The 116,056-nt window shown below is 39.6% G+C and overlaps 6 protein-coding genes across 12 annotated transcripts; 4 read left to right on the forward strand and 2 right to left on the reverse strand.

Moving 5' to 3' along the window:
- Window positions 1-6,392: 6,392 nt before the first annotated feature.
- Window positions 6,393-24,441, reverse strand: RAD17 (RAD17 checkpoint clamp loader component). Of its 2 annotated transcripts, XM_035567572.2 has the most exons (16): window positions 24,341-24,441; window positions 23,007-23,282; window positions 22,141-22,224; window positions 20,925-21,081; window positions 20,325-20,461; window positions 19,239-19,291; window positions 19,021-19,146; window positions 18,867-18,936; window positions 18,075-18,186; window positions 15,738-15,932; window positions 14,500-14,585; window positions 13,066-13,212; window positions 12,360-12,506; window positions 11,487-11,607; window positions 10,087-10,144; window positions 6,394-7,734 (listed from the first exon to the last, which is right to left on the reverse strand). In XM_035567572.2, the coding sequence occupies exons 1-16, from the start codon at window positions 24,371-24,373 to the stop codon at window positions 7,467-7,469; spliced, it is 2,070 nt and encodes a 689-aa protein (XP_035423465.1). In that variant the 5' UTR covers window positions 24,374-24,441; the 3' UTR covers window positions 6,394-7,466. The 2 variants fall into 2 exon arrangements, with proteins under 2 accessions (XP_035423466.1, XP_035423465.1); XM_035567573.2 differs by lacking the exon at window positions 13,066-13,212 and having other exon boundaries at window positions 6,393-7,734.
- On the forward strand, window positions 24,428-26,847 carry AK6 (adenylate kinase 6). The gene is made up of 5 exons (XM_035567575.2): window positions 24,428-24,579; window positions 24,795-24,887; window positions 25,301-25,359; window positions 25,451-25,596; window positions 25,743-26,847. Exons 1-5 carry the CDS (start codon window positions 24,552-24,554, stop codon window positions 25,930-25,932), a joined length of 516 nt encoding a protein of 171 aa, XP_035423468.1. The 5' UTR covers window positions 24,428-24,551; the 3' UTR covers window positions 25,933-26,847.
- Window positions 26,848-26,885: 38 nt separating this feature from the next.
- Window positions 26,886-40,134, forward strand: CCDC125 (coiled-coil domain containing 125). Of its 2 annotated transcripts, none has more exons than XM_050716120.1 (12): window positions 26,886-27,089; window positions 27,572-27,938; window positions 29,495-29,589; window positions 30,967-31,053; window positions 31,749-31,826; window positions 32,534-32,619; window positions 34,982-35,064; window positions 35,961-36,076; window positions 36,884-36,991; window positions 38,203-38,374; window positions 39,722-39,852; window positions 39,977-40,134. In XM_050716120.1, the coding sequence occupies exons 1-12, from the start codon at window positions 27,042-27,044 to the stop codon at window positions 40,124-40,126; spliced, it is 1,521 nt and encodes a 506-aa protein (XP_050572077.1). In that variant the 5' UTR covers window positions 26,886-27,041; the 3' UTR covers window positions 40,127-40,134. The 2 variants fall into 2 exon arrangements, with proteins under 2 accessions (XP_050572077.1, XP_035423464.1); XM_035567571.2 differs by lacking the exon at window positions 26,886-27,089 and adding an exon at window positions 27,335-27,478 and having other exon boundaries at window positions 29,510-29,589.
- A 374-nt stretch (window positions 40,135-40,508) lies between these two features.
- Window positions 40,509-75,602, forward strand: ZFYVE16 (zinc finger FYVE-type containing 16). Of its 2 annotated transcripts, none has more exons than XM_035567567.2 (18): window positions 40,509-40,636; window positions 49,606-49,713; window positions 49,903-52,046; window positions 56,104-56,200; window positions 56,994-57,164; window positions 57,983-58,134; window positions 61,646-62,024; window positions 62,542-62,664; window positions 62,764-62,919; window positions 63,521-63,745; window positions 64,933-65,015; window positions 68,077-68,181; window positions 69,020-69,170; window positions 70,538-70,618; window positions 71,221-71,383; window positions 72,205-72,310; window positions 72,727-72,891; window positions 73,748-75,602. In XM_035567567.2, the coding sequence occupies exons 2-18, from the start codon at window positions 49,644-49,646 to the stop codon at window positions 73,907-73,909; spliced, it is 4,533 nt and encodes a 1,510-aa protein (XP_035423460.1). In that variant the 5' UTR covers window positions 40,509-40,636; window positions 49,606-49,643; the 3' UTR covers window positions 73,910-75,602. The 2 variants fall into 2 exon arrangements, with proteins under 2 accessions (XP_035423460.1, XP_035423461.1); XM_035567568.2 differs by lacking the exon at window positions 40,509-40,636 and adding an exon at window positions 40,960-41,140.
- A 59-nt stretch (window positions 75,603-75,661) lies between these two features.
- On the forward strand, window positions 75,662-90,392 carry FAM151B (family with sequence similarity 151 member B). Of its 4 annotated transcripts, none has more exons than XM_035567558.2 (7): window positions 75,716-75,777; window positions 75,867-75,992; window positions 77,886-78,051; window positions 81,417-81,634; window positions 83,256-83,391; window positions 85,931-86,013; window positions 89,953-90,392. In XM_035567558.2, the coding sequence occupies exons 1-7, from the start codon at window positions 75,759-75,761 to the stop codon at window positions 89,958-89,960; spliced, it is 756 nt and encodes a 251-aa protein (XP_035423451.1). In that variant the 5' UTR covers window positions 75,716-75,758; the 3' UTR covers window positions 89,961-90,392. The 4 variants fall into 4 exon arrangements, with proteins under 4 accessions (XP_035423449.1, XP_050572171.1, XP_035423451.1 ...); XM_035567557.2 differs by lacking the exon at window positions 89,953-90,392 and adding an exon at window positions 87,614-89,921; XM_035567556.2 differs by lacking the exon at window positions 89,953-90,392 and having other exon boundaries at window positions 75,662-75,777; window positions 85,931-89,921.
- Window positions 90,393-96,245: 5,853 nt separating this feature from the next.
- Window positions 96,246-97,793, reverse strand: ANKRD34B (ankyrin repeat domain 34B). Its single transcript, XM_035567580.1, has one exon. The coding sequence runs from the start codon at window positions 97,791-97,793 to the stop codon at window positions 96,246-96,248; it is 1,548 nt and encodes a 515-aa protein (XP_035423473.1).
- Window positions 97,794-116,056: the final 18,263 nt, after the last annotated feature.

A 116,056-nucleotide genomic window follows, 5' to 3' on the forward strand; every position in this document is an offset into this window, starting at 1 on the left:
GCTGCTCACTGCTAGCAGGGAACAGGCTACTACAGGTAGCATAAAACATGTCAATTGACAGTATTGTCAGATTAAATGTTCATGATATTTTCCATGTGTTTCATTTTTTCCTACTGACAGCACTTTGTTGCAAGAGCAGCCTAACTCAATCTGTGTGTATTAGCTATACTGAAAAATGTAGGTATCTGATAGATGTAAAATGCAGGTGGCCAGAGCAGAGGTTAAAACAAGCACACGATGAGCAGCTACTGTTTAAGCTCACTTTTTTGGTCTTTGTGCAGTTCAGCACAGCAATTTCTAACGTTGCTTTGGTTAGGTTAAAACTTTCATTTCAAGAAAGTTCATTCTGAATACTGACATTTCACACTTCATTGATAGGATGTAAATTCTAGAACTAGTTTAAATTTTCATAGATTATTGAAATTTGCATCATTTATAGTGGCTATTAATTTCCGCACTTTAAAGAATTAGAATTTAAGGAATTAGTTGGTCTTTAAGGTCCTTTCCAGTCCAAAACATTCTGTGATTCTGAGATTCTATGTTCTATGTTTTTTTATGGGACACTTTTCTGTGAAGGCAAAATTTTGCTGAAAAGTGCTTGTGAATGTACCACAGCAGTCTGTTTCCAGATGGGACACTGCATCCTAAGAAAAATCTCAAGAGCTGTTTTGATTGTTTGGACCAGAGCTCTCATTAGCACAAAATATATGAAAAACACTAGTATGGAATATGTGAAGATTTATACGTTAACATATTTTAGAAACACACTTAACAGCTTTTTGCCTAGCAGAACACCATCCCTTTCTGTAAGTATTAATGGCTACCTTTGTGAAAATGATGGTGCAGATAGGATGGTAGATTACACTAACTGCCTCCCAAACAAATACCAGTCACATTTCATTGCCCATTGAGGAATTTCAGTCTCATTGGATAAACACAACTATTTATGATCTAACAAATCCAAAACAGAAATGCATCAGCTACCATGTCTTCTTTTCCTGGAGAGGAAAGTCTTCTGAGAACAGAGCAACTAAAGAGAACATGCTTATAGTCTTGTCAGTAGAAAGCCATTTAATCTCTCTGTGATCCCCCCATGTGTAAAATCAGAGTGATAGTTTATTTCACAGAAGGGCAATGAAAATGAACCTAAAGAGCATTCAGATGGTGACAAGCACTACAGAGGCTTTTAGTTGTGTTCACATGAACTAATTACACTAATTACAGGGTGACATGCCATCATCCTGGCTATTTATCCTTTTTCATTGTGGTTGTGCAATCTCTTGTATCAACTTGAAATATTCTATGATTCTATGATCTGACACAATTTCAGTGTTTTTTGGTGGTGGTGGTGGTGATGGTTGGTTGGATTTTTTTTAATGCTGAACGGCATATTCACTTAGCCAATGAAGATCATAGTCTCTTATAGCCTTATAGCACTGAGTGCTGCCAATTTTTATTGACCCTTAACTCATGGGGGTTGTTCAGCATCTGCTAAGGCTGGGTCTGAAGGAATTAGAGTTAATTGCTGCAGTTTTTCTTGATAAGATTATTTTCAGTAGAGGAAGCAAACACTGACAGGCCGGCACCACCCATTTGACTAAATATGATCAAAGATGACATTTCTTCTCTCAAAGGAACAAACCAATAGAGCAAAATTGAAGCTACACTGCTGTATTATAGCTGAGAGGGATTAGCCTCTTCTCAAGACCCTGCCTTAAAACAGGACTAATTGATTTTCTGTTCTATCTGACCTGCACAATTATTGCATTATTTTAACACGAAGCTAAAAAAAAAAAAAAAAAAAAGCCAAATAGGATGGCAGAATGGAAGCTTCCCCCAAGTATTACTTGTATTATTAATATTATTATTTAATCTAACTGATTTAGAAGACTGTCCTCTGAGACTTTATCCTCTGTCCAACAGACTGCTACCAGGCTGTTACTGCACACATCCTTTAGAACATAAAAAGCAGCTGCCATTCTTGGCCTTCAGACAAAATATTGCAGGCACCACCCACTGGATGTCAATTAAGCCCCTAATGTCTGCAAATTGATTTTCATTTTTTTTTGTCACATCTTGCTTTTAGTGTTGAAATGTACAAAAAGGTACTCTAAACATAGTTTTAATTCTTCTAGATTAGGTTTTGGATGTTGCAAGCTGTGAAAGGATGTTTTGGATGCTGCAAGATGTGAAGCTCATCTAAACCCTTGCAAGAAGGAATGAGCACAAATCTGTGGTCACTGATTTTTATCTCTTTTTTTTTTATTATTATTTCTCTGCCTGAATGCAGAGATTTATCTACAGTGTAGCTGAAAAGGGGAAAACCTCTTGAACTATAACTCCAGCAACTCCCAGGAAAAGCTGTTTTATTGGAAAATATTCTCGAATTGACTCCATGCCAGTGAATGTTTTGCTGGGCCCAAGGTTAAAGGTGCTGCTGTCCTAGAAGGAGATGAGGAAAGGAACCACATAGGGAGGATACATGAGATCTGTTGGGCCCCAGGAGAGATGAAGTGAGCAAGGCAGGAATTAACTCAGGAAGAGAAACCTACTGTTTTGTTTGTTTGGGTTTTGGTGTTTTGCTTGTTTGTTTCTTTGTATGTTTGTTTAACAAAAGATAAAGGCTTACAATTATACAGAAACCTGTAATCCCATGCTGCCAGTGTTGTGTACTTTAGTGTGAAGTATGCTTGATGGATTCTTGTGATGAAGGCAGAAAACGGAATGGGCCCCATGAATCCAGTCACGACATTGCTGGGGACAGAACTATTGCAAAGGATATTTAGGGGAGGAACCAAAGACTGGCAAAAGGATGGAATTAGATGATTTGGGGAGGAAAAAGTGTGGGAAAATAATGGCAACATGGGATAAATAAATGGCCAGTCAAACGGGGATATGCTTGGTGAATATGCTGGTTGGTACACTGGTCTGGCCACGCCCTCCACCCGATCAGCACAGTCTGTCCGGTTTTCTTGCTCAACTCCATTTCTAGCTTTTCTCCTGAGTGAGAAGCACCTGTTCTGTGTGCTTGTGTGTCTATGGGGTCTGGGTGCCACCAGCTGGGCTAGGGTAAAGGGCAAGAGCCCAGGCACGTGGGTGCCTGTGGCTGCAGAGACACGGTGAGTAAAACCATGTGCCAGCAACTGGAGTGACACCGCTGTCAGAGGCTCCTGAGCCTACTGTGCCTACAAGGGGAGTGTTTGGGTGTGTGAGCAGGTGTGTAAGTGCTAGTGATGATCAAGCCAGATATGCCAGAATGGAGGTGACATGCCCGGAGACACGGGGAGAGAGTGGGTATCTAAGGGCAAGACAACAGGACAAGGTGGCTGCTGAGCAGCAAGGAACAAAGGTCCCATCAGCCCAAGACCCAACACAAGAGTAACAAGGATGCTGTGAAAGGCTGAAGCTCCCCCAGAAAAGGGCATTAATGAGCCATCCAGAAAGGCAGAGTGCCCTGGAGTGCAGGAGCCAGCAGACTGGGCAGGGATACCAAGTAGCCTGTCCTGGGCTGGCTGTATTTGGCTTATGTGGCAGAGTTTTGATAATGGGGTGTGACGCCCTATTAAATGACAGCCAGTTCCAGCCAGCTCAAAAAGGAACCCACTGCTGGCCAAAGCTGAGCCAATGAGCAATGGTGCTGGTTGTGCTTCTGTGACAGCACGTGTAAGAAAGGGAAAAAATGCTGCACAACAACCGGTGGAAGAGAGGAGAGAAAAAACAGAGAGAAGCAGCCCTGGAGACCCCAAGGTCAGCGCAGAAGGAGGGCAGGAGGTTCTCCAGGTGCCAGAGCAGCAGTTCCCCTGCCGCATGTGGAGAGGCCCCTGGTGGACCAGGCTGTCCCCCTGCAGCCCAAGGGTACATGGCAGGGTAGATCTCCACACTGCAGCCCATGGAGGAAACCGCAATGGAGCAGGAAGATCTGGCATAAAGGAGGTTGTGGCCTACAGAGGCTGCATCTCTGGACAGAGATGATGAACCCAACTCACTCAGCAAGCTCTGCCTCCATTCTACTCGTTGGGGTCCTCAGGGAGTGCACTGCATGCCTTGCTTCCTCCTGGCATGGTGATATGGCTCACTGTTCTGTCCCCACACTCTTGCGCTTGAGCCTTCACCTCAGCTCCCCACACAGCAGCCACCATGATGGGAACTTTGCCTGCTGTGCACAACAACAACATCTAACCCCAGTGACACTGACTGTGACAGCCACATTCCCTATGGCACTGGTACCCTACCACAGCCAGGACAGCTGACACGCTCTGACACCACCTAAGCACGCCTACTGGAGCATCCACACTGCACCAGTGCTACACGCACAAAACTACACACACAACGACTGGCAGCAACACCTGAGCATGCAAGTGCCCACGTCCTGAATTGGCCCTTACCCAAAAACCAGAGCCACAAGTCCAACAAAGCATGTTTATTGCCCACTCCATGGAAGCTTCACTTTGTCAGCATCAACACCAGCAGGGGCAAGTCCAGGGGCCCAGCAACACCTCCAGAATGTCCTTATTCTCCCAGTGAAGCTGCAGCCTGTAGGGAGGGGGAGCACATGTAAGGGGGGCACAGTCTGACTTCTGCACACAAAGTCTGGCTCTGGGAGGTGCACTCAGGCTCCAAGGGGCAGGATCTCACCAGAGAAAGGCTTCTACTCTGCTGCTGGCACCTCCTGCAGCCTGCAAAAGACTATAGCCATCAGCAATGTCCCCCACTCTTGCATGGCCTCACACAATGCTTCAGACTCCTTCAACCCCTCTCCTGGCTGAATGGCTCTACCCACTCACCTATCACCCTTCCAGTGGCGGACCAACTTTGTCTGTTCCATGGCGCTGGTCACCGTCCTGGTTGCTGCTTAGGTGCTCTGCACAAGTTTGCTCTGGAATGACCTGGCAGAGGAAACGAAAGTGGGACACAAGTTTAGAGCCTGCTAGGACCAGTCCTTGCTGGCCAGAGGTCCCCCAGTGTCAGACCTCACCTCTGGGGTGCTGGCAGCAGGCGAGGTCTCGTCAATTTCTGCAGATGGTGATGCTTTGTCCATGGGCAGGACAATGCCAGTTGTCATGTCCTCCTCTTCTACTTCTGACGTAGAGGAGGCCTCCTCTGTAGGCATGGCCCCCTCTGAGCGTGTGTTGAGGAGACTAGGCGCCCTGGGCATGTGGAGCATGTGCGCCAGCAGAGCCCAGCAGAGGAAGAGGCCCTCAGAACCAGGGCCAGGACTCAACTGAAGATATATCCTGTGGCCTGTGTGGAAACAGAGCCGCAGACGTTCCTCGGAGAAATCCTGCACAGCCAGATTTATACACCACAGTGGAAGCAGCCTGGAGGAAAATCTAGTTACTGGGGTACTCCCAGTGGTGGGCCCCCCAGTGTCAGGGTACATACTACGTTGGCAGACACACCACCTCTTGGGCTGTCCCACATCACGGAAGGGAGTGTAGGGAAGGTCGACTACAGGGACAGGTGGTACCTGGCGAGCTCCCGTCCCTCAGCTGGAGGGGCCGCAGTGACAGCAAGTAGCAAGGTGTCCCCAGTAGCACCTGCAAGGAGCCCCCAAAAAGCACCTGCCGGGAGCTTACAGGACAGAAATGCTCACTTCTCTTTGAGCTCTTTGGCATAATGCTTGATGCCTCAGGCTGTCCTACTAACTAAAACAAGGTTCTCTAATCATCTCAAATTATAAAGAGTGCCACAGACGATTCAGAGGAATTTATTCTTTTGTTTTAGTCAAGTGGACACTGAGCTATAACATTCAGAAAATGTTTATCCTTCTTCTCTTGTTGCCATAGTTAATTCTACACTGTAAGAAAGCACCAAGGACAGGGAGGGTTCTCAGATTTCTTGATGCTTTCAAAGAGTTTGTAGGGCTTCCTAAAAGACCTCAGGAAAAAATTGTGGACAATCAGCTGGACAAATGATGTAGAGCTCCCTAATTCATGATTGGAGAAGAATGCGGGTTACAGGAGTGAGCCCAACAGGAGGCCTGCAAGGCCAGCCACACCTAGCCCACAGACTTGCACCTTCTTCAGGTAAATCTCCAGGGAGCAGTGTGGGACACAGTTCCGTGCAGGGAGCAGGACAGGCCTGGAGGCAGTGCAGAGGGTTTGGAGAAGACAAACCCCAAATCTGAATGATGCTGTGGATGTGCTGGATAGTAATTGTATCGGTAAAAGTAGTTGTATTACTACTGTGTATTTATTACTAACACTAAACTAAAGAGACATTTCAGTGGCACACAGGCAAGAGGCGGAATGAACTGAGTCATTAGCTGAACTGAGCAGGGGTCATACCCTCCAAAGCACCCTAGAGAGGGGGAAGTGTCACAAGTAGAGCTGTAACAGAACTTAAGCTGTAAATTTCCCTGTTGAAAATTAAACAGTGGTGACAGAGTTAAAGACTACACAAGGTTGTTCATAGGGGACAAATCTAAACCTTTTAATAGCAGCATTAATTCCAAGGTTATGGCTATACATGTATTTTCTAACTTTGGATTTTAACAGTAGAGAAATGCAAACACACATCACACATTCAAATTTGGTTTGTTCTTTGTTTCCTTATTTATGTGGTATCACTAATTATAACCTGTTAAGTTGATTTGCATGAAGTAATCCCAGTTACAGTGAAGTGCTAAACCACTTAACAGTCTGTTCAGACAAAGAAAAAACACTTTTCATGTGTCAATTACCAACCATGGGATTATTCTTTGTTCTAGCACAGCTGCAATTTAAAGAGAAAACTGCATGCTACACCAATAGCTTCCTACAGAATACAAAGGACAAAAAGGACTTCTGATTGATTGTTCTATTTCCTCCTCAATAAATTATGAAAATATTTTCCAAAAAGGAATCCAAAATAATGTGTTGTACAACATATGTTCAACCTATAAACACTAAAAATATCTGTAGCAGAATACAAAACAGTATTAATACAGTAGGAGTTTTATTTATATCATCGGTATAGGATATAAAACTTTTTACATATACCCTTTAGTCTCTTCTTTCAGAAGGTTCAAACTTCCAAACAGCAATTTCCCTGAAGGTATAAATTTTAATAGAACCTTCAAATGCTGACAACTAATCAACCATGTACTTAGGAAACCCACTGTACAACTGCAGAGTAAATTAATATGTGTAAAAATAAAAATAACTTAAGAGTGAAACTGATTATCTACAGTCTTTCAAACTGTATCATTTATCATTTACTGTTCTCTCTCTCTTAGTATAAATTACTTTCATGGCTCAGAATAGGCAGGGAATAGCCTGCAATTTAGTATTCTGCTCAGGTCTGATCCTCCAAAGCTAAGGGGAAGCTGAAGAAACGTCTTGATACTGACACATGTTTAGATCTGGCTTCCTCACCCACCTAAGTAGCTAAAGGATTACTGATGTGCAGACCATACTCACTTTAGCAAAGGCCTTTGATGCATTTTAATCTATTCAGGCAACTCAGTGGTTGATATTTTGCTGTACTCAGTCACTATCATATTCTTCTATTTTTAACTCATCTTCCTCCATAGCTGCTTGGGCTGCAACAGGCTGAGGCTGACTGCAAGGTAGTTCACTTCCACTGCACTGGCTAGAAGGAAGAGGGAATCCATCTGAACCATTCTCGTCTGTTCTGTTTTGCTCCATCTGTACATCCATCTCTGTAGCATGCAAACCATCAGGGTCCCCCTCAAAACTAACAAACAGGTCTGGTATTCCAGGATCTTTATCAGTAAGCGTTTCAAGCTTTAACCTGTGAAATAATCATCACAAGATTAAGTTACCACCAAAAAAAAAAAGGACACACAACCCCAACCCCCCCCCCCCCCAAAAAAAAATATTTCCTGCTCTAACACAAGCTGCAGTAAAAAGACCACCTGTGTAGCACCTTCCTGTTCACTGATGCTGAACAGCTTTCACATTTTCTGTCAGTAATACTCTTTACAAGTCAAATTTAATTCAAACTGTACACATCCTTTTTTTACATCACTACTTCCAATATAATGTTTTACTTCTGTACACATCTATCAAGTATAGATATTTATGCCCAAAACTCAACACTATATAACCTGCAAGACCAACAGAAGATAGAAGCTTCTCTCAGGTGAAAAACAGTACTATCTAACCTAAAACTAGAGCTACAGCAAGAGCAAAGTATCAAGTCATGACATTTTGTGTTCTTTCTCCAGCACTGTCTGCTGCTTGACATTTCTTCCTTATGGTGACAGTGTTTTTGGTTTGCTTTCCTCAAGCACACGAACTGCTAACAACTACCTTACTGACAACAGCCCATGATACATCAGACCACTTCCAAACAAGAACCAAGGCCTTTATGACATGAAGCAACTTAACTTGAAACAGGTAACTTAAGACAAGGAGTGGAAAGTATTTCTTTTCACATTTTTTATTTCTTTTACTATTTGGACTTCTCCATCTTTGTAGCATCCCTATCTCAGTATGTTATCAATGTTCCATTATTTTTTTCCCCCATTTTACATGGTATTAATAAACTTTCCCAAAAGTTACTGACAAAAACTCATCCTGACAACAATTTCAATTTATCAAATAACATACAATCTCCCCAATGCCAATTTTCTTACTACGGCAGTATTCCTATCCCACTAACAAATGTGATGGAAAATAATATTCTTATTTCTGTTGAAACATATATTATTGAAGACTACTTTATATAAAGTGGTCTTTAATAAAATAAAGTATTTAACAAAAGTAGTCTTTAATAAAATAAAATAAAGTCTTTAACAAAATAAATGATTTTCAGTTGGGATTTGTGAAGGAAGCAAATACGTACTACTAAAATATTTAAACTTCTTTACACTTCCTTTCCAAAATAGTGAACAAATTAAAAGGATTTCAGTCTTACAAAGTTGTCCCTCAGATAAACTAAATGGTACACACACAACTTATTAATGCAGCTACAAAATGTTTATCACTATTTAGAGGTACGCTGCAGATAACGTTAATGGCATAAGAAAGTCTATGTTTATAATTTCACAAGTTCATCAGTTTGGCTCAGACTAGGAAGAATACAAAAATATCTCCCTTTCTTTTCTGACTAGCAGCCAAAATGGCTTTTAATTCATATGTCCGGGAACAGTGTGGGTTTTGGTAACTTTACTAGGTAGTATTTCACAGTTAAAAAAGTCAGACAACAGTATTACACTGATAAATATGAGATGCTTTGTCAGATGCCCTGACAAACCCTTTTCTCTTGGCTAAAAAAAACACAACACTATTAATAGAGGCCATCACAATTAAAATGTTTTAGTTTTCAGAGGTATCAAGGTCATAGAAATGTAACTAAGTCTCTACTTTTTGAACAATCCCTATGGTTCAGAAGCCCACTAGAGCCATAGTACAGCATATCAAGCTATATTGCCCCATGAGCACTACAGAATCTGTAAACAGGCAACTGTAGCATCACAACTGAAAAAAAGTATTTTTTCAGAATTCTAGCATCTAAGACGGAGGAATTTCAGTAGTTGTAGTTTTATGAAAAAAGATACACATAATAAAGTCAGTGCTGCTATTTAATTTCAGAGTAAGCACTCATTAAGTACTTGTTAGTTCCACAGGCATACAATTGTTTCAAAGGAAATATGAGTAATTTCTTGTATCTTCTTTCTTAAGCCTCTAACAAATGACATAGAATATTCTATCAAAGTTTCAGATTAATGTTTTATGTCATGATAAACAATGGGCAAAGCACACTACACTCATACCAATTGTGTTTTATTCTCAGTTCAATGTTCTCGACAAAACAAAGATTTCATCCAGATCATGCACTGGACAAACATAAGCATGTCTAGCACAGATAAATAGCATTTGATACAATGGAAAAGAAGGCTAGACAAGAATATAAAAGTAAGACTATAGTTAAAATATTGCTACTAACATCATAATATAGATTTGAACTGGAAAAAATTCTAACAGTCAAACTACTAAATGAGCATGCTGCAAGTGAGATAAAATGTCACACTACATATATACACTAAAGATATTTTTGTACAAAACAATTCTCTTCTTAATATGTTGAGGAAGAAAGAAGGTATTTTATTTTCTTAAAGAAAGCAAAAGGCAAGTTTACCTCCCAAAACGTCTTTTCAGGGGTAGCCTCCCAACATCTTGAATAAAAGCAATCTGAGCTGAGAACAAAGAATCACCAGTATCGTATTAAGTACATCATAATGCACATAGAATTAAGCACACTGGAAAGCAAGTAATTCATCATAAGTTCAGTTACATGGTTCTGCATAAATTTGCTCATCAAAACAGTTTATATGGTAGTATGATATACTTTGAATATGTAGTATATTTATATATTGCCTACACAATTATTATGAATGCTAGGGGTATTATAACTCTACAGCACAAATTTACAGCTTAATACATATCCTACAAAATGAATTAATCCGGACGTTATGGCCTTAGTTAAGACATACAGCCTTTTACTAGACATAATTAACATAACATAAGTGATCCACCTGTCTGATCAGTAGTTTTTGGATTAGATATCATACAAAGTAAATTTTTATGCATGTACTATCTGCTCATGGGTTACCTTCGTTACGCACTTTTTTAAAATGCACTGTAAAGTTTGATTTTGGTTACTTCTTTCTGGGAAAAGCTTTTTAGAGCCTTTTAAGTCTGTTGAGGTTACTCAAAAGGTATCAGAAGCAATGAAGATGTAGCTAATGTAGTCTACTTGGTTTCCAAAAGACTTCTAAGTCCCCTATCAGAGGCTTTCAAAAGAAGCCTTACGCCTGAAAGAACAACTTAATTAGTAAAGTCTGATAAATAATTAATGGATGGGAAATGGGCGCCATGGGTATGAATTAATAGTTAACTCCTGAAATGGAGGAAAATTGCCAATACATCTCTGTAGAGATCTGTGCTAGGATCTGGGTTATCCAGTACGCTCTCAAATGTGAAAAAAGAGTTGAAGAGTAAGATTAGCACAATACCTCAGGGCACCGAGTTGAATAGGCTAGTAAGGATGTGGGCACACAGAAGAACTGTGCAAGACCTTGAGACTGCACAACAGTCACATAATGAAATTCAGTGTACACAGACACTCAAAATCTGTGCAGTAAGCAAGAGGGAAGTAGGATTTTTAAGTACTCCAACACAAGGACCAGACTTACACATTTATAAAGCAACGTGTATGTATTGTATATGTCTCACCTATTACAAGACAGACAGCTTGTTTTCATTCTTTCAGTTACAAAAACTTTAAAGACATTCCTGATTTTGTTTCAAAACCTAGCAGGACAGCTTGAATTTTGATTACACACCAGCTCACTAGCTCTGTGTGTGTACCATATGTGGTGGCTTTGGGGTTTTGTTTTTATTTGTTTTGTTGTTGTTGTTATTTTTGCTGAAGTGAGGCAAAAAGGACAGATGGAACTCACATTCTCAGTTACTAAAATTTTTCAGTATGCTTTAACGTTTACAAAAATCTAAGAACAAGTGTAACACTGATCTTACCTTGGTTTCTCATTGGATTTGCTAACATAGCAAGGTAAGGCAATAGCTCCGTCTGAAGACACTCTGGTGGTAAACAGAAGCTTGAAAAGAGAGATTTTGCAGCAAGGCAGTTTTCTTTATACTGTTAGAGTTGAGGAAAAAATTAAAAGTAAAAACTCTGCTAAGCGAAAATTATTATATGTATTCTGTACCAGAAAAAGCAGCAGGATGACTTCCTTCTTGTCTGCTGGATAACTATGCACAAGCTTCTACAGAGCAAGCCCAGAAAAGAGAGAAGCAGTTAGAGTTACCATATACAGATTACAAAAAATAGTGAATTTCTTCATTTTTGTCTTTCACTGGACATTGAAGGTTCCTGAAAGTTTTTATCCTTTGATTATAGTATTCCCCAACCATCCTGGACATTTTTTTTTTCCTCTGTCAGGCACAGCAAGGCAGGTATGCGTTCAAATGTAAGAAGCTGCCAAGAGCTTTGGTATCTCATGAACAAACCATTTCTGATAAACACACATAATACTACAGAAGTAGTTTGTAATATAAGAGTTTAAGGCAATTTAAGCTACTTAAATTAAACTTACTTTTAGGAATATTTAAAAATTTTTCAACATTAACTGTGTTCCCGTAAGGTGGAGGTTAATACTGTCCCAGAGATACAGTAACTCAGACACAGGGAACACTGTTGGAGGTCTCCGGTTTCTTTTTCCACTAATGAAATAATACAAGTAGACCTCTTCAAGCAAGTGATCTTTACAAGTAGCTTATATTAAAATAGGGTATTTGACAAGTTCAGCACCGCATATAAACTTTACATATACTACTTACATCACTTCGAAATGTAAGTGCAATACCTTCCTCAAAACATCAAGTATTTACCTTGTTATTGATAAAGAACCACTGGGGTTTATGCAGCGGCCGGAACCCCATCCCTCCTTGGCAGTGGGCAAAGGCTCGGGATGTGTTTGAATGTATCACACCTCGGGTAGCCACAGATGCACTGTATTCTTCCATCACAAGCCGTGACTAAGAAAGAAACTGGGCATTAGATGAACTCAAGGCCTCTGTACAGTGCATCTCATTTGACTAAAACACGCTCTTTAACTGCAGTGACAAAACATGTTTAGCATGTATTTAGATTATTGCAGAACCTCTGGTCAAAGGAACTGAACAAAAAGCTAGCTCAAGTACTTCAGGGAAAAGACACATAGCCTCTGATACATTTAACACAGTACTGTTCTACTTAAAAACACTGTGTAGTGTAAAATATTCTATTTTATAATATAGTGTATTTAATATACCATATTATATATATATACACACATTATATACACACTGTAGTGTATAAAATATACAATGACCAACTATAAAAAAACACTGACAAATTGCAAAAAAACTGTACACAAATGGCCTGCATCTCTCCTCCATTTGAGGCAGTTTAACAATTCACTGTCGCCTGTATCGTAAGTTTGAAATGATACAGCTTATTTCTTATTAACTTGTACGAAGATTGCCTTCTACTATTTATAAATACTTGGAGAAAAATCTAGCAGCTCAATTTACATATGTATAAAATGACACTTACATTCCAGTTACTACAAAGAACATCAGCGGTGCTCAGGTATTCACTGGCTCTCACAACATCATCTATGTCAGTAAAAAATTCTACATAGTTCTGGTGAAGGTATAAATTAAACATGCTTCCAGACATGTGTGATTTTTCCACAATAACCTATTGGAAGTGAGGGGAACCACAAGAAAAAACTTCAGGTTTTATACAGGATAAAAGGAAATGTATCCCATAGAAGTTATGACACATTTAGATGATTACAGAGCTGGCACACATGACCTACAAAGGGAAGGGATGCCACCCAGCAGGACCTTGACATGCTTGAGTGATGGGGCCCACAGAAACCTTGTAAGGTTCAACAAGGCCAAGTGCAAGGTCCTGCACCTGAGTGAGGGCAATCCCAAACATGAATACAGGCAGGGTGATGAGTTGATTAGGAGCAGCTCTGAGGAAAAAGACTTGATGGTACTGGTGGTTGAAAAACTGAATACGAGCAAGCCAGGTACGCTCACAGCCCAGAAAGCCAACCGTACCCTAGGCTGAACCAACAGCAGCACGGCCAGCAGGCCAAGGGAGGTGATTGTCCCCCTCTGCTCTGCTCTTGTGAAACCCCACCTGCAGTTCTGCATTCAGCTCTGGGGCCCCCAGTCCAGAGGAAGGCCACAAGGATAACCAAGGGGCTGGATCACCTCTCCTACAAAGACAGGCTGAGGGAGTTGGAGTTGTGCAGCCTGGAGAAGAGAAGGCTCCAGAGAGACTTTACAGTGGCCTTCCAGAGCCTAAAGGGGGCTGCAGGAAAGCTGGGAAGAGACTCTTTGTCAGGGAATGTGGGAATAGGACAAGGGGGAATGGTTTTAAACTGAAGGAGGGTACGTTTAGATTAGATGTTAGGATGAAATTCTTCACTCAGAGGGCAGTGAGGCACTGGACCAGGCTGCCCAGAGAAGCCGTGGAAAGAGAAGAGAAGAGAAGCCCCATCCCTGGAGGTGTTCAAGGCCAGGCTGGATGGGGCTTTAGGCAACCTCATCTAGTGGGAGGTGTCCCTGCCCACGACAGAGGGGGTCTTGCTGTCTTCAGCTCTCCAATGAATGACAACAGAAAGGTGAATTCAGACTCCACTAGATCACACACAGCAAAAATGTGACAGAGAAATCATCACAGCCTGCAGCAAGGGAAAGTCCACCCTTCGATGCAAGTCAGAAATTCTCTCACCTTGCTGACTATCATTGGAGATACTCAAAACTAAACAAGACTGAGAACCTGACTGGTCTTTGAAGTTGGCCTCCAAAGGTCCCTTCCAGATTATTCTGCAACTTAGACAGATTGAATATGTATATATTAGGATTAGTGACAAAGCCACTGTGCTTGAGAATTTGTAACAATTACTCAGGTTTATGGTTTGGTTTCCTCCCATATCAAATTGGAATCAAGCAATTAATGCAGATATACCTCAGGCTGAATAAGCAGGGTGTCTCGACGGTATTCTGATAAGTGAGAAGGCAGCTGAAGAACTTCCGACTCTGACAGAGGTTCTCCTAAAAGGAATTTTATAATCCTTAGTCCTCTAGTACTACAAATAACGTTATGTTACTGCATACTATCAAAAAGCTGACAGGAGAAAGAGGCAGGAAAGACAGGCATTTCAGACGTTAAATTCAAACTCAGAAAATCAATGAGATTGAGAGCAAGAACAGAAATGTGCAACTTCATAAACAGTAGTTTTCATGTATAGTGAGCATGATTTTTAAGCAACAGTTGACTTTACCAACATCTAGGTTATACTGTTTTCACTTCCTAGGAAACTATTTATGCCTGCATCAAGAATTAATTACATAGTCATCAGCATGTAATTAGATACACTATGCTTCATATAACACATTTCTCCTAATAATTTTCATATTCGCTCATCTCACCATTTCTGAATTGATTTTGGAACAGATACTGTGAGTTATTACATAAAAGGTGAACAGCCAGCGGCATTATGGATCCTTATTTAGCTGAGTGTAGATAGTATTACAGCATAAGTATCAAATTCTTATGAATTGTATTATTTAAATGTTAAAAAAGGACTGTAGCCATACCCAGGAAGCAGAGCTGAAGTACATTTACGGAGCTTGAGTATAAAAAAATCAGTAAAGTGAAAAGTATTTTGGAGAGGTGGAAAAGGAGATGGGGTAGTAAAAAAAGAAAAAAAAGGATCAGATAAAAAAAGTAGGGAAGTAGGGAGGAAAAGACAGCACAACAATTCAAAACTATACACATCAGTAGGGGAGGCAGCAGCCAAGAGGCTGCAGGGCCGTTTTGTAACCTCTAAGAAAACAGATGAATTCAAAACATAAATGCACAACTGTGTATAATTCTACACAAAAGGAAAATTTCACTTTTGGGCAAAGCAACAAATGTGATAGCTATCTATCTAGCTGTACATGCATGACAGCATATGGACCTAATACAACTAGAGGTATGTATTTTATTACATACATGCAGTAGATTCTTTAATGAAATGTGTTATTTCTCTATTACATAGAGACTGCTGCAATCTCAGTTACCAGAGGCGTTTATTACTATCTTTATACTGTTATATATGAATTAGGGGTCACACCTAAGCCTTACTTTATCAAGTCTAGCTACTAGCAGCTGACATACTCTTCCTTGTCACTAGGAGAAGTAAGTCAAAGTTTTCTTACTTTTGCAGTAAATTATTTTCCCCAGAGCATGGAAAAGAAAGATGGAAGCATCTTTGCCACCAATAGCTTGTATCTCCTGGTCTTCTGAAGGATCACATTTACTTTTCTTTCTTGATTTACACACTGCTGCTGCTCCATGTTTTAGTGTGGAGTTGCCTTCCTTCCCTGACCAAAAATTTTTCTCCAATGAGTAGTCTATCAATAAAAGAAACAATACAACCATGATGAAGTACATGAAGTAAATAAATAAATAAAATCTATGATACAGAAAAAGTTTTACAAATAAGAGAAAGCTAACTAAGAGAAAGCACATTTGTTAGGATGGCAACCTCATCACCTAAACTACCATGATTTATTACACTTTTGCCCCTTAAGCCATAACTAAGATGCCAAGTATTTCTTCAAATAATAAACAGCTGTTCTAAAAGAAAAGCTGGTATTCTTTCTTACTTACCCTAGTTCTGTGTGCCCAACTTATATTTTATTTATAAATAAGAAAATTGTAAGTAATGCAGCTGGAAATAACGTAAATGGTATTTTCATTATATTTTGTGCAATTACCAATTTCTTTTCTATTTGCAGGGTATGTTTAATGCTCTTACTGAAATATATGAAGGCAAAGAAAACCTTTCATTTAGTGATTCTTCCAACAGCCTCCTATTTCCGCAACATCTGAGCTCCATGGAATAAAACCCTTCTTTTACTTTAATCTAATATTCAAAAATTTAAACCCCAAATTTGATTAGCGGCAGATGAAATGTCCTCTGTCAAACTAAAGGAACTTAAAGTAGTCATCTTTCTCTTCTCTCATGATTATCATGGATTCCTTTTACCCATTAATACTACCATAGGGAATATATCATTTGTCTTACACACATAGAGAAATTACATAAATGTAAAACAAATTCTGCATTTTGATGGCACGTGGAGATGAACGTGAAGGTGAGGTCCCTCCAAATTTTCACTGGCTGCTGATCTATTATCTAACTGAAACACCTGAGCAATTAAATAATTTCTATATGACATGAAGACAGCTCTCTTCATCAGTGTTTAAAAGGAAAAATGCAAGAAGGAATGTATGCCTTTATTCTCTCCCAAGTTCTTTTTATAACTCCCATGTTTTTACACTTCCAAGATGAGTTTATTTAAAATTACACAAACCGGTCATTTTTAAGACTATTTAGATTTTCTACAGTATGTATAAAGCATCTTGGCATCCACCAGTGAGCTAGACCAAACTACTCACAGGTACTTCCAACCTACTTTTTATTAATTTAATGGCACTACAATCAAAAATGGTTTTGCTGAGAGGAATTTTTTTTTTGAATAAAACAGTAAAAACTACTACTCAAAAACGTCAGAAGAACTTAGTTTCCATGTTTACAATTGAAACCTAGAAACTTGACTTTCTCCCCAATTACATGTAAAAAACACAGCTAGAAATCCATTTCAATATACTCTAAAACCCAAACCACAAGGACTTGAAACAACATTTAATCTATTCCACATTTTCAACTTGAGAAGTGGAATAGAAAGGAAATGAACAAAACAACATGATCACTACCAGCTTTAAGAAGTACCACAGAAGTCTACTTCCTTATTTCTGGTTTGAACGTAAATGCTGGCATCATCTACAGGTTCTCAGGATAAACTACAAGTACCAGAGACCACATACCAATTTGTTTCCTTCAGTTTTGACTTCCAGCACTTAAAAAAAAGACATGGTCTTTTCCTTCTACACTGGAACATTTAAATAATCTTAAACTAAGTCTGATTTAAGCGCTGTATAGCCACGTATTTTAAAGGCAACTGTAATGCTGAACTTCACAAAGCTATTCTATAATCCTGTCAACTTCATAAAAGGTCATGCTACCTCACAGCTTTTCAACTTATCAACAGCTGTAGGCACTCGAAAGCAAAATCAATCATTTCAGAAATGCCATACATAAATTCAATGGGCTATTTCAGAAATGCTACATGAGCAGAGATGAGGACATAAACAGGTATAAAGAACCAAGCAGTGAAAATACTCCTTTCAAATTAAGTTTGCATCATAAAAGCTTTCATCAGCAAATGCATACTGGTAACAAAGATATCAAGAGAAAGAGAGGTCATTGCATTAAACTATATCAATACACATGTAGCAGATATTTAGAAATGGCATAACACTTAACTTATTTAGCTTTAAAGAAAAAAGTCCTTTTCTTCTTGCTCCAGCGCAGCAAGTTAAAAATGTTTTCACACAGCTCACCTAACAGCTTCAACGGTGAACAGCATACCTTTACAGCAGCAGTGGTCAAAACATCATTCACTTTCATGAAAATCATAGGTATTTACCTTTCATAGAAGAAAACTGAAGACTGTTTATTGCACTTCTTATATCACCTGAACAACCTCTGCAAAGCAGCTCTAGAGATGTTCTGTCAGGAACATAATTCTTATCTCCATTCTACAAGGAAAAGCAACATCCAAAGTAATAACAAAAAGTAGGATAAGGAGTATTTGAGTATTATTATGACTGTGGGTACTCACCTCTGATATAGACCATAAACAGACTGTATCAGGACCCAATTAGAAGCTCAAGCAAAGTAATAGGTCTAATTTTAAAACATTTAACCAATTTAAACATATTGCCACATTTTATACAGCTATACTAGAGAAAACAATGCACAGAGGTCTTTCCAAGCTGTTAGTCAGTACTAGAATACATTGTAATCAAGTAGTCCAGCAATAACACAGGATTCAAGTCAATGACCTCTTCTGGTCTTACTGGAGAAGATGGGATTGTCTTCTACTCTTATTGTTTTATATATATATTTATATTTATATATATATATATATATATATAAAATATTTTCTGTAAAAAGCAGAATTTTCAGAGGCAGATTTGAAAGTTTATACCAAGGATCAAGTGGAACTCAACCGAAAAATAAGATGGCTTTCTCCTTTGTTCCTTGTATTCTGCTCTTTTTTAATAGATTTTTTTCTTTTGTTGGGAGAGGGGAGGGTTGTTACGTGATCAAAGATCAATAAAATAACAATTAAAAATAGCAATAACATATTTCATATATAAAAGCCTGAAATCTTTTGATCCTAGCACTGTGCACAAGTTCAGTTTTGACAACTTACCATACTAGCTTCTGTTGCAGCTATTCGATTAAGAACTTTCATCATATTTGTTGGTGCAATAGGCTTGAAACTATTAAAAGTCATTAAAAAAAATCAATTAGTTCCTCACTTCTCATTTATTTTGATGACGTTTTAAAGAGATAAAAGATCTTACCTGATAATTGAAATACACAACTCCTCCAGAATTTCTTTTGGAAATAGTAACCTCTGGTTGCTGTCTCCACTGAAGTTATCTGAGATTATAAATATAAGGGGACACCTACTTGTACGAACGAATGTCCTAAATTGAAAAACAAGCAGGTGAAACAGGAATCAAACTCCACTTAACACAAGCGGCTAAGGCTAACTATTAAAAGTTCGTTTATAACTAACCTGAGAATTTCATGTAGACTGCTAGGGTCTCGATAGAATTGGTTTGGTATGTCCTATTCAAAACAAATGAACTGCTGTCATTACATTCAAATGTAAATATTCTCTCCCTCAGACTGACTGTAACGCCACACTACACTGCTACACATTTTGTCCTCCTAGTTACCTTGCTTTCAACTAAATCTGAATGCAGCTGGCACTGAAAATAATCAGAAAGAAAAAGAGAAAGAAATACTAGGCTTTTTTTTTTCCCTTATGGAAAAGAATTATCTAAAAGAAGAATTTTTTTTCTATCCTTGTTTCCCAAGAAACAGCCATGGATGACTACATTATGTACTAGACAGTTTTATCCAAACATAACAGAAATGCTCAGGGCAGCACCACCACTGAAGGAGGCAGGATATACTTACTACTCAAGATAGGAGAGAATCTAGACCATGAGCTGACTTTATGAAGAGCAATCACAGGAAACCATGCTTCCTAATTTATACAATACACACATTACTAAGTGAGAGCTCTCATCTATTCTTTTTCTTAGAAGTTTACAGGCAACTTCATCATTGTACTTTATAAAATTCTTCCGTAAGAAAACAATGAAGTTTTAAAAGGACATACTAGTAAAACACATTCCTGAGTAAGTGTAACAAAGCCTTCTCCCAGACCTCCAGTTATGGCTTACAAGAATGTTAAATTACAAACGCCTTAAGTTGTACTAATTCTCAAGTTCTTCCACACTATCTTGCATCCTCAACAAACAAGAAAAGTGGTAATTTTTCCATCTACCTGTTTATACACATACACATTTCTAGAAAGCAAATCATACAGAAGCACAGATGGGATTTTTCAATATGGCTTCACAATCTACTTTTTAATAATCTATTGCCGATTTCTGTATATGAACTAGTGTCCAACTTCTGCCTGGCAGTTAGCTTATATGGTTTAAGTATGGGTAGATTTTGATTCTAGCCAGCTGTCAAGACTCAAAAAGTAATAACTCATCTGCAGAAAAGTAGTCAAACTTGTGGCAACACCAATTCACCAGCAGCAACTAGTTAGCATGTCAAGATTATCATGAAAGTTTTCACTTACTTCAATGAGAATAAGCTTTTTATCATTTCCTGAGGACTCCCCAAGCATCTGAAGTTTGTTATACTTATTTGCTCTTAATAGAAAATCTTGAAGAAGAGCTGCTTGGGCCTGACTCGGAAACGTATGAAAATTTGAGACTGAAAAAAAAAAAATAATTAAAAATATGTATTCTATATTATACCAAGTAAAATACAAATAACCACAAGAAGTAATTCCCACGCATGCTACTTTTTGATAAAAGCCATTGAACACCAGCAGCCAAGCCCTTTGGCAAACATAACTGAAATAGAAAACTATTTTTACAGAGTAGAATTGAGCTGAGGACCCAGACAAAGACACATGCTTATTTAACTAGTTCAGATGATATCCAGGATATTACACAGCTCTCTGTGTGAACTGTAAACTATTTTGGAGTAAACACTGTAAAAAAAACTAAATCCCTTCTCAAATAAAAGTAAGATTCTTATTAAACTCTAAGGATCTGACTTATATAGACTTTGTATTTTTTATTCTTTTGCCTCTGTCACATACGAAGTCAGATCAGACTACAAAAATCACGGAAGTATAAGGAAAGAAAAGAAAAAAAATCAAAATACTTACTGTGGCCAAATATACTTCTTAAATCTTCTTTTGTAAAGTCTAATGATATTGGATTGGTCCATTCTTGCACCTGAATGTCAAGATCTTTTGCTAATATTTGTATAGTTGCTGTCTTTCCACACCCAGGAGGACCAGTTAACAGTAAAACAGAGCCACCCTGTCAAAGAAAGAAAATAATACTCAACATTACAAATAAAGACCAAAGCTTGGCTGAAAAAGAGTTCTTCTACATTTTCTACAGTACTGATTCTCTTTTACAAATGAAAACATAGGTAAGTATTTTGTCTTACTGATTTACCCGTTGACTACTTTGAAACAGCTGGAACAGAACTTGGGAAGGCATGCTGGCATGCTCCCAGGTTTTTCAAAGGAATCTGCTTGATTAACTGCACACCAACATAATACATACAGGAGAATCAGGTTTGAAAAGCACTATTCGGGACTACTAAATGACACATCAGTATAAGAATGACTCTTATCAATCAAGAAATTAAAAATACCCTCTTACTTCAAGTCACTGTAACTGGAAATTTGCCGTGCTATTTAAAATTAGTCTCTTGGATATAAAACACAGTTGTAAGCACAAACCAAACAGGTATGAACTGACTGGATGCTAGAAAATAATGCAGCTGAAAAAAAAAAAAAATAGAATTCATCTCTGCTTCCCTTAGCAGCGTAAGACCTAAACTAATGTAAAAGCTCTAACCTATGTTCTTAAGAGATTTCTTATAGAGCGATATAACCACTATCTAAAAGTAGAATCATAGAATATCCCGAGTTGGAAGGGACCCATAAGGATCATCAAGTCCAACTCCTGGCACCGCACAGGTCTGCCCAAAAGTTTAGACCATGTGACTAAGTGCACAGTCCAATCTCTTCTTAAATTCAGACAGGCTTGGTGCAGTGACTACTTCACTGGGGAGCCTGTTCCAGTGTGCAACCGCCCTCTCGGTGAAGAGCCTCTTCCTGATGTCCAGCCTAAACTACCCCTGCCTCAGCTTCACACCGTTCCTGCGAGTCCTATCACTGGTGATAATGGAGAATAGGTCACCTGCCTCTCCACTCCCCCTCGCGAGGAAGTTGTAGACTGTAAAAAAAAGTGAAGAGTTTGTTGTGGTTTGTTTTGTACTTTTTTTCCCCTGAAATTAAAAGAACATTGAGTCCAGCTTGTTTAGACAGTTTGGCACTTCTAGCTGTTAATTTGTAGCAAAATTACCTGCTTTGGTGGCCTCTGAAATGCATGTGTTTTTAACCAGGTTTCAACTTCTTCAATTTTCTTCTTTTGCACAGCAAGGTCATTCTGAAACAAGATGAAAGCATATGAAACGCATATATATGCGCATCTTGTCTTCTACAACTTTTAACGATGGGGTTCAAGAACAGAATACATATAGACTAAAACAATAACGTATATATTCCAGTTACATATATTTATGCTATTTTAGAAGTAACAGAAAGATGATCATTGGAGCTTCTTTCCTCAAACAACCAATTTTCCATGGCCAGCAGTACGGAAATAATGAATAATTTATTATTCCTAAAGTAATAACGCTATACTCCTTCATGGTAGTATGCTTTATAGCTATTGCTAGAGCTGATACTTTTTAGGCCTTACTGACTCTAAAACTACATATATTTGGGGGATTTCTGCAGATTTTGTGGAACTTACTCGCGTTCTAGTCTTCCTCTCCAGAGATGAACTATTAAAAATTTCAACATAAAATACAAGTACTACACTTAGTTTTCTATCCTTCCTCTAGCTGTGTATTTTTCTAGTACTTGTGGCTGACAAATTTGGCTAAAATTTGACAACATATTCGAAAGTTTAGGAGTCAATGGACAAGAAACAACATCTTATCAGCACATTTGTATCCCCAGGAGGCCTGCTAAGAAACGCACCTTCTACAGATAAGTAGTTCATTAAAACCTTCAATACAGACAGTAGATAAATCAAAACAGTATTTTACTGCCCTAATAAAATACAACATATTTAGGACCCAACCAAGTTGGATTAGAAAGACGAGCATGATACGTTACAGTGTAACATTACTATTATTTTAGTACTTAAAATAGCTCTCACACCTGAGTTTCAGGTTTGTATTTATCTACCCATGGCTCATCTTGAGATTGGCTCTGATTTTGTCTGCACTTGTTGCAAGGCAGACCTACTGAAGATGACTTTGTTCTTTTTTTGGGTAGAACTCTGCTTTTGCTACATCCCGGCACAGAAGACAGGTCTTTGTTCTGCTGACAGTTTCTTCCAGAGTTGCTTCTAGGCAGCTTTGCAGAAACTGTGCTAGAAGAAACAGATGTGTTTCCAAAGAAGTCATCGAATGAATCTGCCAACCAACCTTTTACCTGGTAAAATAAAAAATAAAAAAGTTATTATTGTAACATTGTCTTCCTTTCTTTAATTGGGCACAACTGTCTCCAGAAAATTTGAGATTTCTACCAGGTGTCTATAAAAAAATACCTTGTACATGCAAAAGAATTTCATTAACATTGAGAGGATATTTAAAATGCCAGCTACCAACAAACGCTGGCACTTACTCTGCTTGGACTATATCAATTGCAAGCTTCTTAAGGGTCAAAGAATAAAGTTAATATTTACACCTTGTGCCAGAGGATTTTGCAGCAAACTGGTAAACCAGAACAAGCTGAAATCTCTGCTAAAACACATTTAAATAAAGAAGTAAAGTTAAAACAGAAGTAAGAGTGAAAAGGCAGCATAAGCTTATCCATAGTCTTCACATTAAGATCAAGTTTGTGTCACCTCTTTTCCATTTTAGAGACTTTTTTCCCCCACTTACATTTACAAGGCAGCTTTTCTTCTTTAAAAGCTAGAAGCATGCAACAGAGAAAAGTGAGGTGAAGAGCATGATAAAATCAAGTGTTAGTGTTTATCTTCAACATGATGACATACGGATTGATCTCGAGTCAGCAGCTGTGACATGCATCACGAATCTGACAGTGACACGTAAAGAAACCACTATTAGCAGTTTATTTTTTACGACGTTTATTTTTGCACTTGAGAAATACCCTGTGAGACCGGTGCACAAGGTTGCACGCGCTGAGCTACTTCTCAGAGCACCTGTGGCTGCAGAGTAACACAGCAAAGGGCCCCACACACAGTTTGCTGCTGTTAATCGCAGGACAAGCTCTCAGAGTACGATTTTTTATGAGTTAAGGTGACTTCCCCGAAAAAGCTAAGCGCAGATACACAAATACACGCTTATGACCTCTCCCAAAAGCTCTCTGAAAATTAAGAAATTAACGGGAGCCTCTCAACGCCTGCAAAAAAACCGCCTGGAACCGCAAGCGAGAGCCACCCCACGCCCACCGGGCCCCGAGTGAGCCACCAGGGAAGGAAGCTTCATGGCCGCTCGGGTCCCCCCTTCCCCCAGACCGATCCCTACCTCCGGCTGCCGCCCCGCGGAGCTCCGGGACATCGCGGCCGGGAGCGGGGCCGCGAGCGGGTGCGGGCGCCTCACAGCGCCGCCGGGCCTCGCTGGGTCCTTCCTCGGCGCCGTCCCTTAGCTGCCCGCCGCAGCGCCTTGCCCCGCTCGGGCTGTGCGAGGCGGGACGAGCGGCAGGCCCCGCGCAGCGTGTCTCCCGGGCGACGGGGCGATGCGGCGGCCCAACCTGCTGCTCACCGGTGCGGGGACGGGGGGGGACGGGAGGGGACGGCGGCTGGGCCGGGAGGGGACGGGGAGCCCCTTCCCCGCCGTGCCGCGCGCCTGCTTTTCCTGCCCGTGCCCCTTTCTGCACCCTTCTGCCGTACAGACCCGCTCCCTCTTCTCGTTTCCTGTCAGAAAGGTCTCTGTGGAGGGTGCCTGGCTCTTACTCTTTCACGTGGGCCTTTTTATGCAGGTACGCCGGGCGTTGGTAAAAGCACACTCGGGAAGGAGCTTGCGTCGAGGACTGGGCTGACCTACATCAACGTGGGTGACTTGGCCAAAGAAGGTAGGCCGTGTTAGCGAGGTCGTGCACCAGAAGGCTCAAAACGCCTTTCCTTTCTATAACCTTACACTTCTAAAGTGTTTATTATACAGTAAAAAATGCAACAGATTTGCCTTAGTGGAAGTAGTTTTGCTGGGATGTGTTAAGAAAACCACTCGTGTAACAGTAATTTATTAATCAATGCAATGCAAGTGACAAACGTCTCTTTATAGGAATTTGTAGAGGTTGGACTAGGTGATCTTGGAGGTCTCTTCCAACCTAGGTGATTCTGTGATTCCGCAAGTGAAGCACTCCATGCTCTGTATAGTATTTTAGTCTGTACAATATTTTGTTTACAGCCTCCCAAAACAAATGTAACTATATTTTTAATAACTCCTGCTATTTCACTAACTTGCATGAATTATTTTTTGCTGCAGGAGAACTATATGAAGGTTTTGATGAGGAGTATGAATGTCCAATTTTGGATGAAGACAGGGTAAGTTCAACTTCAAAACCTAGATTTTTGCATTTGTTTTGATCATTCCTGTGATGTCACGTAAGCTTGCCTGTCTGTTTTTTTTTTGCAGGTAATCGATGAGCTAGAAGACAAGATGCACGAGGGTGGAGTTATTGTTGATTACCACGGCTGTGATTTTTTCCCCGAACAATGGTTTCATATCGTATTTGTACTTCGCACAGACAATTCGTTTCTATATGACAGGCTGGAAAGCAGGTATGTCAGACAATGAATAAGTAAATTGCTGTTGTGTGACTTCTTCACAGACTTTAATGTGATATAAATTACTGATTCTGCACAATATATTTTGTAATTCTCTTTATATCTGAGGCTTAGCTCTTGGTGCTGTTCTTGTTTTTTAGGGGTTACAAAGGGAAGAAGCTACAGGACAACATTCAGTGTGAAATTTTTCAGACTCTTTATGAGGAAGCTGTGTTGTCATATCGGGAGGAAATCGTGCACCAGTTACCCAGCAACACTCCAGAAGACCTAGAGAGAAATTTGGATCAGATTATGCAATGGATTGAGCAATGGATGAAGGACAACAACTGACATTTGGTGAAAAAGTAACTTTGCTGGTCTCTTCCTGGGAGGTTTAATAAATGACATTTTTTAACTCTTGTATGGTTAATTAAAATTAATTTAATTGTAGTTTGACATGGTTGGAAACTAGAAAAAGCTTCCAAATAGCCAAGCTGTAAGGCTTTGGAACAGTCTGTGAAGCCGTGTGGGAGAGGCACACAGAACTGAGACCAGAGTAAAAATTGAGCAGCGAATGTAAAGAGGATAACGACGCAGTTGCCTTTAGTAGCAGGAACAAACTTGAAACCTAGCCTTTTTTTTTTCCCCCCACTAAGAAAACTGTAAAATCCTTAAAATTAAGGAGCATTCAATTTCAAAAGGGTAGATCAGTCAGTGTCCTGAACAGCAGTCAGTTTCTGAATTGCCAGACTTCAAATTGCTAAGCTCCACTATATATACTTGACTATGTGCAGGCTAATGTAGGGTGAGGGGTGATAGATTTTAAGGACAGTGCTTCATTTTTTGAGGGAAGAGATGTGACCTTGCTAAAAGAGCTGTGTATAAATGGAATTATTCATGGTGTAAGGAAACGTTGGCTGTCCCTGCAGTAGCATAGAATAGCAAGCTGCAAGCTTGCTTTTTCCTTTTTGTCTCAGCATTCTCTGTTGCCTATCCCAATCATAGAACGTATTCATGGGTTGAAGTCTATGAAGAAAGTGTATCAGTTGGTAGGACAGCTAGGATGCAGGAATCCAAAAAAAAAACACGGTTACACTTACAGTACCAGCAGCTATCTGTTCTAATTGTTTAGAACAGTGATGGTGTGGGTCCCAGGAGAGCACGGATGTGTACCTTTCTTCTCTGAAAAGGTGGATTGTAAAGCCTTATTGAATGTTCTGTGGAAAGTGCTTGCAAATAAACTTTTTATATCCGTGAGCTTGAACAGTAAAACTGATTCCTGGTAAATTCTATTGTAAAGAGTGTTGTTGTTACGTGTTTTAGATCCTATCTTTTTAATCAAAGTTCGGTGAGGCTGACAGGAATGTTTGAGAGGAAGCGAAAGTCTTTCTGCAGAGCATCTTCAGGTGCTGTTAGCGCATCAGCAAATCAACCCGTGTGCACAAGGACCGTGAGTGGAAATGGTGGGAGAAATCTGGAGCTTCCTTGCTGGATCGCGACCAAACATGGTGAAAAAGCCCTCGTTTTGAGTAGCAGTTTTCAGGGTGAAGGCATGGATGGAAAATAAACGTAGGCACGAAGCTGGGTGAACTCGAAACCGTTCCCAAAACCTGCTTTGCGTGCGAGGGCGGCTGTGTGCAGAACACAACGCACCGCACAGGAAAACACGGGAGGAGCCGCAGCCCGCCCTGCCCTGCCCTGCCCGGACACCGGGGCCGGGTCCCGGCGGCAGGCGGCGCCGTGCCGAGCCGTGCCGAGCCGTGCCCGGGGGGAGCAGGGCGCACGGTGCCCGCAGCCGTGCCGCCACCGAGCAGAGCGATACCCCTGCGGCTTGGGGCGTTTTCGGGGGGAATTTGGGGGACTGGCCGCCTTCTGCACCGCCAGGGAGGCGGGACAGGTAACAGGGAGCAGCCCCACGCTGAAAGCTTCGGGTTTTCCATTTCGGTGGTATTTTGCCGCTTTAATGAAGGGGCTGTTTTTGTTTTTCCAGGTAAATTACCTGTTGGCAGGGAAGGGGCGCTGTCCACGCGGGCAAAGTGACGCGCGCTCGATTAAAAGAGAGAAAAAGCAAACAAAGCAGGAGGAAGGGAAGATGGAGGAAGCAGAAGAGGATGACATGGCATGCGGAGACTTGGGAAACGGACTGGGGAGAAGACCTGGAGCTGCATACGAAGGGGAAAATGCACAAAACTATTCGTTTAGATCCAGGAAGGGATCTGGAAAGGCTTGCAATAGTTTCTTGTCAACGAAGAGAGTGGAGGAAAATGAAGCTGCTCTTCCCTGCTCCAAGCGAAACAGCTTTTACGATGGATCATCCAAAAACCCTGTTACTAGTTTGACCCAACAAAAGAGCTCCGGTAAGACTAATTTGGAGTCGATTATTCACCTTGAGGAAAAACTTGGCAAAACGGGGCAGCTGAGCTACTTCACGAGGCGTCATCAAATTTAGTGTAAACTGTTTGCCAAAACCCTCTGAAGCTGCAGAGGATTCCAGGCACATGTTCATCACGTGCCTCCTGGGGTCTGTCACGGCGTGGCCTTTGAGTCTTGTTCTGTCAGGGCAGCGAGCAGTGCACGGAGGAGATACTCGGTGTAACCAAGGCAGCAAAGTAGTCTCTGCTCCAAGCTCTTCCTCCCGAAATTGCCTTCCAGCCGCTCGGGCTGTGGCCCTACTTAGTGTGAAACGACCCTTCCTAGTATTTAGTTTTGCCTTTGAAAGTGACACCCTGTGGTAGAGAGCAGCTTTGTTTTTCTCTACACACACATATATATGTGTGCGTATATATATATTATTATTAGATTTAAGATACATACGTACATATATATGTATGTATATTAAATTTAATGGATTTGTTTGGATTTCTGATTTGAATGTACCTTCCCAGAGACTACATCCAAAATTTAGGGCTAAATATTCAAAATCCTGTTTGTTACTGAGTTGAAATTTTTGAACTGGCATAGTTTTAAGGTTAAGAAGTTTCTGTACATCTCTGTTATCTCAGTGTTGGCATTCATTTTTTCTTGTGAAGAAATGCTACTTTAAATAAAATCAGGTACAGGCAGTGGTGTTCTTTACACTTTAGCTTCTTTGCTTTGCATTTTTAGTGCTTTGACTGAAGTATTTCCATAAAACTTGCTTATTTCTCTCCTTTGCAACAAGTCCACACTATCTTCTCTACACACTGCAGTAAACTAAGCCATGTAATTATTCTCTGTAGGTTTTAGTAGTGTCAGTGAGAAGATGGTACAAGAGCAATGTAATTCCAGTTGGTCTCACTGTACTCCTGCCAGTGCTCCTGCTGTCTTGGACCTAGGTTGTTCATCTAGATCATCCACACAGCGCTATCCATGAAAGCACAACTAAATCCCACATGAACGTGACTTGGATTTAGCAGGAGGCTGTGTGTTAATATATTTCTGTGCTGCTCAGTTTAAGGAAAAATGGTGCCAATAGGAACCGCTTGTTTAGACAAACATTGAATCCTGCAGAATACACCATTGTACTTCATCTCAGTGTCTTAAACATTGGCCTGACTTCTGAATTGCACTAGCTACTGTTGTGTCAGGTGCAGTTGAAGAAAAGTTGCAATTTAAAAGGAATCTAAAAAATTAAATTATTTTGGGAGTAGAGATCACAAATTTGTTGTTATTTCTAAATGGAAATTTTCACCTTGAAATTTACTTTATTTTAGATTTCTTTATGACTTCTCTTTTTCTTTTTCTTTTTCTTTTTTTTTTTTCCATTTGGTTTCTCTAACCATGAAACAATGTTTGAGTTTAGGATTTATATATTTCTTAGATCTGCTTATTAGCTCCAGGAGGAAAAAAAAAAACATATATGAAAATCATCTCTGCATGTTTCCTGTTTTCAGGTTAAAGCAAATTATCATATTTTCTTTTGTAACTGTTTTAGTATCTCATATTCTAGTATCTCCTATCAATTTTACAAAATCCAGTACTGAAATGTCAAATGAAGAACTGAAGCAACAACTTCGAGAAGCTCTAGAGGTTAGTAACACTGCCAGGTATGCTGTTCTTGAAATTGGCATTTCATTTTAATGTATTGAAGTAAAGTATAGTGTTACTTTGGCAGATGTTTGCATGGTCAGAATCTTGGATGGAATCAGATTCTTGAAACTCATGTACTACTTGGAAGCCTAATTCAATTTTATGCTAGGGAATCATAGTGTGAGATGCAGTTTATACTCTGGATTTTTAGAGGGAAAGAGTATTTTTAAAGATGTAGAGAATGTTAGAGGGATTGTATTTCTTTTCTTGCAGTTTTTCCTTTTTATTGAGGTTTGCGCCTGAAAATCTGGAAAGTAAACTGAATAGTCTTTGGCTTTTTAATATACATTTTTACCAGAAGGTAGTCAACTCCTATGTTTTTAATTTTACTGTGGATAATTGTGTTGGCATCAGTACAGGCAGAAAAAACAGAGTGATCTCAGCTGTAAAAACATATACTTCACCTTTACTGTGTTCTTTTAGCTCAAAATACCTCATGGTATGGCACTTTTAAGCTGTCTTTAAGCTGTCCTATGAAGAACCTTTACTGCAGAGCAACTTAAAATGTCCAGGAACCTTACTAGTTTTCAATAAAATGAAGGTAATAAATTGGCACTGCCCACAGATACAATCCCAGTATCAACTGCTGAAATACTAGAACTAAAAGACCTATGAAATATGTTTTGGATAGCCACAGATGAACAATCAAGGGACCTACATAGAGGTTAAGCAAAAGTCACTATACAAAGTAGTGAATTTTCTTTGACTTCTTGGAAATTGAAAAACTGCCTTCTTCTAAAGGGAGGAATGTTGCGTAAAGGCATGACTGGATCAAGAATCTATCTCGTTTTTGCTGTTGTTTTGTTCTGGACAGGTAATGGTCTTGATCTAACAGATAATCCTGAAATAATATCCATTCTATAGAGTACTGATATTTTGTATAATATATTTATAATACATCATATTATAAATGTATAGTAAGTCCTAAGTGCTATTAATGTTTATAGTATATTTTCTTTCTGCTGCATGTATAAAGAAATTTATTGTTTGCTCACTTAATGTAAATGCTCTAGACCTATGTTGGTATATACAACTTCTTTATCAAGGGAGAACTGCAATATTTAGTGGTTTGTTTTGTTTTCCTAAATCCACTGGAAGAGAACAGAATGAAAAATTGCAAGTATTCTTTAAGGATTTTGCGCTAGCATGTGCTGTTAACATTTCATCACCAGCAAGCTATTAGAAAAGAATCAAAGAGGATAAAAACAAGAGGAGATTTTTTTGGAGGGAAAGGCAAATTTACATTGATGTTATACTTGAGTTTTTAACAGGATTATCTTGACTTTTACCTAGTGTGCCTGTTTTATTTTGCTTCAGGAAATTGAAATTTTGAAAGTTGAGCTTGAAGCTTCTCAAAGACAGCTTGAAGGAAAAGATGAAGCCCTAAGAATTCTGCAGAGCATGGTAGGAGTTGTTCAGAAATTTTCTGCTTACTTTGTGGTAAAGGAAAAAATATATGTATATATTTCTGCCACTCTTCATCAAACCCCACAAAACTTAAAGTCTTCCTAGGGCTATACTTTAAAAACGCTGAGTCTGCAAGTCTGTACAGACTAGGCCCTTACAATTTACTACTTTTTCTGCATGGAATCATCACAGTTACTTAAGAAGACTTTACTGTTGTAGCAAATTCTCAGTAACTTATCCTTGAGGATTCCAGGATTGTAATATTTTATTCACTGTCATAATGCATGATGTTGAAATCAACTGCATACTTGCGTAATCCGTTTATAGTTCTGCAGGTTCTACCCTCAGACATTTGTAATAAGTCAAACCTAGATCAAGGTATAGGTATGTTGTAACCAAGTTTTCTGAGAGTTGATTTTGTGGACAGTCCTTGCAGACGTGATCTCTTTCTAAGTCATGTGGTATTTTTCAGTAAGAGTCTAGGGGATTGAAACACAAGTTTGTTATGCAGTGTAGCTATTTAGTATCTTGAAATCAGAACCCATGGGGACTTATAAGATAATTGCTAATGTTTGAAATTCAACACACTCCTGGTTAACCAAGAGCATGGACTTGATTGATGTACAACTGAATATTGGGCTTTATTTAATTACAGTATTTGACAGTTGTGCCTTTTCTTTTTTTTTTTTTAGGCAGTATTTAATAAAGCCACTAGTCATACAAAAGCAATGCTTCAAAAAACTGAGGAAGAAAAGAGAACTTTAGAAAAGGTAAGGGTGCAGGTTTCCTTTAAACTGGCACGAAATCATAGAAGTTCATCACTATTAACAAGGGGTGGTCATACTCTTTATGTAAATCTATCCCAATCTGCCATTAGCTCATTTTTTTTCCCCAGCAATTCTATTTTTAAGTGGAAAGGGAAAATGTTAATGTATCACTCTTGATCTAGATGTTTTCCAGCTACACCGTGTACAAATAATAACTGCGAGATACTGGAATTCTTTTTGTGTTTTCAGTTGGTCTGTGTTGTGAGATTCACAGTTGTTGATATTGAGTTGCATTATTTCTGAGTTAACCTTGAACTTCCAAACAAGTCTAAGAAACAAATACCCTATTTTAATCAGGAAGATGAGGAGGAGGAACGCTTTGAGCTACTTCATTAAACAGAGTTCTATTTCTCTTCTTATGTGGCCTTTCCACAGAACAGTAATGGAAGAGGGAAACATGACAGCATGGGTTTGCTTTTGTCATAAGCCAGTACAAGCATTAGCGCGTTCAGCATGGTCTGGAACAAATAGGTTAGTGACGCAGAAACTCATTATTGTCTGCTGCCAAATTCATTTTAAAAGACATAGATAGTAGTTACTGTTGGTCACCTTAGTCTCAGTCAGTGCCAAATACAGCACTAGCTGTTCCATTTCTTCCTTCCGTTCTGAAGATTATAATGAACTTCTGCTGGTTTGTTTTGTCTCTACAGGAAATAAACATTTTGCAATGGGAAATTGAATTTGATCAGGATAGATTTAAAAACATAGAAGATACATGGACAGAAAAATATGACAGGTATTTAACTGTTTCTTTTTTCTTTCTTTTTTTTTTTTAACCCCATTTTATGCCATATGTCGTCTTCATCTTGTTCCAAGTTTGCTTCATTAGGTCTTCTGGTGGTGGTGTTGGTGGTTGTTTTTTGTTGTTGATGTTGTTTTGTTTGTTTGTTTTATTTGTTGTTTTTTCTTTCAAAATTTCCTTCATGATTTGGGAAGATGAATTTAATTTTCATGTTAGTCAGATTTGTATTTTTCAGTTAAAACTACTAAAATTAATAAGTCCAATTCTTTAGCTGGCTGGCTTTGCTAGGTTCAGTTTTCATTTTTATCCTTTTACTTTATTATGTTAGTCAGCAGGAACCAGACTGTCTCTATTTACTTTAAATGTAAATGAGGCATGGAAAATAATGGTATGTGCTTGCATGTGGAAATATCGTTTGCTGGTTAATCATTGCTTTACTTTCTTGCATTGTAGGTATGAGACTAGGTACAGGTAAAATTGAGTGCTTTTGAGAGAGGCAGATCAACTGGTTCTTTGTTTAAGTAAGAATTATTCTGGATGGACTGAAGGTATAGATAGGCAAGCAGAAGAAGCCAGAGGCACTAAACTAATAATGCAATAACAGACATTGAAAAAGTGACCAGCAGCCTCGCTTATTTAAATGTACATATAGTATGTCTGACCTCTACACATCAGAGTTACAGTTATTTTAGTGGAGTTTTTTATTTAAAACTTTCATACTTAGCATCAAAGAATAAAAAAAAAAAAAAAAAAAAAAAAACAGAAACTATTCATTGGTAAGAAGAGTTTTGCTAAGATTTTGTATCTTGTTCACCTCTTAACATAGTTGCAATGTCAAGGAATCCTTTTTGAAAAACCACTTGGCTTTGTGGACTCAGGAAAGTAGCAAGAGGTGCGAGATAGCTGTGAGTAACAAAATTACTGTTAATGGTTGGAAGCTGGAGACTGAGCTTCAGAAAGCTGCAAGCTATGAGCTGAAGACATGAACTGTAGTCTCTGCAAAAAGGTTTTCAGAAATCTGAGACACAAGGATGAGAAGAATGTGTATTTCCCTTTCTTTATTCAAAGGCAATACTCCAAGTTATTATTTAGCTTTAAACAAAAACATGAAGTCACAGTATGCTGCATTTACTGGCAGCTGAAGAGATACACCGAAAAATGTATATTGCTATAACATTTAGGACTTCAGATTTCCTGGAAGCATTTCCTGTTGAATGGAAAAATGGCAAAATGCATTATAAATGTCTGTTGTATGTTCTCAGTTTGCAATGCTGAAAAGTACAGCTGTTCTTTGCAAGAGTATTAAGATTACAGGAAGTTTACTTTCTAAAATCGAGACCCAAGCCGTATTGTCGTATGTCCAGTAACAATTTCCTGTTTTCAAGGAAGCAAGAAATTGCTAGCAAGTGTTTCAGAGGTTTACAATAAAAATTTTATTGAGTTTCTAATGGTAATTATGATTTTAATGAGTTTCTAATAGTACTTAAAGACATCTCTTGTTAAGCTCTGAAGTTTGGGGCACGATGTACTTTCATGTGAAACATTTTTTTTATTGCTTTTTTTTTAAAAAAAAAAAACTTTCACTTGAGCACACACAGACACAATTAAATTGGTTGTGGGTGTGGTTTTATTATAAACGTCAGCCTGTTTGAACAGCGTGTGTTATCTGGATTGTAGAGAAACCTCCACATGAATGCAGAGATTCTTGCTTTTGCTTCTGCAGAGCCAACTGCAGCCTGAATAACTGGGAGTGACCCTGCAGAAGCCAGTGTGGCATAGCCTGACTTCTTAGCCTTGGTTCAGTGCCCATAACAAGCCTACGCAGAGTCCCTCAGGTGTACTGTGGTCACCAGCCCCTGTGCAATCTGTACTTTGCATTATTAAGAATATTTAGTTATTTTCATATGCTTGACCAGGCGGAGGGGAGTTAATTAGTTTTTAATGAGAATCTCCCATCAAAAAATGCTGGGTGTATAAAATGTCTTTCTTGCCTATTTTTTTTCAGAAAACTGGCTAGAAGTAGTTTCACCTAGTTTACTGGCCCTGACTAGCAGATTCAGATCTAGCAACACACCACTTATTATTGGTAGACTTTATTACATAAAAATAGTAGAATTTTTTTCCTTAAAAAAATTACAAGTGAGGAAAGTGATGATATATGTGTAATATCTTGTCAAATTGAACACTCAACTATTTTCAGTTTTCATTTTTTTCCCTGTTCTTTTCAGTAATCCTAATTTTAATTTGTAGAAATAGTAGATACATTTTAACCAGCTAATGTTTTTTTTCATTTGATTTCCCATTTTTAAAAAATATTTATTTCAAAGATAATACAGCCTTTTTCTAAATTCTGCAGGATATATTGTGAAAACGCAGCTCTTAAGGAAGCATTGAAACTGAGAACTGAGGAAGTTAAAACGCTTAAGTCTGAAAATGCAAGTAAGCCATCAGCCACTGTTCCTCTTACTATACTGTTGCTCTGGAATAATTCAGGAGTTAACTATGAATGAAGCTTTCCGTCAGGACAAGTCTATTTTTACTGACAACTGATATTAGTGGATATGCAGCAAATCTCTTTAAATAGACAAGTACTGTTTGTTATTCTTGTCACATTGTCACTTTAACTGGAAAAAATATATTAAATGATAGGAAAAGTCAGGGTACGTGTAGCATAAAAAGTAGATCGGGTCTGAAAGAAACAGACCCATCTTATCTCACTGGCTTGGTGACACACTGGGTGTGGAGGGAAACAACCTCTTGTGTTCCAGTTCATGATCTGTAAGGAGGGAGCAACAGGCCAGGAAAGCTACAGAATGCTTCTGCTACAATTAAAGTCATTACTGGAGATACACACTTCTAATGTCTCTAGATTCCCATAGCAAAAACTTTGACGTATTCAGCTTGTCAGCTTTATAATGGAGTTTTCCAAACTGTATGCTATGCCCATGCTGGGTTGGGTCACACATCTCAAGCTCCTTTCCCTTATTTTTGGTTTCCAAAAACCATTAAAATGGCTGAAACAGATCATTATTTTCCCAACAGTGTGTTTTTCTAAAAAAAAAAAAAAAGTCTGCTGCCTTAGTTGTAAGTGGAAGAGACATGAGCACATAATGGAAAAGGAATATTTGAGACAGTATCTCTGTAAATGGGTCATCAGCTCTAGGAAAAGACAGAAGAAAAAACAAGTGGGATCTGAGTTTGTAAATCTACATAGTCTCATCGTATTCCCCAGATGCTTATACTACAAAACTGCATCATTTGCCTGTAGTTAAACTATGAAATTAAGAAAATCAGAACAGCAGACTTTTCAATTATTTTCCTTGTTTATTTCATAGTCCTGAATCAGCAGTGCTTGGAATTTCTTGCGATGCTGGATGTGAACAAACAGAAGGTTGTTCAGGAAAACATGTCCCTGAATAGAAGCAACATCACAGATATTACCGGTCTCGAAGTAAGTATGAAGTGTGTTTTTCAAAATGGCTGGTTCAAAGATGTGTTCTAATGAGGTCTGCAGTAGCATAAGCAGGCTGACAATTTCTGCCTTTAGGTTACCTCCTTCCAGTAAAGTAGAAGGGCTGTCAGCAAATTCCTGCTCGGTGGAGGATGTCCTAATAACCTCGGTGATGTATCTAAGAACATAGGGTGATGGCCTTCTGTCCCAGATTGTCATCTGGAAATCTGCATTCTAAACTTTCTTCCTTTACAATATAAAAAGCAGGCTCTAGGATACAATGCATTTATTAATCTTTCCAAAAGTGCTCAGTCTGGCAAGATCACAGTGTAAGACTTTATTTGTTTGATACCTGCATCACGGTGAAAGCTGGAGGGGAGCAGTGTTTACAGGGATGTATTGACACAGATTTACTGGAATGCAGTCGTGGCTCTTCTTACGTATGAGCACACTACTGTTTCACCTTGATTTTCTTGAGCATTGCTTTGTAGATAAGTACCGAACAGAAGACTTTTAAAGCCCATCTCCTCTGCTGCCTTTGTAGTAGTGAGTTCAGATTTGAACAGCTAATGGGCATATTTAGATTCACAGAAAGTACATTAGTGATATGAGATTAGTGCTGAAAAATATACTTGACATGCGTCATTGTGAGTTAAAAGAAATCATGCCTGAATCTTTGTGGCCTGGTTTCCCTGACCCTTACATTCCCTCTGTAGCTTCAGAATGTTTTTTGCTAAGTCATTTGGCATCTCTTGCATTGTGGTGTGTATGCTGATACTTAACTGGTGATTTGTTTTGGATTTTAAGCTGGCAGTTCTTGGAGCCTGCACCTGCAATACTTCTGGGGGTCAACCTTGTTCCTGTGCTAAAATGGCAGCTGTCACTCGAAAACAACTTCTTCATCTCAAGCAAGAGGTAATGCTGCTTGACTTAGATATAAACAAGTAGAGAGATCAGAAAACCAAATTTGCTCAAAAAAAAAAAATAACCTTATGCAAACTGATGTGTTTTAAAACAAGAATGCATCCCAGAAATACTGTTTGTTTGTGATGCCCTGATTGTTGCTGATATAAAACTGTAATTATGATTTTAAAGATCTACTAGTAAAAAAATAAATCTTGTTCAGTTTTCTTCCACTTGTATTTTTAATATAAAAATATACACACTCAAAATGTATTACACTCTGTAAATGTGTACACAATGTGAGTGTGGACTTCCTCTGAAAAGGATAATTTTCTTTTCCCTTTCCTGTCAGTGCATTCCACCCCATTACACCACTCCCTCGTGTTGACGTCAGCATTCAAACAACTGCTCATCCAGCTAGGTCATGGTGTATTTACATCACAAATAAATCAATAAAATTATTTTCAAGCCCTTAAAGTCTTTAATTTAGTAAATCTATAGTTTTAGAAAGAAGAATTTTTCTTCTAATTTGTATTTGAACCTGCAAGTGTGGTAACCTTACTCACCATTCTAGTGCAGAAGTTCCAACTGACGTATGGATCTTGAAAATAAGTGGAACAGAATAGAATAGTTCCAGTTGGAAGGAACCTCCAAAGATTGAGTCCAACCACCAGACTACATTGGGGCTGACCGCAAATTAAAACTTATCAGTAAGAGCGTCATCCAGATGCCTCTTAGACAGGCATGAGGCATCAACCACCTCTTTAATACTTTCATACCTCTTTTGTATCAGGGTTATTATACCTTTTTTTTTTTTTTCTGCTCAGCATACTGGTACGGAACAAGCTGGTCTGCATGCGCAGAGATAAGTAGGCACCACCAGCAGCATAGCTAACGCAGTGTGTAGGTGGTGTCAGGTACATGCGTAGAAAAGGGTACGGACTTAAATACACACTTCAAAACATATCTCTTTACGTAACAAGAAACTGTTTAGTCTGGTTTTATACTACTTCCCCAATTAGATATATTTAAAATTTGCCTGGTGCCTCATCAGTTCCCTTTTATGTGCACAGGTCTGCCTTGGGAACCACTATGGTGACCTGGTAATATGGAAGTGCTGAACTGCATTAGTGGCTTTAGTCTGTCTCTTAACTTACCTTTTAAATTCATTATTGCTTCCAAATTGCTTAATACACTTCACATTTTCTCTTAATCAAAACCAGATCGAACTTCTGAAGAAGAGTAAAGATGAAGCTTATATAATGGCAGATGCCTTCAGAATTGCATTCGAACAGCAGTTAATGCAGCGAAAGGACCAAGCTCTGAGACTTGCAGAAGTGATAAAGATTAAAAAGGAAACAAAATTTATAAACTGGAAACGTCTGAAAGAGGATGGTAACTGGGCATGTTATGTATCAGTAACAGTCAAATAGAAAAGAAGTCAGTTGACAAAGGGGCACAGGCAGACTTTTATTGCATCAAATATGTGGTTGTTGTTTAATTGCTGACTGAGACTTCTGAAGAGCCCAGAAAAAAAGGAAAAATGTGAAACCCATAAATACACTAAGCAGTGTGGCACACAGTTCACAAACTTCTACCAGAAGTTTCTCATGTAATGCAGGATGTCTGGGTATAAGTGGACTATTACAGTAATCATAATATAAAAACTACTGTAGGATGTTGGTGTTACTAGTCTAGCTTTTAACGTAGCCTTTTTTATTACATGCTCGTGAAGTAAATTATCTGAGTTAAATCATGCTAGAATAAATAGACTTATCCAGGATGACAGTAATATTCTAGATATTAAAGATCTCAGCAGCACAAAAGAAAGGTAGCATCTGGAAAGTTTAGCCTGGCTGTTCAAGATGTTATCAACATATTTTTTTTTTAATTATGTGTAAGACTTAGGGAAGGAGACTTGCAAAAAGATATATACTGAGCTTTTTCTGAAATACTGAATACAATTATTTTTAAATTTTCAGTTTTTCATTACATATTTCCTGGCATTAGTATTTCTTCTTCTTCTACTACTGCTTAGCATGATCATCCACAAATTACAAATCCCTTTGTAAGAGAGGAAGATTTGTCATTATCCTTTTCTTTTTAAGAAAAAGCATAAAGAGAAGTATTTAAATACTTATGTTATGGTCAAAACCATAGAATTGAGGAGCAGAACGCATTTCAAGATGTATTTGTGTTAGCTATTGACCTGTAATGTGCCAGGCTTAGAAGTTTTGTGGGTCTTCTGGATTCCTTGGGCACCCCCAGGAAGCAAGACAGGATACGTCTTCAGTGTCTGTTTCCCTTTTACCAACGTCATTATTACGAAGCTCTATATTGTGATACCAGCATTTTGTAATTTTAATGTATGTTGATCTTTTTATAAATCTTACAAATTTAACAAGTTGTGCCAAAGAAATCTATTTTTTTAGGCTACCAACTGCTTAAAAACACATTACCATGAATTGCCATTTAGTTAGAGCCAAAGTTTAATTTTCATATGGCAAAAATAACTTTTATTTTCAATTTGCCCAAAGTCAATGATGAAAAGTCCATTTAGCCTTTAAGAGATGGCAGGGATGGTGCTGCAGGCAAATAACTTGCCGTATTATGTACTGTACAAGCTGTAGCGTGCAGTGCCCTTTTAGAGAGGTTGCTTGGAGTTCAGCTTTATGCATGCCCATTTTGTCCCAAAGCAGCTTTTCTCTTAAGCATTTCCATAATTTATATACTTTTTCTTAGGGTCTGTCAAGTTACAAGGGAACAATAATCTCGGACAGAAATTATCAAGCCTGCTCTCATCAGACGTGGACAGCAGGAAAGTTGAAGAACTAGACAACCCTCATGAAATCCTGAAGATATTAATAGATTTGGTTAGTTTTTTGTTTTATTTAATAGTCGGCATGATTCCCTAGAACAAACGTAATTGTTGATTTACACGGATTGCCTTGTTCTTATAGCTTCTTTCTTGTCTTTCCATTTTAAATAAACGTGCAGATAAATGACAAAGAGGAGGCCTTGGCTCATCAGAGAAAGGTTAGTTACATGCTAGCCCGTGCGATGGAGCTTAAAGAGAAGGCCTGGGCAGAAGATACAGAAGGCCACCAAGGCAAAGCTGTGCAGCCCCTGGGGCCCTCGGGGCCCTGACGCGTGGGCTGCCACAACGTTGCCAATCAAAATGGACTTTCGTGAGCTTCTGAGGCAAACGGATTTGCAAACTGGCTTAAAGTGCTTTGAAAATCACACTCCTGGCCCTCAGAGACTGCGCCCTACAAAGAAAGTGACTCATGCGGAACGGTGAGCGAAACCGTTGTCATTTCAATACAGAGGTCAGGCGAATAAAAACAAAGTCTTTGTTTTTTTTTTTTTAACATGGATTTTGTTGACTAAGTAAAAATAAATAAATAAAATAAAAAAATGTAACACGGATGTTGTGGGCGCACCCACAGCGCCGTGCGGCGACGTGGCAGCGCAGCGGGCGGGGTCGTGCGGGGGCGCAGGCGCCATGTCGGCACTGCCCCGCGCCTGCGCCGAGCCACAAGATGGCGGCCGCCGCTGCTCCGCCGCCGCCGCCAGGGGCGGGCGCCGCACATGCGCCGAGCGGCCGCCGGGCGCGCAAACAAGGGGCGCCGCCGTCCCGGAGCCGCCGCCCGTGAGGTGAGCGCTGGGGGGGGCTCTGCCGCCGTCCCCCCGCTGCGGCACCGCGGGGCGGGCGCGTTCCCGAAGCCCTTTGGTGCTCCCTTGGCCGCCGCTCCAACGGCTCCTCCGGCGAGGGGCCGCGGTGCGCCGCCGGGGGAGCAGCCGGGAGCAGCCGAGGCTCCGTGCCGGGCTGTGCGGCGGGGCCGGGGGTCTGCGGCGGCCGGGCAGCGTCTGCCGGCCCGGGAGGAGAGCTCACCCGTCGCCTTCCGCCGTGTTGGGTCTCTCCCGGCGCTGGTGGGTGCCGCTTGTGGGCGGTGCGTGCCTCTTCCCTTCCCCGGCCTAACGCGGGTTGAGGAAAAAGCGTCCTGAGCTGGTTTTCGGCACTGAACTGTATTCCAGAGCTGAACAAGGAGCTGTGTACTTCAGAGCTGATAAGATGGTCATGAGACGGAGAAACCTTGTGCAGTAAGCGTTTTACGGCCTCAGTGACATCAGTGAAAGCAAGCTTTGGAACTCGAAGGTGTGGCGTTTTTGGAAATGAAACAAAAGCACTTGATTTGTTTTGGTGTGGGTTGCCGCTTGCGTGCTGTAGCAGCAAGCTGTGCAGTCCTCTAGCAGCAGTTCTACAGTGTTGCGTGTTAGACTGCTTAGGTGGATAAATTGCTCTCAGTGATTTAGTGATATCTTCGCTTATTTCTGTTCAGTTGACTTAGCTATAGGATGCTGAATATAATCGACATGCTTACGCCACTCCAGTTAAGGCATTAACTATTTTAAGGCAGGCTTCTGGATAAACTGGAAAACATTATCACTCTGTATTCAAATGCAAACTATAGTGGTAGAGAACTGGTTATTAGTGTGCTTTAGAAAAATGTCTAGTGGTTGACTGACAGTACGAGAAGCTATTAGTGTCTGCTACTTAGGTTCTCTAATATGAATATGTGATCATTAATAATGCAAATCAGAAGAGATGAGTATGTTGAGAGAGCACTGATTTCCTTTGTCTGGAGTATGATACTTCAGACCTGATGTAACAATCACGTTCTCATGACTCAGTTTCTAAAGCTTAATTATAAAAGCTGATACAGCCAATAGTGATAGCATTGTGTGCAGCATGTGAGAGATGTGTTTGTTCAGTTGGGCAAGTGGATTCTTCAGCTGCGTTGGTACAGCTGATGTGCTAGAGCACTGCTGAAAATCAGTAATTGTACAGTGTGGTGGTTTTCCTCAGCTGGGCAGCCAAGCTCCACCACAAACCGCTCTCTCACTCCCCCTCCTCAAAGAGAAAGAGGGAGAAAATACGATGAAGAGGGCTCAAGAGTTGAGAGAAGGACTGGGAGATCACTCAACAGTTATTGTCGCAGACAAAACAGACTTAGCATAGGGAGATTAGAGAAATTTATTACCTATTACTAACAAGAAAAGTGAGAAACAAAGAAAAAATAAAACCACCTTGCCCCATCCACCCTCTGCCACCTCCTCCCCCTGAGCGATGCAGGGGAACGGGAATGTGGGCTACAGTCACTCCCCGACGCTTTGTCTCCGTCGCTCCTTCACGGTCCCTCTCTGCCCCTGCTCCACGCGGGGTCCCTCCCACAGGATGCCCTCCTTCCTGAACTGAGCCTGCGGGGGCTGCCCACAGGCAGCAGCTCTTCAGGAACTGCTCCCACACGGCTCCGTACCACGGGGTCCATCCATGCCCCAGGAGCAAACTGCTCCAGCACGGGTCCCCCACAGGTGTGCGGCAGCTCCCCCCAGACCCCTGCTCCTGCGTGGGCTTCTCTCCACGGGCTGCAGCTCCGGCCCGGGGCCTGCTCCTGCGGGGGCTCTCCATGGGCCGCAGCCTCCTCCAGGCCGCATCCACCTGCTCCACCAGGGGCTCCTCCACGGGCTGCAGCGTGGAGATCTGCTCCATGTGGGACCCATGGGCTGCAGGGGGACAGCCTGCTCCACCAGGGGCCTCTCCACAGACCACAAGGGAACTGCTGCTGCCTGCCTGGAGCACCTCCTGCCCTCCTGCTGCACTCACCTTGGGGGCTTCAGGGCTGGTGCTCACTCCTCTCTTTCAACTGCTGATGAGTAGCTAGTTTTTTTTCCCCTTTCTTAAATCTGCTGTCCCAGAGGCTCAAACAACATCACTTATTGGCTCGGCTCTGGCCAGCAGCAGGTTGCTTTGGAGCTGGCTGAAACTGGCCTGTATCTAACATGGGGCAGCTGCTGGACTCTTCTTACAGAGGCCGTATCTGCAGGCCTACTGCTACCAAAACCTTGCTACATATACCTAATACATCCAGTGACATCTTTTCTCTCTGTGGCATGCATGATACTGTTTTCTGGTCAGAAGAGAAGTAACATGTTACTGCGGCTGAGTAAAAGCAAAATTTAGGGGGGCCTGAATATGATGTTACGTTGAAGTTGTCTGATTGCTGTTGGTGATAATACTGTTAGTGGCTTTTTATTGTAGTTTTTCTGAAGAAATTTTGTTGAAGTAACAGAATATCCCTCTTCAGGCAAGGACTGCCTTGCAGTAGTGTTTTGCAGTGTGCCATGTCGGCTTTCTCTTAGGTGTCTGAAAACTTCTGTAACTTTTATGTTCATTCCCTGATTCAGCCAGTAAATTTGCAGTTTCAGCAGCTCCTGCGCTTTTTTGGTTGGATAATATGTTGCATTGGTCAGCAAGAATCATTTTATTTTTTATCTGACACCACTTAAGCTTTTCTCAAAGCTTTGGGTCAGTTATGTTGATTGCTGATGAGCTCCACGGGTAGTTGTACCCTTAGGTTTTTGGTGTGGTTTAGTTTTGTTGTTTTGGTTTGTTGTTTTTTTTCTCTGTAGAGCCTCAAGCGTCTAGTTTCTGGTCACTCTTAAGTATAATGAGCAAGCACATTGATGGAGTTGAAATAATGCAGCTTTGCAGTGAGCAAAAAAACTTTCCTGATGACCGCAATAGCGGTCTTAATGAGAGGCTAATTTTCAGGAATGAAGACCTCTGTGTGTGTGTGTATGTGTGTTTCATTATCTCCAAACCTAATCCACTTTAGCAGGCCTGGATTCTGCAGGGATGATGGGTTGTGAGTAGATTGAGCTCTGGTAATATATAAAGTAATGGTAATATAAAAGCCTACATATATCAAGCACTACAAAAACTGTTTTTTAGGGATTTTTAAATATCAAAAGACTGCTCGTCATCAGACAGAATTGGTTAGTAAATAATAATGCATTTATAAATTTTACTGCGCAAATTATAACGGAAAACTACTAACTTTGTGCATTTAGAGACACTGTCTTTGATAAACTACAACATAGATTGCTAGGATAGAGAATAACTGAAAAATGGCAAACGTATTATGTTCTCACTTAAATAGGAGTGCACTTAGAATTCCCTAACACTAAGTGCTTTTTGCACACTGGAATATGTGCCTATTATATTAGAAGTGATTTATAAGGTTATAAATGAAGATACCTTTTTTTTAAATATTTTTTTAATATATTGACACACTTGTTGCATGGTCATCTAGATGACATTATTTGCTTCTCTTGGGTGACATTTTTTATTTAGTAAAATAATTGCCTCCATTTCTTAAGATACACTCTTTGTGCAATGTAAAGTGCAGTGTTAGGAGTTTACCAGGGACCAAGCCTGCTCTGATTGGGCAAATAACATAAGCAAACCTGCACTGTTTCCATTTGTTCACTTTAAACTTGCAGGTAAAGAAGGGTGTCTGACCAGATGCCGATGTGTGCTCAGTACTGACTGTTCAGTTGCTCCAGAGATTACCACAGAATAACACTCTAATACTGTTCATGTTGGCTGTTTGGGATACTGACTTCCTGAGTTCACCATGATGAATACTGCCTGTTTTAGCAGTTTTGTTGTTAATCGTCCACTAAATAAACTTGGGTAAGATAATAAAGAAAGCTTATCCTGTAATTATGGCATAAGAAAAAGCTTTGAAAGCTGAAAGACTGGCAGCAAGCTTGTTTAAAAACAAACCAAACATTTACCTAGAGAAGTGGCAAGAGTTGTCTTGGTGTGCCTTTTTGTAAAATATTAAGGAAAACTGTTTTTCTGTCTTGAAGCTAAAGGATAATCAACAAAACGAAGGCTGTTGGCTGGAATAAAATGTACTTTTGCCAAGCCATGTACTTGGAAGCCCTGGTGATAGGTGAGATCTTCAGTGATCTGTTCTTTGGTGAGATTGTCCATCCATTAAGTGAGACATATATAAGGACAAATGGTGTGATGAGAGTTGATGATCTGCAGTGGTTCAGAATGTGTAGAATTTGAAAGTTGTCTTTTGTATATTTCTGGCTGAAGAAGTAAGTAGTAAGTGAGCACTGCAAGGCTTCTCTTGTTATCTGGCCATGTCCTTCAGTCATAAGGTAGACAGTAAAACTCGTAAGGAAATAGATGTAATTGGCTCAGTTTAATACAGTCGTCTGTGAAAGAAAAGACTCTAAAACTGGTCTATAAACTAAGTTAACCAATTCAATCATAGCTACGTTCTCCAGTCTAAACTTGTCTTTCTGAAATAAAGCTTGCTCTTTAAGCTGATTTCTAGCATTAGAAACTAACTGTTTAACGCTGTACTGTAGTCATTTTTATGCTTTTTTTTTTTTCCTGTTTTGAGGAGAAGTGGTATATATCTTCCAGTATCCTAGCACATAAATACTTAAGATGAAAGCATAAAATCTTTGGCAGACAGTGATTTAAACAGTGCTTAAAACTTAAATCTTTCTACTTTGGAAAAAAATATACAAAATGGAGCCGGTAAGAGGCTCGAGTTGCGTGTCCCCCTGTACCATTAGACCTCAGATACAGTTATGAACGGTGTGTTTTAATTGTTTACTTAAAACAATCAATCAATCTCTCACTTAGAGACAATCTTGTGAAAGCATTCAGAGCTCTAGAAGACAGCACTTAGCAGAAGGTACATGCCTTTAAGTCCATACGAGGTGGCAGCAGCAAGGGGGGGATTGACTCTTGTCCTGAAGGTCTCTGTTAGACACACAGATCAAGCTTCCATCTGTTTTATTTCCTGGCAGTAATTCCTTCCTGTTTGTGCACTGCCCCTTCTGGTATGGTGGCATGTTTGTTTTTTTTTTTAATGTGTCTATGCAAGGACCTCATTTGGATGAAAAATAACTAAGAAGATAAATAAATTAAAAATGTTTAAATCAGCCAGGTCAGTTCTTGCTCTGCAGAACGTGTAACTGAACAAATCATAACCGGAGTGATTTAAGGAATGGTACAGGGGCAAGTTGTTTATAAAACAGTTCCTCTAAAACCTGCAGTGTCCAGCAGTCATCTTCGTCTGCTTTCATGCTCTCTCCATGCCCATACAAAATACTCACTTCCCTCTCCTTTCTCAGTCATTTGGGTTTTTTATGCTTTTGTGGGGGTGGACCTTTAACTAAAATTTTCTACCTATTTTAAAAACTATGGTGGTGCTGCTGCAGGTTTGAGACGGTTAGAAGTATAATTCTTGAAATTGAGTGTATGTTCAAAGTGAATTACTTTCGTTTGAGGAAGCAAGCAACCATTTAGCAAAAACACATCACTAGAACCTCAGAGCTTCTAGTTCACTTCTTGTTTAATGTAAATATTGGGACTGGCTGTAGGCAGCTGTAGCAAGCCAAAAAGAAAACCTGGTCTCATTCCTAAAAGAAAGATCTCAGACCAGAAGGATTTTACAGTTTGCTGGTGATACAAGTATTGAGAGCAGAGAGGTGGGATATGAGTAAGGTAAGGAATTACTGTTGTCTTCTCTGTTTTTGCGTTGATTTGGGGGAGATGAGGGAGGGGAGATGGGGGAAGGTGTTGGAGAGCTGTTCTAGAAGAGCTGAAGATCTGTGAAACACTTCAAGAAAGGGTAGTTAAAATAAAACGAGTAATATACTAGTTATTCAAAGTTATTTCAGCTGTTCAAAGAGCTTTATCACCTCAGAATCATTTTATTTCAAAACTGTAGGATTAACTAAATGTGACAACTTTATTGGGATGGAGTGATGTATCATGGTAGATCTTCTGAGATTTTTAATGGAAATGATTTCATCTGTATCTTAAACTCTGTTGTGGTTTGTATTACATAAAATTTCAGTTCTGCAGTTCTTTGCCCTTGATTCTTTCTGTTTTGAGAGAGGTCAGTGGGCCAGAAATGCACAGTGCAAACACATCCTTCTACTTAATTATTTAGCATTGTAATCAAATACTGTGTGTATACTTAATTCAAGATTTGTCATGTTCTAAGAATGAAAAATGCTATGGATAATCTGGAAGTCTTTTTAAGTACAAGACGAAATTAGTTGAAATAATGACTTGTTTCTCCCATATATATATATATATATATTTAAATATTTATAATATATATATATATTTAAATATCAAAGTTTTTTTTGGAGAAGCTTCTGTTGTCACTGAGGTAGGAAAATGTAACTCACTTCAGAGGAGGTCTTTAAGTCATCTTTATTGGTGATAGATGTCCATTTCATTGACAATTAGTTCTTTGTATTGCTTTACTACTTGGTGATTTTAAAATAACTAACATTGTGATTACTGTAAATTGGGAGCTCAGTTTACAGGACTGTAAGTCAGTGTTTTATGTAGAGAATTAAGAGTCAAGCAGTAGGATTTAAAAATCCTTGCCAGGACCTTGTGCCAGGTTAGCGTGTTTCATGTTGGAGACCTGTTCTGGTGGGGAAACAAGCAAGAAGTCCCCTCTGTTCTCCCTCGAAGTACATGACTTCGTCTGTTCAGCAGTCTGATCTGGCTTCGTGTGGGATTAGGTGATCGTGGTTGCCAGAGCAAAGACTTGGGGAGTGGTGAGGGGTCTGTGACCACCCCTTTTGGTCACAGCTGCTGGTCCATTGATTGTAACATCAGCTGTACCTGAATGGTCAGGACGTGTAAGAAATCCCTACAGAGTGTTAAATCAGCTTTATGTATCTCTTGATTCCCCCATTTTCTCATAATCCTTCAGTATTTATAGTTTCTATGATCTCTCCTAATTTTTTGACCAGCAATTTTGTTGGTGTTCCATTATCATATCTTTTAAGGGTGGTATCTATGCTAGAATTGCTTTTAATTAATCACCAAAATCTGTTGTAAGGCTCTTAATTGGGATAACTTCTGCTTCAAGTATCGATCTTCCACTTCTCAGGAGGTTGTGAAATGGGACGATTGTTACTTTTATTTGAATACAGTTTTCACTGGTAAGAGAAATGGCATTAAACATGTACTTGCTGGCATTTGTAGTGCTCATTATACAGCTGTGTCAGACTTGACTTAATCATGCAGTTTGCTGAAGGCTGTGGGAGTGACGGCTGAGGATACAGATACATCAGTATATTCAGATTGTGCCATATAAAAAATAACAAAGTACTGCATTAAGTTCTGACATACTGTTTATTTCAACTATCTTGTGTTCTACAGATCTGTACTTAAACTAGAGCTTATTTTGAAAAACTATTCTTGTAACATGCATACTGGTAGAGTAGTAGGTGAACATTACAGATCTGAACCATTCAACGAGAAGGGAAACTTGTTCTTTTGTGGAGTTAGTAGGGCATAGGATCTAGACCAGTAGCTGCAGGGTGGTGTAAGTGATAAGAGGATTTAAGTGTTTCCTTGGTCTCTAAGCACTGAGGAGAGATGGTCTACTGAATAGCGTAGGGTGTGAAGTCATCAAATGCACAGAGGCTGAAGTGTGCTTGCTGATCAGAGCAGCAGGGATAACAAGGCAGCCCTCCACAGGCCTAGTTTCCAGCGGAAGGGAGACTTAAGCGATCCAAGTCCCTTTGGTTTACTTGAGGGAAATGTAAATGACATCTTGATTATATGTTCTAGGTAATTGCGCATTATGGGTATTCAGACGTGAACAGATGTGGAATTGGGAAGCTCCTTAGAGTGACCAAAAGGGCATAACGTTCAGTGGCTGGAGATCTTCATTAAAGAAATGAAACAGGATGTTTTGTAGTGTAGAATGTAATAGCAAATAGCTTTCTAGTGAGTTGGCGAGTATCTAAAATGAGATTTTTTTGTTTTTTTAATGATCTCAGAGTCTCAGAGAAAGTTAACGGATTTTGGGTATGGTGGAGATGAAATGAATTACCATGCTGGATTTTTTTTTTTTCACCTGGCCTTTGAGGAAAATTTCAGGGGAGGATCTACTAAAGGCAACGCATTGATCATTGTGGGGAGGAGTCCTGACGTCAACCTGCCTAAATGCACTGCACCTCTGTGTTAAGATGACTGTCTCACCATGCTTCAACTGCTTATCAGCTTTCTAGTCCCTGATACACTTTAGTTTTTAGCTTGTGTTTAGTTTTAACTGAAACATTTGACCATAGCTGAGAGTTAATTGCAGTTGAGTGGCTGGATAAGTTGGGAACTAAGAGAATCCATCTCTTTTTAAAGGTTGTGTTCACATGCTCAGATTCAAGCTTGACTTCCTACAGGAATTCCTTTTTTTTCTTATTGGCATTTCCACTAGCAGATGGAAACTTCTTTTTGCATCCTACTGCAGTTTAGAGTATGAATTATCTGGGATTATGTAGGCATCATTTACTTATGCAATTCATTTGTATTGCAAGGGTAACATTGGCCTATCTTGTCTTTGTTTTTCCTGTGAACCATGTGGTATAAAATGTATAGGGGAGTCGAGATAGACGATCTGACTTCTTGCTGGTTTAAAATCTCCTCACTGTTACAATGCCAGAGTATGAACTCAGATGCATTTGGATTTAAGAAGTCAGTCTCCATTTCCCGATTTGAGGTGAAATTTGTAGTGTATAGTGTACTGAGTATACTGTAGAATAGATAGAGGCTAACAGATTGCATCCATCTTCTTACCAGCATTTTGTTTATATAGAGAAAATTTTATTAAAAGAGAAAAAGTATACCTCCTGGAAGTTGTTTTCAAATAATGAGAGCAGGTTGACTTTGTGAATAGCAGAATGTGAGTGAAATGCTGTATTTTTCTTTCTAGGTTTAAAGGCATAAAGCTTCACTAGAACTGTAACTAGAATGGACAGTTATTTTAAAGCTGCAGTCTGTGACTTGGACAAGCTACTTGATGAATTTGAACAAAATACAGGTTAGTACCTCCACTGCCTTCCTCTCCAGTGTAGCAATACTAGCGAAATGACTATTACAGTGGAACTTGAAAGTAACATATAACGAGTAAAAGCTTGCATTAATGAGTAGTTGAGATTTTGGGGTTGTGCACTATAGAAACCCATGAGTCTTACAAACTTTGCTTTTGATCTCTTTTTGTTTAAAATAGATGAATGTGACTTCTACAGAACACCTCAAAATCCATATGACTCGAAACAACATTCATTTTCTTCAGACTTGGATGGCTTACAACGTGCATATCCAACACCCAGACTGCATGAGGATGCTTGTATGGCATCAGAAGAAATCTCTCTAGTCAGCCATACTGGACCAAATGAAGGGATTCTGAATTACCCATCACAAAATGAGAAGAGTGTTGCTGGGCCTGATCTTTTGTCCACTGTGGACAGCAGTTCCTCAAAAGAAATTCAGGCTTCCACCCCAGGAAGGTGTAGTATACCTGTGTGTGATCTTGTTAATGACACAGGTAACTTGATTCATTCAGCAGGTTCCAGTGAAGATAATCAAAAGTTGCAGCCACATGACTCCCAGCCCAGTGAAGACTGTTTGATTGGCTTTGGCATACCTTGCATACCTATTCCTGTTTGTGTGTCATCAGTAAGTTGCAGCGGTGGTGTTTCAAGTACAGAACAGTGTGATGGGGACTCATTGCTACAAGATTCCGGACACCTTAAAACAGAGGAGAGTAGCCCATTGCCTTTAAAATCAGATGTTTTTGCTAAAACAATGATCTCAGAACCATGCGGTGATACACACAGAACAGAATCTTTAAAGTGCAGTGAGGTGTTTGATCAGCCAGAACAAACTGCTTGCCTTAATACTGCATGTGTCTCTGTAACATCACAGAGTTCGAATGTATACAGTCCCAAAGATGAGACAGCAGATGGGAAATTGTCTTGTGAACCAGAAGATGAAAGTGCATGCTCTGCAGTGAGCAAAGAGGTGTATGGAGGAAATGCCCTAGAAGATGAAGACTCAAAAGATCAGAGTAAAGATGAATCCATGCCTTCGGATCTGCCAAAGAGGCCTCAGTTGCACAAAAGCCATGCAACATTACCTGGAAGTTGTGTTTTACCAGGCTCCATATGTCAAACAGGGACTAAAGTAGCCTTAGAAGAGAAAGTTACAGAGGAGAATGTAAATAGTGAAGAACTTGCTGGCAGTGAAATACTAAGCAGTGTTTCACCTTCATGTGTATCAGTCAAGGATGTCCAGACATCGCTGTCTGTATCTGAACGTGGTTCATCAGTTGTAACAGAAGAAGTTAATCCTCTACCTCAGAATGAAATGGTGGAGGTTATTAGTGACAGTTTAACTATTCATGCTGGGAAGTCTAAAACTGATGTCTCTACGTGTGAATCCTGGAAAGAGACTGACTTGCATGAACAGGAAGAATATTTACCTAAAATCAACCAAAGTGTTGTGGAAAAGAGTGCCGGTGGAGAGAGATGTGATACTGAGAATGCGATTGATGACAGTGATTCTGAGCAAATCAAAGATATTGCTTCTGCTTTTCAGGAATATGAAGCTGAGCCATATGGTGTTGGTATAGACTCCTATTACAATGAAAGTATTGGCCAAGTTGTGGCTGACTTCTCTGTTGAGGAGGGCATTATCAAAAGTGATACTCTAATAAGTGATGCCGAGCTTGATGAATTCTTGTATGGACAAAGTCATCAGTCTAATTTGACTTTAGACAATGACAGTAACTTAATGGAAGCTGATGCAGAACAAATGCATTTAACAAACGTGAACCTAGATTTTACAGAGGTTGCTGAAGAACATACACAGACAAAACTGGAAGATATAACTAGCATTAATAGGAATCTCGAAGTATCTCTTACTGCCAATAAATTGGAATCTCCAACAGAAGGGATTCATATTCAGGATGTGACTGAGAATGGTAGCGAGGCACTAGTTTCGAAGTTTCACACTGAAGGTGCAAGACCAAAGCAGTTGTTTGGCCTTCCGCAAGGAGCTGCTGGTCAAAGACAACTGAATGAAACAGAAGTACCTGAGAGAGAAAACCAGGAAGTGAATTCTGTTACCCCAGAAGTTCCCCTCTCAAGCACCAGCATTAAATTTGATAAAAATTCTGAACCTGCTGTGGAAAGTAGCACTGAAACAGGAGGAAGTCAAACATCTGAAAGTGCAGAACCAGTTAAAACACCTGCAGCTCTTTCACAGAAACAACCGTTGTGGGTCCCTGATTCAGAGGCACCCAACTGCATGAACTGTCAAGTGAAGTTCACCTTTACAAAAAGACGACACCACTGTCGTGCATGTGGAAAAGTAAGTTATTGATGAGGGGGTCCTTTGGCATTGTAAGTAAATTTACTTTGATTTAGGGATAACCAGAATATGAAAGGTGAAGAATGTGGACAGAATTCTTCTGGGCTCTAAGTGTTTTTCTTTATTTGACTGTTTTAATTTTTATTCAGAGATACAGATTGTTGGCAAGTACTGATATTAAGTCTTTTTAAGTCTATTGAAAGACTTTTTAATAATGGGGTTGTAAGTGAAAAGTTACTATTTTATCTTCCATTACTGGCTAGACTGTTCTTCTTAAGGAAGATGGGACAATGTGCACTGTATAGTGATAACTACAATGAATCTTTTTTTTTGCCCAGTTCTTAAGTATTTAAGCTTTAAAAATGGAGGTGCTGATGATGGTCATCGGAATTCAAGTAAGTGAATCCATGGCTCACAATATCCATGGCTCAGGAAGGATCGTGTCTTTGAGGAGCTGTGCCAGCAGTAGCCATGCAAAGGATTTATAGTCTAAGTCTGTCCTCTGTGCTTAAATGTATGTGTAAATTTCCAAGGGAGTTGTCAGGGAGGGCAGGGGAGCAGGGAGAAGTGTGCTACGTCTGCTGAGAGAACGATACTCTGCAGGGAGTAAATAACGTCAAAACTTGTTTTTAATCAAAAATAAATTTCCTTGTGAGCTAATGTGGCTTATGTACTTGTGCATAAATTGAAATATTAATAGTACTAATGAACTGGTTTTTCAGTGTTCCTCTGCAGGCTTTATGGGTGAGGAAGTATTGCAAAGGCTAGTATTTATTAACTTCTTACATCCTCAGTTTTAAAAGACACTCAGAGAGGCTTGCTATTTTTTTTATTTTTTGCCCAGAATGCCGCTTCTGGTGCTGTGTATTCAAACCATAGTCCCCATTTACTTGCAGTAAATGTACAGCAAAGGGTAGGTGAGCAGTTTGATGCCAAGAAAATGAAGATTTCATCATGACAAGCTAAAAGTCATTGAACTTAAGTAGTTGGCAGTATACCCTGCTGAAGTTATGCAACATTTTAAAATACAGTTCTTCAGAGTAGGCTTCATTTCAGTCATTTGGCTGTTTACGCTTGCCATGAGATTTCTTGCACGTCCTCTGGAGAAGGAGGACCCTTCAGTACATGCTGTTGTTCACAGCTAACAGCTGCTAGTGTTGCTAATCCTGTGCGTTAACGGAGGATGTCTTGGCATAAGAACAGCATAATTAAAGGGAGCTTCACAATGTATGTGCATTGGGAGAATGGGTGAAGTCTCATAACTGTTACAGATAATGGTGTGCTATGCAGCTCTGTCATAGCTTTTCTGAGCATGCAATAGCTTACGGTTTTGTCGCTTGTCTTTAAAGACAAAGTTTACCTTTCTCATGGGTCCATTGTGGGTTGCTGTGTTTTCTTCCACTTGGACTTAAGAAGAAGCTGGTAGAAGTGCATAGTTGTCCTCTCTGACCTCTCCCAGAAGAGAATTGTATATTTTTCATATGGTCCTACAGCTTTATTAATGAAAAAGGCAGAACTTGGTAATTCTGGCTTCTGTGCTGGAGGGGAGCTTGAGGCAGTTATCCCAGCCGTCTTCTGGTGGCATACGTGAGGCCAAACAACTTCTCACCTTTATTTAGTTGTTTGCTTATTGCTGTGGTACGTTTTTTCTTCCTAGTGCAGCCAGAATCAATTTCTTTGCTCAGCAGCTTCATTTTCACCACTTTTGCCCTGCCGAACTACCTGTCCCTTAGTTCTCCACCTCTTGTCTCCTGTGCAGGAGGATTAAGTCGATTCCTCTGTTGATGGTGCCAGTGGCACCAAGTGTAAGAGGAGAATGGCAGTCGCAAAGGTTGCACTGCTCAGCATGTGAAGCCTTAAGGTTGATTGCAGCTGATTAGCAATTAATCCTTTCCAGTTACATTCTTAACTTCTTTACTGAGCATGTGTTTTCAGTTGAGATAAATTACCTGTGACATTAATGCAGAAGCAACTGGAATGGTTTCTTTTTTGGGGTTATCTTGCACTGATCAGGTGTAACTGTGTTTACAGTGGCTTTTCCTCCTTGAAGAGTTAACTTATAATAACCATTTTTTTCCTCTGTCACTGCTGTTTGTTTTTTTCCCCTTAATCCACTTTGCTTTCCTGGAGATAATTAGGAATAGCAGGAGACTTAGTGTTGCCTCCACTTAACTGTGATAAGGCATAGAAGGCTTCTGTCAGACCAAGGTTTGAAAAACTATTTTTTGTAAAGGCTAATATGAAATCTAGAGTCTGTATATAGCTAAAAATAGTAAGACTTCTTGAAAACTTGCAAGCTCCAATAGGCAGAACATCAGGTAAAAGCAGGAAAAGCACCAGGTATTTGTGGGAACTTGCAGAAAAATTAGAAATGTAATTGTTGAATGGATTGTACAATCTCATGGCATGGTCCAGACTAAAAAGTTACCACCCCTCCCAGCCCCAAATCTATGCTTAAAAATAGACAGGATAGATATACATATATATATATACACACACACACACATATATATCCATATCCTGTTGAAGTGCGAGAGTGTAAGCTGTTCTTTCAAAGCATGAGCTTTAAGTGCTTTGCTGAAGGGAGCTAGCAACAAGAAGGCATCTAACATAATTCTATCTGGCAGAGTAGTGGAGACTCCTTAGCTAACGTAATTCCAGAGCCAGCATTATTAGTAAGTTGTTTGGGAAGCACTGAGCCTTGGTTCGGGTAGTTGTCTGAGAGGTAGAAGAGGTAGCTTGGATTCTCCTAGATTCGTTGTAGTGCGGGTATCAGTGCTGCAAGAAGAATGGTCTGGGAATGGATCTTTGCTGACATGGTTTCAAACAATACCTGAGTCCTTTTTTTCTGAAGATTTGGAGATAGCATCATGGATAGCTTCCATGGGAGATGGCTTGCATGACCTAGGCTTGAATATGTATTTCTTGGAAGAGCTTTCTAATCACTATGCAATTATATGCCAGATGCTTCAGGGTATGGTCCTAAAAATAAAATAAAATAAAATTTTTAGTCAATCTGGGGGTACCTGGCTATATGTAATTTGATCTATCCACAGGAACAAGCTTTATGTGCTGCTCTTTTTCATACCTGGATCAGAAAGTATACTGGGATGACACTTTCTATGTCTGAATCTTTCTGTTCCTCTGTTCTAGCTGTATCCCTGAAATACGCTACTAATACAGTCTGTTCTCTCCTTATTTCCCATTTGAGACTAAACTGTTCCATAATACTAAGGAAGACAAGTGTTCTGTAGGCTATTGGGGATATAATAAAATGTTTCAGAAAACATCATAGATACCTGGAAGTTCTTATACAAGACCAAGAGTTGCTTGGAATATTATTGTACCTTAATTTTTTATTTATTAAGTAATTCTTTCATTTATTTTTAAGGATTACTGCACTTTCAGCAGCTTTCCATGGAGAAAGCAGTTGATGGAAATGTGCAAAGCAGCATTTCAGACTCTTTGCAGAGTTCCAGCAGATGCTGGACCTGAAATCGTGATGCTAAACTTGAGCTTTGGGAGGGGGTGGAGCTTTGATCCAACTCCTTAGCATGACTTGGCCATCTTCCCTGTTAGAAGGTTCTGCAGAACATGAGGATCCCCTGAGAAAGTGACGGGTGTACGTTTTGTTTAAAGTAGAATGATGATGTGCAATATCCAAGGTGTTACCCTGGTTAATGTTGCAGAGCAGTTCTATGGCACAGCATTCATTGATGAGTATTTCAGAAGAGCAATGGGATGTAGCCTTTTTCAGTTTCCACTATGGACAGACTGTGATGCAGTTTTTGGAAGTAGAGTAGGAACTCCTGATCAAAAGCAGACTTTGCAGCCTGAACCAAACTGTGGAGCTTTGAGCTTCCTAATGAAAACCTGTCTATTCTAGTACTTTCCCTTCTCTAAACACAGAAACATGTTATGACATGCATGTGCTAAAATGCTTTATGCATGCTTTGTGTTATTCCATCTGTTTGAGTAAAACAAGTAATAATAGGAACTGAGCTCAGGAAATAGTGGGGCTTTGCTCATAATGCTTAATTTAGTCTTTCTTGTTCAGGTTTTTTGTGGTGCTTGTTGCAAACGAAAGTGCAAACTACAGTACATGGAGAAGGAAGCAAGAGTCTGTATTGGCTGTTACGATGATATTAATAAAGGTAAAGAGCTTTTTGTTTGTTTTTTTTTTTTTTTTAGTAATTGCAGTAATCATTAAAGGAGAATATTTACAACTAGTATCTCTTTAACTTTGTGGTTTTTGCGAAGCTTCCCTGCTTCAGTTGGGGTCATCTGTGGCAGGAGTCCAGGAAAAGAGATTTCTGCCCCACCTTCCCCCGATCACCACAGGAGCTTTATAGTTGTTGAAAGGCCATACCCCTGCTAGTTGTCACATAAAATGGGCAAATAACATGTAGCTTTTTGTCCCGATCTTCTTAGAAGGCACCTGAACAGTATTACTGTAATTGTATCATAGGTTAACTTTTTCTTAACTGAAAGTGAAGCGTGGATGCTTTATGGAAATAGCCGGACGAAACTGAGATCCTTATTAATAATATTTAAATAACAAGTTGAAAGCATACCAGACTTTTTTTTTTAAATGTACCACCTGAATGGAATTTGGCTTCATAAATGTGATACATCTGCACTGAGGTACAGGGATTATATGGTTCATTGTAGTCACTGCAGCAATAACAAGCTGTTTGAGAACGTCTCTTTATATGTTGGGAGTGAATTAGGCAAATGGGGAGGTTGAAAATCAAGCAGTTCAGATTTTCTTCTGTACAATAGCTTGAGCATTCACTTCTCACAACTAACTAAATTGTCCACTGTTTTGGCAAAAAAAATAAATAAATCAGTATTATACCTCAAAGTAAATTTATTCAATTGTAAAATTGTAAAAACTAACCACTTCTTGTTTGGTGGTTGTTTGGTTCTTTGTTTGTTTGTTTTTAGCACAGGCATTTGAAAGGATGATGAGTCCAACTGGTCCTCTTCCTAACTCCAGTGTCTCCTCTGAGTGTTCTGCTGCACCTTTGCAGGAAGCCCAGATACCTGGTAGTGCTAACACTCCCTCATCCTCTGCATTGTCACCTATTTCAGTGCTTAAACAACCTGGCATTGAAGGTATGCTAAATATAGTATAATTTAAGTAACTCTTTTTCAAGTTCTGCTTGGAAAGAGTTGTTTACTGTATCATGAATACATACTTGGTATACTGATATTTCTTCTGAGACTCAAACAAATTCTGTGAATTGGGATTTAGAAGAAGCTTACAGCTCCTAGTTCAGACTCCATGTATGAGCTTGACCAAGTATGTCTTACGTCTCTATTTATGAAATGTGGATGTTTGTTCTTTTTCACTGTCTATGTGCTTATACAGTAACTTCTTTTTCAGTACGGATATTACTGTTATCATTTTAATATAGTTGAAGATATTTCTGGCTTGTGTTGCAACTGCCAGTTTTACACTAAACAAAGTATTCCCCCCCCACCTTTTTAAGGGAAGAGTTAGGGAGCAATGATTAGTGACTAAATAGAGTCTTTGTCCCACCATTATCTGACTTTTCATCAATGAAAATAAATTTTTAGCAACATGATACTCTAATTTTTTTAGAGTATTTCATCTTCTAGTTGTGATATGCATTTCACTCTCACCTAACTACAGAGGGATGATGGGATGACCGAGGAAGTAATCTTCCTTATGTAGGAACTGATACATGTAACTATAGCATGACATCTTCCTATGCTAGTATGAGATGTCTTTTGCATGTGCTCACCTGATGGGAGAGACTGGCTGGAGTCAAGCTGTCTACTTGTGTTTGGTTTCAGTGAACAGACTGTCTATATAACTGGGGGGAGAAGGGGCTAAATTTGTATCCCTTTCAGTTGTTAGGACAGTGAAAATAATATGAAGTCAGTGTTGTTTTCTCAACCTATCCTAGGGCTGTGCCCCAAAGAACAGAGGAGAGTTTGGTTTGCAGATGGTATTTTGCCAACTGGAGAAGTGGCAGATACAACAAAACTTTCATCTGGAGCAAAGAGGTCATCACAGGACCTAAGTCCAGTAAACCCTGACTTGCCAGAGATGCATATGGTATGAATTAAGAAGTGTGTGTAGGTGCATGAATTCTATCTTGAAATAACTTTGCTTGCTACTGATTGGGGCGTATGTGAACTTTAAAAATGATATAGCTGAATAAACTCCAAATCAAGCTTTTCCTGTACAGGCTTTGATTAACTATTCTTATGAAGGTGTCCTCAGCCATAGCTCTAAAATCTGTCATTATTAACGTGCTAATAGTTTTTTCCAGTGGTTATCTGTAGTTTGCTTGTTAAACTAAACTAAACTGCTGTACAAGAAGCTGATTAATGTCCTAGAGTACTATACCATAGGGTGCAGCAAAATCAGTATACTGCTGTTGCAGAATTAGATTTTACACAACTCTTATGTAGCAATAATTAAGGATTTATTATATTTGTATAGCACATAACCAAGTTAGATTACATGTTTTTTTAACAGCACTTGATCAGTATTTAAGTTTTAGACAATTGACACAATGATCAATGGTTCTACAGTGGAAACAGGGGCTTAAAGATTCAAGGCTGGCAACGTTCACCCAAGACTTACTGCAGGGTCCTGGGAAGTTTCTAAATCCAGTTCCACACTTCCAAGACTCCCTCTTAAAGTAAATTTCTCACCCTACTCCCCTGTCGGCGTTTGTCTGCAGACAAGCTTGTTCCTTGAGGAGTCAGCCCTGAGAGGTACTTCTTCTGGGATCCTCCCAGCTCAGGGGGACATTGAGGATGCCGCCTGCTGAGGTCCCCAGAGAGCTCCAAGAGTTCTTGCTTGGGATCACTATTTATAGGATTGTGAGGCCATTGTGTTTTAGACAGTTTTCCAGGATTCAAGTCTTTTTCACTTTTTTTTTATAGTTCAGGTCGTTACTGGCTCAGGTTGTGCAGTCCCTCTTCCCTTAGCACTTAATTGTGCCATTGTCAATAAGTCACGCCAGAGGGACCCCCGGAGCCAGTCACAAAGGAGGCCTGATCACCCCGTGTCCATATTATATAAATAGCTGGGGAGTGAGGCAGCATAAGGCTTCACTGAACTGTGTAAACAGAGGAATGGTGCTGTTAGGGCTTTTCATTGAATTAGAGATAGCAAAGGGATGAGGCACCATATTTATTAGATGAAGTGATTGATCGTAGTCAAGCTCAAATTCCTTATCACGTTGCTTGCTGAACTCTGATGTGGCTCCTCGTTTTCCCATGGTAGACTTCCCAGAGCATCAAGCTGTGCCTGGTGCTCCGCTATTAATGAGCTGTCCAGTTCAAGGAGCAATCACATTGAGACCTGCTGCAGCTCATAAGCCTGAGCAAAACTTATGTCGAGTGCAGGTGCAGAGCATACCCACTACAAGTGCTTCTAATGCAGACAAGTGCTGAACTGAGAGGAGGGTGGGATTTTAAGAGGCCACGTTTGGGGTGTGAAACTAGTCACACTTGACAGGAAGAGTCAGGAGTGACACAAGCTTGCTGTGGAAAAGTTTAGAGGGATTCCTGAGCTGGAATATTTTTAAAACAAAATACATCTCCGAAGCACAGTCTCACAGAACGGTCTCAAGTTATAACAGTGTTCAAGAGTTTTAAAAACAAATTACAAAAGCTAATACCCAGATCAGATCATTATTGAGTGTATGGAGAATTTCAACAGTTGCAGGGTGTATAATATGTAAATCAGCCTTATTTCATGAGGCAGGGATAGCAGTAAATGTGATTTCATTTGAACAAGGATTCCACTAAGTTGCAGGTGAATCTGGCTTCCGCAGAGACTTTGAGCCTGAGGAGCCGTTCAGAGTGACAGTGAAGAAGTGCTAAGGCTTTTGATGGGGATGATCGTGCCTCACACGTCTGTTAGAGGAAATGTGCAGTGGTAGAGATAATGCTGATACTGTTCATGAACATGTATGTCTAGAAAAGCTCATCAAGAGCTCTTGAAAGAAGGTAGGCATCAGTTAGAAATAAAAAGACCCCCTTCCAAATCATAATGATAAACCGAACAGCTACCGTAAGTGATAAAGGGATGAAGAACTGAGTCTAATTGTTCTGTGTCCTGGACTCAGTGCTATTTGTTGTACTTGCAGAGGATAAAAAGGGTAAAACTGTTCAAAAGTGAAGGCAAATATATTCCAGGTATTAGTGAATTGGATGTTAAATTATGTCATATGCCATGAAGTGCAGGCTTAGGAGTGTGTGATTTGGGGCTTATTAATGTTACTCTTATTACTGTCTCACTGGGTGGAAAAGGCCGGTTTATGGTCAGTGATCAATCTGAAGAAAATGCTTAAGTAATTGTTAAAAAGGGAAGTAGGTAGGTGGGAACAGAGGAACAGAAGTAGAAAATCATTATGACGATAGGGGCATCCATATTGCTCTCAGAACTTGAATATACCTAGCAGCTCTTGTTCAACCCAACTTTGTGATCAAAAGATATATCCCGTGTTCCATTTTGGGGAAAGAGGAGGGCATTTTCACTTCAAAAAGATGAGAAACGTCTAAAATTAAACGTGGCATGGACAAAGGAAACAAATAGTTGGTGGTTCCTGTGTGCAGCTTTCAAAGTTGAAACAAACCCTCCATAATGCAGCTCTAAAGCTCAGGATGTACTTTACCAGAGAGCATGTAATCCTGAACATGCTGTCACAAGATGCTATAAAGGCTGAAAGTATAAAGTGATACACAACACCAGCAAGTGAATTTGTGGGGAAGAAGTCTACTAGAGGCCATTTTAATCATAGCTCTTATATTTTTGTGTGCGTTTGTGGAGTTGGTGGGTTTAGGGGTTGGTGTCTCTCCCCCACCCCTTCTAGCACACATTCTATAAGCAGGGGATTTGATAGAAGCTGAGGGCATACCAGGAGAACTATTATTACAGGACAAGCATAGAGTTGTTAGGTTTTTTCTTGTTAAAATGTGGTCTTTCCTGTTGAAATAGGATGCAAGTCTACATGGATTTGTAGTGTGATAACTTAGCATACTTCAAAGGTGATAGATCACCTCCTGGTTTGTTTTTTGGTGACAGTCCATATCATAACGTGACTGTGCTCTTAGTTTGCCATATCCACTTCACTGAGGGAGCAGCATAGGTTTGACACCAAACTAGAAGTGAGTCAGACTGTACAATGCTAGACTCCTGTTTCTTCTCTCATGTGTTCTACTAACAGCTGCTTGTAATACTGAAGTGGTCAAAATGAGGACAGATTACAATGTTCAGTAGGCATGAGTGAGGAAACAGTAATACAGAACAGATTGCTTAAGGGATACTTATTGTTGATGTGTTAGATCTAACTATGCTAATACAACTGATTTACAACACTGGTGGGATTTTTTTTGTTACCAAGCAAACTAGTAACACATCTTCACCTAAGATAGGGACTAATGTGACTTCTAACAATGGGGGAAAAAATGCAAGAGATTTGGTGGCATTTCCTATAATTTTTGATAGATTTCTTTCCCATTGTGCTTTTTGCTTCTAGATTGCTAGTATAGAACTTAGAGTTTGTTGTGAGACTAGAGTGTAGATCTTCTTTTTCTTTTTCTCATAGGCTGCAAACCCAGAGGAAGATGACATACTAACTGATGTAAATTCAAAACCAAAAGAAGAAATAGATGTTATTACAAGAATGGAGGGACTATGTCCTTCTGTTCCTTCAGAACAGGATGTGCAGGAGGCTGTTTGCGGCCAGAGCGAGATGGCGCATATTTATAGATCCGTAACTCCAGGAAATAAAGAGACTTCTGCTACAGAAGATGAGAAAACTAGTTCCAGTTTAGTTGATCGGACTAAAAGTGATATGCCTGTTAGTCCTTCAAGTTACAGAGCACTTTGTGGTGTTGAGAACCGTGTCCGTAGAGAAATCAGCCTTGTTCCTGATGGTGACAAACTCCCACCACTTTTGCTTGCAGTGGGTGAGAAAGGAAAAGGTAAAATTCAAATAAGTTGTGTTGTATCACCAGATGCAAGATTTCTGAATGTTACTATTTATGTATGTAACCTACGTTTTAGTACTACTTTAACTCTCATCTGTGCACACTGGATTGTTTGTTAATTGAACATGAATTATTAAAATGTCAGAATGCTATGAAAATAGCACTTCATCGCTTAAATGCATTATAGTAGTGACAGTTCGAATTGTTTGTAATTGACGGTACCAGTATATGGATTGAGAAGACAGCATACACAATTTATCAGTAATCAACAAATGAGTGGCAGCCCTAGTTCACACCTTTGTTAGAAGTTACTGCTTTATTTTTGTATGGCCTTTGAATCTTAGGATAAGCTGTTGAAGAGAATAGCTGGTTGATCCACAGCTGTTCTAAGTTTGAGAATAATTACCACCCATTTAACATGGGAAGATAGGACAGTCTTTCATATGCTATGATCTGTAGTTCTTATTTTAAATATTTGGCTGACATTGAACTAAATCAGATGTTTGTTTAGATCCTCTAGTGGAAGAACATCCGTCTCACCAACAGGTCACCTTGCTTCTTGCGGAAGGAGGTCCCAATCCATTAACATTTATCCTAAATGCAAACTTGCTTGTGAATGTCAAGTTAATACCTTGTAAGTACTGCACATTTCATTTTACATTAAATCTGTATTTCCTCTTCTGATTGTATGAAGCAGTATCTTTATTACTGTGGTATCTATCTTTGATTAAAGATTCTTCAGAAAAATGCTGGTACTTCTCAACAAATGGACTACATGGTTTGGGTCAGGCAGAAATTATCATTCTGTTGCAGTGTTTGCCAGATGAGGAGACTTTTCCTAATGAGATACTCAAATTATTTATTAACATCTATAAGGATGCAGTGAAAGGTATGTAACTATGATGATCTAACTTTATAATATCTTCTTACTTGTCTTTAAAGTTGGAGGTTTATGTAATTTTTATTGCAGTTTTTGTAGGTGTCTGATTCGGTTGAAGAAACCTTGCAGTGTTAGTCTTGGGTTCTCTAAACAAAAAAATGGGAGGGAAAGAATTTAAGTTTCTCTATTGTAAACATCTGGTTTGCTTGTTTGTTATCGTTCTTCATATGGTCTTAGAGATTCTGGGTATAAGTCCTTGAGCCTATGGCTTAGGGTATCTGAACTTCATTTGTAGAAGTAGAATACTTGTATGTGTGTAAATATGAGGTCTGTTAATTGAAGTTCATCAATCAATGTGTACCAGAACACTGTACACTTCAAAGTTTTTTGTATTTGGAAAAAAATAGTTTTCATCTAGTTAATAAATAAGACTATAGAGCACTTAGTCTATGGGTTTAGATGTCTCAAATTTTCAGCAAGATTTGAGATATATACCTTATGGTTTACAAGTCTGTGGTAGAGCAATGACATTAGAGTAGGTACTAGTTTTCTTGGCAATAGCGTGTTACTTTTTAAGATGTATAAAGACTCTCTGTCCCTTTTTCAACAGGAAGATTTATAAGAAACATGGAAAACATTACGTTTACTGAAAACTTTCTCAATAACAAAGATCATGGAGGATTCCTGTTTGTTTCACCAACTTTTCAGAAACTTGATGATTTAATTCTACCAGATAACCCTCTTCTTTGTGGCATTCTAATCCATAAGATGGAAATACCCTGGGCAAAAGTTTTTCCAATCCGTTTGATGTTGAGATTGGGAGCAGAATATGGGGGTAAGTTTTAACACTTCAAATAGCCATATAGATGTAAAATTCCCCTCGAAAAACGTTAACTTTGACACTGCTCCAGGCTCACTGGAAGAAAATACTTTCACAAGTTGTCATTGCATTGAAGAGATAAAGCCAGCTTGCACAGGACCTGAAGGCAGATAGTGTCCTAAATGCCTTCTAGAGTTGCTTGTGTGTACTTTTTGAATAACACAGAGACTAATGTAGAGGTATAGGTGCTGCTTTGTTTCCTGTCTCACTGTTCCTTACTTGGAGACAGTTTAGATAAGGAGTTTAGATAAGTTGCAGGATGGAGCTGTCACTTGAGTGGAATGGATTTCAAAAATATATAAACTTTTCCCAGCTTGGATGGTTTTTAATAAATAAGCCTGTCATTTTAGAGGTTTTAAGCCTATAAATGTGCATCACTCAGTTATTCATGCATTCGAGTCAGTAGTGGAGTTCTACTTTCTGCCTGGGTGTTGGCAAGGGTGGTAGCTTCTTTGCTGTTATTCTTTCTCAACAAATTTACTGTCATTTTTGTATCAACCATGCACCTTCTTTGATCTCACAATCCTGATTTTGCAATGCAATTTGCTTTGTTTTCAGATTACTTTGTGTTGTGGTCTGTGGTCTCGTGCATCTCCTTGCTTTCCCTTGGTTTCCATCTGCACGTTTTCTATTCCAACCATAGAACCGCAAAGCATTTAAAACCTTGTTACCTTGTATGAATCTCTTCATTCACTTTGTTCGTTGCCTACCAATACTAAGTGGTACTTCATATTAGAAGCAGATGTTACCTGCATGGTATTCATATTCAAGCAACTATTGAGCCTTGCATCTCCTCTTATGACTGATGACCCAAAGACTGAACACAGGATGTTTCCTTCCAGCCCAATTGTTGCAAGAAGTGTAGCTGATAAAGCATGTGAACAGCATCAGGTCTCTCAGAAGACTTCTGCTGCTGGGGGAGACATACAGACATTGCAGTATGATTTAACTGTGGGCGAGGAAACCATGCAGTGGGTTGAAGTGAGGGAGAGTGAGGGAGAAACACAGTGGCTCTAGTTCACTTGGCAGTTTGGATAATGAAATTAAGAAACATAGGCTATAGCTGAAAATAAATACTTGTATTAGTGAGTTTTACAGTTGTTGGTAAGTAAACTTGACCTTTTTTATTTCTTCCACTCCAGCATATCCAACTCCTCTAGTAAGTTTCAGACACCGAAAGCCACTCTTTGGAGAAATAGGACACACAGTAATGAATCTACTTGTTGTGAGTAATTGTTCTCTTCCCTTCTTGTTGTAATCTATTTTATATAAATATCCTCAGAACTCAGATTATTTAAAGCTGAATTACTTTTGGCAAAGTTAAAGAGCTAACATTTTTGTTTTTCAGAGCTAACTTGGAAATTCCTTACCAAAGACAATTTAGATGTCAGTTAAGGAAGCTGAATCTTTGTGGTGGGTTGATCTTGCCTGGCTGACAGGTGCCCACCACGATGCTTTCTCTCTCCCTCCTCTTCAAGATACAGGGAGAAAATATGATGAAAAATCTTTGTGGATTGAACTAAGGACAGGGAAATTGCTCATGTACTACCATCCCATTCAAAACAGGCTTGACTTGGAGAAGATTAAACTTGTTGCCAATAGATAACAAAGTGAGAACTGAAATAAAAACAAACTAAACCCACCTTTCTTCACCCACCCCACCCCCCTTTCTTCCCAGGCTCAACTTCATTCCCAGTTCTTTTACTTTCTCCACACCTGAGTAGCACAGAGGGATGGGATATGGGGTTGCAGTCAGCCCATAACACTTTATCTCTGCTGCTCATTCCTCCTCACTCTCTTCCTCTGCTCCATTGTGGAGTCCATACCATGAGATACAGTCCTTTTGCCAACTGCTCCAACGTGGGTGTTTACCACAGGGTGCAGTCCTTCAGGAACAGACTGCTTCAGTGTGAGCTATTCTCCATGGGCCACAGTTCATGCCAGCAGCCTGCTCCTGTGTGGGTTCTCCATCAGCTGCAGCTTCCTTCAGGCCACATCCATCTGCTGTGACGTGGTGTTCTTCATGGGCTGCAGTGTGCAGATCTGCTCTGATGTGGTCCTCACTCGCCACAGGGCATCTTCTGCTCTGGGACCTGAAGCACCTCCTTCCCCTTCTTCACTGACCTTGGTGTCTGCAGGGCTGGTTCTCTGTTTCTTGCTCCTCTCTCCCAGCTGCTGTTGTTTCCCCTTTCTTCCGTCTGCTCTCCCAGAGGCCCAACCAGCATCACTCATGGCCATGCCCTGGCCAGCAGCAGGTCCCTTTTGGTGCCGGCTGGAGCAGGCTCTGCTCTGACATGGGGCAGTTGCTGGGCTCTGCGCGCAGAGCAGCCCTGCAGCCCCACTGCTACCAAAACTTCATCAGTTAAACCAGGTATAATCTTTCACGTCATACTTTTGTTAGCACAGTCTCTGGTAGTAAGAAATAGCTTTAACTGAGAAAAATGTTGAAATTTACAGTAAAGCTGGTAGTAATCACTGTTCAGTTATATTTTTCTTTTACAAGGACTGTCCTGGCACAAGAACTCTAGTCTTAAATCTGACATCTCATTAAATTTGAAAAAGCAAACTTGACAGGCAGATTCTGTATTCTAAGTAACATTAATTACATTGACACACAAAATTAACTTTGTTATGGTTAACTAGTCTGACTGTCTTGCATGAAAGACTTGACTCACTTCAAGTCAAGAGTTTTTCCTTTGTTACCCAAATAGTTTGATGTAAACTTCTAGTAAGCCTGTATTTCTGACTGGTAACTTCCTCTTCTAACACTTATGTATAACTTATCCTTAAGGCTGTAAGGAAAATTACTGAAAAGGTCACAGACAGAATTGCATACACCCAGGTGATTGCTAAATCCTCTCTAGTCTAGAAACCATTACAGCTTAGATGAAGCGGCGGTCTTTGGCTCTCTTCTGTTTTTGCTATCATTGATTTCCATGTTGTTACATACAGAATCAATCTCAGGAATTAAGCCATATGAAAATAGTGATTCTTTTTTTCTTTCTCGATGGAGGAATCTTAAGTTTCAATTCCATGGGGTTGCTCCCTGCCTGATTGGTGATGGACCAGTACCAGCGTGGGGGCAGAGGAAGAACTTCAGGGCAGAAGGGAGAAGAGTACAATGGAAATTCACTTAATTGGCTTAAGCCACAGTCTTTGTGTTACTCAAGTGCTAAGGCCACAGATTGTTAAGGTCTGGAAGAGTAGCTTGGGAAAGACAGACAGGCACATAAGGACTAGCATAAGCTGATCAGTGTTTACTCTCTGTCGCTGTCACGCAGGGGATATTGAACCGGATTTGTCTTAGTATCTGATGTAGTATACCCATTCCTTTTTTTATCCTGCTGTGGAATTACACCTTTGGACTTAAAGGAGTCTTAATGTTGCTCTGGTGACAGGGAGGGCTTCTATAGAATCTATTTTCAGTTGGATTACAGTTGCTCTGATTTTTCTTTATAGCTGTGTTCGGTGGCATCTGTTCAGTGGCATCAGCTTAAAATACTGAGAATATGTGCTTCTTGGCAGGGTTACTTCTTTTGATACAGCAGGAGTTTGAGTCATGGTAAGATGACTGCAAAACATTCTCGTTAGGTTTTTAACTACAGGCGGTGCAAGCTCAACCATTAAAGATCATAAAATCTAGTACCACACAAGTGACTGGGGTGATGGTAAATGGTGAAGGCAAAGGGAGTCTGTGAGGTATATCCTTACTACTGCTAAACAATGTCAGTTCAACTGAAACTTGCAGTGCAGTGAGATCTGCTCATAAACACTCTTCTTGCTACAGGTGAGCTGATCGAGGAAGTTACTGATTTCCTGGCTCAGCTGCTGACAAGAGCCTTCTCTAATCTTACTTCAGCTGAGCAAGTAAAGGCAAATGAAACCATTTTACATCTAACATCACATTTCCATAATAAAACAGAATAGGGAAATTTTGCAAAGTGGCTGTCAGAGGAATGTATGATAAACACAGAATCACAGAATGGCTGAGGTTGGAAGGGACCTCTGAAGGTCATCTAGTCCACCCTCCTTAAACAGTGCAATACTCGAGCAGCAAGTACTTCAAGTGCTCAAGAAATTATAGAATCATGAATATCCTGAGTTGGAAGGGACCCATGAGCATTGAGTCCAACTCCTGACTCCATGACAGCGTTGTCCAAACCCTTCCTGAAAACCAACACTCTTGGGGCTGGATGTAAAATACTTTGTCTTGATGAGATTTACTCTCAAATGTAAGGAAATTCTACTTAATCTGTCTGCTAACGTAAAATCTTTGTCTGTTATAGGATCTTAGAAACTATCAATATACTTTGCATACCATAGACAACCTATTTGTTCATGTGGAAATGGGTAGAAGCTGTATTAAAATACCCCTAAGGAAGTATAATGAGGTGAGTAAAAGTAATCCAAACTGCTTTAATCTTCATTTTTGTATAACACCAGTTACATCTTTTATGTGAGGTATTTTATTTTTTTACTTTAAAAAAAAAGGCAAGAGGGAAGAAGTGATTCTTAGAGGCAGTAATGCTTTTATTCTCAAATCAATTTCCAGGCAGTTCTGCAAGTGATTTCTCCAACTGATTGCAGCTCTCTAGTTTGCTGTGCGGTAGACTCTTTGAACTTTAAAATGGTATAAGCATGTGATGTCTGGGGAGAGGGCATGAAATTGTCAGAATGCACATTTCTGTCTTCATGGATGTGTTAGAAGATGGATGATGAGTGAAAAATTGAGGCTTAGGGTAGCCTGCTAAATGTGAAAGATCAACAGTTTCTGTAAAGTCTTTTAGCACGTGTTCCCAAGGAGAATCTCCTACATATTTTCTGAAGGTGCTGTTCTGTGTAAAACTTCAAAATACAATACAATTTTAAAAAAATATTTTGTCAGTGTAGTTTTTATTACAGTTTGTTTAACTGACCTTTAGCAACAACAAAAAAGAGTAGTAAACTGCATGATGCTTAATGCGTCACCTCATAACCAATAAAATCCCTACAACTCTGATACTCTGTGTTATCAGTAGTCAGACATCACTCTCAGCTGAAGTAGTATTTTTAATCATGTTTAGTTTTCCTCGAACTAGTCATGGCAAATTAAGTTGTTCAGCCTTTCTGGAATTAAGTGAATAATCCTTGGGATTTGTTTCGAGACCTGGATTTTTCTAATGTCTTGTATTTAAAACAAGTACTGCAAAAAGAGATTTGTCACTTTAATGACAAACTTTATATTGACAGGTGATGAAGGTGGTAAATTCTTCTAATGACCATGTAATTAGTATTGGAGCCAGTTTCAATACTGAAGCAGATTCTCACTTAGTGTGTGTGCAGAATAAGCATGGCCTCTATCATACACAAGCAAACAGTGCTACTGAACATCCTAGGAAAGGTAAGCTGTCTAACGTGGCTTGTGAGGAACAGAGCAGAAATCACAGAACCATAGAATGGGTTGGAAGGGACCTTACAGATCATCTGGTTCCAACTCCCCTGGCACGGGCAGGGACACCCCCCACCAGACCAGGTTGCCCAAGGCCCCATCCAGCCTGGCCTTGAGCACCCCTAGGGATGGGGCATCCACAGCTTCTCTGGGCAGCCTGTGCCAGTCCCTCACCACCCTCTGAGTGAAGAGTTTCATGGTGCAAATAAAATGTAAGTTCACTGACTCATGCTGCAAGGAAAGTATGTATTCCCAGTAGCTTATTTAGACAAAAAGTTCAGGCATTCAAGTAGCAGAGTAAGTGCAAAATAAAATATTGCTATTTGGTTTCAGCTGTTAGTTACCTTTTAGGAATGATCTATTAAGTGAAGATTCATACTTTTTTCGGCTTGTTTTTAGATTTTTTTTATTATAGCTTGCATTTTTAGGCATAATAAAATTTTTTACATCTTTCAAAATCCAAATTTAATATGTGTGAATTGTGCAATATGTTTACAGACTAAACAGCCTGTCTGAGTAACAGAGTGTATGGAAGTACAGTATGAGTGAATCACTCTATACAGCACCTAGCAAACTGATGAAACCATGTGTAGTGAAGAATGTAGAGGTACCTTTGAGGTTTTGCAAACAATACATTTGCATTGCATAGCAGTGTATCCAGGCTGATTATTTGTGCTTCTCAAGAGTCATTAGTTGCAGGGGAATTCCGGGTTGGTAAGGCTTTACTCTTGCCATCTCTGGTGTGAATTAGAAATACTGTTCTGTGCTTCAGTAAGCATATCTATTCAGTGTGCTTTTGTTTGACTTTTGTTGGAAGTGCTGTATTTGGATTGACTGATCCCAAACTAACAAACATATGCAAAAGTTTGTAGTATGGAAATTCACGTCATCTTTTCTTTGAGTTGTTTTTAGTACCACTGAAAATGATCTAAGCTTCAGGAATATTTTCAGTTAATAAATTAAGTTAAATTTAAAACTTACGTGAAATATATGTTGTATCTTTTTAAGAAAGAAGAAAAACACAGCACAACACTGTTCCATTAACTGTCTCCTGTTTGTATATTGAGCTTTGTCAGCTTGCCTCTTACCCATCTGTCAGTATCTTACAAGAATACTGTATGCACTCATAATGTAGCTTAACAAAAGTTTTTTGCCAAGGTCCAGTGTTTTGTACTAGACTGTGACTAAGCAATTGCTAGTGATACCTTTTTTGTTTGCCCTCTTAAAAAAAAAAAAAAAAAAAAAAAAACTGTAAATTAAATGTTGGTAATGACAAACTTCAGAGATGTGGTGATATTTACGTTTTCTACTTTTTCTAGTTACAGGTGCAAGTTTTGTAGTGTTTAATGGAGCCTTAAAGACATCTTCAGGATTTCTAGCTAAATCCAGTATAGTTGAAGGTAGGAATTTTGTCCTACATGTGTTTTTTTTTTGTTTTGTTTTGTTTTGTTTTTGTTTTTCCCAGAGGATCCTAAAGGGGAGGGGAATAGAGGAGAGGGGAAAAAAAAAGGCAGTTTCATGCAAGGTCTTTGTTCCACAGTAAGCAAAACTTTTTCAGGACTTCTAACTTGTAGAAAACCTCTTACAAACAAGTCACGCACTATAAAAATACATGCTAGATCATCTGTTGGTTTTATTACATATTAAGTTTTATCTCTCTTCATGTTAGCCAATACTTGAATTTCCTTTATGGCTGGCTGTATCTAGAACTATTTTCATTGATGTACTGATGAAATGCATGTGTTGACACATAGATGCCAGATACTTGTAAGATAAGTCTACTGGTCTTTGCTCTGTTGACTAGAAAAGCTTTAATTACTACTTCTGTCATGTAGCATTTAATGCTGTTGTTGGGTATAGTGTCCAAATTAGGACTTGATGTCTGTTTATTAGGGAGCTGAGGGAGAGGGCTGGTCTCATTAGAAGTTAAGCTAAGACTCTACTTTAAAGCTTTGCTACTTTTTCTGAAAAAAAGTGATAATCTTAACTGATTTTCTTCTAGATGGACTAATGGTACAAATAACACCAGAAATGATGGAAAGCCTACGCCAGGCATTAAGAAACAAGAAGGACTTTAAAATAACTTGTGGCAAAGTGGATGCAGAAGGCCTAAAGGAATATGTAGATATTTGCTGGGTAGAAAACGAAGAAAAAACAAACAAAGGGTAAATGTATTAGCAAAACAAAGCATCTTACAGAATTCCCTTGTTCCCTGCTTGAAAATATCCACCTTTTATTTCTTGAAATAAATCTAAGGTATTTTTATTCAAAGAAAGTGTTCTACTAAAAGCTGTAAGGGAATAGGACAGTAAACTACCTGCTAGCCTGTAGATGTCACTAGCAGAACAGTTTAGCTTGTGTTCACCAAAATTAATACCGTTTTCAATGTACAAGAAGTGTGTGTGTGTGAACCTGTGAAAGTCCTCTATCGAATCAGTTATCGATTTAAGGATGCAGTTAATCTCTTCACGTTTGGGGGAGGTGAGGTGGCTTGCGAGCGCACAGTACTGCTCTTTGCCACTCGCTGCTTGGAATGCCAGCATTCAGTAAAACAAAGTAAGATGCAAGACATCCTTACTTAATGTGTGTTGAATGGTTGTTTATACATCTTCAAACTTTAATTGTACACTGCTAACTCAAAAACTGGCTTTGTGTTAACCGAGTTATTTCTCAGGGCTTGGGCTTGACTTAGTATGCCTTTTTCTGTGGTTTCGTTGACCAATTAAAAAGGTGCCTTACCTAAGATGGTTTATAGTTTCTTAAACCCGTATGATGAGGCTTTTATCGAGTAAGTGTTGTTTGTTCCCTATTTAGTATACTTTTTTTTTTTTGTAGCTTCCATATTGATGTGATGCAAATCCTGTATTATATTTTGTTATAGAGCTGTTTAAAAAGCCTTTAAGGACAACTAAACATTTTGTAGATTGGAAAAAGTTGTATGAAATAATTTTTTTTTAATTATTAACAATGCTATTATCTTCCGTAGAATTCTAAGTCCAGTAGATGGAAAATCAATGGAAGGAACTCAGGGTGAAAAAGTACCACACAGCAGAGACTTTGAAAGAGAAGGAAAAGTTCTGAAGTGCACTGAAGTTAGTAAACTACGTTGTACTTGAGCCTTTTTACTACCACCTAAAATATTTTAGTGTTAAAGAAAGGGCTATTAAATGTTACAATTAAAGAATCTAACTTACCTGGTATATAGCCATACTGATTTGCAAACTGTTCTCTATGATTCCTTGATAAGCTTACATACTTTATCTTCCTCTGAAAAGGAGTAAATTGTAAAAGTCTATTATCATTGCTAATTAACTATGAATGTATAATCCAGATATTCCCATGGTCACTTAAGTATTATGTCTGAACATGAAATGTTAGAATAATTTGCCAGCAAACAAGCATTGGTATTTATAGCTCACTTTGTTCTGCATTATATTGAATAACTCATTTTCTTACTTCTGTCATATAACCAGGCTGTTGTCTGTCCTTATCCTTTCTATGATTTCAGGTGTACTATTTTCTAAAGGACCATGAACTATCCAGTCCTGTTCCTCTTCAGTTTGCTAAAGAGATTGCGATTGCCTGCAGTACCGCTCTTTGCCCACACCTTAAAACCTTGAAAAATAATGGGATGAATAAGATAGGCCTAAGAGTTTCTGTTGACTCAGATATGGTAATCTTTCAACTTTTATTGCAGACACTCCATTTCAACTGAAATCTTTCCTGTGAAGACCTTGGATCTCTTTCTGAATGTTTCTGGTTTTTTTTTTGTCCTACCCCAGATCCAGATTGAGGATGAAATTTCATTTAGAAGCTGACTTAATGACTAGTGGTTCATGAAAGGAATAGCCTCATTTTCTTTTCTGCCCCATTCCATAGTAGCTGGTTGCTATAAGCTATCAGTTCTTCTCTGGTTCTGACTCTGACACTCACTTGCCTCCAGGGTGAGTCAGTTTAGAGAATTACAGAGTTAATTTTCTGATGCTTTTCTTTAAGTATGTAGTTTTCTGCTGCATTAGCTCCCAACTCTAGTTCAGGAAGAGATATTTGCCCCAATATTTCTACATCAGAAAAGGACAGGTTTGCCTAGTTCTGTCCAGTATGGATGTCCATCAAAAGACTGCAGAACTCCAGTATTGAAATAAACTTTGTATCTGAAGGTCTTTTCCTTATCTATTTTGAGGGAAGCTGTAAATGTACTCCTTAAATTCTAATTTTCAGCAATCTATTTTGAAATTTATCTATTAGTAACTGTGGTCCTGGAATAAAATCAGATAATTCTTGGACAGAAGTCTGAAGCAGTCTGGGATGCCAAGGATTTGTGGCCTGGTAAACCTAGGTAGAATGTTGCATGTTTCTCTGGCAAACCTAATAGTTCGTGATTAACCTGAAAACCTACCCAGTTCCCAGTGTTTGAATGTTACTTTGTCACTTCACACTAGGTGAACTACTGTTTTACCAAGATACTACACATTTGTGTCATTTTATTAATTACAAAAAGTGTTAAAATAGATGTGTTCTCATTCTAGGTTGAGTACTTGGCAGGATCCGGAGGTCGACTTCTTCCACAGTACTATCTGAATGAATTGGACAGTGCTCTGATTCCTGTGATCCATGGTGGGATGTCAGATCCTACAAGTTTACCATTGAAAATGGAATTAGTATTTTTCCTTATAGAACATCTATTTTGATGAGGCCACTTACTGGCAAGATACTGATTTGCTAGCTCTGAATACCAAAGTTGTAATGCGTCAAACACTAAAAATGATAAAAGTTTTTGAGACTGATTTTGTTTCAATGGATTTTCATTAATGGATTTTCAAACTGTTTTTTTTTTAAAAAAAAAAAAAACAAGCACCAACTCTCAAACTGTTGCTGGTTACTTTATGACAAAAGAATTGTAGTTTTTAATGTTTCCTCAAGTTCTGAAATTTTACACTTAATACAGGTGATGAAGAGGGCAGTCTTTGTTACCTCTTTACACAATTGTAGCGTTTACTTTGTGTAGTGTAACTTCAAGCCATATTATCTTGCCTCTTAACCTCAGATAAGTATTAGAGAAATTGCTGTGGTTAGGTCTAATCTCAATCTGAAGCATGTGCTTTCCATGTGCATATGAGCTAAACACTGAAGTATACTTAGCTGGCACAAAACTGTTTTCTTGCCATTTGAGATTCAAATACGCAATCTGTAGCTGACTGCAAACTTCATGTGTCAGTGCAAATATAAGTGCACACTTTTTGACACTTGTCTATGATCAGCACAAGGAAGAATTTTGCAGGTATGTTTATGAAGACTTTGTAGTTGAAGTCCTGAATTACTAGGATATTATGCTGGTGCTTCAGGAACATATGCTTCTGAATTCCATTTTATAGAAAACTGATTTCATTCTTGTATTTATAAGGACTTATCTAACTTAAATGGATGCTATTTTTATAAATACTGATACTTTTTTCCTTTACTCTGTTCAGACGTCCTGATGCAATTTGACCTTTCAAGGATTAATAAAAAGCCAGATTACCTTTGCAGTAATCTACATGTAGCAATAAGTAAGACAAGGATTCTGCAATACTTTTTCTGCTTCCATCTACTGCTTTTGTCACCTCTTGGTAGCCATCTTTATTTTCAGGGACAATAAATGTATTGTGTGAATTTTCATGAACAGATTGCTTTAGTATACCTGCGGTTCTTGTATAGTATGTATTTTTGATATTGGGTCATTAAAATCTATTTATGTACTTGTGATGCATGTGATTTGTACCAAGGTTCAGTGAACCAAGGTTTGATAACTGTCACAACTGTTTACCAAGAACAGAACCAAAACAAAATCTGTCCAAGGTCTATATTGTTTTCAGTAAAAATGTTGGTACAGTTTTATGAGACTATTAGAACTTTGATGCCTTCTTGATGCTCATAGGGGATATTTCATGTTTTTGTATCAAAAACAATTTGTAACTTAACCTAATCAGCTCTGCTGTTAACCGTGCTTTAAAACGCAAGTTTTTGGAAGGTTTCAGGCTTCATCAAGATCTTGCTGTGGAGGATACTGGGGATACCTTTGAGCTAATTCTTCAGAGAAGCTAATCCTGGAGAGGAGCTGAAGACCACAGGAGAAGCAGTTGAGTGCAACCAAGCCATAAATGGACAATAAAGGAAACAACAGTGAGGTTGAACAGTAGTTTAGAAATGTAATTAATGAGGGTGGAGGTGGCTTTCCTGTCCCATCCTACGAGGTTAGCTTTACCCCTCTCTGGGCTTGGAGGTCACCAAAGGTGCCGGTTGCCTCTTGCCATCTATCCTGTTCTAACCCATTGTAAGTACTGATCACTAAAAGTTAACTGAAGGTTACCTGCTATTTAAATAAATACAAACGTGTTACGCCTGTGCATGCCTTCGCTTTCTTTCATTCCGGGGGCACAGCCCTCTGCACCCGGTAGGCTCCGGGGCCGCTCAGGAGCCGCGGCCGCCCGCCCCACGGCGCTTCCCCGCCTGGCAGCCGGGGAAGCCTCCGCCTCTGTCGGGGCGGGCCCGGGCGAAGAGATGGCGGCAGGGGCCCCGGGTAAGCGCTGCGCGGCCCCGCCGTGCCCTCAGCCCGGTCCCTTTCGTGGGGGCTGCCGCGCTGAGGGCTCGTCCCGCTTGGTGCCGCAGGAGCGTGGGGCGAGGCGGCGGTGGAACACTTCCTGCGGTGCGGGCGGCTCGCCCGCAGGGACGGGGCGGGGATCCTCTGGTGGCATGCGGCTAATAGCCGGCGGCGAGCCCGGGAGGCCGCCACAAGTAAGTGCGAGCCGGGGGCACGATCCCGTCACCGACCCCATCGCCGCCCCGCGCCCTCTGGCCGGCCCCTGGGGAAGGGGGGTCCGCAGAGGTGGCGGCTGGTGTGGGAGCAGCTGGGGGAGGCGGTGAGGGGCCCGCTTCTTTCACCGACACGAGCTGAGCTTGTCTGGAGCACCTTGCAGAGGGACGCAAAATGTCTCTTTCGTCTCCGTGAGGACAGTGGGGAATGCAGGAGCTGTTTCCCCTGACGTGGCAGCAGTGGCTGTATGCGCAGGCTGGTGGATGAGAGGTTAGGGAGCAGCCCTGCGGAAGGGATCTGGGGGTTCTGGTTAATGGCGGGTTGGACGTGAGTCAGCAGCGTGCCTGGGCAGCCAGCAGGGCTGGTCATGTCCTGGGGAGCATCAGGCACAGCCCTGCTGGCTGGTAAGGGAAGGAAGGGATCATCCTGCTCTGCGCTGGGACAGCCTCACCTCCAGTACTGAGCATAGGCTTGGGTGCCACAACGTAGGACGTAAGACTATTAGTGTCCAAAGCACGACAACAAAGATGGTGAAGGGCCTGGAAGGCAAGATGTGTGAGGAGCAGCTGAGGTCCCTTGGTTTGTTCAGCCCAGAGCAGAGCAGAGCAGGCTGAGGGGAGGCCTCATGGCAGCCTGCAGCTCCCTCACGAGGGGAGCGGAGGGGCAGGCGCTGAGCTCTGCTCTCTGGGGACAGCGACAGGACCCGAGGGAACGACATTCCCGTCTGCGGATGTGCTCTGGAAAACAGAAAAAAAATGAAGCAACCTGTTAAAAAATCTGTCTATCCATCCACCTGATGAGACTCAGTATCAGTTCTGTTAAAAAGCCGGTAGTAGGCAGAGTAAAAAGCAGAAGGGAAACTACCATCACTTTCAAGCTGGCTTTGCTTTGGGCACCTTCCCATCAAGCAGCAGCCGAAGTGCTGGGGGACAAGTACTTGTGATAGCTTTGTCAGGGATATACAGCAAAATTTTCCCAGTCTTCTGGAAGCAGTTAGGGATTCTGAGTAGTTTTGGCCTTGTATGGATGAATCCTCTTCTAGGCCTTTTTAGGATGGTTCGAAATTAAGTGCTGTTGCAACACATAGAGTAATATTTACTGGATTCTACAGGACAATTTTGTTACTACTTTTTTCCAGTTGTTTTGTTCCAGGTAATTAAGTATTTCAGGTTATTTACGAGCAGTATGTTGTAGTGAATTTTAATCTATGTGAACATTGGAATATATGTGATGTTTTTGATTTGCTTTTTATCAATACAATTATCATCATCTTTTTTGTAGTATTTCCATCTAAGTAACGGTTTTTATTGAATTCACTGCAAAGCTGTTAGCACAGTCCAAGCTCTCAGATACCTCTCATTATAGGAAGCTGTTATCAAGAGCTTGCAGCCTTCCTAAGATTTCCACTCATTTGTGTTGAGCTTCAGCTACCATTTTCGTAAAGCTCTGGCTCAAGTGAGTTGGCCAGTTTGGGGAATGAAACAAAAGGAATCTGACACCGTCTCTCAGCATTAAAATCTTCTGGTGACTTTTCTTTAAGAAGCTCCAGAACTTTATTTTAAGTGAAAGAGATTTGAAATTTAGCAAGAGTGGATTCACATTTTGGATATTCATTTTGCTGTTCCTCAAATCCACTGCAATTACTTGGCTAAATGTGCTTTCAAAAATCAATTTGCACTTGCTTGTAGATTTCTAAAGTGCCTGCTGACTGAACTACCCCAAAAATGCATCTCTGTTGCTTCACATAGAGCAACTCATAGTCACTGATCTTTGTGGGGAAAGCGTGCACAGTCTTCCCAATAGTTGTGATTCTGAAGCAGACACTGGAGCTGTTGGATTTGCTTTCTCTTACAGCACTCATCTTTTAATAACAGGTGAGGTTCACATGATAGAAGCAGATGTCCTTCTCCGTGGTGGCAAGGGAGGAAACGGAGACCCTATCATGGCTCATCCGCCTGAAACAGACAGTGACATCACATTGCAGGAATGGCTAAATGTGATTGTCAACACAGATAAAGGCATCAAGTTGGATTTTAAGAGGTATTTCAAGACAAAAACATTTCTATATACTACATATACATATACATATATATTTGTATATATATATCATTCTTACTAATTAACAATTAGCAGTTTTACAGGTAGTGCTATATTTTGGTGATCATAAACCAAACCTTTTCTGATTGTGCAATTTAGAGTTATTCCTCCCTTACTGAACAGTAACCGTAGTGAATCATAGTCGGTATTACTGAATGCGTTTCAAGAATAAAAGCTTTAAAGTGTTTTTAAACACAGATGATGATTTCATATTCAGTCAACTTATTACTGAGTTGCCACTGAGCAGAATTTTCCCATTGGGAAAGTTGACTTGGTAGTGCCTACCTGGAAAACTCCCACCAGTTTTCTGCTTGAGCAAATAAATTAGGAAAGACGACCTCTTGGCTGGAAGTCAGAGTGGCTGTCGGGCTGCAGATGGGGCTGAGCACGCTGGGTCTCTCTCTGCCCAGCGGCATGCGTGTCACTCCCGCTGTCCTCCAGATTTCTCAGTGGTGTTCTATACTCTGGAAGAGGAATGAACGTGTCAAGGCTGTTTAAGGAGCTTCTGAACAGCTTGTTGAAAAGCTAGCTCTGTTCCAGGCCTGCTGAAGGTCATATTGATTTAAAATATATATATATATATGCATATATCATCCCATATCAGCATATACATCTTTCTTTCCAGAACTCTTTATTTATTTATTTATTTTAAGGAGAAGACTTCTGTTCCCTCATCAGCTCCAATATTAACAGTCTGTTGGGAATTTCTCAATTCATGAATTAAATATATTCTTTTGAATGCCTGATCTCTCGCCATGCATGATGCAATTTTTGAGTGTGATTTGTAATACAGTAAAGCTTTATTACTGTCAGTATGGTAAGTTGCATGTATATTGAAGTAAATTCAGTTTCTTTGGTCTAACTTCTCAATTTCAGCTTCAGACGTTCATTTTCAATTTTAACCATGCTGTTTCCTTAGCTTTATTGGAAAATGCACCTGAAAAGCCCATGGAATTGCTTGGAAAAGTTTGAAATTGTGTTCAAAGTGAGATGTGATTTTCAGATGTAATCTCTGCAATTCCTGTCTTCAGCTTTGTCTGATGATCTGTGTACATCAGTTTTTGCAGCAGATGGAGAATCCAGCTGCACATTTAAAGGAGCCTTGGTATGTTACAGACACACAAAAATTGCTAGGTAGCTATAAAATTTGTACCTGTTGTTCTGTGTAATGTAATCACAGTTTTCATGTAAAAGTTCATGAGAATACAGAAATTGGAGGCAGACTTTTATTGTTACAGAGTCTCTAAAAGTCAGCTTAGACAGGAAAGGAAAGTGATAAGAGAAGTAGAGAAGTTTTCATTTTTTTTTCAATTCAGTTTTAATTATTCCTGAAATTAATTTAAAAACTGTTGCCTCATTTTTTCTACAAGAAATTTCTGTCCAAGTGCAATGATTTTTTTAAAAGCTTTAAAAATTATATTGCATTATAAAAGTCTGATTGTATAAAAGCATTTAAAAAATACAAGCACACAGTGCAGATGCATTCAAATGAGTGACACAGGATTTGATGTTCATTTGGATAATATTTCTTTGGGTACCATTGCTGAAGTTTTGAAGGTTATTCCAGTGGTGCTTAAAAAGAAATATTTTCTGTATTTCTAGTCTGTGAGCTTGATTAATCACATAATCACATTTCCTGTTCGAATTAATGTATTCTGCAACAGGACTTCAGAGTCACATTTCAAAAATGCCAGAATCATCGAAAGTGGAGTCAACAATACATTTTAATTTGTTCAGATTTATTCAGTGCTGTGGAATAAAAATAGGGCTGTAGGTTCTTTTTTGTGTGTTTGTCTTGTTTTCGAGAGATGCTGCTTTGTTTGTTTGTTTCTCTTTACATTATCATGTAATTTACAGCAAAAATGAAGGCAGTCTGCTGATTTGGAGAATCACCTGCATGTTAGTTCTGGGAACATGTGAAGTGTTCTGGCTTCATAAGATGTGAAAAATACTTAAACCAATAATGTTCATGCAAGCCATTACTAGATTTTCTCTGGGAAAAAAAAAAATGAGCCAATGGAGCCAGTATTTAATAACTAAAAGTGCTGGGTGGAATTCCTGACAATATGCAGTTTTCTCAACAACACCAAAGTTAAAATGTACAAAATGACTTTTCACAGTAGGTAACACAGGCAGCTCAGGGTACATGGCTGGCTGCCATTCTCATGTCTGGCTGAACATCCTGACATGATTCATCTGACTTCATCCTGAGCTGGGTTTGGGAATAGCTTGTTCCAGAACCAACCTTACAAAATGGTGAGAAGGACTCACAGGAAAAAACACAGGTCCTTGCAATTAATAAGGAAAGCACGACTCTGACCATAACAATTTCAAATTCCTGAATGTTACATGGAATGTTCATTAATTTGCTGAGTGAGAAAAATCATCTATTTTCTTCACATTCAGTCCCTTTCCCCATTATTCTACATTTCCTTTTTTTTTTTTCCACAAAACTTCTGAAAGTTTTGTTAGGATGGGGAAAGGTTATAGTTTGCTTTCTAGCTATGCTCTTTCTTTTTATTTAAGAGAATAGCAAGAATAAGACTTAAGACATTTTGTTAAATGCTTACAGGAGGTTTCTACATTGGTTGCTCAAGTGACGACATCACATACTTAATAATTATCTATAGGATGAGCATCTGATGTGCAGACTTCATGCTGCCGTTGGTATGCCACACTTCTGAGCTATGGGAATAACCACTACCAGGGTTAAAATGTTCAGATGAGTGCCCTTTCAGCCTGTTAGTTGCCTAAAATGCTCAGTTTTTGTCTTTTTATTGTCCTAATACAGGTGCATCATCTTGCACAGATATGAAGGTAATTTTTGGTCTGTCAACTGGATTTGAAATAGCTATCAGTGGACAAAAAACGTACCATTTTAAGCTAGGTTGAGAGAGACTGCTTTTAGCCTTCAGATAGTATATAAGCCTCGGGAACATGAATAGAAGAAATAAATTTAAATTTATGACAGCACTTGTGGCTTTCAGGTATCGTCAGCCCAGTTGTCTAATCTGATTTAAAATGTTAGTCAGAGCCTGCTGTGGCTTCCTTTACTAAAATCCTTACCAAGCATCCCATAAAGTCCAAGTCTTACAAAGCCCCACGTTAGAAGAGCCATGAAGTACAAGCCATGAAGCAGTTCATTTTGGGCAGTCGCCTTGTGGTAGAAAGGCTCCTCAGCATCTGCTCAGATGCTGCCTGGGTTACGTGGGGAGTTTTCATCAACTTCCCCACCTGTACATGCACAGTGCCTTTCCCGTCCTCAGTCTGGTAAGGCATCTCACCTCATCTGCATGTTGGTGGCACAGTCTAGATGCCGTACAGCCTTCCCTGGAGCTTCTTGAGTGTGTGAAGCCGCATTTGAGGCGACCTGTTTGGCTCAACGCAGACATCCTGCCAGGACCGAACGGGAGTAGCACTGCAGTGGATGCGAAAGGATTCCTTGACACGGTCACTTCGGTTTTCCCGGACATAACCTTGTCGCTGGGGTGGACGACTGGATGGCACCCTGACGAACAAAATAAAGGTAAAGATAGAAAATTTAATTCATATGCTGTATAGCCTACTCCCTTCAAATTAATTTCATAGTTGATTCAAAATAAATCGAATGCCATCTTGTCAGTTTAGAAACAGTAGTGAATAAGAAGAATTATTTTCTTTCTTGATGTATATTTGATAGTGTGTTATATAACAATTAGTTCTGTCTTTGAGTTGCAATGGAACTGTGTGAAAATTCCGTGTTTCTGTTAAAATAAACGGTACTTTGTTCATCTCATTCTCATGTACTGCAGAATTTCTTGTGGACAGACTGCTTGAGTTCTGTTTCAGGTGGTCTGCTCCCTGAATCCTGGCAGGATCGGAATGGTAATCAGAATTCTGGAACAGTTCCTAGAGAAAAATTGATTAGCTGGAAGTTTTAAAACCTATGATTTTGCTCTTTCATTAGATAACTGAAATCAAATTGCTGGTCAACATTGTTTTCAACATTTCTATTGAAGAATTGAATTTGTGCGATAGATTTTCCGAGTTACTGATGTTAATAATTTTCTGAAATCTCAGTTTTATGAATCTAATTGCAGTTTGTTATTGTTAATCCCTAACTAAAGTTTAAATCTGGAATGTGTAAACATTATTTTAGGATCTTTTCTACAGGCATCCTCTCATCATTCTCAGAGCTGTTTTGTTGGGATTTTTTACTCCAGGGCCCATGCGTTTGTATGCAATGACACAGTTCCCACTAGTATCATCTGGGACAACAATGACAAAATTATACACCGTTTCAAATTGCTTCTTATTTATTAGCAAGATTTAGTATTTTCTTATGATGATTGTGTGTTATAGAGGCTTTTTTTAACTTGTATTTTCTCCAAAGTATTATCAGTACAGTAAGAAGTTGTTGGAAATGTGCATAGGAAATATTGTACTGAATAATCTTTCTTAATAAATTTAACTTTATGTTCATTCAAAACTTCAGTTTATGATGATGCTAATTATGGATGTACTGTAAGACAGAAGAGAAACAACTTATTTGAATGTTTACAACTGCAAGTTACTGTTTGCCCAACAAAACCTTTATTTAAAATTTTGTGCTTTTGTAGGCTTTTCAGTAACTACATTGCATTAGAGTAATTGAGCAACAAATGATTAACTGATGTTACTGAAGTTAAGATTTTCATAGTCTTTAGAAGTAAGAGAAAATTTAAACAGCATTTTATGTCCAGTGCTTGTAAAAATCTCAGCAGCAAGCACTGCAAGTGTTTTAGATTGCTTGTCTTCTAGCATTTAATGTGTTTTGTTTTTTTTCTTTGTAATGTTTCTGTTTTTTTTAGGGCCACAGTCATGTTAAAACTAGTACATACTGAAGTCAGTGGCAACACATTTTTAGAGAGAGAGCAAAGATACAGTTTTCTGGACATTAAAAATGTCACATTCTGTAGCTTTATCCAAAATAACACTGCAGTTAATGTAAATAAGTTTCTTTTTCCATGTTAGTATTGGGACATTGACATTTTTTATTTATAATCATTTGGTGATTTCTTTTTTGAATTATCTGATTTTCACAAAACAAATGTTTGCTCTTGTTTTGTCTTGCAAGCTTACCATTCTATAAATCATCATGTCTTTATTTTAAATGGCCTTTGTTGTAGGCTATGACTGGATGATGGTGAAAGAAATGGCTCAGATATGCAGTACACTTTCCCAGCCTGTTACCTTCCCTGTAAGAGCAGCGTTAGTACGACAGTCAATGTCTGAGCTTCGTTGGTTAATACAACAGTCAGAGAGGTAAGTTTGAGGGACTTCCTTCAATTTTAGCAGTCCTTATTATAAAGGTACATATTTGTTATATTAAGTACAGCGCATTTATATGTACATGCTTATCCCAATTAAATTGAAAATATTTTAGCTTATTCCTTTAGTTCCTTAATTCCATCAGTTCTTCAATTGTTTTATCATACATGACTAGTCAGTATTCACTTCTGTAAAATAATTAAATTTCAAAAGCCTCTTTTAAAATTACTTTTTATTGTTAATGAATCTTTTATAGGATTAATTGGATTTATAGGTAATCCAATTCCATTACATACATTTCATAAGACTAATTTAGTTAAATAGACCAAGCAGTTTGATGTTGCAATTTAGAATTAATGAGGTTTAGTACTGACATTTTATATATTCCTTGTATTAGGTTACTTGTATACTATAGTAATGTGCCATAAAAACATCAAAGGTGATTTTTGAGTTGGAATTTGTTTGTTAACCTCGGTAGGAAGCTGGGCATCACCCAGCTCTACCCTAGCAGGACTGGAAAGAGAATCATAAGGGCAAAAGTGAGAAAACTCATCAGCTAAGATAAAGACAGTTTTCTAGGTAAGAGGAGCGACAAAATAAAGCAAAACCCAAGGAAAACAAGCAATGCAAAAGCAATTGCTCACCACCAACCCACTGATGCCCAGCCAGTGCCGTATCAACAGCAACCCTGGCAAACTTCCCTCCACTCCCACAAGTTTTTACTGCTGAACATGATGTTGTGTAATGAACACTGTTTTGATCGCAATTCCAAAACTTACTCCATACTGATCTGCTATGAAGAAAATTAATTCCATCCTAGCCCAAACCAGTGCTACAGAAGTTAGTAAGTTTGCTACAAACTTGTTTTGATTAGGTACTTGATATATATTAAGTGGTTTCCAAACACCAAGTTATACTTCCTTTTAAAAACTGTTCTTATAAACCCATAACAATTTCATAGCCAACATGTATTTGCCTATTATAGAAGAAGAATAAAATCTGCTTTATACACATTGCCATTTACTCATTTTTTTCACCTACTCTGCTTAGCTACACTTCAATAAAGTTGCTCCTTAAGCACTAACCAAGGTCAAAGCACAAACCAGAGAATTTTATACAAATAGTTTCCTGAAAAATTTCTAAGTAAATAGTGAAAATAAGGCAGAAAAATTAAGTGTTTTTCTTCATGTTAACAGTGGAGAGTTGAGAGAGAAATGTTGATTACTGTAAACTGGGAAATTCATTTCTAAATACTGTTATATTAAGGATATCTTCTTTGATTTGTGCCATTCTCAAATATTTCTTCAATGTATAAAAGCATAATTCCCACTGAAATAGTAGGATTTTTTCTTCACCTCATCCTTAAATTTCCATTTTTTTAGTGGCATTAGAAGTCAGAAATTCCTGAGCTGGCTTTGCTGGCATACAGCTACACTCTGATTTACCTCTGTTTTAAATGAATAGAGTTTTAATAAACAAAGGGAAAAAAAAAAGAAAAAAAAGTTTGTTATGTGGATATTATGGACAGTAACGCTTTTTTTTATTAAAAAAAAAGTTATAATAAAGTCTGTGCAATTAATGAGAAAAGCATGTATGATATGGTATGGAAGATACATCCAGTTAATCAGATGTCATCACTATGCATCGCATATGTAAGAAAATGTGAGACTGATATCACCAATTATTAAGATTGCCTCCTATTTGCTGTTATAATGCTCTGTATCTATTGCTCTGTAACTCTGTAACTATTTATTACTGTATCAAACTTAATGTTCAGCCTGAAATTTCTTTGCTGGATATCTGCCCTGGATTGTTTATTTTATTCCTTGAGGAACAGTTCATACAAGAACCAGGCTAGGTATAAATTGTGTTGGGTAATAGACAACTGTCCGTCTTAAAAAAATTGCAGTCCTCCTTGGGAAGTTCTAACAAATTTAGTTGTAGTTGCAAGAACTTAAATTTTACTAGAACCAAACTGTGTGATTTTCTTCATCTCTAAGGAAAAAAAAAATGTGGCAAATGAATAGGCCTTTGCAAATTGTCATTTACCTGCATCAAATAGAGGTTTATTTAGAGGCTTGCAATCCTGTTCTTATGCTAGCCTGTCTGTACAAAGCATTCTGTAGGCTCCCTCTGCAAACTAGTTTGAGCATGTGTTGGAGCATGCCCGCTTTTGGAGTAGCATTTTCAAGAATTGATTTTCCTGCTAATTGTAAGTCATTGGGGTAATAAGACAAGTAGAGAGACTATCGGCGCAGTTCCTTGTAGCACAAATGCAGGGTGGGGGAAGATGATTTTCCTGGACGTGAAGGGGTAAAGAGGACAGGGATGTTTAATTCGGGTAGTTCATAAATTTTTGTTGCTTAACTTTGAAATCTAAAGGAGATAATTTTTTGGTATGTAATTTCATTCCTAAAATTAAGATAGCATAGTTCTGACTATTTTTAGAAGCATATTAGTGCAATGTCTTTCTGTCTTATATCCTTTAAATTAAGAAAATGCTCTCTATTTTTTCTCTCTTCTTTTTTTATAGGTACAGCCTCACCATTTGGACAGGGAAACAAGATGTGTATTCTGTAGAAGATTTGCTTTACATCCGAAAAAACTTTGATAAAAGTAGGGTGTACTATGACATCTTAGAACCACAAAATTCAGAATTCAAAAAAGCCATAGGAACAGAATGCTAAATATGAACCCTATGAGCTGAGACCTTGTAATACGTAGCCTCTTTAAACATGAAAACTTCTCATTCAGCGAATGCACCCATGGTTATTGAAGAAGTTTTTGTATAACATTTTTAAAAGGTTTCCCAAATAGGTAATGCCTCTTTGATAGGTCAGAATTGTTACTTGCTCATCATATGCATCTCCCCTCTCCTTTTAGCACTTGTTCCCTGCAAGCGTATAAAGAGGAGAGTGTCCTCAGTGCGTAGTTGTGGACCATGATAATTTGCTACCAACTGCTTTTGTGTAAGCCAGTTATGGGACACTTGATGTCTACCAAAGAAAATAGTTCACACTTTATACAGGCGGACAAGAATTGAGGTTGTAGTAAGTACAGAGACATACAGTTTCTGAAAGGTTTTATTTTGTAGCTCATCCTGATACACTCTATTTTTACTGCTATCATAATAGAAAATTTTCTCAGTCCTAGTGAACAGAAGATTCTGATTGCTGGGTGGGGGATCCGTGATGCTACATGTTCCAGGGAGATAAAATAGTTATTTTTCCTGAATTAAAACTAATCGAGTTCACTGAAGTGTGGCAGTCATACATTTCGTGGCTTTCCTCCATGCTTTCCGAGCCATCAGCAGCATGGACTGTGTCCCTGGACTGTGAAAAGCTGGAGTTGTAGCTGTAGCTGAAGGAGGCACTGGGGCAGGGAGAAATGGTGAAATAAACTATAATTCTGACCTGTACTTAAAGCACATAGACAGATTGCAGTGAAGTATGTATCAGCTACAGTATTAAAAAGACCTACAGCGGTTTATAAAAGAAGTGCTGATTGTTCTTTCAAGAGTCTTAAACTAAATTTTAAGTGTAAGAGTAGCTATGTAAAATGTTCTGTTGTAGTCTTTTTGAAAGCCAGAGGCTTTAGGAGTAAAATAGCTGTACAGTAATTGGTGCTTACCACAAAAAGTGTACGTTTCTGTGATTGTACAGTTATTTTCTACATTCTCCTGGATTGGACATCTCTTTGATTCACAGAATGCAATTTCAAAAATTTTCAGAGGTTAAACTCTGCCTTCAAAAAAAATAAACTCATTGCAACCTTGTTTGTCATCTGCAGGAAAATTTAAGCATTTTTTTGCCTCTCTTCCGTCTGCATTTTATAAAATGAATGGCAGTAACCACCAAAAGGTCAACTTTATCAGTGTGATTCCTTTTAATGAATTGGGAGAAAAGATGTATTGTTTAGTTAACTATGCCAACACGAGCAGGTTTGAACAGATTTATCCTCTCTATTCTTTGTAGCATCTGTTTCTATTAGCTTTGTGGGCACACTTTGCTATTGCACTGGAAGAAGAGGCATTAACTATTTCCTTACTTGCCATAACTATGATAAATATTTTAAGTACTTCAAGGACCCTTTTCTAATCCAGATCATTTTGACTAACCCAGCTTTCAGGAGCTATTACCTGAACAGGCATGAAAACAGATCTGATGATGTAGTACACTCTTTTGGATAATGACCTTTTCACCTTACTCCTTTTCAGGGAGAACAGGATGTTTGACTGACCAAAGCTCCCATTAACCAAAGTTCTGGATGCTGCTTTGAGTCTACAGTACGTACAGCAAGCTAGTAGGAAATAGTATAGTTCAGGTTTTTTAATACGTGAAGCATTAGGAGTTGTTAAAACTGGTTAAACTATTAAGTAAAAAACATTATCAGCAATTGCCAGAAGTACTTTTAAGCATACAGGCATTGTAGAAGAAATATCACTGAATAATATATGTGGATATGAATGAACAGAGATAGTCAGATACAATTAAATGAAGACACAGTCTGGTTACCAGAAAAATCAATTAAGGTAACAAGACATGTGAAAGTAGATTAAACAAAGTGCTGGAGTGAATTCTGTGAAGCATTCTTTCAGTGACAGAAGGGTTTGACAATATTCTGAAGTTGATTATTCTGTATGGATTATCCTATAAATCTGAATTTCTCTCTGTTTTCTTTTTTACCCATGTATCTCTGTTAGTTGTCCTGCAAAGGGGCTTGGGTCCTGGTCTGACTTGCACAAAAATAAATTAATTTGAATTTGTTTCTCTGTTTTCATGCTGCTGTTCCTACAAATACTCTCCTTGTAATATCAGATGTGTTAACTGTGGGCCTAGCAATAAGATAGTAAAGATGAGATGAAAGCCAGTTATTTATTCTGTTGGAAACAGGCATCTATGACAGTTCTGTGTTGCTCTAGCTGTTGATGTCTCCTTTTTTCTTCTGCAAATGATCTATTCCTTGTCCTTAAAACTTTCTTTAGGAGTTTTGCCTTCTGTTTGTGGATTTTTTTTTCTCCAGCAGTGTTACTTAATGTCTGCTATCTTTCAGCCAAGTTTTTAGACATTCCTGTCCTTGTTACATGACAAACCTGATTGACTTTAATGGATTAGGTATTGTTCTGGATATCCAGGTGAGGTTAACTGATTAATAAAATGTTTCTAATTTACTTAAAATGTAGCTCAAGCCATATATTTTTCTGTGAATTTGATGGAACTTACTAAATAGATAATATAATGTCACAGAAGAGAGGTTGCATTGTTAATCCTCCATAACTACTCAATGAAATTCAGAAGCAATGTGTGTAATGACTAAAGCAGAACAGAATCTAGTTTTCTGAGGTTTGTGTTTTTCAAATGTACTGTGGAATCAAAGAAAATTCTTTAAAAACAGTTGAATTATTCAGTTTTGGCCTACTCTGACTGAAAAAAAAAAAAAACAAAACTGTCTTTTTCTTCAAGATAGATTAAAACCTTTTACTTTCTATTTATCAGTCTGCTGTCTGTGATTAAGCCATTTGCTAATGTTCTCTCAAATTTATTTTGCATTTAACTTTCCATTAAACCCTATTTAATGTTATTGACCTCAAGCACTTGTGATTTTTATTGTGCTGCTTGGAGACAGAAGAATTTGATTCCAGCACCTGGTGCATGTTATCTTTTTTCTATCAGTAGGGATTGTGCAATAGCTGCAGGAAACTATGTGAACCTTCTGAGTCCCCTTGTGTGAATCAGGTTAACATAAACCTCTACTTCTGCAACCCACCATCAGGAGTTTCTGTTACAGATTAAGAAGACAGAGAGAGTGAATTACAGAGAAAGTTTTTGTACCTCATTGAATAATTTGGTGACAAAATAGTCCATTCCTTTCCTTTCTTTCCTTCCGTTCTTTCTTTAAGTATAACTATAGTAATAGCAGTTAGCAGTGTTGTGAAGTTCAAAATGCTTGGGCTGTTTTTCTTTTTTTTTTTTTCTTTTGATTTCGAAAGGGTTTTGAAGAGGCGACTAGAGTATTATGAAATGCATCCTACACTACATCCAAATTCGGAGGAGCTTTTCCTTAAATTTCCATGTTCTTCTAAAATTTCTTTCAATTTATTTTAAAATTTATTTGATTTTCAGAGAGTATTTATTTTAATAAGGGTAAAACTACTAACAAAATGATATTAGGAAGTGTTGTGGCACTTGTTTTGAAGAAATATTTTTCATAACCTTTTGTTAATTAGAAGTAGTTTTCTACCATGAGACAATATTACATATCCTGAAATTTTAATTGAAAAGTAATATTGATAGATTTTTGATGCTGTGTTTTGATGTTTGTAGACTATTATTCTTTAATCTGTATGTCTTTTGTTACAGTAATACCTGTATGTTTATGCAATGTGATTCCCTAATGCCTAGGTTTATCGTCTATTAGTTTGCTATATTTACTGACAGTTTTACCAAGAGTTTTATGTACAAATCTTGTACGGACCTGTGTGCAGAAGCGAGGGCTCCTAAATAAAATCCAAGCCAGAGCGTTGTATGAGTCTCTACTTCTTTGCCTCTCTTCTAGGGCTTTGATGGTTGAGCTCCGGCAACTGTCTTTGCAGTGAAGTAAGATGGTAATACTTTCTTCTGGATGCTGTTACTCCTGACTTGTCTTTTTCCTTCAGATCACTGTAATTATTGCATTATTTCCCTTTCAATGTGGATGAAGAAAATACTCACTACATACTGCAGTTACTCTTAATTGCAGTAGGATAGTAAGGTCCACGTTCCCTTCTGCCAGATGTTCTGCAGGAGCAGTAACTTCTGGTGGATTGGCGCAATAGGATGCTGGGGATAATAACATCTTACACTGCTGTAGCAAAGTTTATTCATTAAAATCCACAATAAAGAATTACCATTTTTATTGTGCTTCCAATAAAATTGAAACTATGTTAATCTTATCATCTTCTGAACTTTGAACATCTGAATTTTCAAGGCAAATAAATTTGTTTTTAAATATCCGTATATTCTGGTTTTGTTCCCTTGAATTTTTCAGTGGTCCTTGTATCATTATAGCTGTTGCCTTTGACATCCAGTTGCCATTCCTGTCATTGTTGTAACATAGAAATTGCATCTGCAAATTTGTAATGTCAGTTGGGATCTATCTGAGCAGAATTAAAATAAATTTTTTTAAAAGGTGTTCCAGTTACTGTGTTTTTAAAATGTATGTTCAGGTCAAGTTTTTATTTTAAAATGGACTAACTTTTTCAGAGAGAAGCCTGTAACCCATGCCATTTTTGGCAGCTTGTAGAAGTGCTTTAATTGCTAACTGATGCGTTCAGGGGAAAAAATACAGGAATTAATTACAGTCTATCAACATGCAGCTGCATCTGGAGTTCAGAAATTTGGGAATAATCTGGACTGTATGCAATTTTTAAAAAATTCACTCTTCAGTCTAAGATTGTAGAGTTTTTTTAAACAGCACTTAAACCCAGCTGAACATAAAGTCACTTTTTTCCTACTTAGGCCAAAACCCCTGAATTAATCTTAGACCTACAGAGTGGTGCTAGACAGAGTGCTGTGCTACAGGAGGTACCATCTTTGTGGTTATATTTAAAACAGTAATTTCAACTTCACACAGATTCTCAGAGTCCTCTGGTACTTTCTTAAGTGTTGAAATGTTAACACCTGATCTTCCTAAATCCCAGTTTAAGTGAATTATGTACTGTCTAAATTTATCCTTCCATTTCTGCGTGTTACAGCACTCACTGATCGTGTTTAGTACTCCAGAGGAGCAAGGGAGCAATACAGGTGGAGTAAGCCCTGATTTGGGGATGAACTTCCAGGCATTCCTTTCAGAATATTTTTTTTTGTTTGTTTGTTTTTTAATAATTTAATGGCACTTTTCACCTACTACAAAATAAATATTAGCACAGAGAACTAATACAGGTGCAAAATTAGTTTTAAGTAATTATTTGTAATTCCTATAGTTCAGTTCTTATAAACTTTCTTCTTAGTTGCATTTTAACAGATCTGTGCAAGGAATGTGTTTAAATGAAGACTTTGCACAAAGTAACTCAAATGTTTGTATCAGTAGAGTGATTCAGCCCCTAGTCAACGTCCTCAGGCTTTGTTGTCTATTTTGTGTAAACATAAACAAGCAAGCTTATGTTTTGGTTGTGTAAAATGCTAAAACCAAGGATATTCCTAGGAGATGTGCTCTCTTTCAGCTAGAGACATCGTCCAGGCAGACACCTTTCTCAGATAACCTGTATACTTTGAAGAACAGGAATATTGGATGTTAAAGATTTTAAAATGAGGTTAATTTCTCTGGGGGACTGTAAGACCTGCCATCTTTTTTAAAAGGATTTATAGCTGGGGAATTTTATCAGAGCAATTAGTCATAAAAATTGGTATTTTATCCCTTTTACTCTAGAAAAAGAGTTTTCATAAGATGCCTCCATATCAAAACTGATCTTTTTGAAGGTATTGCGGTGCCAGTAAAACTTTGAACTTGAAGGAGAAAATACTATGCTGGCAAACAGCGGGAAATATTTTACAGCAAGTATTCTTCCTTCTGACTCTGAGTTTTAAATTGAAAGTGAAAAAAGCTTGTACCTCTTATGAGAACAGTTTGAATGTTTTTAGTAGGATCATTACTTGTGACTAACATTAACCTTTCTATAGCAAGCCTTGTTCTTGTTACATGAATAAAATAGTAAACTAATGGAGTAATGGTTTACTAATAAAAGAATCGATTTTATTATATACATCTGGTTTTAGAAAAAAGTAGCTGGAAAGTTGATCAGTTGTATTACATGACATGCAGTAAGATGAAAGTCTTACTAAGGACCGATGAGGAAAAAAGACTGAACTTTAATGACTTTTAGTTTACTATTTTTCTTGTGTAGCTGCATCAAACGCTCTTGGAAGAGTTTCATTATTTTTCATAATTGTAAAAAGACAAAAAGCAAGTGGGAACAATTCCTCCAAATGACTTTCTCCTTATTGTGAAAACAAACAAAAAGAGCAGGGAAGAATATTTTCAAAGCTGTACTTTGAACACATTACCTTAAATACAACTTTGAACACTGTTTTGTTTTGTTTTTGTAGTATTTTCATGTCATGACTTACTGTTCTCGTATTTAATGAACCAAACTAAAATACAGAAGTTTTTAGATGATCACTATTTTTGTGAGGCCACCAGTATTTATCTAGAAGATACTTTGTACGGTTTCACAGTATTTTCCAGACAAAATTGAAACCAAAGATAAAAAATATTTTTTCACCTTTCTAAGTTCTTAGATGGTCTGCAAAAATATTATCACAGAGGTTCAAAACCAATAATCTTATAGCTAGTATATATTCCTGAAAGCTGTAATTTGCATTGACAGGAATGCTTGCTCACAGAGGTATCACTTCCATTTTTTAAAATAGTTTAGTATAGGACTGTGTAAGAATTTATACCATTAATCTTTTTAGAAGTTAGAGTGGATGAGCCTCACTGATTTTTCGCTGTCAGGTGTGTGAAATAAGCCATTCCCCGTGGCGTGGGAAGCAATGGTTCTTGAAGGAAAACTGGAAAGGAAGAAGTTTCAGCTTGTGATGTTTTCTTTATCGAGATACATAAAGAACACCTGAAAGGTCTTTTGTTGTTTTTAAACTTCTAAGCTTTGGGGGGAATTTAACATTAGAAATCAGGTCTTGTTTCCCATTCTTTGCTTAAGAGACTTTAAGAACAACTGGAAAACAACTAGGATTAAGACTTCAAAAACGGCAGAAGTGTATCCTCACTGAAACTAAACATTAAAAAAGCTACTGATAGAGGTTCTCTCACACATTGCTTTGTACAAATTCAGCTATGCTTGATTAAATCTAATTAATAGTTCCAGTTTTCCAGTATAGAGACATCCTGAGAAACACTTAAAAGTGGGTACCTTTGATAGTGACTCAGCTGCTCCTAAATGGCGAATAATTGGATGCCTATTTCCATGTTCTTTGAATGGAGGAAAAAAATAACTTTTATTTATGCATCAGAACAAAAGCAATTAAATATGACTGGAGTGCTTTTCCATCTAAGGTCACTTGTAACATTACTGCAACAGTAAACACTGATGTTAACTTTTCACATTACTTCTGCATTAAAGTTAGGCACAAAATACTGGCAACATGACAAAAAGACTTCACTCCTCAAGACATTTAGCATTTCCTTCCGTCATCTGAGTAACTTGTAAAAATTACTGTTTCTATTCAGGAAGCAGTAACCCCCACACACATAATTATAACACTGACACAGCAGAAATCAGGTTTCTAACAAGTTTTACACATAATCCTTGTATCTACCATGTACATGCTGAGGTTGATCCAATAGCATCTGCTGAAGTACAATGCTGTTTTTCAGACTGAACCTGAAAGGAACCAAAGGCTCCTCCAGTTTCACCACGTCCTCCAGCAGCTAGTAGCTGTTACTAAGTGAAGTGTAACTTCTCAGGTTTGAATGTTTAGCTATGCAAACTCACCTGAGTTTTAGTGTTTTTTTGTTCTGTTTTGTTTTTTTGGGGGGGGTGTTTTTTGTTGGTTGGTTGGTTGGTTGGTTTGTTGGTGGTGGTGTTTTGTTTGTCTGAAACCCAGAGAACACTTGTTGCTTATGTGCAGAGACTAGGGTTGGCCATACAGTCCATAAATAAGCAAGTCTTCCAATAGACGAAAAGTCCTTCTCTAACTAACTAACCAATGAATAAATAAATAAATTTTAAAATACCCCAGTTGCCATCAAATTTTTGTGACTTGAAGTGGTTACTCCTGATGGGTAAGAAACTAAACAAGTGTGACAATCATAACTGATTAAGTAAAATGTGGTAGGATTGTGCAGTTACTCTGGGGCTCCTCTGCTGTCACCAGTGCTATGCATCCCAGGTTAGCAGAGCTGTAGGGGAAGGACAGTAAAGGACATGATGCCTTTCAAGACCTGTATTTTGTGTAGAAGAATTAATTTTGACAATAGCAATACAGATTTGCATGTTTGCTTATTCCCTAGAATCTAGATGTCTGAAGGGTTTGGTGTTGCAAAATTGATTTTTTTAAATTTGTAGTTTCAGACCAGCACTTTACATACAGTGATGTAAGAGTAGAGCTATAATCCATGCTTCCTTCTTCAAAATAAGTACATTATGAACTTTAGGACATTTTTATATTTTCACATCCAAAGGTTCTTACAGAGACAATATATTTATCATCTTACTTGAAATTGTCTTATACTAAGAACAAAACTAAACAACATTACAGTTACTTATTAGGCAACATCATAGACCGGGTGAATTTTGACTGAAGTGGCAAGAAGGCAAATATGACTGACTATTTTCAGAAAAGAGTATGTCATTTCATTACACAGAAATTCACATTATACAGACACCAATACTATATATATATATATTTACCTATATATAGGTAAATTTTGGCAAAACAAAGCACATTAAATATTTCTCAATCTTTAGAAGACAAGCTATAAAATACTACATGTGATACCAGAAACCAAGCTTCTACAGAATATGCACAAATACAAGGTAGACTTTTGGAACCACAAAACTCTAGATGGGAAGGAAAAACACTTTTTAGATAGAGATACTTAAAAACAGAGATATATACAATACCTTGAAGGCAAAAGTATGTTTCTGGTTTGCAACAAATTCAGGCTTTTGCTTCAAATTAGGTAAAATAAGGACTTTGAATGCCCAGGCAAGTATCCAAGCTGCTGGACAGATTTATTTAGGAATGTCTGAGCAGCAAGACAGAGCTTGTCCCAGGCATGGGTGTGCGACCATAAGCACGAACCAAGACAAAATCTGTCTCCGACCATCTGTATCCAGTCTTGAAAAGACACCTAGACCTGTGGCTGGGGAGAAGGATGATGTGTGTGTTCTGGAGATCAGGTTGTTGAGAGTCTGGAACTGCAGAAAGCAACAGAACCCAGTTCTGATAGAAACTCTGCCTTCCCCCACCCCACCCCCTCCTTTTTTTTTTTTTTAAATGAGCAAATTCCAGCACTCAAGTAGTTTGATACACCCAAACTGATTGACATGCCTATCTGAGGCTGCAAGCAGGGTTTGGTCATTTTACACCAGATGAGAGAGAACCCCTTCACGGCTCCATGCTGGATCGCTGCCACATGTCATGCGCTGAAGTCCAGCTCTCAGGATCAGAGCTGCTGACTCCTGGTGGGCAGCAAGGCACCTCCAATGGGCTCCCAGTCTTTGGAATTTCATGTGTGAAGCTACATATGCAACAGTACTCTGTGAGTTTTTTTCTTAGTCTTTGTATTGCCTGTTAACATGCAGTGAAGCCACTGGAGCCAGAAGATGCTGCTGGCAGACACTTGTCCATTCTCGTAGCACAGGCGTGACACTGTCAGTGTCTGGGGTCTGTGGATACTGCACAGCTTGGCCACAGCCAAGCTTTGATGTCCAGCATCACAGCAAATGCTTCAAGTTCCCAAAATTCACTTGTACAACATTTTTGGGTGGAGAAAGAGTCTATGTATTTGGGGAAACCTTGCAGGGATAGTACTTCTAGCCCAAAAATGAGAACTGCAGTGCCTAACATCCTTTGTAGATTCAGTCTGTTGTGGGCAAGGTTTCAATGCTGAAGTTGAAAATATTATGAAAACAATATAATAAATACTCTTCCATTTACAGAAAGCAGCATCACTTAGTTAGACAGGTAGTTAAGCCTATCTTTTTATGCAGTATCTAAGATATTTAACTCACTCCAATACAGAAAGCCTCATGTTACAGACCTGCTATCTTTTCAGAAGTGTAACAGTTAAATAGTTAGGCAAGTATGTACATATTGTAAGGATTTTATAAACCTTCATTTCTCCTGTTAAAAATTCAGTAATTGCCTTATCTGTTCAGTTTGTAATGACTGCCTCCTTAGTAGCATTTTTTTACTTTTGGTCTCCCTAGAGGAAGCAGCTACTGCTGGTAGTAACTGTTTTTGCCCATAAGAAATCACCCCAGAAACCTTATCTAGGAAACTAATATCTGGAACTGGGGGGTGTGGATTCATATTCAGTGGTGGAAGAAAACCTGGTCTTGTCTGAGCAAAGTGATCCAGTAATAAAGCCCCTGAACCCCATCTTTCTAGAACAGTCTGATTTCTTCTGCTCAGGGGAACAGGAGGCACGCTCTCATATAATTCTCTAGAACTTGGTAACAAAGAGTGAGATGCAGAGGTGATCTTTTTCTTTCCTATCACTGACTTAATGTCTTCTGCAGCAGCAGGACGTAGACTAGTAGTTAACTGAGAATCAGAGCTGTAATGATTTGCTCCTAAATTTCTTTTCTGGATAATACTGCTCAGGTCTGAAATGAAGCTGATCTGTCCTAAACTGGAATCCTCACCCACAGGAATCCCACTGGGGAAAAGCTTCTCTTCACCACAAAGACTCTGAGAGTTTAACTCATCATATGATGATTTCTTCAATTCAGTTTGATCAGTAGCTTTCAGTAAATGAGCAGCGTCTTTTATGTCAATACTTTGGTGTCTGGTAATGAACCTCTTTGATAAGGCAAGGCCATTGATTTTAAAAGAGAGCTCTTCTGGAGTTACATCCTGAATCTCTCCATGTAAAGAGGCAATTTTACTCTGGTGAAACAGCGGAGAGCTCTTTATCCAAGGTTCGGAATGCAGCCGCTGCACTTGTGCCAGCTTGGAAACCGCATTTGTTGAACTGGAATTTCTCAGTGAAACTGACTTAGATGGGTTGTCTGTGCTTCTGGGATGGTCCAGATCCTTAAAGCTGAAGAGTGCACTTTTAGTTTCATTGGAGCTTGAAAGTGGGGGTGGAGATGTTTTCAGTTCTATTTCGGATGGGGATGTGCAGGCAGCTGGGGAACAATGTTCACTGAGGTCCACAGGAGGCACGTTTAAGTATTGCTTTGTTGTTTGCCTTCCTGATGGAGACTTGTCTGTTGTGATTATGATTACCTCTTTTCCTCTCGCTTTGCAGGCATTGAGAAGAACTTCCAGGGTCTCTTTGTCTTCAGAGTTTATTGCATACACCAGCGCAGAGCTGTTAGAGTGATCTTGTAGGCCTGGGTCAGCTCCGCTTTTCAGTAGCAGAGAAACCACCTCAGGCCCTGCTTTTTCTAAACAAGCATGCATCAAGGCTGTCTTTCCAGACTTGTCCTGTATGTTTGGATCTGCCTTGTTTTCCAGTAGATATTTAACCATCTTTGCCTTGCAGGCACTCTGGGCATCCACATGTTTTGTCTTACAAGCAATCATTAAAGGGGTTTCACCTCTGTCGTTGCTTTCGTTGATGTAGGCCCCACCTTCCAGTAACAGCCTGGTGAGGCGCAATCGGCTCTGGTAGACAGCTCTGATCAGGGAATTCCCATCTGTCGGCAGCTCCACGGTCTCATTCATGGCACTTGTCTCTCAGTTACACCTTCCTAGCTGCTGAAAAGAACACCTGGTGCTCAAAGAAGACAAGGAGGCCAAAAAAGAAGGAAAAAAAAAAGGGGGAGGGGAGGTGTCAGCTTTTTGAATTGCTCCTGTAAACTCACCACCACTCTGTGACAAGAGGGAAGATAAGGAGGAAAATAAAAAGGTAGTCTTGCCTCCTAAACTTCAAGAAATGCGCTAAAAATTTTAAACAATATTTAGCTACACTTAAAATATTTATGGATGCTTAATACACAGCTGTCCCTTTTTATTTTTCAGACTGCTCTTGCTTCTGTCACAGCCTGACAAACAAGCTGCAAAAAAAGTCAAATTCTCCACACTGTGATGGCTTTATACTTACTATACCCAAGTGGCCCTGCTGCAGTTGTACCGCTCCTGATTTGCATCCGTGGAAGCAAGAACTGAATGAGACCTGCAGCACATTTTTCACTGATATGAGTTACTGTGTCACATTCACTTTTTCTTTCTCATAAAATGACAGTGCTAAACGTCTAGAAATTAGTGAGGAAAAACAAATTCCAAGGTATAACAAATAAGAAAAGCACAAGCACTCTTTGTTTGTTTACCGTTAAATAGTTGGAAGATAAATATTAATGTCTTTTATAAAAGTGGTAATATTTGGGGAAGCACGCTACCTTCCTTATGCTGATTCGAAAACATACTAGTTTGAGTGAAACGGCATAAATGAAGTGATGCAGGGGCTATTGCATTTGTCACGAGGATCAGTAGGCTGAGAGGTGTCCACTGCCTGGGCACAAAGTATCAGCTCTAAAAGAAAAGAAGTATTTGACAGCATCAAAGAAAATCTGAAGGTTTCACTTGAAAAAATTATGAGCTCAATGTGATGTAAATAATGAAAGGTCTTGTATGAATATACACCCACGTACATGAAAACAAACAAAAAAAATGCTTTTATTTATGTGATTGTTTACCTATGTGGAGGGAAAATCTTCAGAGCCAAAATAAAAATCAGTATTTAACAATGGGCAGAGCACTATAACACCAAAACAGGAATACACATGGACATGAAAACTACATGTTTATTTACAAGGTATTACTAGAGAAATAAAAAATGTTTAATTGGCTTAACTGCAAAGGAAATGAACATATGCACTGTTATTTACCATTGAAAGCACTAGTAATACTTTGCTGAATAACTGAAAAGAAGCAACTTCATTCTGGTTTTCTTCACTATTGGAGTTTTATTTCCAAAATCAAAGAAGAGTATCAACGTAGTTTGTTCTAAAAGTCCAATAAACAAAAAAAGTTAGTTGAAGTACATACACGAGACTTTTATCTCATATACCCCCCACCATGCAGTTTAACTCCACAGCAACATGCTCCACAGGCAGAGGTGCGCTTGTTCAGCTGTGGTTTGTCAGCCACAATGAGAACAGTTAGCTCAGGTTCTTCACACTTAACATGTGTTAATAAAATACTCAACTATTATTGATATAGTCATTAGTTGTTGATGTGGTGTAATAAAGGTCATATGCAGCAAGTATTTTAATAAGATACCACAAAATATTTGGAATTTCAGGGGAAAAAACATATACACAAACGCATGTGATGAAGCAGTTTGAGTTTGATGGCATTCATTAATTTCTGGGCTCATGGCCGACACAAAGACTGATCATTATCTGCATATGACCAAAATCCTATCCTGAGAAATTAAGGGGGACCAAAGAGGGCCAGAACTTTTCTGTCCATTCTCAGGGGAGAAGACGTCCCACTACTGATCACTGGTGAGAATGGGGACACCACTGTGGTACTACCAAGTTTTTTTTTTTTTTTTACATTTTTATTGATAAAACACTTTTTAAAGTAATTGCACTCAAATTACTTTAAGGATTCATTCTATTATACTGAAAGTACATGATTCAGTATTGTCTATCTCAGCTTTTGTTGATGTGCAAATCACTATTATGCAATGTACATTTTTGACATGTAAAACATTCAAGATTATTATTAAGTCTTTTTTATAAAAGTATCCGATAAATTGGTGCACTTAGGTGTCCAGAAACAAATTAAACAGAAATCACTTTTAGATAGCACACATGCTGGAATTCTGATGTACTCTCCCTTATTTTTTACATATCTGCAAGTCATTGTCAATTTTACATTTCTTTCATGTTTATCTAAGACTTTTCTGATACCTACCTGCTTGTGTTACCTAAGTAATGGTATGTAGCACTTATAGAAGTCTTTTCATCTGTAGAAATTCTTCTAAGGTGACTGGTGAATGCTAAGTCAAAACTGAGACTGTTTTTCTGATATCTGACCAAATATCACCACCTGCTTAAATGTGCTGTCTCCATAGGCTTTACCTGGACTATTAATGTAAGAGGCATTAGAGTAAGAATAGCCTAAACCAACAGAATTTCAATGTTTGGAGTAGGTTTTGCACTTGGCAGACCCTGTTTTGCCATAGCCCTTCTGCGGGGTCATTTAAAGCTCAGTTTCTAAGCACCTTTTAACATCTTCAATAAACTGAGATCTGCAGAAGCTAGAAAAAGCATCCAAGCCTCATTTTCCCATCCACACTTACACAGAATTGCTGTTAGAAAAACCGCAAAACAGACTGTGAGGTGCTTACATCCTGTTATGATGGGATGATGCAAGTACCTAAATACAGACAGGATGCAGAACGTAGCATTGGAAGGAAAAAATCATTTGTAAGAGACTACTTCTACCACCACCCCCCCACTCCTGCTGTAAAGTAGGTAACTACACATACGTAGACATATGCACACCCAGACTGATCAAGATTCATCTTTAAGCATCTCTTGACTTCACGGTGAGGAGGATACGACTACAAGTCAGGCAGCATGTGTTCCCAGGACGTTGTATAAACCTGGTCTGGGGAAAGCCCAAAACAATGAAAAGAAAGTGTTACAGATTTGTAAGCGGAACAATATAAAGCAGAATACAATCTTGAATGCTAGGTGAAATAACCATGACTTCACCTGGAGAATCCATCCATTGCAGGATAATGTGCTCAGAGCTGTGTCATCCCAAAATTGCCACTGTGGGAACAAAATGCAGCTGGACTTCTCTAAGACCCAGAGCGACACTGGCTCAATGGAAATGCATGTGCCCCACCTGGACAGGGTACACCCCGCTCCAAAAAAACAAACAAACACTTACAACTAGTTAAGTAGTTGAAGTGAAAGAACACCATTCAAGCAAACTCCCGAAAATATTTACTTACTTGATAATCTATCACAGATTGATGCTAAACAAATTGGGACTATACATTCCTCAATCTTAATTATCTGTGATGCCAGGAACAACTGCATATGTTACCGAGATCTCAGGAGTGACACAGCTGCTTGTCAGCTGTGGAGATAACCTTGTGCCAAGCTGGCTGTTCGATGAATGATGAACTGTGCGACCTAGTTTATGACAGCAAATCACAGGTTGGTCTGTCAGATTATTCACAAATTCCTGGTGTTATTGTGCAAATTGTATTCCAGGAACACTCCTTCTGTCTGGAAAGATTCATTTTATTTTCAAAGAGCAAAGTTGTCCTGGAGACTGTTCTGAGATGAAGTAGCACGAAGCACCTTTCAGAATGAAAATTGAATTTCGAAAGCAATGATGGTTTGTACCCAAGGAGTGGCGAGGCAGTATTGTGGATTTGTCTTGGGTCCTATCCCGAGGTCTGGCTGGCAGATATAAAGCAATGATAACCTAAAGCCCTATTCTGATAAAGGTGTTGCTGCCTTCAGAGCAGGAAAAGCCACTAAAACTTTAAAGTTTTTGCACTTTTTTTCCTGTACGCCTTGCTTACTGGATTTGTAAGCAGCACTTAATTACTAGGAGAAACTCTGACAGTGTTTTGTTACAGGTAACAACGGAAATAATCACAAAGTTAAGGGGACAAAAGGCTCAATGTTGAAACAAATATACACACAAACATTTTCACTAAGCAAAGGAGTGCTATGAAACAAGGCTATTGCAAGGTATTCCTTCTTTTTTTCCAAAGTTAAAGCCAAATTTTCTCAGTGTGCCCCAGCACTCAGAATCACACATGAGCTCTCTCAGTAGTCTTCAGGGCATTGAAAATCATTCCAGTAAAAGGAAGGCATCAATTCTCCTCTCTGGAAAAGATGGGCTTAGACAATGAAAGAGCATAAACCTATATTTGTGATTCTCATACCCATCCTAACTTTGTAAATTCTCTTGGTCAGCATAACAAGCACTCTGATTTCCTACATTGTGTTGTAAACACGCTGAGAATTTATCACTAGTTGAAATTACTTTTGATTGAAAAGTCACCGCTATGACACATCCACCCCCCTCCCTGAGCGCCACCGGGGTTGCCAGGACCAAGTCCGCCCGGTTTCAGGACCCCAGCCTGTACCGTGCAACTTTTCACAGCCACGAAAAGTCCCACAGTCTCTGCACTTGGGCTGCTTGCCAGCTAGCCGAAGGGCGACCAGGATCTCCTCGCTGCTCTTCTCGCTTTCAGTCTTCAGCGTGCGCACTTCCCAGGAGATTTTGGAGGGGTCCAGCCAGCACTTTTTCCCTGCCACCATGCCTGTCGCCTTCCCAAGCGCTATGTCTCACTCTGAGGTGCTTTTTCTGCGGTCCTGTCACCGTCAGAGAGCGGCTGCAGCCCGGCGAAGAGCACGGGGGGACAGACGAAAGTTTCCTCGGGGGGTCTGCACGACGCTGCACGCCCTGCCTCCAAACCTACCGGCTCTAAGGCTTCTCCCGACGGAGACCTGGAAGGAAAAAAACCTGGGGGACGAGCAACTTCTCCGCAGAGCCGGCAGGGAGAGCGCACCTGTAAGGGGAGGCTACGGCAGAAAGCACGCTGGAAGCTCCCGTCAAGAGCCGGCCGGGAGGGACCGCGGCGCTGGAGAAGAGCCCCCCGGCCCCGCTCCCTCGTTACCTGCCCCCGCCGCCGCTCCTCGGGCGGGCCCCCAGCGCCGTCCCAGCCGGGGCCGGGTCGCACGAAGGCGCAGAGCCGAGAGATAAAAAAAAAGCGGGTCCTGCCCGCCTTATAAACCGGCTGGCTGCCGGCAGAAAGCCCCGCGGGCACGGCGCAGGGCGGAGCGAGCTCCCCGCAGCGGAGCTGCCAGCCCTGCCCTGCCCTGCCCAGCCCGGCCCGGCTTGGCCCGGCCCGGCCCGGCCCGGCCCGGTCTCCTCATGGCGATGGCTTCCCTCCCTCCCTCCATCCCTCCCTCAGCCCCACACCCTCTGCCAAGCGGCCTGCCCCACGGCACAGGGCACCTCGCCATGCCCGGGACGCCCCGACCCCACCACAGCGCAGGCTGCTGAAGAACATGGCCGTCACTCCTCGTGGTGGAGACAGCAGCGGGATGCGTTCAGCTGTGGTTACCCATCTCTTCACGTGCAAAGAAACAACCCTCCATAGACCCTTCGCCGGCTTGCCGCTTACTACTGCCCAGGGACATGAATTGAGTGGTGTTTAATTTGACAGGTGACCTGTTGCTGGCTGCCCATGGCTAGCTTCCAAAGTGAGCTCAGGGGACAACCTTCAGCCAGCCCACCTACGGCTATACCCAGATACTGATGGAAACAGCCACAGCTTTTGATGCCAAAAGGGACCTGCATTTTGAACATTTTATAAGTCTGTCCCTAGAGTACCATTAAGCAAAAATGATCACCTAGAGATGAAAAAGAAGTGGAGAAATTTGTCTGAGATCTTTTTCATTGCAGCCTGAAGAGATTCTTCCTTTGAGTGTACTCAACTTTTACTCTGCAACAATAATCACCAGTTACTTCAATTGGCAAAACTGCCAAAGGAAAAAGGGGTTTGGGGGCTATGTGTTTGTAGGAGGTCTAAGAGTTTTGTGATTTCATAAATTGCCTTAGCTCTCTCACACAGCTTCTTCAATATTAAGCAAGCCTAAATCCAACCAGAAGGTTATATTTTTCATATATTTTTCATTTTTTTTTTCTTCTGCAGAAACTTGTAGACACAGTTGGAGATGAAGGCCACAGTGTCAATATGGGTTTACCTTATATTATGGATTTTCTCTCTGCTGCTTGCTCTTTGCCAGAAGCAATCCAGTCAAAGCATGCCAAGAAAGACGTCTTCTTTCCTGATACTTGGTGTTGCCTAACAATCGATGAACCTCGAAGCAAATAAGTCCCAGTGGTTGGGATTGTCTTGGGTGGCAGGCAAACTAAAAAGTTTGTCTGCAACACCACTTCCATGCAACATCACTTTATACAGATTTGTCTCCTGAGAAGTAGGCTACGTTATATTTTCCAGAGTGGCTAGGACAGCCGGAGCACCAGAGAAGCTTCAGTAAGAAACATTTATTCCAGCAAAACTAATGTGTGATTTCTTTAATACAAACTCAGAAAAAAAAGTTACAAAACAAAAAAGTCCTATAAAATAGAATGCATCAATCTCTTCTCACAGCTACAATGTATTTTTCTGAGGTTATATGAGGATATAAAATACCAGAATGTGTCCAGAGGAGGGTAACAAAGAGTGTGAATGGACTAGACAGAGGGCATGACTAAGGAGGCGTGCCTCAGTTCTCTTGGTTTGTTCAGTTTAGATGAGACAGAGGGGTGACCTCACGGCAGCCTACAGCTTCCTCACCAAAGGGAGCAGAAGGGGAGGTGCTGATCTCCGCTCTCTGGTGATCGTTACCAGGGTATGAGGGAGTGGCTTAATGCCCCATCAGGAGAAGCTCAGATTGGATATTAGGAGTAAGTACTTGCTGGGGGCTTTCAGGCCACTACAAAAAGCCTATGGAATTTCAAACTATGCTGCAAGAACCTTCTTAAGTTTCATGCTAGTTTAGGACACCTTCACAGAATCACAAAATGGATGGGATTGGAAGGGACCTCTGGAGGCCACCTGGTCCCACCCACCTGCAGGGCCACCTTGAACAGGTTGCCCAGAACCAAGTGCAGGTGCTTTTGGTACAGGTTTTGAGACTCCACATCTCCGGGCAATCTGTACCAGTGCTCAGTCACCTTCACAGTAAATAGCTATTTCTTGATGTTCAGATATAATCTACTGTCTTTCAATTTGTCAGCATTGCCTCTTGTCCTGTCCCTTGGCACCACTGAGAAGAGCCAGGCTCTGTCTTCTCTGCACTCTCCCTTGGGTTATTTGTATACATCAATACAAACGAACCTCCGAAACTTCTCTTCTCTAAACAGAAGAGCCTCAGTTCTCTTAACCTTTCCTCCTAGGACAGATGCTTCAGGCCCTTTATCATCTTCATGGCTCTTCATTGGAATCTCTCCTGGACACAGCATTCCAGGTGCAAAGGAGAAGGGAAGGAACACCTCCCTTGACCTGCTGCAATGCTTTGCCTAATGCAGCCCAGATACCTTTGGTCTTCTTTTCTTCAAGGGCACAGTGCTGGCTTGTGGTCAGCTTGGTATCCACCCAGTTCCTTTTCTGCCAAGCTGCTTCCCAGGTGGGTGGCCCCTAATATATATGTTTTTGATCCTCCTTAGGCAGTGCAGAACATTACACTTATAGAATCATGGAATCACCTAGGTTGAAAAAGACCTTCAAGACCATCAAATTTGATCATCTGCCTGACCTACTGAGTCCCATGACTGAACCATGTCCCTTAGTACCACATCCACATGTCTCTTAAATACCTTCGGGGACGGGGACTCCACCGTTTCCATGTGCAGCCTGTTCCAATGCTTGACCACCCTCTGCATGAAGCAATTCTTCCTAATGTTCAATATAAACTTCCCCTGGCACAAATTGAAACTGTTTAATACAATCATAGAACAGTTTGGGTTGGAAAGGACCTTAAAGACCATCTAGTTCCAAACCCCTGACATGGGCAAGGATGCCACCCACTAGATCAGGTTGTATGGGGCCTCATCCAGCCTGGTCTTGAACACTTTCAGGGATGAGGCATCCACAACTTCTCTGGGCAACCTGTTTCAGTGCCTCGCCAGCTTCTGAGTGAAGAATTTCTTCCTAATCTCAAATCTAAATCTCCCTTCTTTTAGTTTAAAACCATTCCCCCTTGTTCTGTCATTGTGCTGGGAGCCCCAGACCTGAACGCAGTACTCCAGGTGGGACCTCATGAAGGCAGAGCAGAGAGAAACAATCACCTCCCTCAACCTTCTGGCCTCTCTTCTGTTGATGCAGCCCAGGATGCAGATGGCTTTCCGGGCTGCAAGTGTGCACTGCTGGCTCGTGTCAAGCCTTTTGTCCACCAGAACCCCCCACCAGAACCCCCGGATCCTTCTTCACAGGGCTGCTCTCAAAGATTTCTTCTCCCAGTCTGTGCTCATGTCTGGGATTGCCCCAGCCAAGTGCAGCACCTTGCACTTGGATTTGAATCTCATTAGATTCACATGGGCCCATGTCTCCAGCCTGTCCAGGTCCCTTTGGATGGCATCTCTTCCTTCTGTTATATCAACTATACCACTCAGTTTGGTGTCATCAGCAAACTTGCTGGGGGTCCGCTCAATCCCATCACCTGTGTCATTGATGAAGATATTGAAAATTGCTGGTCCCAAGACAGACTCCTGAGGGACACCACTAGTCACTGGCCTCCACCTGGACAAAGAGCCATTAATCGCTACTCTCTGGGTGCAGCCATCAAGCCAATTCCTTATCCACCAGATGGTCTACCCTTCAAATCCATATCTTTGCAATTTGGAGATCAGGATGTTGTATGAGACCGTGTCAAAGGTCTTACAGAAGTCCAGGTAGATGACATCAGTCAGTCTTCCCTTGTTGACTGCATCACAGACTTCCCTTATCACTCCATCACAGAAGGCCACCAGATTGGTTGGGCACGATTTGCCCTTGGTGAAGCCATGCTGGCTGTCTCAGATCACCTCTTTGTCTTGCAAGCGCCTTAACATTGCTTCCAGGAGGATCTGTTGAATGATCTTGCCAGGCATATAGGTGAGACTCACTGGTCTGTAGTTCCCTGGGTCCTCCTTTCTACCCTTTTTACAAACGGGAGTGATGTTTCCCTTTTTCCAGTCACCAGGGACTTCACCTGAGTGCCATGAATTTTCAAATACGATGGAGAGAGGTTTGGCGACTACATCAGCCAGTTCCCTCAGGATCCTGGGGTGCGTGTCATCAGAGGCCATAGACTTGTAGTTGTTAAGTTGCATCAGGAGGTCCTGAACTTGCTCTTTGCTTACAGGGGGAGGGACTCTGCTCCCCCAGCATCTACCTAGAGGTTCAGGGACTTGAGATATGTGGGAATCCTGACAACTAGTGAAGACTGAGGCAAAGTTGTTAAGTACCGCTGCCTTCTCCATGTCTGTTGTTACCAGCTCTCCATCTTCATTTGTCAGAGGTGTTACACTCTCCCTAGTCTTTCTTTTGCAGCCAAAGTACCTGTAGAACCCCTTCTTGTTATTCTTTGCATCCCTTGCCAAGTCTAGTTCTGTCAGTGCCTTGGCTTTCCTGATCCCATCCCTACACATCTGGACAGTATTTCTGTACTCTTCCCAGGATGCATGGCCCTGTTTCCACCATCTGTGCATTTCCTTCTTTTGCCTAAGTTTGACCAGCAGATCCTTATTCAACTGTGCTGGTTTCCTACATTCCCTGCTTGATCTATTACATATAGGAATAGAGAGCTCTTGTGCTCCAAGGAAAATATCCTTAAAGAGTTGCTAGCTCTGATCAGACCCACGTCCCATGGGATTCGTCCACCAATTCTTTGAACAGCTGGAAGTTGGCTCTTCTGAAGTTCAGGGTCCTGACTTTGCTCTTTGCCAGGCCCATATCCCTTGAGATCACAAACTCAACCAGGGCACAGTTGCTGCAACCCAAGCTTCCTCCAATTTTAAATTCTTTAATGAACTCTTCTGCATTGGTGAGCACCAGGTCCAGTAACGCTTCTCCTCTGGTTGGTTTGTCTAACACCTGGACCAGGAAGTTGTCCTCAGTGGACTCCAGGAGTCTCCTGGGTTGCTTACTGCCTGCCATGTGGCTTTCCCAGCAGTCATCCGGGTGGCTGAAATCCCCCAGGAGGATGAGAGCCTGTGAGCATGATGCTTCTTGTAGTTGGAGGCCTCATTCACAGGCTCCTCTTGATCGAGCAGCCTGTAGTAGACACCAACCACGAGATGTCCTTTGTTGATCCAGTCCTTAATTTTTACCCACAGGCTCTCAACCTGCTCTTGGCTATTTCTTAGAGGGAACTCTTCATAACCTATCCATTTCTTAACATAGAGGGCAAATACCCCACTCTTCTTTCCCTGCCTGTCTCTCCTGTAAAGCTTGTAGCCCTCTGTCCCACTGTTCCAGCTGTGTGATTTGTCCCACCATATTTCCATGATAGCAATTAGATTATAGTTTTCTAATTGCACTGTGGCTTCCAGCTCCCCCTGCTTGTTTCCCACGCTGCGTGCATTGGTGTAGAGGCACTTCAACTGGGCTATGGGCTGCATCCAATCTCTTTCTCCTGATTATTGGTGAAAAAGTTAAACAAATTCGGCCACAAGATTGAGCCCCAGCTGATGCCCCTGGTGACCAGCCACCAACTGAATTGAGCCCATCACTAGGACTCTTTGAGCCAGACCATCCAGCCAGTTCTTCTTCCAGCAAACTGTACATCTGTCCAAGTCATGAGCAGCCAGTTCCTCCAGGAGAATACTGTGAGAAATGATGTCAAACATACTTCTTCTTGTTGAATTTCATGAAGATCCTGTCAGCCTTTTTCTCCAGCCTGCCCAGGTCCCTCTGGGTGGCAGCACAACCCTCTGGCTTATCAGCTCCCAGTTTTGTGTCATCAGCAAACTTGCTGGGGTCACTACCCATCATCCAGAACATTAATGAAGAAATGAAAGAGGTTCTGGATGCAGTATAGACTCCCAGTGTATTCCAATAGTGACTGGTCTCTGACTAGGCTTTGTGACACTGACCACCCCCTCTGGGCCCAGCTGTTCAGCCAGATTTTGATCCACTTCGCTGTGTGCCAATCCAGCCCATACTTCATCAGCTTCTCTGTGAGGATCTTACGGGAGACATTGACAAAGACCTTACTGAAATCCAGGTAGGCAGTACCCACTGCTCTCCCCTCATCTGCCAGGCCACTCACTTCACTGTAGAAGGTTGTCGGGTTGGTCAAACATGACTTCACCTTGTTGAAGCCATGCTGACTACTCCTGATCACCTTACCATACTAGTTTATCTGCTGGGTGCCCCTAATGATGCTTATGGACTATTCTTAAGAGTACTTGTGAACGACAGGATTTCCTGCAGATATCCCTGATATTCCAAGGATATTTTCTCGGAATGCTGACTATTACAAAAGCCCACTGCAACAGTTTTACGCAACATTGTGGAGAAGTTTTGACTGCCTTTTGTCATTGTGACTTTCTGCAGTGAGGACATGACAACTGTCTCCCCTGCAAACAGTGTTAATTGTGGGGTCTGTAGTGCCTTATTCTGCAAGACTCTGTACTCATGTATTTAAAAAGGCAGCTGCTGCCTCAAAGACTTTGTCATCTTGGCATATAAAAGACAACAGATGAATGCAGTAAACAAATAGGGGAGTTGAGGGCAACGTAACAGTGAAACAATCAGGCATGTTCTGTATAATAAGCAGCAGTCACAGGGTGCCAGCAGCCTTGATGCTATGAAGGGCTTTTTTAGGCATCACAGGAGATAAGTTTCCAGGAGGAATGTGAAGGAGATTTGTACCGTTCTACTTTTCAAAGTACATGACAGGATTGGTTAGGCACAGGCATGACTAAGAGCTGGATGAATTGTATGAATAAGCCACTAAAACAAACAACATACCAAGGGCAGCTTCTTCAGTTACTCTTTAACCTCGTCTTTCAAAAACTAAGTTGGGAGACTGTCCATGGATTTTTATTTTTATTTTTTCTTTTCCTGTGTTGTGATTCTAATTATCTTTGTTTTCTTTTATTCTCTGCACCTCACCCACATTGTTAATACTCTATCCATACCAAACAGTCTGAGATAGGCATGTATATCGAACACCCACTCTTCAGGAAGGTTACTGCTCTTCTCAGCCCTGCTATTGTGTGAATTATATAAGGTACGGAGGCGGTGTGCGCTTGAGTATGGTTCATCAATTCTGCTGCTTGGGCATCTTCGCTTGTGTGGTTTCTGCAGCTCTCATGTACACTTTCTTATTGTGCCTTCTGTCCTTGCTCGCATTGTATTGTTATGCTTATGATAGCCAACATAAATCTTCTGCAAAAAGAGTTTATCACACCCATTCTTAGAAGAGCACTTTTAGAAAGATAATTATATATTTTTTTAAACATGTCACAACTTCCTCACTTTTTGCTACTTCTAATTAGGTATAAAAACAAGTATTGATACCAAGAAGTTAATTTTTATGTTAACAGTGAAGATGGGTGGAAAGCCAGAGTAGGGAATACAGCAAAGCAGTCCAAGGTTTATTCTAAAATGCAGATGTTTGCATATGCACATGACATATTAGCCTCTTACACTTTTTCATACCCCTCTCAGGATTTCCATCTACCCAGCCCTTTTTTAATATTTCACTGACATTTGGGCTAGCTAGATATCTACCAGAGGAAAGTTTTATGGTCACAGCATACTAATATTCATTTTAATTAACCAAAATGTTCCACTGCATTGATTCTTGATAAACTTTTACTCAAATACAGGCAGATAGACAGTAAAGCTGAAGAAACACACTTCATCTTATGGTAGCCTGATCAACAAGCTGCTGGAAAGCCAGAGCTGGAATGCAGACCTTGAGCCCAGGATCTTTGTTTTGGGAAGGCGGCTTCAGAGCTTCAGTCCAGGCTGTGCAGCCAGGAGTCTGGGCACAACAGTGAGACCTGGCTGGGTTTCTGAGCACCACCTCTACAGCAGGGGGCTTCCCAGGGTCACCTGGGACCCTAGGGTTGGGGGAAGGTAGCTTCTTCATCGTGTTTGGGTGTGGAGGGGAGAATAGAAATATCTTCATCTGAAACAAAAAATTTTGTGGATTTTTATTTCTATGGGAAACTGTAAACACTTTGGTTGTTGTGTCTATTTGGAGAGCTCATTAAAACCATCTTGCACTGACCAACCTTAGCCTACACCAAAAAAAATCAATTAAAATGAAGAAAGGCCTATACATGTTTACTGTATATAATTATTTAATTATTTCTATATTGGTGCATTACTGTGTAAATCATTGAACAGTACCATATAAGTCATTCTACTATTTTGTAATATATTGGTACTTCTTTTTTTTTTTTTTTTTCACTCAACTGTGAATAAATGAAAAAATAGAAGGAAAGAGTACCTTACTAGGTTTGGTTTTGGTGAATAAAAAAACCACCAATAACAACACTGAAATTAATATAATTGTAATTTGGTACCTAAGTTAGTACATTTTAAAACATGTACAGAGACAGCTGTTTACTGTGCTAGAACTGTTTGCCGAGAGGAATGCAATAATAGTTTGTAAGTAATAGTGTTTCTTAAAAATTCTTTCATTAATTTTAGCAGGTACAGCTGCTTGCTTGTTTACAATAATGAAAAGGAATTATGCTTGTGGTCTAGAGATGTCACTGTTCTTTGCTTACAAGCAAAGAAAGGGGACAGAGGCAGGAGACAGAGTACAGAGGAATGCTGTTTTGTTTCAACAGTAATAAGCAAAAACAAACAAAGAAATTAGGGCTCCACTAGCCACACAAACTAGGCCTCACACAAAGCCACAACTCTGCGCATAGTACAAAATCTAGAGTAAAATGTTATTGCTTTATTGGTTTCTTTACTTAGCTAATTTTGACTTTGAGGTGTACTTTACGTTGTACTTTCTTTGCTAGATCAGTCGCTTGGAGTGATCACACTAGGCAAGAGATCCAAAACAGGTCCTTTTGACCTGGTCTGGTGTGACCTCTTTGGCCTCAGTGAGTCAGCACCAGAAGTGATACTTCTGATTTCTTTCTGGCATGTTTTAATTATGTAGTTATGACATGGAAGCTTTGTTCTCAAACAATATGCTCTCTGAAGTGTTTGGTGTATTTTGGCTAATTACTTCAATTAAAAAAATTGACTATGCATGGGAATTTGCTGTGTGGTACTTGCAGGAATAATTATCACTGGTGAGGTAGCAGAAGTTCTTAAAACTATTTTAGAGACTACATTGCACTGAAATGTCTGGTTCCACAGGTGCATCCATTTGCAACACTGTGCAACACACGTGCTGGATTCCTAAGTGCTGTAAATCAGCAGCTCTGTAGGACAACCCTCTTTAGGCAGGGTTATTTCTCTGTATGTGAATCAGATGCTACTAACCCAGTATGCAAATGTCCACAGAGCTGATACTTTCTCATAAATGTGTTCAGAAAAATTGAAAATAGATTCTGAAGGAAGTATTTTTAAATGTTTTGATACGATAATGTTAGGCATTGGTAAAGTAAAATGGTAGCAAAACATGCTCTCTACTATATAATAAGGACTTATTTCTATATTGTGGTTTCTGATCACAGTACTTGTTTTCTAGTTAAAAGGAAAAATCATATAATGGTTCAAGACATCAACTGCTAGTTTCTATGTTTACAGGCCTGTTTGAAATTCATATACTAGTGATTTTCAATTCCATCTGAATCTTTCACACTATGATAAGGAAAACTGTACACTCACTGTTTCCAAGTTTGTTTGTTTTTTTTATCTTCCCTGACAGAGCTTTTTATTTTATTTATTTATTTATTTATTTTAGCAGTCCAAGCAGTAATTTGTCCATAACGTGAAGAATCTAGATTTCCTTCATATGAGGATAAATAAGATACTAAATGAAAGGCACAAGTACTTACATTACAAGAAAAAGTTTTCTGTACCCTTTGTAAACTGCAGGAGTTTCTATGGGTACTTGGACTTTCATACTAGAAATAAAATATAACGGATTATGCAGTGGAGAACAGTAGAACTCCTGTATGACAAAAGGAACAGCATCTATATGACTCCATCTGAAAGAGAACCATAATTTGATGGACACTGGGACTCAATACTTTAAAGAAATCTATTTTAAGTGACAGAAGTAGCAATATGCACAGAAGCACTTGGTGAGGAAAGAAGAACTCAACTACAGAATGCCTCTTTAATTGGCTAAATAGCAAAGACAAAGACAATTTAAATTAAAATTTTAAAAATTGATTCTTTCAGAACTAAGTATGCTAAAGTCATGACCTTTTCCACCTAGGACTCTTGATTCAAATTTTAACCTTTCTGAACAAAACTAAAGAAGATCAGATAGAGTGATCAAAACTCACTTCTTCCACTTGTGAAAATGAAGCTCTCTTTCAAGCTGATTTCACAAGAAATAGTTTTCAGGAGATTTTTTTTTCTTTTTTTTTTTTTTCTGTGTTTTGTAACCTACTGTTACATTGCAGAAAAACTTCTGGACTAAAGTACTCTGTAGTACAAAGTACAAGTGCACAAGCTTCAGTGGAATTAGTGGTGAGGTTAATTTTGTTTTCAGTTAATTATTCTTACTTAAGCGGTATATCTTAATATTTATCTCTTTTCTATTTTTAATTACTGCATGGATACATGCAGTATTTTTAAGTACTGCACAGATGGGAATGAGAGGTAGAAACCTGTTGAGATGTTCATGGTTGAGAGCAGGCATCCTCCATGAGCGTGTTCCAGGTGCTGTGATATGTGCTCCTCCACGGCATGTGTCTACAGGAAGTTCATGTCAAATTATTCAAGGTTTTAAAGCTGCTCAGAGGAACACGACACTTTCCATCAACCTTACGTTGTCCTCAGTTAATCATGGATCCCATGGTGGTGCAGTTGTATAGCTGAGGAATACGGGTACAGTCCTGGAGACAAATAATCCTCCTGTGGTTCTACAGCTTATGTAGCACTTCCCTTCTGTGAGCATGTTGAATGGCCCAGCCTGGAGCCAGAGAGAGCGTGACTGAATTTCTCGTGCATTTAGGGCACAGGTGGACATCTCATCTAGGTCTAGCTGAAGACTGACGATATTACAGCTACTGTTTGGTCATCACTAGGAGCTGCTGGCCCAGCTGTATCAGTAGAAAGGATCACTTGAGTTTTTCCTGAAAAAAAGTCTCAAGAATGTAACCAGAAGAAAGACTCTGAGTTTGAAAGCTTGTCTGTTCTCTTTCCGACCAAGTCAGTTAATCTAATAAAAGACATCTTACAAACTTTGCTTACATAGAATCACAGAATCATTAAGTTTGGAAAAGACCTCCAATATCATCTGGTCCAACCATCACCCTACCACCAATGTCACCCACTAAACCATGACCCTAAGCACCAAGTCCAACCTTTCCTTGAACACCCCCAGGGATGGTGACTCCACTCCAATGCCTAACTCCTCTTTCTGAGAAATGTCGCCTAATCTCCAACCTAAACCTCCCCTGGTGCAACTTGAGGCCATTCCCTCTAGTCCTATCACCTGCGAGAAGAGGCTGACCCCCAGCTCCCCACACCTTCCTTTAAGGTAGCTGTAGAGAGCAATGAGGTCTCTCCTGAGCCTCCTCTTCTCCAGACTAAACAACTCCAGTTCCCTCAGCCGCCCCTCACAGGACTTGTGTTCCAGGCCCTTCACCAACTTCGTAGTCCTTCTCTGGACATGCTCCAGGGCCTCGATGTCCTTCTTCTAGTGAGGGGCCCAATACTGAACACAGGACTCAAGGTATGGCCTCACCAGAGCAGAGTACAGGGGGATGATCACCTCCCTGGCCCTGCTGGCTGCACTGTTCCTGACACAAGCCAGGATGCTGTTGGCCTTCTTGCTTTGATGATATGCAAAAGGAGATGGAATGATCTGCAGACAGAAAACAAGAGAAAATAACCCAGGATTCATCCCAGAACACACAAAAAGCAAGTCTTTATAATTAAAGGCCAAGAAAAGCTAGTAGGTTCCTCATATGGAGCTGCAGAAATGTATGCTTTCCACCAAGAGAAGCAGAAGATCAGCCTGGGCACAGTGTTAAGTCTTAGGCTACTGGATACTCTGGGATGGGACTTGTGCTTTCAAATGTAGCTTAGGCACTTCAGGATAAGATTTGTATCTGAGGATTTCAGTGTAGCTGATAAATGCAGTTACTGAAACATCCAAATTCCAAAAATTCTTCACTTCTGAAATTCTTTGTCACATCATCTTACAAGTGCTGTACCCTGGGGCATTTAGAAAATATTTCCACTGTAATAATTTTACTTAGAGAGCAAACTAATGCAAGAAACTGTGTAATCCTTCTAGAAAAAAAAAAATCCTTTTTTTTTTTTTTTTTCCTACCTCTCTTTCCCCATTTTCATTCTTTTGTTCCATGACCTGTCTCTTCAGAAGATTTTTGTGAGTGTACCTTGACTTGGTAGGCTTTATCCCCACAGTCCTGCTGGGCAAGCAGATACAGTTAAAGCACAACTGTATAATAAGGCAAGTGTCTTCTAGTTTCATACTGAACCGAGTTTTGTTAGGACTCGTCTTAGTCACCTCATTTTCTGCACTGATGGACAATCAACCCTTTCCATAGCCTTTTCTCCCTCTCCAAATCAGTTGATGCCTGCTCATATCTTCCTTTTCCATTAGCATTGCTTTTAAACCCTTCAGAATTATTTTGATTTTAGGCTTAAGCCTTCGACAAATTTGCTGTAGTCTGATGAAGACAACATGGTTGTCTGGTCCCAATTAGGAGCTCATGTCAAATGCTCTCGATGCTTTCCTTAGATAACATGCATAAGCTAATAATTGTCATTTTTTCCTTTCCTGATTTCTCCTTGTGTTCTGTATATATACTAATAATATTCTGCTGTCTAAATTAGGAAACTCATATTACTTAGTATGTACCTTTTTTTCTCCATAGATTGTTCTGAATGACAAAGATTTGTTGTTGGAATGTTCCCAATTCTGTCCTTGAGTACACCATGACTGTAACAATACTAGTGAGCTACTTAAAACATTAGCTTTCTACTACCAAATGGAAATTGCCATCCACTTTCAGATAAGAGAGATAATGAATAAAAGACAAGCAACAGAAACACTAATGGTTTGTTTTTCACCTCTTATACAGACTCTCTGGTTTTAGCTATCTTGTTAAAACTACTATTATCCTTAAAAATTAATTTTTTAATCTGTTTAGAACACTTTGTTCCTGGGAAAGCATGAATGAGGTGGATTAAATTATATCTGTACTATACCTTTCTTGGTGATTGGTAATTTCATTGTCACTCATGACGCTATTCATTGCACTTAGCTGCATGGAAATGGACAAAAACATGACGTTTCCCCATGTACTAGACATAATGA

The sequence above is a fragment of the Cygnus atratus genome, chromosome Z (genome assembly GCF_013377495.2).
Source record: "Cygnus atratus isolate AKBS03 ecotype Queensland, Australia chromosome Z, CAtr_DNAZoo_HiC_assembly, whole genome shotgun sequence".
NCBI lineage: Eukaryota > Metazoa > Chordata > Aves > Anseriformes > Anatidae > Cygnus > Cygnus atratus.

What these genes read in the sequence shown, in the direction of transcription:
- AK6 (XM_035567575.2), top strand. Translation starts at nt 24,552, where the DNA reads ATGCGGCGGCCCAACCTGCTGCTCACCG. An exon ending in GCCCAACCTGCTGCTCACCG is followed by an intron (nt 24,580 to 24,794) that starts GTGCGGGGACGG and finishes CTTTTTATGCAG; the next exon opens with GTACGCCGGGCGTTGGTAAA. An exon ending in GGGTGACTTGGCCAAAGAAG is followed by an intron (nt 24,888 to 25,300) that starts GTAGGCCGTGTT and finishes TTTTTGCTGCAG; the next exon opens with GAGAACTATATGAAGGTTTT.
- ZFYVE16 (XM_035567567.2), top strand. Translation starts at nt 49,644, where the DNA reads ATGGACAGTTATTTTAAAGCTGCAGTCTGTGACTTGGACAAGCTACTT. An exon ending in ACTTGCCAGAGATGCATATG is followed by an intron (nt 58,135 to 61,645) that starts GTATGAATTAAG and finishes TTTTTCTCATAG; the next exon opens with GCTGCAAACCCAGAGGAAGA. An exon ending in ATTGGGAGCAGAATATGGGG is followed by an intron (nt 63,746 to 64,932) that starts GTAAGTTTTAAC and finishes CTTCCACTCCAG; the next exon opens with CATATCCAACTCCTCTAGTA.
- ANKRD34B (XM_035567580.1), bottom strand. Translation starts at nt 97,793, where the DNA reads ATGAATGAGACCGTGGAGCTGCCGACAGATGGGAATTCCCTGATCAGA.
- FAM151B (XM_035567556.2), top strand. An exon ending in AGCCCGGGAGGCCGCCACAA is followed by an intron (nt 75,993 to 77,885) that starts GTAAGTGCGAGC and finishes TTTTAATAACAG; the next exon opens with GTGAGGTTCACATGATAGAA. An exon ending in ATCAAGTTGGATTTTAAGAG is followed by an intron (nt 78,052 to 81,416) that starts GTATTTCAAGAC and finishes TTGGTGGCACAG; the next exon opens with TCTAGATGCCGTACAGCCTT.
- CCDC125 (XM_050716120.1), top strand. Translation starts at nt 27,042, where the DNA reads ATGGTGGGAGAAATCTGGAGCTTCCTTGCTGGATCGCGACCAAACATG. An exon ending in CTGGATCGCGACCAAACATG is followed by an intron (nt 27,090 to 27,571) that starts GTGAAAAAGCCC and finishes TTGTTTTTCCAG; the next exon opens with GTAAATTACCTGTTGGCAGG. An exon ending in TGAAGATATTAATAGATTTG is followed by an intron (nt 39,853 to 39,976) that starts GTTAGTTTTTTG and finishes ATAAACGTGCAG; the next exon opens with ATAAATGACAAAGAGGAGGC.
- RAD17 (XM_035567572.2), bottom strand. Translation starts at nt 24,373, where the DNA reads ATGTCCCGGAGCTCCGCGGGGCGGCAGCCGGAG. An exon ending in AATACAAACCTGAAACTCAG is followed by an intron (nt 22,225 to 23,006) that starts GTGTGAGAGCTA and finishes ATCTTGTTTCAG; the next exon opens with AATGACCTTGCTGTGCAAAA. An exon ending in TTCAGAGGCCACCAAAGCAG is followed by an intron (nt 21,082 to 22,140) that starts GTAATTTTGCTA and finishes TTTCTTTGACAG; the next exon opens with GGTGGCTCTGTTTTACTGTT.